A 143,469-nucleotide genomic window follows, 5' to 3' on the forward strand; every position below is an offset into this window, starting at 1 on the left:
TCTGTTGCCCTCACTTGTCAGCAGCACTGTCCCCACAGGATCCTGCACTGGGCCGCCCTCAGTTTTGCCAGAGATGCTAACCCAAGTGCAATTTTGGGAAGCACACTGGGTGCTCATTGACGGGGCTCCCCCAAGGAACAGCAGAGCTCCTCAAGCCGGAGCCCCAATGTAGGGCCACCTCCACTCCATCTGAACAAGTTCCATAACGGCGGATCAGGGGCATGGGTTGCTCTCCCCATAACTCAGTTGGTAGAGCACGAGACTCTTAATACCATGTGTTTGAGTCCCATGTTAGGCAAAAATAAATCCTGCATTGCAAGGGGTTGGACTAGATGATCCGTGGGGTCCCTTCTAACTCTACGAATATACTGCATATATTCCTATTATATAGTATTCCCATTATTTAATACAGTAAATATAAACAATCAACAGAGTTCAGTAGCATTGCCATTCTATGATCAGACTGAAAGAAACTGCAGAGATGTGATTCCAGGAAAGAAGAAAAAACACAGAAACAATATTTCAAGTACATTTTTATATAACAAAAAGGAGGGGTCACCCACATTAAAAACAAAAAAAATGTTTTCCTATATTAAAAATATAAACAGTCATGTCACAGTTTGTGATCAAAGAAAAGGACAGTGTTTTTGGTCCCATAAAAAGAAAAGCAAGACCAAGGACGTTTTGTTCCAAGCTTTCCCTGAATAACTAGACTAGAGAAACTCCAACCGATTTTGCAGTTTAACATGCTGCATAATTAAATTCCTCGGTTCTTAGCTTATTTCCTATGTATCAGCACCACTCCTATGCTGCCATGCTGGCAAGGTACTGCTTTGAGTTCTTAAGCACTAAGCATAACATTCACAGTTTGGAGGTTTTTTTGGTAGCTTTCATGTGCTTTCCTGACGTATTCCAACACTTGCTGCAATGTACACCTGCCAGGTGTGTTTCAGGGCCTCTTCACACAACCATCAGGCATGTGGTTACCACAGGAAAAGTTTCTGAGAGAGCCGTGTGAGCAAGCTGAATGGAAGCAGGCACACTGTGGTAGAAACACGGACTGCTAACATAATGCAGGTTTTGTCTCTTGAGCAGCTGCAGTGTTGTACCCACATCCATCTGGCGATAGGTTGGGAAGCAGAATATCACCTGTGGTTTTTCCATAGCTACTGTGTTCCACAGCAGCTGTGCAAAAGATCCCTTATTCACATTCGATCTTCACATTGATGTGACTTTTTGCTGAGTCTTTAAAAAGACTTTATGCATATATTGCACTATTGATCCTTCTGTCCCTTGCCATTAGATAGGGAGCACCTCAGCAAGCACAGTTTGGGGGACCATGAGCAGAGAGAGCAAAAATAGTCAATAATGAAGCTGACTGTGACATTTTTACTATGTGCGAAGGGGTATCATTTGGTGCCAAAGTGTGTATCTGGGGCCATCTTCACCCTCACATCATTCTTTAAAGGTAGGCCCAATGCGGTTGCACAAACGGCTTTTAAGGATTTGGGGCTAAGACATTTAAGGGCTGCCCCTATTAATGCGTTTAACTTGAGAAACAGTTTTTCCAAAATGCTAAAGACAATTGGCATAAGCACATGCACATGTGATAAATGCACCTCTGCTGCAGCATTGATCAGCTGTGGGATTCTTGCTGCAGAGTTATTTATTGATTGTTACGCCAAGTGGGACCAGGGACAGACTGCTCATCTAGCAATACTGGACCTGCAGTAAGTATCTGTACCTATTCCCTTATCTCTCCTTTCAACTGCTTGCTGCAGACTAGAGCTGCCAATGTGACATTGATCTACAGTCTCCTTGTGGTATCCAATCACAATTGAACTATTTTTGCTCCACTGTACCCTTCAGCGTTATAGAATCTGAGCCTATTTCTGTGCACAGCTCAGCACTGTGCTATTGTACATCTTCCTGCTGAAACAAGGCTTTGAGCTTTCATAGACAGGGCTCTGTATGCTTTTTAACATTAAAGAAACATGCTCAAGTTAATATGAATGCCGCATCAAGAAAAGCTAAAATCTGTGAGACACTTGAAAATGAAGCGTTATCACGGCTTATTTTGCACAACTTACTTCTGCTTTTGTGGGAGGGCAATAGGCGATCCAGCTGCCTGAAATCCTCCTCTGCATCACTAGAAAACCTGCTTAGCTTCTGAGGAAGTCTGTGTTCAGATTCCCACTTAGAGTTAGTGGCCTTGGGTTGCAACATTCTCTCAGCCTAACCTATAGGATTGTCCCAAGTATAAAAACAGAAAGAACTATGTGGGCTGCTTTGAGCTCTCTGAACGAAGCACAGGATAACTGATTTTATCATTAAAAGACAGGGAATATATCTGTATAAATAAAAATCTAATAGAACTACAGTGGTACCTCTACTTACGTTCACCTCCGGTTACGTATCCTTCGGGAGACATACGCGGCAAACCTGGAAGTATCTTTCTGGGTTTCGCCACAGGCACAGAAGCAATCTGGTCTACCGGCGAACGTGCATGCACAGAAGTGGTCCCTCCAGTTGCAGAAACCTTGGGATCCGACTGGAGCTCCGAAACAGATCCCATCCGCAAGCGGAGGTACCACTGTATTGTCTATATCAGTCCTGAACTACACGGCCCATCAAACCAAATACAGATCACCAGAGATGGTGTCCCTCCACAACAACAACAATTTTAATTGCCTGCCAGTGACTATAATTGTAAGAGCAATGAGAACTATTTGGTAAGCTACAATATATGGCTGGGGGTACTATGTTCAACTGTATGAGTCACAAGTTGTGTGGGCGTATTTTATGTCCTTTCATAGGGCTAGAATCTTATTTTAATTTTTTTAATGAAAAAGATTCAGGGATGGTGAATTCTATGGCATAACTGTGGAAATGTGGCTATAGCATCTGTTATGTACTGAGGTTCTCACCCTGGGCCAGCAGGGGGATACTGTAGATAGTTTTCAATCAGGTCCACATATGCAAATAAGGGATTGAAAGTGATGTTCAGTGATTGGATAGTTACATAAATTTGTTACAGTTGTGTTCTAGTTGTGGGTGAATATATCAGACGACACAGTGATTCTTCAACAGCTCTTGTTTATTCACAGGCCAGAACAGATCTGAACTGAAGGGTTCAGCCAGCCTGCTTATATAGAGCTCCACTACAACGCAACTGTAACAAATTTCTGTAACTATCCAATCACTGAACGTCACTTTCAATCCCTTATTTGCATATGTGGACCTGAGTGAAAATTATCTACACTATCCCCCTGCTGGCCCAGGGTGAGAACCTCAGTACATAACACCATCCTTCTCCAATGCTATGTGCAGAAATGATTGCCCCCCCTTCCCAGAAGCCAACATTTTGTTGCTCATCCAACCTCATTAGCAAGCGTATTTCACCTGCACCAACACAGGCCTGCCCATTTCTTGCATTTAGGAATAAGGCACCAAGTACTGGAGGACTTCACAATTATCTACCCAGATGAACTTTTGCATGATGCTTGCAGTATTCATTCAGAGCTGGATTGCATGACCAGATACAGCTTCAGCTGAGCATGTCATTGTAAAATAAACCTAATACAGGATGGTGATGGTGTGTATACCAATGGTTAGCTCACTTGAATTTGAGCTGTCAGCCCTGACAACTGGAAAGGGAAGCTTGCTCCATACATAATTTTAAAAATGAATAATTTTAAATGCTGCCCCCCTTCCCTTTTTGCGAAATGTGACCCTTGAATAGCTTTCCTGCAATCTCTCCTCTAAGGACAACTTCCTATGAACTTGTCGAAAAGACCTCATGGCAAAGAAGCCAGAGACACAGTGTGAAGAAAAGTTCCAATGTTTTAAGAATTGTTCCATAGTCCAGTAAGGTTGACATCTGATGAGCACTCCAGTTGTCTTTGATTTCGGAGTCAGTCAGCAGGGAGAAAAGTTTCAATTGTTCAGCAAGGGTAAACTCTTCTTGTAGCACAATTTCACTAAGGTTGAAGCCCAGCTCACACACCTTTATCCAAGTGGTGTTCTATTTTATCAACGCAGGGAAAAAGTCTTCATGCCGGCCCCTATCTAAGCTTAGTCTGAGCCTAGCTGCATGTCATTAGTCTACTCATCCCTACAACTAATTTTCAGGACTCATTCACGGCTCAGTAATGACGTACAATAGGTTAGCTTGTGCAGGAGACGACAATTAGTGTCTGAATAAAAACAAACTATCCTACTGTGTACACAAAAGAACGAGGAACCTAGGAAGCGCCCACTCCTTCCTGAAATAAGGCTTGATCTGTATTTCTAAGCATAGCACATAGCCCAGTCTGCTAAATGCTGATCCCTGAAGTTGTGTATTTCAGCTGCTTGTAGATCAGGGTTTTGGTTTTTTTGTGTGTTTTTTTTTTAGTTTTCAGTCTCTCTTAGTGTGGCCATATCAAAACAAAGGTAAGAGCTGTTTGACAGTGGAGCGGTCTCCCTTGGGAGGTTGTGGACTCTCTTTCCTTGGAGGTTTTTAAAGCAGAGGTTGGGTGGCCATCAGTCATGGATGCTTTGGCTGAGATTCCTGCATTCCCTTGTTGGGGTCCCTTCCAACTCTATGGAAAAAGGCATGCAGGGTTGCAGAAAGCATTTTAAAAGGTAGAGAGTTAAAGGTTTCAAAAATAGGCAGTGCTTCTTATTAACAGCTCTACTAACCTTTGGAACGAACTGGTCCCACGGTGCTACACAGAAATCAGTCAATCTGAGGAACAGGCTGTAATGGTGGGCAAGTGTTGTTGCTTTCTTCTTGCCTCTGATTATCACTGCCACCCATACTGCTGGTCTGCCCAGCTTCTGGGATCTCATCTTCACTGTACAGGTATTTGAATCCATCATAGAATTCATCAGGCTGCATGTCATCTTCATGGGTTTTGGCTCTGAGAAGTATGAAAGCTGATGGGCCTGGCCAGCTCCCTCTGGATCCTGAGTTGATCTGTGGTGTTTGCTTCACTGTGGAATAACAGCAGGGTAACCTTTTGTCCGAGTGAGTTTGGATGTTTTGGTTTGCAGGGTTGAATATATAAACAGTATTGGATGGTCGGAAGCCCAGGAGGTGCTGATCAACAAGCTCTTTACAGTGGATGAATTGGGTGCTGTCGATCTGTAATGCAATATATAACACAACTGTTTTTTTCTCAACTTCTGAAATTATTAGCTGTCATCAATTTTCAGTTCCAGTATCTCCAGCTGTACTAAACTAATGAAGTCAAAGTCTATTTCAGGGGATATGAATAACATGTACTAGTTTCCGTTGCATATAGCAAATGTGGAGTCTGTGTATATCCTGGCTGGGTTCAAACACAACAAAAAACTATAAACAAGCCATGGCTTGTTTGGTGCCCATAAACCAGGATCTGAAGCTACAGTTTGAAGCTGGTTTGCAAACCATAGCTGCATTAACTGTGGCTTGCTGTTTCTGAATTCACAGGCCATTGACAAAAGCACAAAGAGCCATTGCTCTAGGCTGATGCACCACAGACTGAAGTGCACTTATGAAGCAAGTCCTGAGCAGATGGGAAAACAAACACAGACAAGCTGCTCAAAACCACTGTTAACTCAAACTATAGTGGAAATTCAGCCATTGATTAATGCTGTGTTTGAACCCATCATGTGACTTACTGCTGCACAGGAACCTACCAAATGGCATTGTGCCAGTGGAGAAAAAGGAAAAAAAAGAGTCACATGGTAACTCCACTCAGATCATTGAAATTCAACTCTTGCACAGAAATATCCCCTAATACTTACTATAGAGCTTGGAGGGGGCAGGGAGAAGTTGCTATGGCAGAAAAGCCAGAGTTACACCTGGTCTCTCCCCTAAAGATTAGTACGGTAGGACAAGGAACTGGAGAGTAAAGCAAGGCTCAAAGTTCTATGCTGTACTGTTCCTCACCTACCCCAGGATGGTTTTATAGTGCTTTCATTCAGAACACTTGGGACTACTCTGCCCCCCTTGTTCACAGCAGGGTTGCATTGGTGCCTAGTGCCAAACCTAATTACTCTTGAATTCTCTAGGTCCTCATTTAGAGCTTGGCTTGGGGAACTGGAGATAATAATAATAATGATTTTATTATTTATATGCCACCCATTTGACTGGGTTGCCCCAGCCACTCTGGAAAGCTTCCAACAAAGTATTAGAACCTCAAACGTTTTTTAAAAACCTACATGTACAGGGCTGGCTTCAGATGTCTTCTAAAAGTCAGATAGATGTTTATTTCTTTGACACCTGGTGAGAGGGTATTCCACAAGGCAGGCACCGCTATTGAGAAGGCCCTCTGCCTGGTTCCCTGTAACCTCATTTCTTGCAATGCGGGAACCACCAGAAGGCCCTCGGATCTGGATCTCACTATCTGGGCTGAACGATAGGGGTAGAGATGCTCCTTCAGGTATAATGGGCCAACCAACATGAGGCCATGAGAGTTTTTAAAGTTTGGGGTGTGACAAATTGTCAGAATGAGAACAGTGGTGGTGCTCTATTGTTTAGAATAGAGCATCTCTTGAAAGTGTGACCCAAATTAAGCACAATGTCATGGCATCGCATAACCTAATAAGGGGCTTGGAATGGCTGCCCTTCATCCGGATCCTAACTTTCATTACACTAACATGGAATTTCGCATCCAGCGGTGGAAAAAATGCATCCTAACAAAAGACACACCAGCACTCCTGAGAAGTACATGAAAAAACGTACATTAAATGGTTTTAAAGTATTTGTGAAGTTTTTCCATTTTTCCTTTTTCAGTCTTTGTGCTGGCCTCAGGTTTGTGCCGCAGAGGCAGTTTGACTCCTACCTGTGCTTTTTTTAGCAGATCAGTAATTACAGGAAACCAGTCAGGAGTCAGCCTCTCCAACTCTAAGGTGATGATCACCAAAGCCAATGTGGAGCCCTTAAACTGCAATACTTGGTGGCATGCCATACAGTGCTGTAGCTGCTTGGTCAAGAATGCGGCATGGCGGGAAGGATTCCTCTGAGGCAGCCCATTTAGTAGATGGGGCCACTTGGACATCACCATGGCATGGAACTGGAGAGAAGAGAAAACATTTATATCACACACACACATATATATATTTAAGCACACACGCACATTTATTTATATTTATTTATATATATACCGTGTGTGTATATATATATATATAACAGAACTGAGGTCAACTGTGAACTTTGTACGTTTTCATATGTCATTGACCAGAAGTGCAAACTAATCCTTATTCATGGCAGGAAACCTCTTATAAAGTTTTGTTATTATTTTTTTGTCCTGCTGTTACCATTTGTGTCGTATTTGCCAAATATTGAAATGTTGAAGCTTCTACTGAATGTAACTTAATTCTGAATTCGTTGCATTGTTCGCAATTGTCAATTCAGAAGGTTTTGACTTCTCGTTTGTATAACTGAGTAACGGTGATAATTCAAGCCAGCAAACAGGAGAGAGAGAGAGAGAGAGAGAGAGAGAGAGAGAGAGAGAGAGAACAACTGATGATGCTTGGAAGCAGAACTAATACAATCTCATCATCCTGGTTCTGATCAGACATTTCCCCCCAACCAATCCTAATGCCAGGATGACCCAGGAATCCCCCCTTTGCTATAAAGCGGAGATGGGGACTCTGCAGCTCTCCGGAAACTGCTGGACTGTAACTCCTGTCACTTCTGACCACTGGATGGGGTTGATGGGAGCTGGGGTCCAGCCACATTAAGAGAGTCACAGGTCTCCCACCCATGCTGTGAAGAGATGAACTCTGAGAGACATTATCACATGACTTTTGCCTTACTATAGCACATGGTAACTTCTTAACGGGGAGTTTTCTTCCAGAAAACGTTTAGCAAATAAGATGTGACTTAAGTGCCAGATCAGAATGATCTAATTTGCCTAAAAATGAGGGTCAAATGTTTTTATGCAGGGTGAGGAGTAAAGAAAAGCTGATCTGAGATGCCCCATTTGTGAAATGTAGCAAAAACTCTGAAAGCTTTTTATGTACAGTATTGAGAGTGCAGATAGTTAGAAATATTTTTGCAGTGTATATTTAAAACAAACGGAACAAATCTCTAGTGGTACAGTATGAGCTCTTTTTAAAAGTCAATTATTAGTTGTCCTTTCAAAATGGGAGTCTACATTGTTTGTAAATAAAACTTATGGAATAGTTGGGTGTTCAAATGGAATTTCAATATCTTGAACAGTAATTCACTTCAAAAGATTTGCAGATAGTTAAGAATGAGTGGTCTGCGAGGCTAACTAGAAGGGAATGTATGTGAACCATTGCTGTTTTCTAGTCTTATTTGGTAAGAACAACAACCCTAGTTTAGCCTTTTGCAAAAAAGAAAAAAAAATGTCTAGTGCTTACAATGTTTAAGAAATCGATTGATGTTGCTGTGTAAAGATCCCAGTGAAGTTTATTGAGTATAATTCTTTCCATTCTCACAATCTCAGCTGGAGAACATTTACAACCACTCTGCACTGCAAGCTTCTTTACCGATGGTATTATCTGTTTTAAAACAAAAGGAAAAATAATAATAATAAAAGAAGCCCAAATTCCTATGAAATTTTGTATGGTGTGGTGTGTGCACTACTATCACATAAATGAAATGCAGCCTACTCAACTATCCTCTTTGGGGTAAAAACCAAGAGGTCCTTGAAATAATCCCAATATTCATTATAGCACCATGTTCTCAGATTTTAATAAAAGTAATTCCCCACCCTTGTGAATTCCCTTATGTATGTATAAGACTAATTTCACTAGTCATGCATCTTGAGGATGTATGAAAACAACTTGCCTTCAACTTTTTTTGTGTTCTGAAACAATGGCTGGATTCTTCGAGGTTTTTTCCTCTTGCGATTTGGCTATCTTTATTGCATATTCACCTTCACTTCTAGAGTACTAACCTTAAAGCCAGAGAGGAGGACTTCTGCAGGCCAAGGGCCACATTGAACCACGGTCAACTCTCTGAGGTCCACATGTCAAAGTAGGTGAGGAGGAAGTGTACAGTGAATGTGCCCCCACTTTTTAAAAAGGACCATGCTTGGGGTGGGTGGGGGGGTGTCTTGAGCAAGTCACACAAAAAACTTTTGACACTCCAGAATCACAGTAGGAGACCTGCCTGAGTAATCAGTAATTTTATAATATGTATAAATACATAAATATAAGGGCTTGGGATTGTTAATGAACATATTTTTGAAGGATCTTGGGAGGCACAAAAACACTTTGGTATTACAGTAGAGCAGTGTTTCCCAACCTTGTGCCTCCAGATGTTTTTGGCCTACAACTCCCATCATCCCTAGCTAGCAGGATCAGTGGTCAGGGATGATGGGAGTTGTAGGCCAAAAACATCTGGAGGCACAAGGTTGGGAAACACTGCAGTAGAGTATCCATTCTGTTAAAAAAAATGTTTTTTTTAAATTTCCTTTGGTGTTTTTTAAAAAAGGACAAATTTTGGGGTGGGGAGGGGCAAAAATACCTCTTGGGGCCTGTTGGTAACAGATTAACCATCCCTGGATTAAAGTTAAGTTTGTGACACCAACCCTAAAACATACACTGAATGAAGGCCTTGCTAAAGTTCATTATGGACATTTCTGAGGAAGTTTACTCCTGGGCTTTAAGTGTCAGATCTTGTTCAATAACAGAGGCCTAATTGTATTCTAGCTTCTACAGTGACTTTGTACACATAGCATAAAATCAGACCACTAGTACACAGTTTTTCAAGGATTCTTTGAGAAAGGAAACAATTATTATTTAGAGCCTGTTTAACTAAACAACAGAATTTATAAGAACTTTTTGACACAATCGACAATCTAGTGCTCAAAGCAGAGTTCAGGATTCTTCAGCATATCCAATGCAGAAATGCCACTTAATTTATTTATGCAATGTATTTATATCCCACCTACTCTCAAGTCGGGATCCAAGGTGGCTTCCAACATTTCAAAAGCTTCATTATAAAATACAGAGCAATAAAAATGAACTAGTTAAAAAGAATAATCAAAATTCATTACAAGACATTAATAACCAGCAATTAAAAGGTAGCCCAGTGATAACCTTCGTCTGCATCAAGGGCTCTGCCACACTTCTATATGCCCCATGCCTAGAAAGTACAGGTCCAAGCAGTTTTCTGTTTGCTCCACAATTTCTAAGCATGGGTCCTTTGCCCTGCTGCTTTCCCCTGGAAAACCCACTATTTAGTGACAAATTGGACCAAACCAGATTGCCATGTGTTCCAATTTAAAGATCAGGTTTTCCTGGGGTAAGCAGTGAGGCAAACAGAAATAAGCACTTTGAAAACTAAGGCCTGTATGAATAGGAAGGTCTCAGCTTGACAGTGGAAGGATAACAAAGAAGGAGCCAATCTAACCTCTCTTGGGAACGAATTCCACAAAACAGGTGCAGTCACAAAAAAGGCTCTGTCTCATGTCACCACCAACCATGTTTCTGATGTTGATGGGACTAAGGGAAGGTGCTCATTTTAGCACCTGGGCAGGTTTCTATAGGGAAATGCAATCTTTCAGGTAGCGTGGACCCAAGCCTTCAATTGCAACTTGGTGCACTGTTTGCAAGCTTGTCCAGGATACCATGTGGCCATCGAAGCATGGATCGGTATGATTTCATCGGCAACCACCATGCATCAATAGATGCAGCATAGCAACGAGACAGGCAACTGAAAAACGGAGAGTGTATGATCCAAGCAGACTAAGGCAAGTCTGAGAGTGACTTACCTAGATGTTCTACTGTAGTTTTGCTGCCAAACATCCAACAATGTCACTGTAACCTGATACATTGAAATAAGCATTCATAATGGGTTTAAAACTGACAGGTAGCCTATTGGGACAGACAGGCTCCCTCGGACACAGGTTGCCCATAGACTTTCACAGTGGCTTAAGCCATTCCAACTACACACATCCATAAAAAAGGGTGTGTGTCTGTGAAGATCCTGTACATGTCACTTTAATGGAAGACAAATCCTTCTCTTAGGTTGCCACATTTAAAACATACACACCTCATCTTCTTCATTGATTTTTGCTGCAAGAACCAAGCAAGCTGTTGCAATGCATTGGAGGTATTTTAACTGTGCCTGAAAGAGAAGGGTAATAGTTTAAAGAAAAAGAATGGAGGAAAAATACCCAACTGGATACACACACACACACACACATATTCATGCTTCTGAGATGCCTCACTGTGGTGCACCAAGCAGTAAGAGGAGTCTATCTGAGTAACTGGAACATGGCAATTTAGCAGCAGTACTCTTCAAAGCTAAACAGTGGTACCTCGTTTTGTGACCGCCCTGTTTAGGGTCCTTTTTGTCCAATGTCAGTGGCAAACCTGGAAGTACCGGAACGGGTTACTTCCAGGTTTTGCTGCACGCAGAGAAGCACTAAATCGTGCTTCACGCATGTGCAGAGCACTGCTTTGTCAAGCGTCGTTTTCGTCAAGCATCTGGGGCTCTGGAACAGATCCCAAACGCAAAAGGAGGTACGATTGTATATGGTCTATGATGAAATCACTTCAAGTAATTAATACAAGACAGAAAGGGCCCGGCATGAAATGTTTAACAGCCACTGCTTTTTTAAATATCAGAATTAGGACAGGGAAGCGAGATCAGTGTTATTCATGCAGAATGTACCTATTCCATATATTCCCTTTATTTACATTTTAATCAAAGCACTTGGATGTGTTTCTGCCCTAGCTCATGCTAACACTGATGGAGAAGCTCGGGTCACACTTGGAGCTGTGGTATACAAACAGCTTACAATTTAAAGCAGCCTTCATGGGGTACCAATAGGACTGCACTACACATCTGGATTCAGCTCTCTAATATTAGATGAGTGCATGCTGCAGCCCAGCGAAATCCCCATTATGTTTTCCATTGATAATAAAAGAAATAGGGTGAGGTTGAAGCTCTTTACCTTCACTGATGCCAACAACCGATTAAAAAAGCTGACAGCCAGAGCAAACGTTTCGGAGCAAAACTGGAAGAGCAAACTCGATTCCCTGATCCACAAAACAGCTTTCTCATAATAAAATGGAGATATGTCTGTGCCCTAAAATGGAATAATGGGGTTGGTTAAAACAAACACAATAATTTGGGATTTGCTGAAGTTTAAAGAACATAACTGACAGCAAAGCTAGAAATATATTCCAAAAAAATTTAGGCACACATAACAGAGATTTTGCTTTAGCTTTTCATTGCTCACTGTAATCAGGATTGGTTATTAATGTCTAGATGGAAGAGTTTTTGTTAAAGACAAACAGTCTCCTACCCAAGTGTAAGAGGGTGGTTCACAGGTGCAACTACTGAACATGAGAACAGAGCTCTTTGTTTTTACCCAGGCACAGTCTTTTTACTTGTTTGGAAGGATTCTGTTGCTAAGTAAAAATCACTAAATGTATCCCAGACTACAAAATGCCCATCTGTATAATACAAAGTGCATGGTGGTAGACTGTATGGGTGCATGTGATGGGACTGGTTCCCTACCCACTAGAGCAAACCAATTTATATTCATTTTATATGAAGGAATTATAATCAATTTTTGAGGAACTCTTCTTTATCTCCCTACCCCACTCAAACTGACTAAATAAGGTTGCCAATCTAAGGAAATTACTGGTCAAAGGTTGAAAAATGCATGCCACGTGGCTCTCCAACTTCATGAACCACAGTTCTTTTCTATGAAGAGCATACCTTCAGTGCGAAACCATGGAAAACTGGCACCTTCCAAGTCTCTGTCTCTCTTGCTAGAGCATGCTCCATTGCCAAGGCAAGTTTCTGGCTCTCTGGAGGTCCTGTGCACTTCATAGCGGTTACTGAAGAGACCGGCTTCCTGGTGAGGAACCACTACCTTACAACCAGAAAACAAAATAAAACTATTACTATTATTTCTTACAGAACTACATGGGTCTGCACGTAGACTATATAAGTTGAGGCTCTAAAACCATTTTGCCAAGTACCTGTACATTACAGGTGTGTTTTGATGACCAAACTCTTGGCAGGCAGAAAATATTATCTAGACAGGTCACTATATCTACTAGACATGGTGACTAATAATTCTGGCTAGCTCTAACCTCAAACAGACGGCTACTCTTTTGTTTTTTGTTTTAATCACGTTCTGTTCTGGCTTCTTTTTTTAAGCTTCTTTTTTCATGCTTCCTGGATGAAGCCTATCCTTGGTGGGGACCAAAGAATGTGATACACCCACTATAAGGAAGGCACTTTAAATTACTTCACATGAAACTATTTCCAGGTGTCAAGCTGTGTGCATTTAGCAGCTCACACTCCAAAATGGACCATTTCCTCTATGTGTCAACACAAAGCCACTCCCACAAATAGGGGTGGTGACATGGAGAGAAGTGCTCTGTTCACACAGGGAGCTGTGGCAGATAAAGAGCTCGCCATTTAAAGCAGCATTCATGGGGTATCAATCATAATGTCTACTGGCTCAGGCACACAGGGAAACACAGCCAACTAACACACTTTTCCATTGCACATGGAGAACTTCAAATCTCTTCTTTGGTTAGGGAGACCCACGACTTATGTACCGGTATTCTACAATTTATATCTCGCACCTTCAACACTAGCATGATCCCAGAGCGGATTACAGAAATGTAATAAAAGCAATAAATAAGGCAATACTTAAAACAGAAAAAGCATACAAAAACTAAAAGCGGACTCATTTTGTGAGCCCTTGCCATAGAGGCAAATAATTTGTTCTTAAAAAACAAACAAACAAAAACCCTGCACAAACTAAATCTTTAGAGAATGTTTTTTTAGGATTATGTATATGAAGCACTACAGAAGAAAATTAATTCTCATGGGTGTGAACAAAAAGTGCTTGTGAACTTGTGCTGCTCTATAACTTTGATTTCAGCACATTTGTTTTTACATGTGCACACACATATAAACTGACATGCATTCCCATGGCCAACCACACCCCAATCTTGCATGCCAATTTGAGAACTGGCCAGAATGGTAAACATGGTTCAGTGCAAATGTCAGACATCTCAGAAAAGTGGCATCTCAGAATGAATGGCATGGTGCTAATCAAGATTGGACAATACATTTGAATGACACGTGTCTGGCGCACACAAAATTATGGATGTACATTCAAACTTGCAAAGAACAAAAAATGAAAAGATGACAAAGGAGGCTAAGTGTACAAAATCATGTTGGATGTCTCACTCAAAGTGATCTAGCAGGTGTCCTGGATGGGTGAGAAGTGTGTTTAATTATCTGATCACGCCACATCTTCTGGGGGTTTTTTCTCCTCCCCTTGTGAAATTCTAATGTATACACGCAGGGGGCACTTTTTCCTATTAAATTCTAAACCAACAAGATCCTTCACACAGCAGGATAATGAGAGATCAGATGATGTCGCACATGTCAGGACTCCCTTCAAAACAACAGCTCTGCAACTTTTTGTCTAGACAGATGAAAACGGACAAACAAGCAGTGATTACGTCACACACAGAGTCACATGCCCTATGGTACCCTACCTGACCTTGCAAGTTCTGGATCAGGAGACAACAGAGATAAGGTATGTTTCCCCTTCCCTCGAAAGATAGAAGAGGAAAGGGCTGGTGAGGGTGTCCACAGGAGAAAGGCCTGCGGGCAGCTAAAGCAATGGGATGAAGCATTATGAATGGCACAGACTCATATGAGAATGGACTGGAGTCCATTTGTACAACACTGCATTTACAGTGCCGGAGGATCCTTGTGACTATTTGATTGAGGTGTGACTAGAAATTATGTTAACTGATACAGAGGTTGTTGTGCTCCTGACCAGGCTTCTCAACAATGGAGAGCTTCCAATTTTCCAGTTAGAATCCCCCTTCAGACCTTCATGCCAAATGCACTAAAGCAAGGGGTGGAATGGGATGGGATGGGATGGGATGGGATGGAGTGGCTCCCATGCCCATCCCTTCAACCTCTACACAAATAATTGTGCAACAGGATTTTCCGCTCTCTCCTCATGTACCCCCAACTTTTTGGACAAGATTTGGGGACAGTGCATGGCACACATATGGGGCATGGAGGAATTACATTGCATATGTGGAAATCATACTGCTTGCACAACCGTTTTGCTGACTGTCACCAAAATGAGTTCTAATAATTGTTAGGGCTTAAGCCCTGTTCTGTGAAAACAAACAACCCTGTATTTTTGCCCAAGGGGTATTTTATATGCATTTCTCTTCACTGGATTACATGCAGGCTAAACGGTGGATGGAGCAGGGGCACAAATGCAATCACAAGTGTGGGGCAGGAAAATTTATAGTGCTTCATTCATTTTCTAGGCCACTCTAATTGGCATTGGAAAGTTTTCCGGGGGGGGGGGGATCCCTATAATCACAGGCAAGCCCCATCCCCAACACCTCTGTGCATTTCGTGTGAACACCTGTAGTGAATTTGTAATCATGTTCATTTGAACACACTTATAAATCCTCCCAGGACGCGGGTGGCGCTGTGGGTAAAAGCCTCAGCGCCTAGGGCTTGCCGATCGAAAGGTCGGCGGTTCGAATCCCTGCGGCGGGGTGCGCTCCCGTTGTTCAGTCCCAGCGCCTGCCAACCTAGCAGTTCGAAAGCACCCCCGGGTGCAAGTAGATAAATAGGGACCGCTTACTATCGGGAAGGTAAACGGCGTTTCCGTGTGCAGCTCTGGCTCGCCAGATGCAGCTTTGACACGCTGGCCACGTGACCTGGAAGTGTCTCCGGACAGCGCTGGCCCCTGGCCTCTTGAGTGAGATGGGCGCACAACCCTAGAGTCTGGCAAGACTGGCCCGTACAGGCAGGGGTACCTTTACCTTTAAAATCCTCCGACATCCTCCCAGTTCAGAGGTTCCAAGAGTTCAACAGAACATGCTTAGAAACCCTATTCATACCTTCACACTGGGGACAAGGCTTGCATCGGCCCCCATTCACATTTTGAGCCCTGCAATGTTCAGCTGAATGCCTGAACATGGTTTAAATTACCAGGTTTTGTACTGCACCTCTCTCCTACTGTACAATCAGTACAGTACGATTTTATGTTGCTGTTTTAGATGGTGATGTTTTAATGTGCGTCCCCCTCCTAGATTTATTGTAAACTTAATTTCATTTAAGCTGGCCGGATGACTTCGTTGAAGGGTACGGGATGAACATCCTCAAAAGATAATCCCATCTGAGTGCGCCACTGCAAAAAGTTTGCACTTCTCATAACTTAGAAGCCTTTGTTTACAAATACGGCTGCGTTTCCTAAGTAAAAGGCCACAAACTGTGGTTCTCCTCCATGTAGCACTGACATCGGGCACATCCTGTCTAAAACCTCAAAAAACAGCCTTATACAACAGGGAGAGAAGAGACAGGAAAACAAAAAAGGCAGGAAAACAGACGGCTGATAACCACACGACTGGCCTCCTTCCGTTTGCACGGAAGGAAACAAAACAGACGAGGCTCGGATCACATGACTGGTTGGCACTTTAAAACAAAACACACACAAAAGTGCCCAGCTTTCGGAAAGCAAAACTCCAGGCGACCGAAAGTCAAGGGAAGAGATCGACATGGCTAGAGGCGCCTACCAGAGTGCCAGCCCCAGATCGGGACTTGGGGGAGGGGGCACATCTGTCGGTCTCCAGAGAACGAGCCTCCTCCTTCCCCTCCCTTCTGGTCCGATGGGCTCTTACCTCTCTGCCCGGGGCTCTGCCCTTGGCGCTGGGGGCGCTTCTCTCATGCTGTTCGGCTCCGCGTCGCAAGCAAAGGCTCGATCCGATGGGAAGAGGAGGAGGACGAGACGCCTCCTCCGACCATAGTTGCGGCTGGTGAAGTTAATGGGCCCTGCTAAGTTCCAGAAGTCCGGGTGGAAGGAGCAGCGTCCTCCTGCTTCTAAACCCAGGGTGGAAAATAATAATACAATAATAATAAAGCAACTTTAAAATATCTTTGTTGGCTCGCCGTTGCGCCGCCTTTTGCAAGGCTCCCCTCTCCGAAAGAGCAACAAAACGGCTGGGAGAGTCCTTTCTTGGTGGGCGGATTCAAACCGCGGCAGGCTCCGCCTCTGGGCTTGGGGGTTGCTCACAGCGACAGCGCCTTTCCCCCGGATGGGTCTTGTGGGGGGTGGATGGGGAGAACTGTCTCAGGACGTGACGCCGTGCATGAACCTCCAAGGTGGGGGCGGGTGGGGATCACTGGGCCAGGCGGATTCAACCCGCGTGCGCCTCCTGGCTGACTCTGGAGCAGGATCACCAGCAACAGCTGAGCGTCGACTCCTCTGCTGGGTCCTCTGCTGCCCCAGCCTCCTGGGGGATCCTGGCCCGCCCCCAACAGTAACAATATGGCCTTTGTGGAAGAGAAAACTCCCAGGGATCTCTCCTCTAGGAAGAAGGGGGGAAAGGCAAGCAGTCTGGCACATTCTTCTCCCTCTCTCATGAGACTAGAACTCAGGGCTAAGCAAAAGCACCATGAACAAAAGTACTTCTTTACAGAGGGAATTGGTTCCCCACAAAATCCACCGACTTGGAGGGTTTTAAAAGAAGATAAGTTCATGGAGGGCAATGGAGATGTTCTACCTCCCTTGGTGGAGGCAGAGTGCCTCTGGATGTTAGTTGCTGGGAACCGAAGTGGGGAAAGCACTCTTGTGCTCAGGTCCTTATTGCAGGCTTCTCTGGGGCATCTGGGCTGGCCAGTGTGAGAACAGGATGCTGGACGAGATGGATCTTTGGCCTGATTTAGCAGGACACTTCCTAGGTTCTTAAGCAAATCACTATGAAAATTCATTGGAATGGCATACTTGCCCAAGCCCAAGACTGAGTTCTTATTCATACTGCAATTCTGGTGGCGAGATTGGAATCCTTTCTATAGGCAAAACAATTAAATGTATAGTGTAGATGGTGTCTACTATTGTGTCAATAACAAAAAAAAATCATACTTTTTTTTGAGGGGGGTCCCCAAAGTGTTCCCAGAAAAATAATCAAATCATATATAAAGAAAATGCAAATCTTGAGAAAATTTGGTAGATTTCCGTTTAAAGGGTGAGAGATAAAGTAGTTTTACAGTAGTAATCATCTTAATAGCTAAAGTAACTTAAGTGCATAAGCAGAGTGCTGCTGAATTGGACCAAATGCCTATTAAGTCCAGCATTCTGTTCTGACAGTGGCCAATCTGGGGAAGCCCCAAGCAGAACATGAGTGCAGAACATCTAGTGTAGACCACTAGGAGTCTTAAAGGGGTAGCAGGTGTTTGTTTGACATAATCAGGTCTCACCAAATTCCAGAATTCTTTCATTTGGTGATTAACTTGTCCATAAACAAATGGCCCCACATATTTGGCCAAGCTATTTCTGCTGGAAGTATGTTCTTTGAGCATGTGAAGATTCTTGTTCCAAATGCAAATAACAAGATGGGGCATGAGACCTGCATGAAGAATCTTTGTTAGACAATTTGTGAATTTGTCAAGTAGCACTCTACCTGGATCCATAGCAATGGGTTGCAGCGCTTAAGGCCATCACATATGCAAGAACATTCTCACGCTCCAACAGTGGCTCTCAGTAGAAAGTGCTGAAATGGAGCATTCCAGAAGCAGGGAAGGTGAGAGATTGCATTAGATCCTGACTAAACGGGTCTCACTGCCATGGCAGTGCATTTGCAATAATATGTGAGGGGGGGGAGGTATTGTTTTTGTTTGTTATTATGCTGTATGTTCTTTTATTGTAAACCACCCTGTGATCTTCAAATGAATTATTATTAATAATAATAACTGCATGATGGCATCTGACCCAGCCTCCACACCAATTCCGTGCTGGCTCAGCAATCTCACTGCAGTGGGTGACCCCACCACTACACAAAGTCATGCTGGTGGAAGGAAGTCTGGATTGCAGTCTGAGTTCTCACAAGTTATGTGGCAATGGGTGCAACTTTCACTGACGTCATGCATTTGACGTCATGCATTTAGCATGTTGTGTGCAACCAGGACCCACTGTTCAGACTCTGTTTGGGAGTGTGAAACCTGGGTGAGGGTGCGAGTTTTGGAAGGCAATTGTTGTAGGTAGATTACACATACACAAACAAAAGGAAAGGGGTTTCCTCTCAGTGGTAGCAGAACACATGCACTGCAGGAAGGTTTAATCACAGGCATCTCCAGGTAGGACTGTGAAAGACCCTGGAGAGCTGCCAATCTGTGCAACAGACTGCTAGCTTGAATGATTGAGACCCAACAACGTGACCCGAGCGCATCCTCACATTCTCCTCCCCGACGCCCCTTTTCCTCCTGGTCTCCCGCGTACTGCGCCGCCGCCGCCGCTCTGCCTTCCTTTCCTCCCATTGGCCGCATTCCCACTCCAATAGCCGCCGGCCGCCGGAGGGGCCGCTTCCTTATTGGCTGACAGGCCTCTGCATGACGCAGGCTGAGGACCGGAGGCGGGGAGGAGCGGGGAAGGGTGGGCTGCTCCCGCTGTCATCCAGTCGGCGCAGGCGCACTGGGGCCGGCTATTGTGTTAACCATTATTGTAGCGAAGCAGACGGGCTGCTGCCGGCCTCCTGTTCCCTCAACGCCCCGCAGTCCCGGGCCGGAGCCCCTCCAGCCCCGCTGAGTCCAGCGCAGGCAGGCAGGCAGGCAAGATGCCGGTGAGAGACCGCGCTCTCCCTTTCCCTTCCCCGGCGCCTCGGCCCCTTCCCCGCCCTCCCTGCTTCCCTGCGCGCTGCGGGTCCGTTGCTAGGGGCGGCGCTGGCGGACAGCGAGGCTAGGCGCCGGCGGGTGAAGGGCCGGTAGGGCGGCGGGCTGCAGGGCTTCCGCGGGGGGCGGGCGGTTCTGCAGGCTTATGGGCCGGGGGCGGCGGCTTCGCATGCATTAAACGTGTTGCTGCTGCTGCTGTTAATAATGTCTACCTTACTGGAGTCAATAACATCTACCTCACCTATTCTATTAATATCTATCTACCTTATGTGTAATATCTACCTTACAGCGGATTTTTTAAAAAGAAAAAGCCACCTACAGAACGGATTGGAAAATTCGCAGTAAAAGCATGTGGGATGTTGTGAATATTACATATGTATGTGTGTTTGTGTATACATGCATACATATACAGTGCTTTTTTCTGGGGGGACGCAGGAGGACGCATACCCTTAAACATTTTGTGAATCTTTGTACTTTTGTCCGTTTACTGTATTTATTTTCCCCGATGTGAACAATGAAATGGGGATATTCTTGAATCAAAATGAGAGTACCCTAAACATTTTTTTTAAAAAAAGCACAGCACACACACAAATATAGATATATATATAGTGCCCTGGGGTGATGACTTAGGTGCTGCTAACGCAGCCATTTGACTTCACATCATTAATGACTCTCAAGACAGATGGATGCCAACCATATATGTATGTATGTGTGTATGTATGTATGTATACTGCTCATTGGGCCTGGGCCCTGAAGGCAGCTCTCAGATGTGAGATCCCTGCAATATGAAGCCGATTGAAAATCCAGAATGAAACCATCATGCGATTACTTGTTGTGATGCTGTGGATAGATGTACCTCGCTGAGCAGGGCCTTCCCTGAAGGCAGTTTTCAAAACAAGGTTTTTGCGGATCGTGGCCATCTTTAAATATGCAATAAAATCATGTGATTATTTGTTGTGGGCATATGCCATACTGGGCAGGGACCCTTGAAAGGTAGCTTTCAAAATGAAATCCACAATAAAATTGTGTGATGTCGTATGGTGATCACAGTCAATGCCTTCATCCTTAAGGCAGAGCAAGTTTTGGTATTTACTAATGTGTGCATTGGTGACTGTTATCCTGTGTTGAATTAAGCCCTGACTCAGTTTTGTATGTTGGGGAAGTCTGTGGAATAAGTGTTTTCTGGGAAATGTGATTGCAAAAATAAAAGTAAAATATATTTAAAAGCTGATCCCAGAAATCAAATTTAGCTGGTAAAAATCATTGAAATCTCCTCAGGTTGACTTAGTATGGCTTGTGTTAATTTTGTTTGCATTAGAATATCATGCCTTATACCTACATCAGTGCTGTGAACTTTCACTGCGTCTGTTCATTTGCTTTTTTTGAAGCAAAACCAACATTTTTTCCTGTTGTTACAGATGTCACAATGTATGTGTAGTTGAACTTAGTGCTGAGTCAGAGCCTTTTAATGCATTCTGTTGTGTCTAAGGAAAAGCCTTTTAATGTGTTTGTGATTTCCTTGCTGTGAAGTCATATGCATCCTCTGTAAAGCTGTAGCAACTTTATTAAACGTGCTGTTCTACAGCAAGACTTCCTAGGCAATTTAGCGTGAAAGTCTAGACATCAGAGTTGTCTCAAAATTGGTTAAACTATGGCTCTCTAGGTGTTGCTGGCTTTTAATCCCCCATCATCCAATGGGGGTTATCACCATCCTAACAATGGTGACTGGATTTGATGAGAATTGTATTTAGCAACATTTGGGTGGAGTGTGGGTTTCGACTGCTGATAAGTAGGAGTGGTCAAAGGGTTTACGAATGCACACACACACACACACACAGAGAGAATTTTGCAGGACCCTCCCAGATGGCACCCACCAAAGTGGATGCAAGCACATAGGTAAACATTAAGGAGCGGATGAAAAACCTTGCCAATACTGCTATTGCTTTTCAGAGAAGGACCATTTGCCTATGCCTTTGCTCAGATTTATGATTCTGAGATATGTAATATAGAGAACCAGGCCTTTGGCTGGTTGACATTTGATGCCCTTTTGAAGGGGGGGTTGTTAGATTGTCTTTGTTTTTATTATGTATTTTGTGTTTTTTATACTGTATTTTTTTGTTGTGAGCCACCTGAGATCTACAGGTATAGGGTGGTATACAATTAATAATAATTTAAACAATACATATTGGCGGGGGATGACATGGAGGCTAAGGCTTCAGTCTTAACTCCACTTACCTGGGAGTAAACCCTATTGAATCAATAGGACTGGTTAGGATTGTACTGTTGATGCTTAAATTGCCCATATACCACCTTGTGCAAATGCATATCTGACTTAGAATTGTAGAATTGAAAGGAGTATTGCAGGCTATCTAGTCCAACCACTAAGCTTGCTGCAAGTAATCCAGAACTAGGTCATCCCCAGCAAGTTGCTGTTCAGCCTCTTGCTTGAAAACCTTCATCAAGCAAGACCCCAACCCTATTCTGGGTAATTGGTGCTGATGTCAAATTGTTCAAGCAGTTCTGCTAGTGTTCAACTATTAGCCCATTTGAGCTAGTGTCTGTGGCAGCAGATAACAAGTCTTTGCCCTCTTCTGTGTGATAGACCTTCAGATTTTTGAAGAGTATATGGTCCCCATCAGTTTTTCTTTCTTTTCTAGGCTAAATATACTCAGTTCCTTCAGTCTTTCCTCATAAGACCATCTTTGTTGTTCAGTCTTTCCTCCTGACCATCTTTGTTGCCTTGCTTTGGACCCATATTTCAGTTTGTGCCCTTCTTTAAGCATAGCACCTAGAACTGGACATGGTACAGTATTCCAAATGAAGTTGGACCAATTAATGGAGTTTAAAATCACATTTGACTTGTTTGCAGGTACATTACACTACTGACTCATGTTCAGTTTGTAACCAGCTACAGTCCTGAGATCATTTTCACCTGAACTGCTGCCAGGGCAAATATCTTTCATCCGAGACCTGCATATTCAATTTTTCAATTTTCTTTTCACTTTTGCATAAATGCAGAACTTCACAGTTTTATTTTGTTAGCTTTTTGTTTTAAATCATTTTGTTTACAAACATGTATATCAAATAATATTAATATTGGCAATGTTCTTTCAGTGCATGGTATTTATAATATGGTTCACCTAGAAAAAAGCATCTCAGTGTAAATCTTTTACTTGGCAAATGTAACACATTTAAATATGGTGTAAACCCTTTTGGAATTTGGGGATTTTACAAAAAAATCTGCAGTACAGTTTGACTTACTTTTGAAACATGTATGCTGCAATCCAAAGAGATATTGGTGCGCCAATATTCTGACGTCACCCTCTTTTTTTAGTCTGTTGATGCTTTCTTTCTCTTTGGAGAATCTGGGGAAACATCTTTGAACTCAGAGAAGTTTGGGAAAGGGCCTATAGTCCCGCTCACCATGGCAAGTACAATAAGTTCCAGCCTTCCCCCTAACTTAGCTGGAAATGGTCCCTAACGTTGTGCTTTGAAGGTGCTTGGAAGTTTTTGGAGATACAGTGCAAGTGCGCAACAAGTGTGGGAATGATGATCCTCTGCCTCAATTCCAAGGTTGGGACAAAGGTTCAGGCCCTGATCTTGGAGCACTGAAACAAGCCCCAGACCAGGAGAGGGATGAATAATTTCTTCCAGTGGTACAGGGTACCTCTTAATCTGCTGGGTAAATGCAGAGGTAATCCCTGCTCCCTCCCCTGTCTTTTTTTTTAATGTTATATCTCGAGAATAAAAGTCTACAAGCATCTACAATAAATTTAAGCAAAGGTCAGTTTTTCAGTTTCTTGTAGTCCTTTCTCCAAGCTTAGAGCTGATACGGGAAGCATGGGGGAGCCTTTGAAGGTGTGGTGAAGTCAGGGTCAAGTCCTTTCCTCACAACCACTTTGGGCACGGGGCAGAGGCAACCATAAATTTTGAGCAGGTACCAAGGCACACACAAAAGTTGAAGGGCCTTGAATTTGAGGGTTCAGTGTAACAGTATGCCATTTCTCTGCCATCAGAAGTAGTTGTTATCTAGTAGGTGGTGATTACAGCTCACTTCTTTGCTTTACAGCTTTGCTTCTTTCATGAATTATAATTGGTTATTTTCTTTCTCTATGTAGATTAACAAATCTGAGAAGTCGGACAATTCTGATAATGTTAAGGTTGTTGTTCGCTGCCGGCCTTTCAATGAACGGGAGAAAGCAATGTGTTACAAGATGGCAGTTAATGTCGACGAAATGCGAGGCACTATTACTGTCCATAAAACAGATTCTTCCAATGAACCTCCCAAGACATTTACATTTGATACCGTTTTTGGACCAGAGAGCAAACAACTTGATGTTTATAATTTAACTGCAAGGCCAATTATTGACTCTGTTCTAGAAGGTTATAATGGTAAGTGCTTCTTTGTTGCATAAAAATGATGGTATGAGCTGACCCTTGCTTTATTAAGAATTGCAAATATCCCGTGTTGTTTGCACCTACTGTTCTGCTTAATTACAGAATGCCAACTGTTCATAATGTGTTCTGCTTCTGAAAAGTGCCTCTGTTTTTCTAATTGCTAACATAATCATCAACAACATTTTACTGTGATTAAGACCTGTTCACACACTTACATAATATTCATCCTTCTGCATTATAATCTCCCAAGTCCTCTTAGAATCATATCTGGTCCCCATCAGACAGCATGTAGATTTCCTTTCCTTGTTGCAGAGGCAACTTTAGTTTAGCGAAATAGTTGTGTCCAGGGATAGCCAGCATGGTACCTTCCAGGTACAGTTGGACTACCAACACTCACCAGCCTGTTCAGACCTTGGGCTCTATTGCACTTCTCTTTCCCCTTTCTTCTTTCAGTGATGCTGCAAGGAGGAGACTGGCAGGGTCTTCTTCCTGATAACAGCAACTGCATCCCGCTCACAGTAAAAAGTCAGGATCATAAAACACAGGTCCATATTTGTCCAATAAGCCATAGTTTGAACAAAACTACTAATATTCCCACAGCTGCATTAAAGGAAGAGATGGGCAAGGTCAAAGTTTTAGCAAGCTCATTGACATAGCACTGAACCATAGTTTAGCATTGTATCCATGCCAGGACACGACACCATCCCTGACTTTTCACTTGCTGTTTCCCCAGTTCCTGTTATAGGCCTGTTCTCACATTATGTAGATATGTATGTATGAATGAATGAATTTGGATACATATACTCGAGTCCCCCCCACCTTCTGGTGTGTAAGTTACATTCATATAGAAACCTTGAAGTTTTGTTTTGTTTTTAAGGCGAGAGAGAGACCTAACTATGGGACCATGCACCCTTCATAGTAAATGGGGAAGGCGTGTATTTTGCACTTAGTACTGTAATGTGTATCCTGCTATGACAAGTAAGGTGAATTTTGGGCCTGCGTTAGAATTAGAGGGGGTGTTACTGAACTTGTACACGGAGGCTGCTAGCTAATACTGCTGAGAAAAAATCCATTACAAATCAATTTTAATGGGTTTCCCCTTCTGTGCTTGTCCTAGTGATACATGCTTTCTTGATAAGTAACAATTTTCTTCCCCAGTCTAGTGAAACTGACCAGAGGTAATGTTAAATTTCAATCCTCAATTTAAATTAAATATGAAGAGATGGTTTAGTGAAGGCAAAACTAAGGAGGTGGGAGTGTGTTAGGTTTGCTGTGGCTGGTGCACATCGTGCTAAGCTAAACCATTATTATTATTATTTCATACGCAACCATTGCTATTTACATCGTATTGTCTTAATAGTGCTGGTGGTGTCCAAGAAAGGATTAACAACTTCTCTGCCCTATATTGCAGGCACCATTTTTGCTTATGGACAAACCGGAACGGGAAAAACATTTACTATGGAAGGTGTCCGGGCTGTTCCGGAACTCAGGGGGATCATTCCAAATTCTTTTGCTCATATTTTTGGCCACATTGCAAAGGCAGAAGGTGATACAAGGTAAATCACTTAATTGCTTTCCTCACCCCCAAACCCTAAAACACCAGTGCTGGGTGAGGCCAATGGCCAAAACTAATCTAGAAACCTGTTTCAGCACATTCTCAGCTCAATGCTACTTGGAAGCCCACAATGAGGGCAGTCTGTTGCATTTCCCCTTCATCTGGTGTTTAGAGTGTTAGGTTAGACTGAGGTTTGGATTACTTGTGAACATGGAGGTTGCAGTTTAGCAATTTGTGCTATTATGTCTACCCAAAACCATCCTCCGTGAATTTGTCTGATTTCCTACTAAAGCCACTGGCCATGATCACATCCTGTGGCAGTTAATTTCACACAAAAAATATGCTTTGTGTGTGCTGGATCTACTGTGTCTCAGTTTCATTACATGGTCAACATGGTCACATTCTAATGTGAGGATGATTATTTTCTCTCTCTGTGACATCATTGTTTTGTAATCTTGCATCATGTTCCCACTTTGGCTGCATCTTGTCAAAGTCAAAAATGCTTTCACATTTTCTTACAGGAAACATGCTCCAACCTCCTGATTGAAATAAGATCCCTTCATTATTAGTTTTACATCAATCTGGTGTTTTGTATATTTGCTTGTAAGATCAAATTAATTCTGGATATGTTCTTTTTTTCTGGGTGCATTAAACTTCAGGTTTTTGGTCAGAGTCTCTTACTTGGAAATCTACAATGAGGAAGTGCGAGACCTGCTGGGGAAGGACCAGACACAGAGGCTGGAGGTGAGCACCAATAACTTTTAAACTAGTGAGCAATGGGAATTGTATAACAAAATTACTAATGGGCAAATACAAAGTGTTGTGTCCAAATGTCACTCCACTCATCAGAAAACTCTTCACCCCAGCACCAGCTTCTGTGAATGAAAGAGCGAAGGGAATTATGTTTTGCAAATTCACACTTTCTTCTTCACCCTCTCATGGTGTTCCAAAAATTCCTTAACCCTCTGGAATTTATTTGGTGAAAAGTAAGTGAAAATTGCCTTTCCTCCCCCCTCCACCTTCCATTCACAGAAGCTTCCATTCAGAGTCTCTTCTGTGAGCAGAGGGACACAGGGCAGTATTTCTTTAAAGGCTGTTTTTAGGCGCTTTCCCAAAATGACTGCCTGATTTGTCTTATAGGTTAAAGAACGACCTGATGTGGGAGTCTATATCAAAGATCTTTCAGCTTATGTTGTAAACAATGCGGATGACATGGACAGAATTATGACACTTGGTCACAAAAACCGTAAGTTGCGCATAGCTGTTCTTGCCTCCGTTATGTGTGATCGACACATTATGTCTCTGAGGTGGGCAGGGCTGCAAGTTCCATTGTACAGTCAGAAATCCTTGGGCTGACAGAAAGAGTTAGTTGGATACCATCCAATTATTGTAGCTTTTCTAAATTATTAATTCGCATACCAACCACTTTCCAAGTAGTTCACAGTGGATGCTTTTATTTTTGTAATTACCCTATACAACAGGTTAAACTGAGTGATAGGTTGACTTGCCTAAGTCTGATAAGGCTACTCAGTTAGTTTCATAACTGAGGAAGGATTTGGTTCAAATCTTATCACTATACTACACTGGCTCTTCAGCTGAGCTCTTATGCTCTTGTGGAAAAGAAGAGACATGCCAGCCAATTTAGGAAAATACACAATACCTGAATAGAAGTTGGATGCCGACCGCTCGGCATAACTAGTTAGCATGCCAGAGTTTCGATAACGAATGAGACTCTGGCATGCTAACTAGTTATGCGACTAGTTATCCAACTTCTTAGAGGGACAAGTGGTGTTCAGCCATCTGAGATTAAGCAATACCTGAATGGGTAATTGAAACCTTTAAAAATTATGTATTTGCTGCATGTGGTTGGCTGGTAACCAGCTGAAAGAAATCTAAGCTGCGTAATACCAATTAAATTTCACTAAAGTTCCTGATGTTTCCCGCTGGCTTATTTTTCTGCATTACCTATGCAAAAAATGCTTGCAGACTGAAGACAACTGGGATGCAGATTCTTGATACTTGAGTTGTTAAAAAATAAACATCATTCAGCTGTCAAAGTGAAAACTAAATCTAAACGAATTTCTGTCTTCCCCTATGACTGTATGTGCAGCTGAATCAAAAGCTGTAAATTTGGAGCACCAGAAAACATTGCTGCTGTTCACCCTTGGCAGTGTTTTCTTTGACTATCACAGCTAATGTGATAAACGGATGCATTATAGATGTGTATTTGTTTTTAGCAATAAGAAGCTGTGATTATTATGCATTAATTTGATAAATAAGGGCCAAAGACAACATGTGTGCCTCAGTATTATAGTTTTTGAAACAATAATCTGTGCAAAGTGTTGCAGTTGCTCTGGTAGTGTCAGAACAGTGTTATTTCAATTCGGGTGCTGTTATTGTTTCATATGTTATTATTGTTATGCATCTTTGTGCATTTATATTGTAAACTGCCCTGTGATCCTCAAATGAAGGGCAGTATTGAAATTAAATTTTTTTTTAATGGAATTGTTAACATAAGCCTTTACTTGTACATAGGTTCTGTTGGTGCCACTAATATGAATGAGCACAGTTCCCGTTCCCATGCTATCTTTACAATTACAATTGAGTGCAGTGAGAAGGGTGTTGATGGGAATATACATGTGCGCATGGGCAAACTGCACTTAGTAGACCTTGCGGTAAGTTGCTACATTCATTCCTTGCGGAGAAATTGTTGCATGCATTTCTGATGCAGCTGTTTTGGGCTATCTTAACACGAGGGCTGAGATACCATCACAGGCATCACAAGAGACCCTTCTTTCAGAGCCATCTTGTGCGGGTACTCAAAAGCAAGTGTCTCTGTGTTAAGTGGTGCTTACTCACAAAGGATTGCTGGCTCAAAGCATTGGGACAACCTGGGCAAATTCACCCAAGCTCAGTTGCAAGGAAGAAGAAGACCATAACTTTGCAGGAACAGTCTTAAAAGCTTTTACTGTGTAACTATCATTAAAATCGTGGAGGATGAGATTCAGTGGCATGTTTTCTTCTGGGAATTGATTCTTGGTTTGTTGGGAAAATGTAGTAGGTTCCCTTCGATCAGTTGAAACTTCTATGCCCTAGCTGGACTTTTCTGCCTACCAGTGTTTAAAATACAGTGTTTGTTCCTGAAAATCCTCAAATACAAAAACAGTATATCTGGAACTTTATTTGCCTTTTAGCTTGTGTGCCTTTTATAACCCACAGCAATCATTATCTGCCCCTCTGGCTCTGCAATAATGAGGGCTAGGAATGTTTTATTTAATAAAAATGATCCCACTGTTCCCTCTTCCTGCAGTGCAGTAGCTTTGTAATACTTCTTTTTCTTCTTGTTTTCAAGTCTGGACCCCAAGGCATTGCTTGTAGCAGTTGATACTTTAGGGATGTCATCTGCCCTGGGGTTCCTTACAGTGTTTCTGGGGTGCAGCTTCTGAGTCAAACACCAAGAATGAACTTCTTGATTAACTGAAGTTTCCCCTTTCCTCATTTTATTCAAATGGCCAACCCCATTCTTTCCTTTTCTAGCTGCTTTGCAGTGTTCTGTGCTCTCATTTGCAGAAAATGCTTGTGCTGGGATTTTCCATCCCTTCTAAATTTCTCCCCTCTCTTTTTCAAGGGATCAGAGAGGCAAGCAAAAACTGGAGCCACTGGGCAACGACTAAAGGAAGCTACCAAAATCAACCTTTCCCTCTCTACCCTTGGGAATGTCATTTCTGCATTAGTGGATGGAAAGAGCACTCATGTGCCTTACCGGAACTCTAAACTGACTCGACTGCTACAGGATTCCCTTGGAGGCAACTCTAAAACTATGATGGTAATGACGAGAATGTCACATTCAGTTCCATAATGCTCTAGTGAGCCGAGGCAACAGCTTGTTGTAATAGCTGCTATTGCTACTTCTCCTTTATGCTGCATTCTCCCATGCTTCTTCCCAAGGAGTTTCCACACAGCACTTTCTCCCTGCTTCCCATTTTGTCCTCACTTAGCAGTGATTTCAGTTGGGCAGCTTGTACAATATGCCACACCAGCCCTTAATGGGAATTTTTTTAAGTATGTGTTTGTTTTGCTGCAAAATTGTGTGTGGGATTCAGTTAAGTTGTTGTATACATGGAACAATGTCCGCTAGTACAGCTGGACTCCCCACGCCCTTATGTGCTCCCATATACCTTAAATCTACTCTGGCTCAGGTTTGGGGGGCATGTGGGGGAAGGAAAGGGGGAAGGAAGGTCTTGTTGCACTAGTAAACCTCTGTCTGCATGCGTACCCCACTTAGCACTACCTTGAATTCCACCCTCTGTTTATAAGTAATATATACAATATGGGGTATGAATGTAAAGTTTTAGCTTTCCATGTTTAGGGTTTGGGTTAGCATAATTCTTGAAAGCATGATAAAGCAGGCAAACGCATACAGAAACATTTTTTTTAGCCTGGTGTGTTTAGTATAATGTAGGAAGCGTTACCAATTGGTGAAGCAGACATGAACCACATTGATAAATAACTTTATACATTTCTGTGCATTAAAGGAAAGGTGCTAGTTCAGGCGGTAGAGCATGAAACTCTTAATCTCAGGATCATGGGTTTGAGCCCCACGTTGGCAAAAGATTCCTGCATTGCAGGGAGTTGGACTAGATTCTGTGATTCTATGGAGCCACCTCTTTATATATTAGGTTTCCTAACTGGAGTGCCCCCTGTATAAGTTCAGGCCAAACCTGGGCACAGGAATTTGTGAACCAAGTAGGGGTCTCTAACAGCCGGACAACAGACATTTGGCCTTCTGTTATGCTTTGGGCTGAGATCTGTAGAGCAGCCCCATGGCCAACAGGCGACAAAACTTTACCCTAAATGTGATCACTGTGCTCTGCAGTCTGTAGAATTGACTTTGTTTTTCTTCAAGCTGTAGTTTTCTAGGTTCTTGCTTCCACCCAGCTTTTTGTACATAGCTTTATTCTTCTTTCTTAGTGTGCAAACATTGGTCCAGCAGACTACAATTATGACGAGACTATCAGCACTCTGCGATATGCCAACCGTGCCAAGAACATCAAGAATAAGGCTAGAATTAATGAAGATCCAAAGGATGCTTTGCTTCGCCAATTTCAAAAAGAAATTGAAGAACTTAAGAAAAAGTTGGAGGAAGGTAAGCTGCCAACTCTTTTCTACCAGTCCTTTTTCAATAGAGATGACAAGCAGGTAGTAGAAATAGCACTGAGTGTCCAAATTACCTTAATAACTTTTCAAATGGCAGAGAAATTCTGATTGTTAAAATGCTTAAAGATTTTGAACCTGTCCTCAAAGGAGAGGAGTGGGGAACCTTTGGCCCTCCTGGTGTTGCTGAACTACAACTCCCATCTGCCCTAGCGAGCATGGACAATGGCCAGGGGTGATGGGAATTGTAGTTTGGCAATGTGGAGGGCCAAAGGTTCCCCACACCTGCTGTGGGGTGTACAGAATGACACCCCCTTTAATTCTCACAACCTTTTGAGGTGGGTTAGTGAGAGTGAGCAACTGACCCCAAAGGCATTGTATTAGAACCCAAATATTCCCAAATCTAAGTCAAGTACTTGAACCACTACATCATACTTGCTCTGAACTTCAAATTAGTGCTTAATTCCTTTCAGTAAAATATTACATCTGCCCACTAGATGGTACCTGGAGCTAAGAGTAGATTGCCGGTTACTTGTTTTTCTTTGTTTAGGCTTGCCTGCAACTAGTGTTTTACTTATTTAACAAAATTTATATGCTGCTTGATTGTAAATAGAACCTATAAGTGGTTTGCACACAAAAAAACACAAAAAAACTGTTAATAAAAAGTGTTTTAAAAGTATTTTTTATAATTAAAATTGACAGTTAAGCTAAAAGCAGATTAAAACACATGTCAACTATTACATGTCTGGATACATTTGCCTAAACAAATATACTTTTAGCAGGCACTAAAAATAATAATACAGAGGTTCCCAAACTGGTCTACAGCCAACTAGTAGTCTATGAGATTCATTCAAGTGGTCTAGTGAGCAGTAGCTGAAAATGTAGCGCACTAAACATACTGATTTCTAATTATATTTTTATTGCTTCTCTTATATTGTATTTTATATTTTATTAGTTGTTCTATGAAATTCTAATTGTAATACAATAAGAAACAATGTAAGAAATAAAAAGCAATAGAAATCACACAGCATCTAGCACAGCTCAATACAATTGCTACAATAGGTAAAAAAATTATTAAGTGGCTTGCCAAGATTCTTTGATATTTTCACGTGGGTCACCCGGAGGAAAAGTCTGGAAACTACTGGAGCACAGCAAAGGCACCTGCCTGATGTCAAAGGATACAGCAAAATCAATTTGATAAAGACCAGGCCCACATCCCGCTGCTAATGGTAGTCTGTTTGGCAAAGTTTGCCAGGCTCCCTTGCAGTCTGATTTTCAAGGAAGGGTGGGAAAGGAAAATGGACGGAACTAGGGTGAGTTTTAAATTAAGATAATGAAGTGTATGGGTGCCTCGCTGATGTAACAATAAGCTGTAGATGAGCACTGACTGAAGAGTGTCTTGGATAAGCCACTAAAAACACACAATAATACTATAGGGGAAGAGATCTCTGGCTCTGAGACGAGTGGCTCTGAAGATGATGATGAAGATGATGATGGGGAGATTGGAGAAGATGGAGAAAAGCGGAAGAAGCGAAGAGGTAAGGTGCTGAAAAAATAGCCACAGTTCACCTTTTAATTATCTGTATTTTGCTGTAATTATCATGGCTCTTTTAGAAGTATTGGAATTGCTTACTTAAAAGATAAATGCTGTTTCCGCTTGCCCAACACACTTGTGCTAGTTTTCTTGAATAACATGGCTCTTAAGTGACAGTATGTTCATAGTTCAGGAATCCACAGGTATTTGAGTTCTTGGTTGATTTTTTCCTCAGCGATTGTAACAGGGAGGGTGCATGGGTAGTCAGATAATCTGGGTTGTATGAAATGCTATAAACTGTCAAGGGTTGTGCATATCAAGGTGGTCACTGTCTTGTCTCAATACTTTGGTGTACTTAGTACAGGCTTTTTTATTTTGGGATATACACTTGACTCTTGAAAATACTACTGGAAAGCAAGCTCCACTGAAATAAGTGGAACTTGCTTCAACTAACATGTTAGTGCCTGGATTTTGATTGTGTAGCTGGAGAGATCTAGCTGTTAACATATTTGATGTTCAGTTGCCAAGGAGTTTGCTGTATGGGCCTCTCTGTGTTTATGGCATGCTCATTCCTGAGAAAAAAACCTTGCCACATCTGCAGATCTGTTGTATCCTCCTGTTATCTTCCTTTTGGGAATGAGGGAGCAGTGGTGACGGGTCTTTTAATCATTTCTTTCTAAAGACAGTTGCCTTATACTGAGAGACCCATTGGGCCATCTAGCTCAGCATTGTGTGCACTGATTTGCAACAGCTCTCCGGGGTGTGACTGAGGTCTATCCCAGGCCTCCTTGAACATGCTAGGAATTGAACCAGGGACCACTGGCATGCAAAGAAGATGCTCTGCTGTTTTCTCTGTAAATAGAAATCCATATATTTTATCCATTACAACATAATCCAAACAACATAACTAACTAACTGAATGCTGAATCTCTTGGTTGGAATGTTGTTGTCTTCATCAGTGTTGGGGAACCTATGGTCCACAGGCCTAGTAGGGCAAGACAGTGGTCCTAATTAAGACTTTAAAACTGTTTTCCCCAAGTCACACCCACCTGCCCAACAGTTGACATCAAATGTAACATCAGGTGTGGGACAACTAAAGACATGCTTGGATTTGGGTGCGCTAGGCAGTTTCCCATTAGTAGTTCTCTAGTGCAGCCAATGGGGCTGTGCTCAATGCCCATCAGCTGATGGGTTTCTTCATCTTTGAAGGAGATGATCTCAGTGCCAGCTGGGAGGGCCCTGCCAGCATTGAGCCATGGAGGGTGGGGGAAGTAAAGATCCGGTTCCCAGCACCCAATCTATATGCATTAAGGTGATACGCGACCCTGAATTTTCTTTATCTTTACCATGCATGGCAGAAGGAGAGAATGCCTGAACAGGCCTTGTGTTATATCTGTTTAAATCATGAGTAGCTCAATGGGTCAAAATCCTTCCTGCATTAGAAAAATAAATAGGTGTCTGTTCTGTTGACATTTCTTCAGTGGGTTTCTGTCTTCTGCTTAGATTGGTGTGTGTTTTTGTGCAACTAGTGTCCATTTATGGGTCTGAAAAGCTGGTATTGCTAGATGGTCTGTCTGATCTGTGTTCTCATTCTGAAACAGTGGGTATTTAATAAAAATCCTGACAATTTCCTTGATCACAGTGAAGAGGAGCAGGCTTATTTATGGTCATGCTGCCTCCAGATTTGTTCCGGTTTCAGAGCAGTATAGAGGCTTGTTGCAAGATCTCTGATCCCATTCAGTTCTGAGCGGAAGAGTCACTCTCATTTAGTAATAACAACTGCTGGCTTTATTCTTACCCAAGCTGATTTCTTATTGTCGGGCAGCTAAGATGAAACTAAGATGTTTCTGAGGGTGAAGCTACCTGCCTATGTCATCATAACAGTAATTTTGAAGCTAGTTTTTCAAAAACTGCTTCATTGCCCATCCGTCACCGTGTTCCACTCAACTGCCAGAGTTTTGTGGGAACAAAGAGGTTCTAAAGTAAGTGATGGTGCTGTTTGAACCAAATTAAGCACACAGCTTACCAGTTATCCCTGTACATGTGAAAACATGCACAGCTATTCATTAGTTTTGTGACAGGGATTGGCATGGGGAAGATGGATGTGAGGCTCAAAATAATGGTCCGAAGGAGGAAATTATTTAACCTGTTGGATGGGGTATGGTGCCTATTGCATTCTTTCACATTCTCATTCAGAAGTGTAGTCCCCCCTCCACATGCTCAATTATTGACTTGAGGTTAAATGTAAATCTTGGCTGCATCCCTTTGAGCCATAGACCACAGGGTGCTACCATTAAGATGTCTTTGTTCCAGTGTTAAAGGTCTGTGTCCTTTTCCTTCTTCCAGATTGCTTCCTTGTTCAGTTTCCCATTTATCCATTGCTAGTCATATTTATTAAGTGACCCAACACCGAAACTGTTTTATTGAAAAACACCACGTTGACTGCTAGAAGTGAGAGAGGCACACTTTCCCCAAGACCAAGGCAACTGTCAACTGCCTCAGTTGATTATTATTATTTATCTAAGCCACTAAGATGACTTGGGTCAATCAGTCATGTGCAACACTGCAGCTGTACACAGGAAGATGATGACAATGGGATTGTGCAACATGAAACCAGTCTCTCTGAGCTTCTTGACCTTTAGAGCTAATGCTTAGCATGTGTTTCTTTCATCTTGTTTCTTCTTTCTTGGGTTTTCCATGGGGCCTGCTTCTCTGTTTTCCAGGCAGTAGCAGCAGCAGTAGTTCAGACTCTACATGCTCTGTCATAGAGAAACCTCTGGATAAATCCTTCACTAGTGAGTGGGAGCTCTTTGGTCATCCAGTGAAGTTTTGGCCTTTCCATAACCTTTGCACTCTTTGTTTTGATGCTGCATTTTGCTCCCTGTCCACAACATTGGTTTTGTTCAGAGTGAAATGTGGATTCTTCCCCACCCACCTACCCAAGTTAAAGCATGTTTTTTATTCCCCTTTGCTGCTTCAAACTTCTTGTGGAGGGTGGTGGTGGGGAGAGAACTGTTTGAGATTAATCTTTGGCTAAATAGCCGAGGACCTCAAGAATGCATGTTAGTACTGGTCATATAAGGTGGCAGGAAACGAGTGGATTTTTTGAGCAATGGGTGATGTTCTCTAAAATCATAGCTTTATACTGATATACAGCCGTATATATTTCAGTAGGATGTTAACAATCTTTCTCTAGATATATATATTTTGGAAAAGTTGCTAAGCAAGTGTGCATAGTTCTGTAATCTTCCAGAAAACTGGCTGAAACTCTTTAACGCTAAACAAGGAAAAACTTCACACTCCTTTCCTGGGCCAAAAAGCTCTTCTTGCACAGAGGCCATTTGCCACCAGCCTCTACAATATGTGTTGGCATTTCTCCTTCTGCACATCAGAAGGAGTGACTGGGAAATCCCAGCACCTGTGGGACTTACTGTGTATCTTGGAGCTGCTAAGTTGCAGCATTTAACTGTTGTGGGTAGACATGTCAATTTTGGTGCTGATTAGGTAGAACAAGGTTCAAGGGGTTTTTATTAGGCACTTTTTATTAACAGTTGGAAACAAATGAGCTGCATCTTCTGCTTCTAACCACTGCTCTTAATGACAACGGGATGTTCTCATTTGAAGAACAATTTCGGCCCACAAAATAACCTTGAGCTTGAAAGAAGCGTGTGGCATAGATTGGGCTTTCAGGTTTTAACAAAAACTATTCTTCCCATTCTGTGACTTCTTTCCCCCTTTCCTGTTCTTTGCATGTTGCATGTTTTCATTGCATTTGTTCCTTCTCCCCCAATGCTACTACTTCTCTTTGATGGCATCAGCTAAATTTGCCACTTTACCTCTATGGAAGCACCTGAGTTTCTAGAAACAAAACTATGCAACTCCCAGCTGAAATTAACACTGAAATCTTATGAACTCTCCTACATGTGTGATTGGTCATGTGAGATGCAACAGCCAATTGGCAATTTGCTCGAACGCCAAGTAAGCTTAACTGGACATTTATGGCAATTGGCTACGTCAACATGCTCTGGTTTTAACTGAGGGTAGTAGATCACCCTCTTGGATGTTTCTTAGAGCATGATCTTTGTGAGAGGCTTGCAGCTTGAACAGCATAATTTAGCATAATATTGTTGAGAGAAACAATGTTATCCTCCAATGTACTGAAGATTAATGATACTCTTCAGTATAATTTGGGGCAGCGATGATCACATTTAATCTTGCATTTTGGAGTTTTAATTTGCTGGTTTTCCTTTTCTTTTTGTCTATGGAAGCATATTTTGATGAATGCTTTTACTTAAGATCTTGTTTCTTTTTTTCTTTTTGTAAAACAAATCAAGCCAATAATGTGTTTCTTTTTTCCCTCCCCACCCACTTCCTTTGTGCGTGTGCTGCCTCTCTGCGATTTGTTTGCCTCTTCCTCTTAAAATGCAAGATCAATCAGGTTGGTGTGTTTGATTTGCACTCCATCTAATACAGTTGAAACTGCTTAATATTTTGTTAAGAATGCCTAGCTTTTTCTCTCAGACCATTCAAGATGCCCCCAAATATCTTAGACAGTGTTAATGGATCCAATGCAGTTCTACACTGAACTGTCACCACTTGAGCAAAGCTTTTCTGTGTGTGACATTATCCAGATGTAGCTGTGGGAAAGAGCAAGGGTAGTCTAAGGGATTTCCCCTTACAGCAGCAATAAAACTGTTGCTCCTTTTCAAGATATAATCAGTCTAGATGTATCCAGATAGCCTAAGATGTGGGGGCAAGAGAGGGGAGAGCAAAATGGGGCAAACAAAGTAATGATTCTTTCCCCCCACCCTTCTTTTTCTTCCCTCAAATCGCAGTGCAAAGAGTTTTCTTTTGGTTTTGCAAACCTGCTTTTAGCTTTTGTACCCCTTCTGTCACGTTAATTTTGTTCCTTCATACATATAGCTTTTATTTTTCTGTTATTCTGACTGTATACATTCTAATTATTAGTTTTAAAGTGCTGGCCTCTTTAGGTACATGTGGCTGTTGTGTGTCTTTTAAAGTAACTTCCAAATTGATTGAGTTACAGAAAACATTCTGCAATTAATTTGATATACAACTGTCCTTTTCTAAATCAGCAATTTATTCCCTATGTTACTATTCTTCATTCCAATCACTGATTCTCAGCAGATGATTGTTATGATAATTATTTGGGTTTTTTAAAATCACTCACGCCTCTAAATAAATTAGAATTCTGTTATATGGCTGGAGGACATTTTTGAGGGCAAATGCTCCAGGGCAAATATTTTGATAAAACTTTCAGCTCCTAGTAAATAATTAAAAAACAATCACTAAGATGGAGCAGGGCTATCACCAGTGTTGTTCTTTCTTTCTCTTACAGTTGTGCATTCCTGTAGCTTCTGAGTTAATAGTAGCAGCCGTAGGCTCTTTAATTCTTGTTATAACAACTAATCTAATTTTTTTAATGATAATTCACATATTGGGACTATGTATGTATGTATGTATGTATGTATGTATATGCTTGATTTATTTAAACCTGCACTTGGCTCTCCTGAAAGGAAAGAAGAAAGTTTCTCCTGACAAGATGATAGAGATGCAAGCGAAGATTGATGAAGAAAGGAAGGCTCTTGAAACAAAGCTTGATATGGAAGAAGAAGAAAGAAACAAGGCCCGGGCAGAGCTGGAGAAGCGGGAGAAAGACCTGCTTAAAGCACAGTGAGCAATGCTGAAATTGGAATAGAATCATGTTTGCCGTTTGTATAGAATTACATGGTTGTAATCCTGTGAAGCAAATCGGTATGATTGTCGGGCTCAGGCTGAGAGAAAGTGGCCTGCCTAAGGCTCCATCGTGATTTTATGGCAGGAGTGACATTCAAATCCAGGACTTCCTGCTTCATAGCTCAGTCTCTTAGGTGGCACAGCTCATTGGTGATAAGGGCATGTTGAGATTTGGTTTGAGATGTGGTTGGGGGCATTTCAAGTGCATTTGGGATCTTGGCAAGGTCCCCAAAGTGGGAGGATTTGAATTGTATGTACACGTGTGTACACACACACACTGCTTGCCTGTCAAGGTATAGAAGTTAACTTATGAAGCATCTTGCTCACAGTGGCAATAGACCAGACATGGCCAAACATGGCCCTCCAGATGTTTTGGGACTACAACTTCCATCATCCCTAGCTAACGGGACCAGTGGTCAGGGATGATGGGAATTGTAGTCCCAAAACATCTGGAGGGCCGAGTTTGGCCATACCTGCAATAGACCCTGCCTTGCAACAGCTCATTGACCCTTTGGGCATGCGTACTTTATCATGCACTCTAAAAACCTTCTTTGGGAGACTTGCACACTCCAAAGACCCCAAATGTAACTGGAATGCTCATGCATACACCCCACACATACCGTTGCATTTTTCATATCCCTCTTTTGTGATTGTTCACAGGCTAAAGAAAGCTTTCTCTCTTCCTCTCCATCCCACCCTCTACAGACTTTCAGGCCACGCATTCCAAACATGCATTCCTTGCCTACATGCAGTTCTCCAATATGTACAACTTCCCCCGCACCACAGATATACTGTGGGGCTGTTCAGATGTTAGTCTGTACCAAGGAGAGTTGACGGGGTTTAATAAAGCCTCTGTTGTCTAATGCTCTCCCCTGCCCCCCACAGTTTGCACAGTTCTACAGAAGATGATAAATAAATAAATAGAACTGGGAGTGGGGACAAGATCTAGAACCTTCTGTCTTGCCGTCTTTACAAACATCTTGAGAGCACAGCAGGACAGCAAACTAACAGAGATTTTTGAGAGAACAGGGTGAGACTGTCTCCTTCTAGCAGCCCCTAGTGGATTGAAAAGTAGGCCCTGTTCAGCCCAGCTAAATTTAAGCAAGCACTAGGGAACAGGCTTAAGTCTTCCTACAGTGGTTGCTTGTTTTCTTACATTTATTTATTAGATTTAAAGGAAACTGTTTGGGATTTCGGGCATGCAGTGTGTGGGCCCCTTAACTGAAGTTGGAGATCTGTATGTAGCTTTAGAATCGTTACTATTCCCCCTCCCTTCCTATTTTTATCCAGGCAAGAACATCAGTCTCTGCTGGAGAAGTTGTCAGCCTTGGAAAAGAAAGTGATCGTGGGCGGTGTGGACTTACTGGCAAAAGCAGAGGAGCAGGAGAAGCTTCTAGAAGAATCCAACATGGAGCTGGAAGAGCGTAGGAAAAGAGCAGAGCAGCTCCGGAGGGAGCTTGAAGAGAAAGAGGTTGGATTTTGCTGCCCTGTTCAATTGCTGTGTTTTGAAAAGGCATTCACAGTACTTTTCTTTACCTGCATGTTGTGCATGTGCAGGCAAGACGAAGGCACATTTGAAATGAGAGGCAGTAGATGGTATCTCCGTTTGTAGAACATGGTGATCCCTGAAAGATTAGATATCTTCCGCTTTAGTGTGCTATCACACTTGCTCAAGATAGGTGTTTCTGTTTGGTGTCTGAAAGATTCCTGTTCATGTTGAGGGAATAAGCTTGTCCAGATTACAAACGATTAGAGAGAATTTGGCTCTAGTGCCAGGGGAAGCTTTTCCATCTACACGCCCTAGCTGTAGAACTGGGCCCAGAAACTAAAATGTGCAGGAGCTCAGCATGCATCACTGCAAGAACTTCAGTAGAGGTAGCAGAGGCACTTGAGTGGGAGCCACAGAAATGGCGTCAGAGCTTTACAAAGGGGGAAAAAGAATAGTGGGTTAACTTCCATAAAGGCTGTCCCAGTGAAGGGAAAGATAGAGAGGAATGGGAGTAAGAGAACAGCAAGCTGAAAGAAGGATGCTTCAGACTTTGCAGGGCTTGAGGAGGTAGAAGCTGGAAACCTGGCAATAAAGAAAGAGTGACACCTTTTTCTCTCCTTGGCTGCTTAAACATCCTATGGTCTTTTAAATGGGTTTGTGGAAGGTGGTTATTTCTTTGTTTTTGTTATGCATTTTGTGTTCTCATTTTGTATTTTTATGCTGTAAACTGCTCTATGATGAAGAGCAGCATACAAATTTAATAAATAATGATAACAATTTGCCAGTAGAGACTTTTGAAACAAAGTGACGGTGTGGGGACAAAATGGAGGTGAGGTGGTGCTGTGAGGCAGCCGTTTACATAGGATTCTTACATACACTTGTTAAGTGAATCATCCCCAAAAGCCAGGAATGAATAGCACCCTCCCATCAGCACATCACTTTGGACAATTCTGTCTAACTTGTGGCATTTTTAATAATTTGCAAACAGCAAGAGCGTTTGGACATTGAGGAAAAGTACACCAGCCTTCAGGAGGAAGCACAAGGGAAGACCAAGAAGCTGAAAAAAGTCTGGACAATGCTAATGGCAGCCAAGTCAGAGGTCAGTGTCATAAAGTGTCATAAAGTGTCGTAAAGATATGCAAATGGCCCTTGACTCTTGTACAAAGAAAAGGTGGTGTTGCTCATGTTGGGAGTAAGAAAGAACCACAGAAGGAAATAGCATGGAGTGTGTGAGAGTCATATGGCTGTTCCAGAGTATTTGGTTATTTATGTAAGTGAACACATATACTGTTAGTATATGCTAACAATGCACACATATACAGGGTCATCAGTGTGCAGTATGCCTTACATGATAACGTTAGCATTAAAAAAAATATTGGAAAGAGCTCACTTAATTTTCCTTGCCAGGTGAGATGAGGTTGGTGGCAACAGGGGGGTGGGGGGCTTCTCAGTGGTTATGTCCACTGAGCATGTGAAAAGCATGTGAAATGCTTTTCCCTGACTGGTACAAGAGTTACCACCCATCTTTTTGTTTTAGAAGTCAAGTAAAACTTTTTTCTTCTCTCGGGTTTTTGATGGTTTCATTGACTTATTTTTTTTAAAAAAAATATTTATTACTTTTAAACACTACAAAAAGGAAAGAAAAAAGAAAAAGAAAAGAAAAAAGACAATACAATACAATATAAAAAGATTACACAACACTAACGCAATAAACTAAACAAAACAAAACAAAGACAGTTTAGCACACATCATACAATTTCAGTATCTTATCTTTCATTCACTTGTTTCAACGACCTCCTCACACCTCCCTTTTTGTATTCCACTTCTATTAATTGTTTCAGCAATTCCTTTCCATCTTCCTCTATTTTCTGTCCTATAATTATCTTAACATATTCTAGCCTTATTTTTCCTTTAATACTCTAATAATCTATTTATACCTAATTCCTTATAACATTTCTACTAAAGCCATATAACTTCATTCCAACATTTTTCTAACATTTATTAATTTTACAATATTTCTATAAATAGTCTTTAAACTTTTTTCCAATCTTCTTCCACCGACTCTTCTCCCTGGTCTCGGATTCTGCCAGTCATTTCCGCCTATTCCATATAGTCCATCAAACTGGTGATCTTCTGTCCGATGCTCTTAGCTCTTTTCCAAGTCCCTTCTGCAGATCTTCTTCGTATTTATACAAAAACTTTACTTTGTCTTCTACTGATCTTATTTTTATTTTCCTTCCTTTAAAGCTGAAGAAGTTTCATTGACTTATTTAATGTTTTGTTAGCTTTTAATTGTTTTTATAAGTCTTATGCTATTACATTGATTTTATTTCAGTTTATTCTTCTTCTGCTTAAGTTTTATTATCCTCTGAGTGCCCCTTTAGTGAAAGTGCGCAGCACAAAAAAATGCTCTGCTATTTGTAAGCCTCAATAATCGATAGCTTATAAAAATGGCACCTGTTGAGCTAATAACTTGAAACTTGGCATACATGATTTGCCTGATGAGGTCTGGGAATGAGCTGAATTTCAAATTGATTCACTAAAAATTTCCACAGGAAAGCCAGCTTAAGCAAGCTGAAGATGAACCCTTTTTACTGCTATGTTTATTATACCAGTATGTCATATGTTTGTTTTTTTTCCAATTTTGATTAAAACTACTGGTGGACTTTATTCAGACTTGTCAAAGAAGATGCACTTTCATTGGTTTGGTGAAGTTCTGAGAAGCAGTTCAAAAGTAATTTTTTTAAAGCCTGTGGCAGTAACTAAATTTTGAAGTGAAAATTTACCAGGGCTTCAGTGTTTGCTATGGGAGCCACCTGGTGGATAATGTAAGCAATGCCTGTTTCTCTAGCTATGGGATATACAGTAGTACCTCCTGTTGCGGACGGGATCCATTCTGGAGCTGCAGTCAGATCCCGAGGTTTCCGCAACTGGAGGAACCGCTTCTGCGCATGCGTGTGTGGCAAAACACTTCCAGATTTGTCACTTTCGCAACCCGAAGTTTACATTACCCGAGGGTAACGTAAGCCAAGGTGCTACTGTAACAGAATGGTGCAATGGTTAGGTAAGAGATTGTCAATCTTTTCAGGCTTCTAGACACATTTTGAAAATGAGAAACTGTTGTGGGGGGTCACAACGCACAACCATGTGTGTACGTCCCCCCATGCCCCACTCAACACTGCAGCACCCTCCTAGACACACTGACACAAATGTGCATACACCTCTAAGGATGGCGAAGGGTGCTAGAAGAGGGTCCCTCTGCATAGTTCCTTCTCAAAATTTCTCTAGCAATACAGTAAGCTTGGATGCTTCATAAGACCATATGAGATCCAGACAACATGGGAAATCTTCGTTGGTCCCTTCATCCTTCCAGTCTGGCATTAGGCCTGAAAGACCAAGGAAGTGAGCACTATTTCTGTTGATTTTGAAGAACAACATTACCATTTACAGAGCACATCTGTTAAGACATCAGCATAAGCCTCCACGCTTGGGTCAATATGAAAGAGCCTTAATGCTGGTGCTAAACTGGCATGCTTTTTGTTGATCAAGTCATGCCTGTTGGCTTCATTGTTTTCCTTATTCTTCTGTGAGCTAATTTGAATGTCCTTTTAATTGAAAGTGGCTAAGAAATAAATAAAAAGTAGGTTTCCTTAACTTCCCTAATTTTCATTTGCTGGAATTACCATCCACCAAATGGTTAGAATGGGAAGAAAGAATAATGGAGAAGATGAAAACAAATTAATGCTGGGTTGGGGCCTGTTCGTTTTTAAAACCACCAGATGGAAGGGGCTTTGACAGGTACAAGTTCATTCTCTCAGAATGAACTGAGCATGAAAACACTCTTTAAGTATGATGCCAGGTTTGGCATGGGATGATCACGATTATATTTACACCACAAGCTTTATGTGTCTGGTTGAATAGTCCATTTCTTAGTGGATGATCCTGGTTGTCGCTTCCTGATGGCTTGCTTTATAATTGGTATTCATAGATGGCAGATTTGCAACAAGAACATCAGAGAGAAATTGAAGGCTTATTGGAGAACATTCGACAGCTCAGCAGGGAGCTTCGTCTTCAAATGCTTATCATTGACAACTTTATACCTCAGGATTATCAGGTACAATAATTGAAGGAGCCCTGTATTTGTTTTGAGAGATTGAGCAAGAATGACCCCGGAAGCGGCCTTTTTCACCCTCAGGACCAGTTGTTACGTTAAAAGCAGCTGTATACTTGCACCTCCCTTAGCATAGTTGCCCAAGCTGCCCTTGTTGTGTCTGAATCTTAGACAGGGCCAGCTTACCCATAGGTGCTAGGGGTGTGGAGCACCCAGGCGCCAGGCTCTCAGGGGCATCAGGCCAAGAGTCCAGGGCCGAGATTTGGAGTCCAGGGATTGAAGAGCCAGGCCAGTCAACAGCCACTGCTGAGTGGAGCAGAGCCCTTCAGAGCGCCGCAGGCTTTTATGCTGCGGGCGCTGAGGCAGCTGGCCAGCTATGCCCTCTTGCGCGCCTGGGATTGGCGGCCTGTCGAGAGGCCCACCCAGCGCATGCACGCACACTGCTCACATGAGGCACACAGCTTCCCTCCCAAGCCTCTGTGGGGATTGCTCTCCTCCCTCTGCCCGCAGTGGTATGGGAGAGAGTTGCGTGCCTCCCCCCAAAAAAGCTCAACATCAACAACTTGGGGGCGTTGGGCAGTTTTTTTGTACCCCAGTGCCACATATGCCAAAGATGGCCCTGATCTCAGAGGACATGCACCTGTGTTACTTTCCCCCCTTCTCTTCTGATTTTTCTTTCAAGGAAATGATTGAAAACTACGTTCACTGGAATGAAGATATTGGAGAATGGCAGCTGGTACGTAAGCACAGCTGCAATGCATGGGAACAGTGATGGGAAACCCAGTGGCGGTCAACAGGGTGGTGGCAGCACATACCTAGTCACCTGTCACTGCATCTGTTGGTGTGGCTTACTGGGATGTGGAAGGACAGCAAGGTCCGTACAGTGCTAAACCACAGGCACAGCTACTCAGGGCTTCCATCAGTGCATATGCACTGCACCAACTTCATCCCTCTCCAGTAAGCCTCAGCAGCGCTGGTGATAGGAGGTCAGGCAAGCTCTCTTGCCCTGCCAGCTGCTACCAGGGCAACATTAGGACAGCCTGAAGGACCTTGATCTTTTATGTTATACCCCCTTTATTATCAGGACTTCCCATATTGTGTTGCTAGACACAAAAGCAGTAACCTACCTGAGTCAGTTTTTTATTATCCAGTGTAAAATACGTGGTCCACTCTTTTCATTAGATGGAATATCTGTGTCTTACATCCGCTTATGGAATGCTTTTGCCAGGGAGGCTCACCTGGCGCCATCGTTACATATCTTTAGGCACCAGGCAAAAACACTTCTCTTCTCCCAGGCCTTTCCAATCTATGGCCTATTTAAACAAATTATCTGTGTGGGGTGGGTGTTTTTATACTGTAAATGGCCCTCTGAACCTCAGATAAAGGGTGGTATAAAAATGTAATTACCGTATTTTTCGCCCTATAGGACGCACTTTTCCCCCTCCAAAAATGAGGGGAAATGTGTGTGCATCCTATGGGGCGAATGCAGGCTTTCGCTGAAGCCTGGAGAGCGAGAGGGGTCGGTGCGCACCGACCCCTCTCGCTCTCCAGGCTTCAGGAGAGCCGCAGCGCCAGCCCCACAAGGTCGGGGGACAGCGGGGAGGCGGAACGCCGCCATCTCGCTGTCTCCCGATGTGGTTTGGAGGCTGACGGCGGGGAGACGCGTGCTTCTCCCCGCCGCCAGCCCCGCCCGCTCCGGGGACAGCGGGGAGGCGCAGCGCGTCTTCCCGCTGTCCCCGGACCTGGTATGCAGGCGGGCGGCGGGGAGAAGAGCGCTTCTCCCCGCTGCTGGCCCCACAAGCGCCTTGGGCGGAAATAAATTTTTTCTTTATTTCCCCCCAAAAAAACATGGTGCGTCCTATGGGCCGGTGCGTCCTATGGGGCGAAAAATACGGTAATAAAATCAAATGAATAAGCACCCAAGCCCTGTCAACACTGACTTCACTGATTTTGGTGCATGGCCAGGATTGCACCCTTAAAATGCTTCTGGGCATATTGAGGACAAAACCTGCCTCTTTTCAAATTGCCGAGATTGCCCTCCTTGCGACAAAGGAAGCCAAAGACCTCCCAGCAGTGTGGTTACTTGGTACAATATCTAATTTCCTTCCTTATCTTCTTCTCTTTTTTTCTTTTAAGAAATGTGTGGCATATACCGGAAATAATATGAGAAAACAGACTCCCGTGCCAGATAAAAAGGAAAAAGATGTAAGTGATCCTTTGCAAATGTAGGCTACTGCAGTCCACCCTTTTCCAGCTTTCTACACTTGCATTTTTTGTATAATTTCCTTCAACTTTGATGCTATACTTTGGTATGACCCACAAATGTCCACTCACAGTGTCTGTTTTACCCCTCCCCAGCCCTTTGAGGTGGACCTTTCCCATGTATATCTAGCTTATACAGAAGAAAGCCTGAGACAGTCTTTGCTGAAACTAGAGAGACCAAGGACTTCCAAAGGCCGATCAAGACCCAAAACTGGCAGAAGGTAAGGATTGCTATAAGCTGTTGTGTTTTGCACCATCTTGAAACTTCATCATCACTCCCATTCTGTTCAATGCCAAATAAAAACTCAATGAATGCCCATGTTGCATGTCTGAAGCTGTCCTAAAATTGCAAAATTTGAGGGTGTCCTTGCTGTGTGCATACCAGGACCAAAGGATTCCGTTTGTGAATGTTGTCAACATTCACTCTGCTTGGGGAACCAGTGAAAGATTATAGAAGTGAAATAAAAGTAGCTCTCAGATGGAATGTGGTTGCAATTAGGAGAATTGAAGCCACTGGCCACCCACAAGTTTACAAGTGGGCAAGAATCTTTCCTCTCCACATTGGCTATCACCTCTTGAAGCAATGAGTGTGAAGACTATTAATATGAGAAGCAATTGGTCAACATATAGTCAGTTATTAACCAAGGAAGATGGGAAATGGAAGCTAAAGCCATACGAGCAAGTAAAGGAGCATGTTTATGACTGGCTACATCACTTTCAGGTGAATCAAATGTTTAGAAAATATATTAAAGAAAGAGGTTACGCAGACAAAGACTCCAAATTTCAGATGGAGATTATAAATAACGAAGTGAAAATCATATCAAAAATGTATAGGATGCTGTTAGACTGGAACCTAGGAGATGAGGAAGTCAAATCGGTGATGATTCGCTGGGCAAAGGATGTACCGTATTTTTCCTTCTATAACACGCAGATTTTTTCTTCTAAAAAGGAAGGGGAAATGTCTGTGCGTGTTATAGAGCGAATGTGTGGTCCCTGGAGCCGAAAAAGCATGCAAAAATCAAATCGCGGCGCTGCACGCTGCACGGAGAAGCGAAACCTGAAAAGAGGAAGCGGCTGCTTTCCTGCATTCTGCCTCAGGGTCTTACTGCCCACCCTCCTCTGTTTCGTTGCTGTGTTTGCTGAAACGGAACAAAGAGCAGGGAAAGCCCCTCCCCTCCAGGCAAGCTCCGGTGCTGCTGGGGGGGAGGGAGAGAGAGGGGGGAAGGGAGAGAGAGAGGGGGGAGGGAGAGAGGGGGGGGGGAGGGAGGGAGGGAGAGAGAGAGAGAGAGAGAGAGAGAGAGATAGATGGCTGGCTTGGGTGGGGGGAAACTTTTGCCTTTCTTTCCTCCCTCCTGTTAAATCCCTCTCCTGCATTCTTAGCCAGCTGCTTCTCTGCACACCCCTCTAATGTCCCTTCTTTGTTTTTCCTTCGCTCCCCACTTAAAATGTGGTTACAAAGCATGGATCCTCAGGATCTTTGCATTGGGTCACCCCAAATTCACCATCAGATCACATAGCATGTCCATGGCTACAGCCTGCCCCCCCCAAAATCACGCACCCACTGTTGCCTGGGGCTGCAATGGTGCAAAAATGTGGTTAAAAAGCATGGGTCCACAGGGATTCTCAGGATCCTTGCATTGGGTCACCCCAAATTCACCATCAGATCACATAGCATGTCCATGGCTACAGCCTGCACCAAAAAAATCACGCACCCACTGTTGCCTGGGGCTGCAATGGTGCAAAAATGTGGTTATAAAGCATGGATCCACAGGGATTCTCAGGATCTTTGCATTGGGTCACCCCAAATTCACCATCAGATCACATAGCATGTCCATGGCTACAGCCTGCCCCCCAAAAATCACGCACCCACTGTTGCCTGGGGCTGCAATGGTGCAAAAATGTGGTTAAAAAGCATGGATCCACAGGGATTCTCAGGATTTTGGCATTGGGTCACCCCAAATTCACCATCAGATCACATAGCATGTCCATGGCTACAGCCTGCCCCCCCCAAATCACATACCCACTGTTGCCTGGGGCTGCAATGGTGCAAAAACGTGGTTAAAAAGCATGGATCCACATGGATCCTCAGGATCTTTGCATTGGGTCAGCCCAAATTCACCATCAGATCACATAGCATGTCCATGGCTACAGCCTGCCCCCCAAAAATCACGCACCCACTGTTGCCTGGGGCTGCAATGGTGCAAAAACGTGGTTACAAACCATGGATGCACAGGGATTCTCAGGATTTTTGCATTGGGTCAGCCCAAATTCACCATCAGATCGCATGTCTGTGGCCACAGCATGAAGCACAAAAATTATACATCCACTGTTTCATTCATAATGTTTTTTCCCTTGTTTTCCTCCTCTAAAAACGATGTGCGTGTTATGGTCAGGTGCGTGTTATAGAGCGAAAAATACGGTAGGTCATAGTATACAATTTGAGGACTGGGAAAAACTTTGGAAGGATGGGCTAAATTTTACGGCGTGTATAACGATAAAGGAAAATGTCATGAAGATGTTCTACAGGTGGTATTTAACACCTATGAAACTTATCGAAAATGTATAAGGTGGACAACAAGTGCTGGAAATGTAAAGACAAGGAGGGCTCCTTTTACCACATGTGGTGGGAGTGTGGGAAAGTGAAACAGTTCTGGGGAAAAATATACATTGAACTAAAGAAGATTTTAAAATATACGTTCACAAAGAAATCAGAAATTTTCCTATTAGGGATATTAGGGCACGAGATAAAAAAGGAAGATTGTAGACCAGTATACTATGCAGTTACAGCAGCAAGGATAGTGTTAGCCCAGAAGTGGAAACAGCAGGAAATACCAACGGTGGAGGAGTGGAGATCAAAGCTGTTAGACTATGCGGAGTTGGATAAACTGACAGGAAAAGTCAGGTATATAAGAGACCAAGTGTTCATCAAGGATTGGGGAAAGTACGTAGATTACCTGGAATATATTAGTGAGGGACAAACAACACTAAAGGGATTCAGAGACGCACTGTGAAAGACTATGAGTTATTGTGCAAAGCAAATAGGAGATAGAGAAAGACATAATGACAGTATAAACTAAGAAATGCGTAATTTTAATCATCACTTCGAATGATTTACGGACAAGCTGAAGGAAGTCTTGAAAGGGATGGTTATGTAACATTGTAAATGTGAAAACTACAATTTTGTGTATTTTTTTCCTCTTCTCTTTTTTTTTCTTTTCTCTTTTTTTATTGCTGTTTGTTTGTGTACTATTTTTTTCTGTTTACCTGTGTGTTAGTCCTTCTTTTTTTTATGGAACTAATCAATAAAAAGAACTCGGGAAAAAAAAATAGGAGAATTGAAGCCACTGGCCACCCACAAGTTTACAAGTGGGCAAGAATCTTTCCTCTCCCAAGAGGATATATTTTTAGCCCAGGGCAGGACTGAACTTAAAGCTGTATTTAGGGACATTGCTTCCCTAAAAGTATATTAGATTAATCTACAGCAAATTATACTCCCTGCCCCCCCCAAACTCTTTCCTCTCCCTGCCCTTGAATCCATGGTTGCTATTGATTACGACACAATTTAGACATGTTTAACATGTTTTAAGCATTTTTTAAAACATGTCAGTGTAAGCGCCTTTTAAATGGTTTGTTGTGACCATGTGCATACCTTAAATGGGGGCATCTTAGCTTCCTCCTGAAATCAGCCTGGTTTCTAGATTTTGTTGTCTGTTATATGCACTTTGATTTGACAGCATTAATTTCTCTCTTCATATAACTTTCCTTCTCCTCTCCAAACAGAAAACGTTCTGCCAAATCAGGCGCTGTGATCGAGTCGTTGCTCCAGTAGACTCTGACAGTGGTGGGACTGCAATAAAGATTAGTGTGTGGCTTAATACTTGGCCCAGATATGCAGATTCTCGTTTCTGGAGATCGCAGAAGAGTTTTGATGTTTGGTTGACACAGAAGTAGCTATAAAGGGCTACACTTGTGTCTTGGAGACAACAAGAAATACATTTGTTTCCCTTGATTTGCTTTTATGTCATCTGTTACATGTATATTATGTTCAATCTAAACTAGATTGTGACTGTAAATTTGTCAATGTTACTAATCCTGCTTTGGGCATTATGCAGGTGAAGCTGTTGAGGATATATGGTGTGTTTAAAATGAACTGAATTGACTGGAAAAGGTTTTGTGTGTGACTGAATTTTAACCAGAATAGCCCTGTTGTGAGTAGATAACCAGGATTCCACATCCTGATAGACCTGTTTTGCTTCCATTTGCCTCTTGTGTTGTTCTGCCTTTGCGCCACTGCAGACTTATTCTGGTAGCTGCAAGTTCTTGGGATGCTCTGAATCCCCTTCTGTCTTAAGTATCCCCTACCACATATGTGCAAATAACTTATTAATTTCTTCAGCATGTACTTCATGTGCATAGACTTTTCTCCATATTGTTATACAAAGATGGACTGTTGTAGACCTTAGGTGGTGATGGGACGTGTTTTGGTTTAGAGGGTAAAGACTGAGAAATCCTTTAGACTGAAGTTGCAGCATGCATTCTACATCAAGTGCCCACCGCTTGATTAACACTACTCATTCTCCCCACCTGACGCCATTTCTAGTCTGAGTGGACATTGTCATCTCTCACTCTTTTTACTGTTGAATCTTTCATCCCCCTTACATTATGTTGCGATGACTTTCAGTGAGAACAGTTGCTGTTGGATAGCTGTGGCAGACTGAACTGAAAAATGAAATCCTGTGACATTATAGAAGGGGCTCTCATAAATAGTCTTAAATGTAGTATCGTGAACAAAACATGCTAGGTTTTTCTTGCATTCGTGAACCTAAATCATCTGGCCTCACTGGTTTTTGGATAAAACAGCTGAGTCTGGGAACGTTTTAGAAAGCCACCTTAGGCTTCATCCCTTCAGTGTTTCAGTGGAGGAACAATAAATGTTGTGAAGGATGTCATGAACTGCTCCATTGCCAATTACCAAGTGATGATTTACAGGTTGTTTACGCAATGGTAGTGTCAGCAGGTTGGTGCATTCTTACCCTCTCTTCAGTTGTACAGTGGTACCTCGTTTAGGGTCCATTTTGTCCACGGCAAACCCGGAAGTACCGGAACAGGTTACTTCTGGGTTTGCCACACGCACAGAAGCGCTAAATTGCGCTTCGCGCATGCGCAGAGTGGCGCTTTGTCAAGCGTCCCTTTCGTCAAGCATCCGGGGCTCCGGAACAGATCCTGGACACAAAAGGAGGTACGACTGTACTTGTTTTGAGTTTAAAAGAAATAAAAGTTTTTCCTTGTTCATCATTCCAGATATTTAGTTGGCACCAGGTTATTTTTCCAATCTCTTATTTATGAAGTGGTGCCACTACCATACACAATATTATGTGTTAATATTGTTTCTTTTGTAACTAAGTATATTGTGTGACAACTGCTGGAGATATCTGTTACTGTATGTATTTTGTAAGTCTTTAAATTAAACATGACACTAACTGTGCGACTTGTATTCTGAAAAATGTGTTGGTTGTTGTGAAATACTCTGATGCTCAAAATAATAATAATAATTTGTCATAACAGGATTTGCGATTGGCACTCTTGAGTCTTACTGATTGTGCTAAATTGCTATAGGCTGTATTGCTCACACACACATGAAAACTATTGACAATTTCAGCTAAATGTCAGTTGTAGGAAAAATTTAGTATGAATATGGAACGCAAACTTGGATTTAAAAAATGGAAATGGGGAAAGACGAGTTTTTTGTTCATTGTTTGGTTCAACCCACTTATATAGGCATAAGGATTGGATCTGATTTGATTCTTTTCGTACATAATGTATTCCGAACTCTCTGCTGGATTAGGAATAGATCAGTGGTTTCATTTCTAATCCATACATTGTTGTAATGGTCATTGCCAAAGGAAGGAATCTCCACCCAAATGCTCACCTGTCTGATAGCCAGTCTGAGTGACTCCACAATTGTGGTGTTATCAGAAGACGCACATTGGGCATGCAAATTGTGTCTGAAATACAGTGTGATTGCATCATCTAATGAAGAAATGTGATAGTTACAATCGACCAATTGGAATGCCAATGCATACATTGACCTTTGATTACTACTGGAACATTTGTCTTTCTCTTGACTAGCTTTAGTTTTGGAGATTTAAAATTCCTGCTTGTCAAGAGGTAGGCAAATTTCAAATGTTGTCCCTTAAAAGCAAGTTTTAGGAGGATCCTGGCAGACTTGACTCTTCAGTTTTTAAAATAACATTTTGCCGTAGTTGTGGGCACTGTTTTTATATAGCTTGTAGCCAGTTTGGGCCAGTTCTTTAGTCTTAAAATGCTAACAAGTCTAAAATAGCACACAGGTTTTGTATTGTTTTTCTCAAAAGTGGCATTCCAGGTTAGACACAGCCTTAGGACCGTTTTGAAGAAAGGAGCAAGAGACTCTTAACAGGAGCTTCAGTGAAAGTTCACAGCACCACAGTACAGTGCTTCATAGTCCTTTGTTGACTCATGCAATGCAAGTCCAACCTTGCTTGTGCACACACAGATGCCTCTCCAACAGAGCAGTCGTCTTAATTTAGGAAAATTGGCCCAAAGCCTTTAATTTTTTCCTTAGTTTCAGGGTCAGCATCTGAAATGGTGTCTGCATGGGTTTTGTGGAGTCGTTTTCTTAAATGACTTAACCGGTTCCTGGACCACAAGAATAGGAGGAGATGTCTCGCTCCATGCCTTTGGAATTAGTTACCCTGTGTTCTTTACCATTCTAGCAAGTGCTTATTAGTCCATGCCATCAAGTCTGTATATAAGGGCGTAAATACCAGATGTAAAATTGGTCCCTATTTATTGTTTTGCTAACTTTTTTGAGAGTTACAATTTCTGGTTGCATTGTGTACAAAGTGTGTTCCTTATGTTGTATATAGTGACACAATGTCTTGACATTGAGCATGTTGATGCCTAGAAATAAAAGAATTGGATTCCCAACATATTTGTGCAGTCTCTCTCTCTGCCAATTCACACATCACAGTGAGCCATAGCTAATATCTTACAATGAATGAGCAGAATGCTATCATTTCACTCCTCCCCTAGCAAGAGTGGAAGCAACAAGTTTTGGTTTGCATTTTATCCAAATTGGGTATTGTGGTCTGGAAGCCAAAAACAAACCTTTGATTCAGAGAATAATAATGATGGTGATGATGATGATGATGATGATGATGATGATGATGTATTATTTGTATGCCACCCATCTGACTGGGTTGTGATTTTGTTGAGGTTTTAAATTCATCAGTTCTGTGGGGAAATACTTCAGTAGATAAACACATATAGGATAGTAGGCTCTCAAAGGCACAAGGAAAGGTTATATACATGTTGTCCAGATCCCTGATTATTATCTTCTAAAGCAACTATTCTATTCTCAACTTAAGAATGGAAAGCGAAATACTGGTGGACAACAAAAGAGGTTTAAAGATGCCTCAAGGCAAATCTTTACAAATATAGTATGAGCACTGACAACTGAGAAACACTGGCCTGCAAGCGCTCCAATTGGAGAACAGCGTTTACCTAAGATGTCATGGACTTTGAAGAAACATGAATCCACAGTCACGGACTCACTGTTAAGACCGTTTTCATGGAAGACAATCTTACTCTATGAGTGATCGCCAAAGAGAAGAGAGATATACCATATACATGGGGGAAAGTTACAAAAAGCAGGGGAACTACCCCTTAGTGAAAGGCAGCTTCTTAAAGATTGTGCTTTGCTGGGAAGGAACAAGGTGGTAGTGATCAACACATTCACAGTAACCCATTAATCACACACCTACATCAGCACAACCAGATGCCTTCATCTGTCCCAGCTGCAACTATGCGTGTGTCTCCTATACCAGTTTCTACAGCCACAGCAGGCGCTGTGACTCCAATGATTTGACGTTACCCCCAAAGTCACACTTTTCCAGATGGATGTGATCTTCCCGGGACCTGCTCAGAAAGGGCAGGTAATGAATTTATTATTATTATTATTATTATTATTATTATTATTATTATTATTAAACCAAATTACTCTATTTCTATCTTTTCTCACATATTGGATTACCTGACTTAACGGTATGTATTTGTGTGCCTGTTTTATAGTAAGCCACTTTGAGGGTTTGGTCAGACATAAATGATGATTTAGAAAATTTAAACACAAATATATAATCAGTATGGATTTCTCTCATGCTAATATTGCTTTTTCATCTCTACAATAAAAAGCAAAAACTGGAGTAAGTGTGTGCATGAACCGTATGAGGTTTAGTATTTCTGTTTCCGTCATAGAAATGAAAATGACCAAACGTGGGGAAGCAGAAATGCAGACTATGATTTGGGACACAAATAGGGGTAAAGGTGTCTGTCATTTTATTTCTTGTTTGATCTTGGTGTTATCAAGAAAAAGGGTTAAGGGGTAGAAGTGCCACTTCAGAAAGGGGGAGAGATAACAGATTTTTATCACCGTGACGGTACCAAAACTGCTAACATGAAACAGAGGAAATGGTTATGATTATGTGAGTGGAGCAAATTCATAGGAACCATTGGAGAAGCATTCTCAGAATTTGCACCAAACTGCAGTGGGGGTGTAGCAGCCCTGTCAAAGGAAGAATTGAAGAATCATCTGCTAGTTTACAGGGGGTGGAAAATCAAAGAAAAGATGAATTCATTCCAAAATGGTATTTCATTATTCAGCAACATAGTATAACTCCACAACCACTGTGGTGAAAGGACGGAAGAGGCATAAAGGAGAAGAGAACAGTGCCAGAACACAAATGAGTAAAAATATTAATAATAATGGGGGGGGGGGGCAAAGCCTCAAAACAATGCTGAGGTATGAAGTACTATGTGCGCCCCATTTCTCTGAACAATGAGACTTAGGACTCATCCACGCTGTCATTTAATTAGGATAGGGAGCTAATAATAATAGAAGAAGAAGAAGAAGAAGAAGAAGAAGAAGAAGAAGAAGAAGAAGAAGAAGAAGAAGTAGTTTATTATTTATACCCCGCCTATCTGACTGGGTTTCCCCAGCCACTCTGGGTGGCTCCCAACATAATATTAAAAAGAGGATAAAACATTAAAAGCTTCCTGTACCTCCATTAATTCACCACTGTCCATATGACATTCCCCTTCAGTCGCTGCCTTCCCATACTCTGCCTTCCCTCAATGTAGATTTTCTCAATTAGGGATACTCTGTAAAGGGGAAATTAGGAGAAAATTGGGATTGAGCAAGGGGAAAGTGTAGGAAGGCAGAGATTTGGAGAACATCATATGGAGAATGGAGAATTACGGTAATGGAGGTACAGGAAGCTTTTGTAACCACATTAAACAACAGCAGGAATGAACCATCAAACTATTCCTCTGAAATGTGGTTTATTTACAAAAGTACAAGTAGATTGTAAGTAAAGGTAAAGGACCCCTGGATGGTTAAGTCCAGTCAAAGGTGACTATGGGGTTGCTGCGGTCATCTAAGGCCGAGGGAGCTGGCGTTTGTTCAAAGACAGCTTTCCGGGTCATGTGGCCAATATGACTAAACCGCTACTGGCGCAATGGAACAATGTGACGGAAACCAAAGCACATGGAAACACCGTTTACCTTCCTGCCGCAGCAGTACCTATTTATCTACTTTCACCAGTGCGCTTTCAAACTGCTAGGTTGGCAGGAACAGGGACAGAGCAACAGGGGCTCACCACCGTCGTGTGGATTCAAACCACTGACCTTCTGATCACTGACCTTAACACTCAGCGTTACCAGAGGATAGGTACCAGAGAATTCTGATGAAAATGGGACCAGAAATTGCTAATGTTCACACATTCATCCAACATCCAGAATGGAATGGAAATCAATCCAGCAAATACAGTTTGTATGATTATGTACCATTCCCCCTCCATTTGCATTGCATTTCCTTGGCAATGAAATGAATGGGGTGCAATAATGTAATTCAATTTTAATTTATGTGATATACGTAGGTTATATAGTTTCACCACAGCAGATGGCAGAATAAATAATGTAGGTTTTGGTGGGAGTCAAACTGCAGCATAATGGAAACTGTGTTGCATGAATACAGGGCAGAATGGAAAACGACATTACATCCCAGGGGTGATGAAAATCTTTCATCCCAGGGGTGATCATGAAATCACTCTCTAAGAGTTAAAGAGATGCATCTACCATCTATCCTGGACCATTTACAGTAATTTCCCTTTTCAAAAGAAAAAAGAGGGGAAGAGATGTTAGGTCTTGCTTGGCCAATGGAAGCCACATTCCACCCTCAACACATTTCATTTTACACCTTCTGCAGGTATAAACAAATGTAACTTCTTGGAGTGCTTCATTCTTGAGTCATGCCAGTTGAAGTAGTCTAACACAGGATCAGACCATACATCCACAAACAGTTTTTAGAAGCCAGCCAGGGCACCAGTGAGGTTAACTGAATAATGCCTTTTGCGGACATTGTCGTATGCCCGGTCTCCAATCAGAGGGAAGATTGTAAGCATGTTCAGCTGCATGTGATTGCAGTCCTCCTTCAGGTCTCCCTACTCGTTGTGGAGATGGTGGGAGCCAGGCTTGTGTGACTCTGTTGCCTTCTTCATGGGCAGTGGTTGTGTTTGCAGCTAGCATCTGAAGAAGCCTATAGAAGTTTGATGTTTACCTATTTCATAAAAATATATATACTGTTCGATTGTAGAAAGGCAATCAAAGCAGTTTACACTGATTGTTCGTTGCAATCAATCACCTACAGAGGACATTTAGACAGGCACCTACAATCCTGATAGTTTGCCACCTGCTGAAAACAGATTTGTTTCACCAAGCGTGTTCAGAGAATTAATTTGATTTCATGTTGGTCATTCGTTCCTTAACTTATGATGTCAGAGTTTTATGAGATATTAATGATTTTATTGTACAACACCTTGATAGTTCTTTAAAATGAACTGGAAGTTTTAATAATTTTTTTAAATAATTTAAATAAATTAATATTCTCTGTGTGGAAGGCATTATTTCACTTTGTTGGTTCTTTTGAGATAATTAGTGTGGTTGCTGGAGATGCTCTTGATTCAGAGGGTTGAACTATAGAGAATGTTTCTTTTGGAGTGTTTTGAATGTCAAATATTAAAAAGGAAAGAGAATTTCTGAATCAATGTAATTTTAAGCCCTGAATTTAGCGGTTTTATAGATGCTCCCCTTTTAACAGGCAATGTTTTACTTCTGTTGTGAAAGTGAAACACATAATTAAGATTTCTCTCCCTATACTCCCACCCCCCAAATTTAATACTTTGCACCCCCAAATTTAATACTTTGCAATTGCTTCTATATTCCTGACATGGCAGCTCCAGGTGGGCCCCCAGTTGCTATGTCTAGCAGGTCTGGGAATGTGGTTCCACGTTTCTGTAAAGGCCTGTCAGGCTGGGGGGTGGGGGAGAGAGCTTACAAGTGCCGCCCACATTTTTATCGAGCATTTTCTTTTTTCTTTAGAACAGCTCTCTTCTATATGCTTCTAATTCTTTAGAATACGTTCATCCTGAGTGTTTTTAAAATTCTCAGCTTGGCTCATGCCATGTTACCAAGGAAGGAGGAAGCCGAATGTTCAACTAACTCTCTTTCGTCATTCACTTAGCAGTTGTTACAGCTATTGTCACATTTCCCCACTAAAAATAAGTGTCTATTAATTTTTCAGCATCTGATTAGTATTTACTCTGACATCACTAGAGGTATGCAATGCCTTTTAGACTGGCGTAGGATTGTTGAGAGGCTGGAGGCTGACAGCAACTATGATTCTATTCTGAGCTAAAAATCACTATTTAATCCGCACAATGTCATTGTGGTTACTGGTAGCTTCCAGTTTGCATCATCCAACCACAGTCTAGACCCAGAAGACAACAGAAGGAATAAGAGTAAAGTTATTAACTGACTTTTTAACTGTTCTTGGTTTTAACATCGATTTATGCATATAATATAACAGGAACTCGGCATAGATTTTTGGTAATTATTTTATTGATCTTTCTTGGTAAATCTGTACACAGATTGCTTGGGTTTGGGGGTGGGTAGGTGGGGGGATATTTATTTATTTCAACATCAAGTAGTGCCAGCGATTAACTCAAACTCAGGGCAGTTCACAAATAATAATAAAAAATGCAACAAAATATTGTAAACTAAGCAGTACTTATGCATTCCTACCCTGCCTTTTATATCATAGCATCCAACTAAAGGGAACCCAACTGCAGTATGTTTCAATGGGGGCAAGTGAAAAGATGTTTCTAGAGTTATTTATTTTATTTTATTTTTATTTTCTTTAATTCATTCATTCATTTGGCATATTAGTCACTTGTTACCTGAAGGCAGGGGTCGTCAACATTTTTGGACCAAAGGGCACATTTCAAATTATGAAGGTACCAGCCACAGAATGGCTGCTGGGTGTTTCTGTGATATATCAGAAAATGGCTGTGGAGAGGCGGACATGTCATAACACAAAAATTATAGAGAGTACAATCATGGTAAAGCTGTTCCATAACTGTACAGTGGTACCCCAGGTTAAGTACTTAATTCATTCCGGAGGTCTGTTCTTAACCTGAAACTGTTCTTAACCTGAAGCACCACTTCAGCTAATGGGGCCTCCTGCTGCTGCCGCGCCGCCGGAGCACGATTTCTGTTCTTATCCTGAAGCAAAGTTCTTAACCTAAAACACTATCTCTGGGTTAGTGGAGTCTGTAACCTGAAGCATATGTAACCTGAAGCATATGTAACCCGAGGTACCACTGTATTTCCATACAAGAAAATTCTTAACCTGTTGAATTTCTGCCTGTCGTATTGCTGTCAAAGGTACAAAACCCAGCTTCCCCCAATAGTAACCATAAAGCAAAGCCTAGGCTGCCATTCTGTACCAAATTAGCTAGGAGTAAGGCCCTTTAAGCATAAAGACTTACCGTAACTCTGAATAGGCATGTATACCATTGTACTATAACTTAATTATATTGAGTAGAATTCGTTGTCACGCTTTCTCAATCATGCTGTCTGTGCAAGTATTCCAGCATGTTAATAATAATAATAATAATAATAATAATAAATTTTATTTATATCCCGCCCTCCCCAACTGAAGCTGGGCTCAGGGCGGCTAACAACAATCAAAATAATCCAACGATTCTAAAAACATTTCATTATAAAAATTAATTAAAATCAAATTTATGGCAACCGATAAGCAAAATTCTGTGCAGATTGCCAGAGGAGGGGGGTCAGGCTGCGCCCTGACCAAAGGCCTGGTGGAACAGCTCTGTTTTGCAGGCCCTGCGGAAAGATGTCAAGTCCCGCAGGGCCCTGGTCTCTTGTGACAGAGCGTTCCACCAGATTGGAGCCGCGGCCAAAAAGGCCCTGGCTCTAGTTGAGGCCAGCCTAACCTCTCTGTGGCCTGGGATCTTCAAGATGTTTTTATTTGCAGACCGTAAGTTCCTCTGTGGGACATACCAGGAGAGGCGGTCCCGTAGGTACGAGGGTCCTAGGCCGTATAGGGCTTTAAAGGTTAAAACCAGCACCTTAAACCTGATCCTGTACTCCACCGGGAGCCAGTGCAGCTGGTATAGTACCGGATGAATGTGATCTCGCAGTGAACACCCCATAAGGAGTCTCACCGCGGCATTTTGCACCCGCTGGAGTTTCTGGGTCAGTCTCAAGGGTAGCCCCACGTAGAGCGGGTTACAATAATCCAGTCTGGAGGTGACCGTCGCATGGATCACAGTGGCTAGGTCAGGGCGAGAGAGATAAGGAGCCAACTGCTTAGCTTGGCGGAGATGAAAAAATGCTGCCTTTGTTATAGCTGTAATCTGCGCCTCCATAGAGAGGGAGGTATCGAAGATTACACCCAAACTCTTAACGGACGGTGCTGGCACTAATTGCACCCCCGCAAGAGATGGGAGTTGCCCCCTCAATCCCATATCGCCCCGTCCCAGCCAGAGGACCTCTGTCTTCGAAGGATTTAACTTCAACCGGCTCCCACGTAACCATCCAGCCACAGCTTCCAGACATCTCGCCAGTGTGTCTGGGGCCGAGTCAGGATGGCCACCCATCAACAGATAGAGTTGGGTGTCATCGGCATACTGATGGCAACCCAGCCCAAAACTCCAGACAAGCCGGGCGAGGGGGCGCATAAAGATGTTAAAAAGCATCGGGGAGAGAATCGCACCCTGAGGCACTCCACACACCAAGGAGTGGCGCGATGACAATTCCCCCCCAAGCGCCACCCTCTGTCCCCGACCAGAGAGAAACGAGCGCAGCCATTGAAGGGCTGTGCTCTGAATCCCAACGTCGGCAAGGCGGTGGTCCAGGAGTTCGTGATCGACCATGTCGAAGGCTGCTGACAGGTCTAAAAGAATCAGCAGCCCCGACCCGCCTCGATCCAGCTGCCTACGGAGATCATCTGTTAGGGCGACCAGAGCCGTCTCGGTCCCATGACCAGAGCGGAAGCCGGACTGGAATGGATCCAGGGCCGATGTTTCATCCAGAAACCTACCAAGCTGTTCAGCAACCGCTCTCTCAATCACCTTACCCAGGAATGGAAGATTCGAAACTGGGCGGTAATTGGATAGATCTAAGGGATCTAATGATGTTTTCTTTAAGAGCGGGCGCACCACTGCCTCCTTCAGTTCCCCTGGGAATATCCCGGTGCCAAGGGACAAATTGATGATATCACCCAGGGGGGCCCGCACCCCTCTGGGGTTCTTCAGATTCCCCAAAGCTCATTTTGTGTGTTACAGGGAACGGGGGGGGAGGGGGGAACCCATTTCATAAGCAGAAGTCCTTGTGCAGGGCTTCTAATCTAGACTTAGGAATGAGCAGTGAGGTGGTGAAGTTCACTGATGATACAGACAGAGTGTGAGACGCTCCAAAAAAAACTCTCCAAACTGAGTTAATAGAGGTGAAATTGTGAGTTCAGTTCAATATAGTGCAAAATGATGCATGTTGGGACAAAAAATAATAATAATCACATATACGCTCATGGGATCTGAACTATTTGTGATGGAAAAGGAAGGAAACCTTGGAATAAGAGTGGATAGTTCAATAAGGATGTCAACCCAATGTGCGATGGCCGAGAAAAAGGCAAATTCCAAGCTACGGATCATTAGGAAAGGATCATTGAAATAAAACTACCACTATCATAATGCCATTCTCCAAACCTATGGTACGACTTCATTTGGAATACCGTGTACCGTTCTTGAGGTAGCTTCACCACAAAAGGGAATACTGTAGAGTTGGAAAAGTTTCAGAAAAGGGCAACCCATCAAGGTGATGGAGCGGCTCCTTTATGAAAAAAGCTTGCAGTATTCGGGACTTTTTAGTTTAGAGAAAATATAAGCAAGAGATGAGACGGCAGAAATTCATAAAATTAAGCATGCCTTGTAGAAATGTTTGTATGCCTCTCTCGCACCACTAGAACTCATGGGCCTCCAAAGAAGCTGAATGTTAGAAGATACAAGGCAGATAAAGAAAGCACTTCTTAGACTATGGAACTTCCACAGGAGACAGTGAGGGCCACCAACTTGGGATGGCTTTAAAAGAGTATTCGGCAAATTCATGAAGAGGGCTATCAAAAGTTACTAGCCATGATGACTATGCTCCATCTCCACAGTTGGAGGCACTAAGGCTTCTGAATATCCTACAAGCATCATCTGAAGCACTTCTTTGTGCGCCCTGGACACAATGCTGACCAGCGCCTCCATGAACAGCTGAGAGTTCAAAATGGCCCCCAGGCTGCACACCTGGTCCTTTAGGGCCACAGTTACCCCATTCAGAACCAGGGAGTCATCCACACCTGCCTGCCCCCTGTCCCCCAGAAACAGAACTTCTGTCTTGTCGGGATGTGACCTCAATCTGTTAACCACCCTCCAAACACCTCCAGACACTCACACAGGACACTCACCGCCTCCAGTGATTATGATTCAAACTAGAGGAAGAACTGGCACCCACAGCACGTTTATCAAGATATGAGTACCTGTACCTCATTTTTTTTTACCAAAAAAAGAGAGAGCACTGAGTTGATTAACTCAGTAGGTGGCAATGGGGACCATGCTGTAGGGGACAAGTCAGTATCATTAGTCCCCATGTTTCCTGAGGAGGAAAGGTGAGAGGTGATTTATGAAATAAATGCTTAACTGTTGTCACCTACTATGCTCTTTTTATTAATCTACATCACTGGGTTGTCACATACAGACTGGAAAAATATATGTGTAGCTGGAACAATTACAGTGGTACCTTGGGTTAAGTACTTAATTCGTTCTGGAGATCCGTTCTTAACCTGAAACTGTTTTTAACCTGAAGCACCACTTTAGCTAATGGGGCCTCCCACTGCTGCCACGCCGCCGCTGTGCAATTTCTGTTCTCATCCTGTAGCAAAGTTCTTAACCCAAGGTACTATTTCTGGGTTAGTGGAGTCTGTAACCTGAAGCGTATGTAACCCGAGGTACCACTGTACTTCCTAGTCCTGAACATTGTTCAGCAGTTTGCGTAAGCTGCAGTCGAGAATCCACAAACATCACTAAGGACCTCATTCCAGAGGACTTGACAAAACCCTGGGACATGATGTTTTAATTTCAGGGCTATTCTAAGACTTGAGAGGCCTCTTGGCAAGAGTTGCCTCCTCTGCTAATGAGCATCCCTGATTGATTTACCCAGCAGAAGTGACTGTGCTCCTTTGACTAATGACACTATAACTGGCACCAGACAACTGCCATTTTAACTTCCCACAATGCGCCAATGTATTGTTGCTTGGGAGCACTGCAGGAAATTAAAATGACAACCACTAATGGTGTCAAGCACTGGGAAGACATGTTTCAAAGAGAGAGAAAGGGGGGACGCCCCTATAAAAATGAGGAAGGGGGAAAAGAAACCTTGTTTAATAATAATAATAATAATAATTTATCATTTCTACCCCGTCCATCTGGCTGGATTTCCCCAGCCACTCTGGGCGGCTTTCAACAGAATATTAAAAACAGAATAAAACTTCAAACATCAAAAACTTCCCTAAACAGGGCTACCTTCAGATGTCTTCTAAAAGTTGGGTAGTTGTTTATTTTCTTGACACCTGATGGGAGGGCATTCCACAGGGCGGGCGCCACTACCAAGAAGGCCCTCTGCCTGGTTCCCTTAACTTCACTTCTCGCAGTGAGGGAACCACCAGAAGGCCCTCAGCGCTGGACCTCAGTGTCCGGGGTGAACAATGGGGGTGGAGATGCTCCTTCAGGTATACTGTTTAAAAATAAAAAGGTGGGGGAATAAAGACCCTGTTTAACTGCATATGATTTTAAAAAATAAATAAATGAAGTAACTGTGCATATGGTGCTACCTGGATGACCTCATTATAAGGAAGCTTCCTATGCTCTCCCTACTTCAGAAGCAGAGAAGGGACTTTGAAGGACATTCTGCTGAGATCTAGATGTTGCTGCCACCTGTAACTCCTAAAACCAGTGGTCTCCTTCTACAAAGGTCCTTCTACAAAGGAGTGCACCGTAACTCCTAAAACAATGTAAAGCATCAATGGATTCTGTGGGTCTGTTTCTGTTGCTATTTTTATTTTATCTCATTAATAGTTGGCTTGGATGGAATTTCCTTGAGTTTTTACACAAGGAATTTGCCGACTTGTTCTTCTGATTTCCAGTACGCTGGGCACATGCATGCCATGAGATAAGCAGCATGCTGGACATTACGAACCTAATTTTATTACAAGAGCAAGTCATGAGCAAAAGGTGTTTTATATAACTGTCCAGTTTGTCTTTCCCACTGCTTAATCTCCATATGCATCAAAACTTTGAGTCTCTTCCTACTATTAATTAAGGCTTGTGAGATTATTTTAAGGCATAAGTATGATTTCAATACATCCCATTAGTAGAGGCTGTGCTATTTCAATAAATTACTGTATGGCTGAGAGAAAAATGGCGTCCTAAGTAGGAAGGAACTGAGTCTCTACTGGTGAGGCGAGTCATTTCAAAGTGGCTGTAGCACTAAACTCACTGGGGCATGATCCAAAATGAGAACTGGTGCAGTCATAAATCTTATGATCTTTGACAAAGTGGAGTAAATACTAAGAAACAGTGTAGCCTCCAGCAGTTCTTACATACACAGGACACGGGTGGTGCTGTGGTCTAAACCACTGCGTCTCTTGGGCCTGGCGATCAAAAGGTCTGAATCCCCGTGATGAGGTGAGCTCCCATTGCTCTGTCCCAGCACCTGCCAACCTAGCAGTTCAGAAATAGGTACCGCTGTGGTGGAAAGGTAAACAGCATTTCCATGAGCTCTGATTTCCGTCATGGTGTTCCGTTGTGCCAGAAGCAGTTTAGTCATGCTGGCCAAATGACCGGGAAAGCTGACTGTGGACAAACACCAGCTCCCTCGGCCTGAAAACGAGATGAGCGCCGCAACCCCATAGTCGCCTTTGACTGGACTTAACCATCCAGGGATCCTTTACCTTTACCTTTTGTTTACATACACAGCAAAGAGGGAGCAAACAACAATAGTTCGAAAACTTTAAAAAAACAACAACAGTAAAAAACATAGTTGCCAACAGGCATGGAAAAATAAAAGGTCTGCACCCATTAAAAACTAGTCCAGGTGGTCCAGGATGTTTTGCTACTAGAGGCAAAATAGAAAATGGATGAGGGAATGAGCGGTGCGCTCCCCCAAGGTCAAATCTGCTGCCCCTCCCAATTGCCTGATGACTGCCACCTTGAGACCACTGCCTCATAATGCCTCATGGGATGGCTAGCCCTGCCACTGCCACAGAGAAGACGTTTTCTTCACCCACCTCACACCATGAGGCAGTTGGGGATGGTGGTAGATAAGGGATCCAATTTTAAAATCCAGGCAGTCAAATGTGGGGAGAAATGATCTACGGGTGTCCTGTCCCCAAGCAACTTGGGGCTTTGAAGATTAATACTAGCACTCTGAACTAGACCAGGAAACTGGAATACAGAAAAAAACTTATTTCTAGAGTGTACAAGTTATTACTAGAATGGGAGACAAAAGGTGAACTGGTAAATAAGCTGTTGGGCGAGGGGTATAGAACATAATATAGAATTCAGTGCACATGAGAAATTATGGAAGAAAGACTTAAAATTTACAGCATGTTACAATTTTATGAAAATGATCAGTAGTATCTGACGCCTAGTAAATTAGCAAAGATGTATAAGTCAGAATCAGATATTTGTTGGAAATGTAAAGAGAAAGAAGGTACTTTCTATCATATGTGGTGGACATGCAAAATGGCTAAGGGCCTCTGGGAGATGATACACAATGAAATGAAGAGGGGGGAGGCTCTTTGTAAAAAGCTTTTCTTTTAGGAATTGTTTCAGATGTACCTAGAGATCGGGGGGGGGGGTCCTTAAAAAAAAGGAAAAAAGGAAAGGAAAATCTTTTCATGTATGCAACTACAGCAGCCCAAATGGTATATGTTCAGAAATGGAAGGAGGGTAAACACCCACAAAGCAGGAATGGCAGATGAAACTGATGGACTATGCAGAAATGGTAAGTTTAATTAGTAGAATAAGAGACCAGGAAGAAAGAGACTTTCAGGAACACTGGAAAAGATTTGAAATATTTAGAATATTTGAAAAACTATTGTAAACCAATTAAAACTGATTAGAGTAAATTCAGAAGTATAATGCAAACTGAGATAAAAAGGGGGGAAAGAACATGAAATAACTAGAATATGCAGTGGTAAAGGTTAAATAAAATGAAACATGGAACAGGGGGAAGGGAAGTCAAGGTGAAATGTATGGTTTGTATTTTGGTGACTGTAAATGTGTAAATTTTGTAAAATTGGGGGGGGGAAATAGGGAACCACCTGGACATTCTAATTTGGGCCGAAAGCATAGATAATCCTGTACATGATGAAGTCCTATTTCCATTGAATAGCAACAATTGCTCATTATGACCATGATGTCAAGATTGATGTGGTTTTGCGATTTTGAGGAGGGTGGAGATTCTGCACATACTGACAGCTATCTTTTTTTCCGTTGTTACACATATAAATATTCAGCTTGCAAAGGAGCAACAAGCAGTAAGGATTGTTGTAGTGCCTAATAATCAAAAGGACGATGCCCGTGTTTCTGAAAGCAATCCTGGCAATCTGCTTGTTGGTAGATATTGTCTCTACCACTCCATTAAGACAACCAGAACTGATGGATGATACAAAATTTAAAAGATATGTTGCACAGTTAAACACCAGCCTTGGTCCAGCATGTGAGAGCTTAAAGGTAAGTCAAATATCATATTTGTTTTTATTGTCATGTCATTATGTACTGTGGCCAATTTATTGCTCATTGAATAATCACAAAGAAGGCAAGGAGGATGTTTTGTTATTAAACCAACTTCCGTTGGCAAAATGTGCTAACTTTTCTCTCTCTCTCAAAATGTCCTAAGAAGAAGAAGAAAAAGGGTTGTACTTTTTTACACAACATAAATGGTTCAATAGGATGTATCACTTTACTCAATATTCAGATTCATTCCTTGGAAGCATCAGTGTTTTATCTTTCTAGGAAACCTTTAACAGCAGCATGTTGATGATGCTACTGATTCAGAATCTTTACCATGATTGCCACTTTAAAAAAGAAATATATTATTATTTTGCAAGTGTATAGGTACTAGACAAAATCTTCATTACATTATTAATTCTAAACCACATCAGAACTTTCCTTTCATTCAACAATGATTTCAGTAATTATTCATTGATGTATGCTACTTTGAGCACTTTGCAGAAAGGTAGGCTAGAAAGTGTAAAAGTAAATAACTATTGGATAAAAATTGTGCTGCTGAAAGCTTAAGATATTTGCGAGTTGCTGTTAGTGGACCGGGCTAGTATCTAATCTAGAATCATAAGCATTAATATAAGCAGAAACCAGTAACAATTATTTAGTGAATATGTTCTCAGCACAATGAGACAACAAGAAAATCCCAAAGTAATCTCCTTTCTTTGTAAAATCTAGAACTGAAAGTTACAGGTCACACATTCTGCTCTGCCCAGGGACCAGAATCCAGAGATATGATGCTGAAGTCCATGGCTCTACAGTGTATCTTAGAGCAACTGGCACAATATACATGATACTGGTCCACCTATTACCCCTTTAACCATGTTCCCTCATGCTGGTAGGCTTCTGTGCATGAAATATATAGGAACAAGCTGCCTGTAATAGATTGTTTTCACAAATGGATTCAGGTTTCTTCTATATGAGGGCAAATGTGTTCCCCTCACTCAGTTCAGCTTGCATGGTTTACAGTTTTAGGCTTTAAAAAAAAGTCTTCCTGAAGTCCTTTGCAGAACATCATTTTTTTCAGGAACACCCAGCCTGGTATCTTTGACAAACCTACAAATGAGCCATGATGCTGGCAATTGGTTGTCCCCAACATCTGGTAATCGCACATACGCTGCCTTTGGAGGTGAAGACTTCATGTTGAATTACTGTAGCCATTGAGAAACTCCTTCTCATTGAATCAGTCTAGTCCATGTTTGAAGAAGACCAGCATGCACTTCCTTCCTCTAAAATGGAAATGAGAGTGGGTGCAGGAAACAGTTGCCCAAGGTCTAGCCAGCGAGTCAGGACTCGCTTGCCAAAGTTTCCTTCCTTAACCAATTTATTGCCTTTTGTTTTACAGAATTCATCTTGTGGTAATGAAGAAATAAGAAAGATTCACTTTGAACATAATGCTGAGAAAATTGTAAGTGAAAAGTTTATGTCCTTAACCCAAAATGTATAGCTTGAAAGTGTTTAGCAGCAAAAACCGAGCTGTTTGGGGCATGTGGTGGGTGGGCTGAATGGACATTTAGAAAATCTTCTGTAATTTATATGGCTACTTTATTGAGGAGTGTCCACAGTTGGCATCAAGCCATTCTTTATTCATTATTTTGAAATGCTACAGATTGCTGTCCATATAGTCAAAACGTTTGTTGCTATGGCAGGGCAGTGGAAGCGACACTAAATTATCAGGTTGCAAAAAAGCAATTCCACTGAAAATGTTCTCAACACTTGGGAATTGCAACACAGTTTCCCAGTACAGGATAAAATATAAATTATGCATTGGAGAAAACTGCATGTTTTTCATAAATATCAATATATTACTTTTTATTTAATTTTCTGCTTTCCTCAGTTATAAAGGTTTTTGGATGCGCTGCTTCTCAGCCTGCTACTTCATTTGATTCAGGCAGGTCTCTTCACAGTACGTGATATGGTTCAGGCTCATAGAACTTTAAACCACTATGAAAAATGTGGTTGCAGAAATTTACAAACTATGTAATGCCTTGTTAGGGACCTGGGTGGCACTGTGGGTTAAACCACAGAGCCTCGGACTTGCCGATCAGAAGGTTGGCAGCCTGAATCCCTGTGACGGGGTAAGCTCCCGTTGCTTGGTCCCTGCTCTTGCCAACCTACCAGTTCGAAAGGTTTCCTGCTTGGCAGGGGGTTGGACTTGATGGCCCTTGTGGTCTCTTCCAACTCTATGATTCTATGATTCTATGAAAGCACATCAAAGTGCAAGTAGATAAATAGGTACCACTCTGGTGGGAAGGTAAACGGTGTTTCCGTGCACTGCTCTGGTTCGCCAGAAGTGGCTTAGTCATGCCGGCCACATGACCCGGAAGCTGTACGCTGGCTCCCTCAGCCAATAAAGCGAGATGAGACCACGACCCCAGAGTCGGTCACAACTGGACGTAATGGTCAGGGGCCCCTTTACCTTTATCTAATGCCTTGTTATGACCAGCCAGGGGTATGTAGGAAAGGAGCCTTGCTTCTGCAAGTGTTGAGGCCTTCTCATTAAATCTTTAAGCCTGTCTCAGTCTGGAGTACAAGGAAGTACTTAGTTGGGAGAGAAACAGCAGAATCCTTGCCATGTCTATTCACAAGTTACGTAGTCCTACTGAATTCATTAGGCTTTACCCCACTGTAAGTGTGGTTAGAATTGCAGCCTAAAGCTGTATTGTCATACACTCTTGCCTTGAAGTAAGTCCTACTGAACTCAGGAGGGCTTACTTCTTAGAAGGCATGGTTAGGATTTCAGTCTTACAATCTTGGAAGTGACATCCTTCTAGAATGACATGTGCTTTTTTTGGAATATTGTTATTACACTTCAAAGAACATGTTAAAAGACACACATGATTTTTGTAATTATGTATGCCATGCAAGTAGCTGACCAAGGGAAAACCATCAGGGATTGATCCGCTATAGCATGAAACATAAATAAATTAGATTATACATAATGATAACGAGTAACTTGAGTCTTGAGAACATTATCTCCCTAAACAAGTAGTTCAGTTAAAAAAAGTATTGTGTCAAGTAAGAAATATGAACAAACCTTGTACTCAGTATGTATTGAAGTAGTCATTCTACATTCAACTTTGAACTTTTCTCAACAGTGTCAAACTTACAAAAACGTATTTTTGGATGTCCACTGTGCCCTCGATAAAGTTGCAAAAAGCAATCCAACTGAATGCAACAAAACTGTGTCTAAGATCCAGCCACACCCAGAGCTGTTTGACAACCAAGTGAGTATTCTCTGAACATATCTATTTCCCATCAGTGAGAATCTTGTGAAAATCCAATCTTATTCGCTGACTCAGATCTTATCAGATGTGCGGAAAATCTGAAGAGAGATTTGCTTAACCAAACTTTGATCCAGCAGGTCAGATAGGCCTTTTGCAAGGCACAGCCACAGAATGATGAGAGAAGCTCTCAGACCTGTGAGAATTAATCAGTACTTAAATACGATCAGAATATGGGCCAAGAAAATGTGTGGAATAGCCTGTGGTAGATAGAAAGTTTGCCCCTGCCCCTTTCAGACACTATTGGGGAGGGATTCCAGTATGGGATATATTTTTACAAGCATATTTATAAATTGCTTTATCTTGACCTAAGAGATCAGCTCTAATCATTTGTCTCTAAAACAATACTACGACTACGACGACTACTACTACTACTACTACTAATCTTCTGAATGAGCCAAAATTCATTCAGGCCTACTTCTACAAATTACCGTTTTGGTAGCTTTGTACTGTTGGCGCTGTGCAGCCATATCAACTCTCCTTTTGTCTCCCTTTAAAGACCAGCTGCACTTTACCAAACGATGATGACATGCTAATGAAGGAATTCTGCCTCAGACTACAAAACTACGTCAGCCACTTATATGCCAACTGTGCGAAGAGCTAAAAGTGTACATCATAAGGAGTAAGAAGATGTTTGTTTCATAGGAAACCATGGCATCTGACATTGTCCTGGAAACCAACACTTCATTTGTGTTTGTTATTCTTAATGTCTGCTATCGAAAGGGTTAAAGCAATAATTAATTTCTCCAGCCAGGAAAAAAAGAAAACCAATAATAATACAAACTACCCACAGCAGTGAGCTCAAAGACCCTTGAGCGTTATCATATGTATTTGGAGGCTGCTACCGTGGGCAAAGATTTGAGGACCAAAATCAAATCCACACCATTCGTTTAAAGTCCATGGCTTTCTTCCAAAGAATCCTGGGAACTGTAGTTTGGTAATGGGGCGGGGAGTTGTCGCTTTGTGGTGGGTAAACTACAGTTCCCAAGATTATTTGGGGTCGCAAAAGAACATCTCCTTAAAAAATGACTGGAACAAAGAACAGACCCTCCAAGTGCCCTATTTTCCAGGGACATTCCTGATTTAGAGAAGCCATCCCGATTTCTGATTTGATCCCAGAATGTCCTGCTTTTCCTTAAGACATCCCTATTTTAATTGGAAAAGTGTCGGAAGATATGGAGTCATCCGACCCCCAAACTGTGTGAAAGCAACCCTGTACTATATAGAAAAGTTTTCTTAATATTTCATGTATTATTATATGTTGGAAGCTAGCCCAGAGTGACTGGGGCAACCCAGTAAGATGTGTTGGGTATAAAATTATCATTCTTGAATGGGACGTCCCTATTTTCATCAGAGAAATGTTGGAGGACGGTATGAAAGAAGAAGAAGCTCTCTCAAAGTCTGGTTGTGCCCAAGGGTGGCAGCAGCAGCCTTTAAGTGCCCATCTAGGAACTGAAGGTGGAAACAGGTTGAACCAGAAGCAAAAAATTTAAGGCAAATATAGTACAGTACAGCAATATTCCTCCCTCTTATCCCACAGGAGAGTCCATGGATTTAGGGCATTTTCATATGAGACACTTTTTCAGACTGCAGGCACACCGCACATTTCAGTCAGATGGCTTTCCCCAAAGAATCCTGGGAATTGTAGTTTGTTAAAAGTGCTCTGTGTGGGTTGCATTTTCTATCAAGGCATGCCTTAACATCAGCAGGGAATCCATTTTTATTTTATTTCTTAAATTTGTTGTTATATAGTTGCAACTGACGACTTTTTACCAAGCAGTAGTTTAGCATGGTGTGCGTGTATGTCACTGCTGTCTGATTTGTTCTGTCAAGTCCTACAGAAAATGTTAGCATAAATCTTGGGCAGATGTGTGGTAAAGTGGTTGTCTGCATCTATCCATCCATTCATAAAGATGGAGGGGTGTATGAAAGCACTGAAATAGAGTTTATTTCCTCTTAACAGTTTCATGACATTGGGTTGAACTTATTTATTTCTGTTCTATTTAACATATTTAATATTTTATATTATAAATATTTTCTTATCAAGATTAGAAAACAAACCTGTGATTAAGTGATACAATAAATGAGATATTTTGTTGAAATTAGTAACCATAAGAGTTATGACCATTATTTAATATTTAAAACCATAGTTATATATTTTCTTGTTTGTAGTTATGTAATTGGTACTGTTATTGTTTTCATAAACTTTCCTCATTTTGTACTGAAGAATAATTTTATACATGTTTGTACTGCAATTGCATTTATTCTGTATTTAAATTGATATGGATTTCTTATGTGCTGTTTTTATATTAAGTTAATAATGAAAATATTTAAGTTACCGAACACACAATAAAATTTTGTGCAAGAGTGAAGTGTTTTCCTTTGATTTTAAGAAGACTTGGATCGAGTCATTTGTGAAGCGGTATGAATTGGGCTTGACATTACACTTTATTGGGTAAAGCTGAACCAGCAACAAGGATTACAAACCCAATAAATTTGCTCACCTCACACTTTTCAGTGCATTTGCTCATCACTTTCCTAAGCACAAAAATATGTATTTTTTAAAGAAGATTTATTGTGCTAGGGTGATGGAGTGCTTTAATTCACTGTAATTGTGCACACTTAAAATTTGAGTATTCTTTTTACTAAAACGAGCCCAGGAAGGGAAATATATCTACACTAATACAAATAAGACTTCTAGAAACAGTTTAAAACAACCTTTTAAAACAGCTTAAAGCTCTTCAAAGCAATCACCTGCTCTGCAACTAAGTACTATGCACTTGAATCCCTCACACAAAATTGTGACACTCTGGAGAATGATCACATTAAGCCTTGGCCTAATCGTCCTCAGTATTCCCATTTGTACAGTGAGATGGAGGGTGGACTGTGTTTTACAAGGCCTTCCGTGTGCTGAATTCTGTAAATACGTACGTCAAATTCGTGGACATTTGTTTCTGCTTGTGGCACATTCCTAATTGCACTGGACTCAACTTGCCATTCTCCACTAGCCACCCTGGTCTCACCTCTGGGCCATTGCCAGGCTTCACCTCAAGCCCCACTCCTGATAGCAACACTTCGTTGAAAACACTAATAAACAATTAAAGAGAAGAAGAATTGCACTGAATGGATGAGTGGGTGTCTATCAGTGTGTGGGAATGCTGGGATGGTGAGAAGGGTTGGACTCACCAGCGCCATCTAGCAGCTCTTTTCCTCTTGAGCTAGCTTTGACATTCACCACCAAACAGTTATAATCCATCTGCGCTTTCTTGCTCTCTCTTTTGTTCTCCCGCCCCTCCCTCCAGTAATAATAATAAATAACAACAACAACAACAACATCACCCTCAACATGTTTTCTAATTGCCTTGTAAGTCGGAACTGTCTTATGAACAAATGTCACCACTCCCAGTCTTGTCATAACTCAGACAACTGCTGTCTCTCTCCTAACAAAAGTCTTTCCCATTCTCTCTTTCAGTTAGTGAGAGTACTGACCTGCCTGTCCAATGCCTTATCTTGATGGCTTATAAGGAAAGCCCACCACCCTTATTACTGTACTTTCTTATGCTGCAGTCTTACCCAAAGCCCACATCCCTTCTCATGACATAACACATTCCTAAACCCATTTAACTTCTTAAAGGACACTTGAAGGAGTAATATTAACTACACAGGTTCAGGTTTCTCTGCAGTCCTTGCATAGCCTACAATTGCCACGCAAATGTTGGGACCTTCGCAAAAATGCTTAAGCCATCACGGCTTCTCACTTTGTCATACAGAGTCCCAGGACTGGTACACACCAGGGCAAGCTGGGGATGGGGAAGGAGAGATTGGTGTAGGAAGTACTCACAGAGTGACGGAGGATGGTGAGGCAATGGGACACAAGAACCAGAGCAGCAGGACCCATCTCCAGGGACAGAGAACCCCCTGTCTCCTCAAACACAGCAGGCTCTGAGGCATAGGGAGCAGAAAGCTGTCCAGGTGGGGCTCGCTAGCTCTGAGAGGAGGTGTGTGATTCCTTAGCTGGAGTAGGCTCAGAACAGGTGAGGCTCACTTGCCTCATCAAGCCCACATGCTGCAATCAGCATGCAGAGTACACAAGGGCAGCGGAGCTGTGTCTGCTCAACTACTTGGATACTTCAGGATCTCTGAGGGACTGTGCTTTGGTTTGGACTTTGGCCATGTGGATTGACTCTGGACATACCTGTTGTACTGTCTTGCTGCCAGGTAGGCCAGGGATTTGGGACAGGTGTGCAGGTGATTCAACCAGGATTCACCACAGCACCAGAATGCTGCAGTTGCTTACACAGTCCTAATTTGCTCAGAAGTTTGAAACACTTAAGAAAAAGGGAAGCTTGTGTATCCTTGAACTCAAAAGCTTATATGTCCCTGGTCCCCAAAACAAACATTGGCGTACCTCATATCATACACCTGTGCAATTGCAACAATAATAGTCACATACTATAGTCTATATATATATACACACACAACCCTATAGTTAGTTGTATTATTGATTTGGTGTTTTCTTTTGCCCTCAGGCTTCCCTTGCACGCAATACATAAATTCAAAGACTTCTGTGTTTAAAATGCCACAGTTTTGTGTGTTTACTCTAATAACTTTGGTACCTGAACAGGAGAAAACGTCCAAGCAGTGATACTGATGTAGAATAGAGTGTCCCCATTTGCACCTGAGGAATGTTGGAGGGTGAGGCCTGGCACAAAGTATCTGAGGGTTAAGTTGTCAGATACCACTCTCTCATTGTAATATCTCTTTCGCATTTCCCTTGTGGCCAGGCTTTCCCTTGTGGCCAGGCTTCTGTCATACTCGTGGGCCAAGTCCAGCTGCAATCACAATTGCAAATAAGGACCCTCCCGTGTAGAAGTTCCTGAGTGGGGCTTGAAGAGGAGCTTAGTGATGGTGCAGAGGTAGACATACAGTAGGTGGCTGGTGGATAATGGGAAGTCAGGGATAGTGCAATTTAAGATGTTCCACGTGCAGAAACAAACGTTCATGAGATAGACCAGATATCTATGGAATTAAGAATGTGAAGGGCATTGTAAAAAGTACTCTTTCCCAACGCTCTGTACAAATGGTAATAATGAGAGTGAGTAAGTTAAGGCTTAATGTAATCATTCTATGGGTACCTCCAGAGTCCAGGCTGTCACTATTTTGCAGGAGGGATTCAAGTAGGCAATAAACCTTATTTGAAACTTGTATTAGTATTGATATGTTTGCCTCCCTGGGCGCCTTGAAGTGAATGCAATACTGGAATTTTAGGTGAAAGTGAATTAAAGCACTCTATCTCCCTAGCACAATGAATTGACCTAAAAAGCAAAGGCTATTGTGAGGTGAACTAATTTATTTAGTTTGTGATCTAGTTTAGTTACAGGTGATTTTGTGATTTAGTTTAGTTACAGGTTCAGATTGCCCAACGGAGTGTAATGTCAAATGGAAATGTATACTGTTTCAAAAATGACTCTTTTCAAGCTTTATGTAGATATTTTCATAAATATAAAGGGAAAACAATCAAGGGAAAACAGGAGTCTTGCTTGATATTTTATTGTGCGTTTTGTTACTGAAACATTTTCATTCTCAACTTAATATATAAAAGGCACATAAGAAAACCATATCAGTTTAAATATAGTATTAATTTAATTGTAATACAAACATGTATAAAATAATTATATAGTACCAACTTAGTAACGGTGTCAATAATATAACTAAAAAGAATACAATATGTAACTTTAACTATAACTTTAAATATTAAATAATGGCCACAACTTAAAAGTCTTACTGTTACTGATTTCAATAAAATATTTCTCTCTAGATGTGCTCAGCATTATTGCATCACTTAATCACAGGTTTGTTTTCCAATGTTGATCGGAAAATACTTAGAATATGCAACATTAAATATGTTAAATAGAACAGAAATAAATAAGTTCAACCCAATGTCATGGAACTGCTAAGAGGCAATAAACACTATTTCAGTGTTTTCACACACCCCTCCATCTTTATGAATGGATGGATAGATGCAGACAACCATTTTACAACACATCTGACCAAGATTTATGCTGACATTTTCTGTACAACTTGACAGAACAATCCAGACAGCAGTGACATACACACATGCACCATGTTAAATTACTGCTTGGTAAAAGGTCATCAGTTGCAGCTTTATACTAAAAACAACACAGAATAGCAAATAACAAAGAATAAGAAATAAAATAAAATGTGATTGCCCTTAGATGCTAAGGCATGGCCATACAACGGGACACTTCTCCATTAGAACAACCCAATTTAGGGACAACTGTTTCTTCATGGTTCAGTGGCTTTTTTTTGGTTTTAGGAGATGTCAGAGATCTTTGCCCTTTCTATTCTCCAGCCCCCACACCCAAAATTCCAGGGAACTGTAGTTTACCCATTACAGAGCTATAATTCCCAGCCCCTAACAAACTGCAGTTCCCACGATTCTTTGGTGGAAAGCCATGTGCTTTAACTGTGCTATAAGTGAATGGTGTGGATGTGACTCCAGTCCTCAAATCTTTGCGCAAAACATCAACCTCCAAATACATATGGCGAAGCTCAAGGGGTCTCTGAGCTCGCTGCTGTGCGTTAGATTGCATTATTATTGATTTATATTTCCTGGCTTAATAAATTAATTGTTGCATTTCCCTATTTGACTGCATACATTAAGAATAACAAACATGAATGAGTTGTTGGTTTCCAGAACAATGTCGGGTGCCATGGTTTCTTATTGGGGGGAAAAGAGATCCTCCTAGTTCTTATGATGTACACTTTTTCTTGTCCACATAGCAGATATGTAAGCTTCTGACGTAGTCCAATAGAGATGGACAGAATTCCTTCATTGGCCTGCTACCAATGTTTGGCAAAGTGCAGTTGGTCTTTAAAAGAAGATGGGGGGGGAGGAGAGTTAAATTGACCATACAGTTCCAACAGTACAATGCTAATAAAATGGTAATTAGGAGGAGGAGGCCTGAGCTTATTTTGGCCCATTGAAAAGATTTATTTTTTATTGGTTTTCCCGACAGTTGATTAGAGCTGACCTCTCAGGTAAAGTAAGTTAAAGCAATTTGTAAATACATTTGTAAAAATATATCCCAACCCACCGAGAATCCCTTCTGAACGTTTAAAAAAGGGGGCGCAAACTATTTCCCTACTATGTCTCACTAATGAGAAATATATACATTTACAAAAAATACTCACATGGTCTTCATACAGAGAGTCGGGTAGAAGCATATTTGATACAGTGCTGTTGCAAGCACTTTGAGAGACATTTTTCAGAGCCTCGTTGACTTGGCAAAATACTCTGCCGTAAGTTTTGCACTGTTGAAAAAAAGGTTTAAAATTGAATGCAGCATGACCGCTTCAATGCAGTTTGAATGCAAGGTTCATTCTTTTTTTGTCATTTGAGGTGATACTTTATTATTGCACTATCTGTTTAGGAGGGAAATATTCTCTAGAATTTATATGTACAGTCATACCTCGCATTTTATGTGCTTCAGGTTGAGTGCTTTCGCGGCAACCCAAAAGTAACGGAGCGTGTTATTACCGGGTTTCGCTGCTCGCGCATGCGCAGACGCTCAAAATGACATAACACGCATATTTTAATCTGGTTTTTGAAGTGCAAAAGTGCTGTTCAGAAAAAGCATGTGCCCTTCTAGCAGGTTGCCAGCCAGACACATGACATAATAACTATGCAGGTGCCCCTGCAACCCCAGAACTCTGAGCGTCCTCCAGTATGCGCAGCTCTGGAAAAGGCATTCCCCTTCTTCTCCAGTGCGCTTCAGCAAATTATATCAAATGATACATGTACAGTGGTACCTCGGGTTACATACACTTCAGGTTACATACGCTTCAGGTTACAGACTCCGCTAACCCAGAAATAGTGCTTCAGGTTAAGAACTTTGCTTCAGGATGAGAACAGAAATCATGCTCCGGTGGCGCGGCGGTGGCAGCAGCAGCAGGAAGCCCCATTAGCTAAAGTGGTGCTTCAGGTTAAGAACAGATTCTGGTTAAGAACAGACCTCCAGAATGAATTAAGTACTTAACCTGACGTACCACTGTACACTAATCTTCTAGCATAACACAGCAAGAAGCGTGAGACATGGTAGAGCTAATCTATGTATTTATTTACACACTATGCACAGACAAAGGAGTCATGGCATCCTCTCTCTCCAGCTCCGAGAGAAGAAACAGGCAGAAGTAAAAGCAAAAGTACAGTGATACCTCGGGTTAAGAACTTAATTCGTTCTGGAGGTCTGTTCTTAACCTCAAACTGTTCTTAGCCTGAGGTACCACTTTAGCTAGTGGGGCCTGCCGCTGCCACTGCGCCGCTGTTGCATGATTTCTGTTCTCATCCTGAGGTAAAGTTCTTAATGCGAGGTACTGTTTCTGGGTTAGCAGAGTCTGTAACCTGAAGCGTATGTAACCTGAAGCATCTGTAACCTGAGGTACCACTATACAGTATAATAAGTATATACAGTGGAAGAGATAAGACTGTCTTCCATTCCCACACTCTTCTCAGAGAGGCATGTGATTTACACCAATCTCTTCTGCAGCATCGGAGGCGTGAAATACTAACCAGATGTACGCCTGGAGACTTCAAGATTGAAGACTCCTTAGAAAAAGCCCCAGTGAGTTCCATATGACTTACTCCAAGGCAAGAATGTATGACAGCAATAGGCTGCAATTTTAACAACATTTATCTGGGAGTAAACTCCAATGACTTAAGTAAGACTAACTTCTGAATAGACATGGTTAGCATTGTGGCGCTTGTCTCCTAACCAATGACTTCCTTGTACTCCAGACTGAGAAAGGCTTAAAGTTTTAATCAGAAGGCCTCAACACTTGCAGAAGCAAGGCTCCTTTTCCACATACCCCTGGTTGGTCGTAACAAGGCATTGCATAGCTTATAGATTTCTGCCACCACATTTTTCTTAGTGGTTTAAAGTTCTATGAACCTGAACCATATCACGTATTGTGAAGAGACCTGCCTGAATCAAATGAAGTAGCAGGCTGAGAAGCAGCACTTCCAAAAACTTTTATAACTGAGGAAAGCAGAAAACTAAGTAAAAGTAATGTATTGATTTATGAAAAATGCTGCAATTTCCCCCAAAATGTAATCTAGCATTGTAGGTCACCCCAACAAATCTCCTGTACTGAGAAATTGTGTGGTAATTTCCAACTATGGAGAATGTTTTCAGTGGAATTCCATTTTTGAGGTGTGTTTTTCATTTAGTGTCCCTTCCATTGACCTGCCATAGCAACAAACACTTTGACAGCTTAGACAGTAATCTGTAGAGAAGTTCTCAAATAAAGTGTACAAGTTGTGAGACTCCTATGAAGGTTCTCAAGGTCCAAATATAGCATTTCAAAATAATGAAGGAAGAATGGCTGGATGCCAACTGTGGACACTCCTCAATAAATTAGCCATGGCTGATGTTTGAAAATTATGGAAGATTTTCTAAGTGTCCATTATGTCAAGGACATAAACATTTTGCTTACCGTTCGCTCAGCATTAGGTTCAAAGCGAATCTTTCTTATTTCTTCATTACCACAAGATGATTTCTGCAAAACAAAAGGCAATAAATTGGTTAAGGAAGGAAACTTTGGCAAGCGAGTCCTGACTCGCTGGCTAGACCTTGGGCAACTGTTTCCTGCACCCACTCTCATTTCCATTTTAGAGGAAGGAAGCAGGAGAAGTGCATGCTGGTCTTCTTGACAGCCTTTAAACATGGACTGGACTGATTCAATGAGAAAGAGTGTCTCAGTGGCTACAATAATTCAACATGAAGCCTCTACCTGCAAAGGCAGGGTATGCTTAGTTGCCAGATGCTGGGGACAGCCAACCTGGGATGGCAATTGCCACCATCAGGGCTCATTTGTAGACTTGCCAAAGATATGAGGATGGACGTTGCTGTGAAAAGGATGTTCTGCAAAGAACTCCAGGGAAAACAATCTTTTTTAAAAAACAACAACAACAACCCTAATGCTGTAAACTTTGCAAGCTGAATTGAGTGAGAGGAAACAAGAAGAAGAAACAATCTTTTGAAAATAATCTTCTACAGGCAGCCTGTTCCTGTATATTTCATGCACAGAAGTCTACCAGCATAAGGAAACATGGTTAAAGGGGTAATAGGTGGATTTGTATCATGTGTAATGTGCCAATTGCTCTAAGATACACAGGGAACACTATAGAGCTATGGACCTCAGCATCACATCTCTGGATTGTGGTCCCTGGGCAGAGCAGAATGTGTGACCTGTAATTTCAGTTCTAGATTTTACAAAGAAAGGAGATTACTCTGTGGTTTCCTTGTTGTCTCGTTGTTCTGAGAGCATTCACAAAATCACCATTACCAGTTTCTGCTTATTCATGATTCTAGATTAGATACTAGCCTGGTCTACTTATAGCAACTAGCAAATATATTAAGCTCTTAGCAGCCTAATTTTTATCCTGAAAATGTACACAGTTATTTATTCATTACATTTTCCACCCCACCTTTATGCAAGGAGCTCAAGGTGGCATACATCACTGAATGAAAGTTCTGATGTGGCTCAGGATTATAAAGTATTGAAAATCTTGTCTAGTAGCTGCACATTAACAAGATTGCCTTTTAAAAGTAGCGAACGTTTTAAATATTCATTTTGATTATTTCAGTTCTGCAACATGTACAATACCAAATTGGGTATCATTGTCAACATGCCTGCATGTTAAGTAAAGCAATACATCCTGTTGAACCATTTCTGCTGTGTAAGAAAGTATTCTTAGAGAGAGTGCACATTCTGAGAGAGAAAGTAACAACATCTGGCTCCCATTAAGTTGATTCAGTAATAAATCTTTCCTCCTTGCCTTCTTTGCAATTGTTAAACAAGCAATAAATTGGCTGCAAAACATAATAAAAAAAAATTATGTACCTCCAGGTTCTCACATTCCGTAACGAGCCATTTCTGTAATATTGTTAGTTTTCTTTGAAATCTGCACTTGTCCGTTTTCTGTACCTCTCTTCTGAACTTGCCTAGTTGTTTTAACGGAGTAGTAGAGATAATTTCTACCAGCAAACAGATTGCCAGGATTGCTTTCAGAAACACAGCCATCGTCCTTTTGATTATTAGGAGCTACAGACAAGATCCTTACTGCTTGTTGCTCTTTTGCAAGCTGGATATTTATATGTGCAACAGGGGGAAGGAGATAGGTGGTGTGGAATCCCCACTATCCGCAAAAGCGCAAAACCACATCTATCTGATTATGTGGAAGATCTCTCAATGCTAAATGAGTAATTGTTGCTGCTTAATGGAAATCGCAAGCAGGGCTTGTGTGAAGAAGGTTGTCTTTGCCTTGGCCCTAAAGCTCAATTAGAATGTCCAGTGGGTTTCAAGGTCCAGTTCAGAGTTCTGGTATTACTTTTTTTTTTATAATATTTTTATTAAGTTTGTAAAATACAGAAAAAAGAATAAAGAGCATGTTATAAGAATAAAATAGAAAGATTACAAATTTTCTTGTTCTTTTTTCCAAATCTACTGGACTTCCCCACATCCTCCCAACCCTGCATTCTCTGTGAACATAACATCAGCAATTTGTTAACTTATTTCATTACTTATTGTATCTTTCGTTTTATCATGTTACCCAATTTCAAATGTGTTATAACCCAAATCATGTACATTTTCATTTAAACACAATAAAGTTATTTCCTTATTCTATCTCGGACTTCTTGTGCCTTAATTTCCATTTCTTTAGTTTAACATTACTGAAGCTAGAGTTTCCTAAAAGGTGCATTTTTTAACATTCATACAGCTTATAGTGTTTTTCCAGATAGTCCTTAAATTTTTTCCAGTCCTCCTCGATTGTTTCTTCTCCCAAGTCTCGGATTCTGCCAGTCATTTCGGCCAGTTCCATGTAGTCCATCAACTGTGTGTGCCATTCCTCCAGTGTGGGTAAATCTTGTGTCTTCCAATGTTTTGCAATCAGGATCCTTGCTGCTGTAGTAGCGTACATAAAAAAAGTTCTGTCCTTCTTAAGCACTCTCTGGTCCACCATGCCCAGGAGGAAGGCCTCTGGTTTCTTAGGTAAGGTAAATCTAAGTACCTTTTTTAGTTCATTATGAATCATTTCCCAAAAGGCCTTCACCAGGTCCACCAGAGGTGAAAGAATGTCCCTTCCGCCTCTTTACATTTCCAACATTTATTATCAGACAGGTGATATATCTTAGCAAGCTTGACTGGGGTCATGTACCACCGGTATATCATTTTCATAATGTTTTCCTTCAAGGCACTACATGCCGTAAATTTCATTCCGGTGTTCCATAACCTTTCCCAGTCTTCAAACATAATGTTATGCCCCAAATCCTGCGCCCACTTTATCATGGCAGATTTGACTGTCTCATCCTGAGTATTCCATTTAAGCAGCAGGTTATACATTCTCGAAAGTAGTTTACTTTTTGGTTCTAACAGTTCTGTCTCTAGTTTCGATTTTTCCACCTGGAATCCAACCTTCTTGTCTGCTTTAAAGACTTCTTGAATTTGTGCATAATGCAACCAGTCTCGCACCCTGTTTTTTAATTTTTCCAAGCTCTGCAACCTCCAATTGTCTCCAATCTTTTCAATTATTTCCCCATATTTAGGCCAATTGGCCTCCATGTTAGGTCTCTTACGTGCCTTGGCCTCCACCGGTGAGAGCTACCTCGGAGTCTTACTCTCCAGTAAGTCTTTATATTTTGTCCAGACCATTAAAATTGCTCTCCTAACAATGTGGTTTTTAAACAGTTTGTGCACTTTAACCTTGTCATACCACAAATATGCATGCCACCCAAAAGCATTGTCAAACCCTTCCAGATCTAGGACATCAGTGTTTTCCAGTAAAATCCAATCTTTCAACCAGCAGAAGGCTGCAGATTCATAATATAACCTCAAGTCTGGCAGGGCAAATCCCCCTCTTTCTTTCGCATCAGTTAATATTTTAAACTTTATTCGGGGCTTTTTGCCCTGCCAAACAAACTTAGAAATATCCTTCTGCCACTTTCCAAAACATTCCACCTTGTCCACGATCTGTAGGGTCTGAAACAAAAATAACATTAGAGTTCTGGTATTACTGTATCTATCAAAGCCACAATCCCCTTAAGCAGGCTCATGCGGGGTGATGGGGAGCTGGGCACACTTGACCCAGGCCTTGGAGGGCTAAGCTGGCAGGCAGGGGAGGGGGCGCCAGGGACCAGCTGCTTTTCTGTTTGAGTTTATAAAATATCTGCATCGGAGGCCTTTTCAAAATCTGCCTGCCTATTGATCTGAGGTGGGTGGTAAGGAAATGGTCTTCTTGGTGGCAGTGGTCTAGTTATTGAATGGCCTCCCACAAAAGGCCCACTTATGTTAGGATTTTGGTCACAAACCTTTTGTTTTCCCAGGCCTTTTAGCAACTATTTTTTTTACTGCTTCAGTTTTGACTATATATATGTACAGTGGTACCTTGGGTTACAGGCGCTTCAGGTTACAGACTCTGCTAACCCAGAAATTGCACCTCAGGTTAAGAACTTTGCTTCAGGATGAGAACAGAAATCGTGCCGTGGCGGCAGTGTGAGGCCCCATTAGCTAAAGTGGTACCTCAGGTTAAGAACAGTTTGAGGATAAGAACGGACCTCCAGAAAGAATTAAGTTCTTAACCCAAGGTACCACTGTATATGTATATATATCTTTGGAATTTTCTTGTTATCTCATTGTTCTGAGAGCATTCCTGTCTTTAAATATATATTATTTGCTGCCCTTTTGCTGGGTTATTGTTTCTATATTGCACATGGGTGTGTGTGTTAGGGGAGTGACAGTACCTCTGGTAGGGGACATGTTGTGCTCCTTCTGAGGTAGTTTGTCCATCTTTGGTCCCCACTCTGCATTCAGCTCTCACTTGTGGCTCTTAGAAGCTGGAAACAGCTTTGACTTGTCAGCTAAACCAGGGGAGGGTAGCCGGTGGGTCTCAAACCCTCAGTGAATTAGGAATTTCCCCTGCATACGAAGACAGGCTCTGAGTAGCTGAGAACAATAGTGGGCCCCACCAGTTCTAGTTCAAGACTCTATCTCATGCAGCACACCACGTGCTGGCATTTTTGCACTCACAGATAAAATAGCAAAACAAATTGCATGTCTGTCTCCCAAACTTGCATAAAGTAAATATTTGGGAGGTTTAAGTCCTGGACATTCTCTTGGATGTCAAGATAGCATCCATGATATGAGTAATGCCTGTTGGTTGGTTCATCAGCTGTATCTTCTTCTAGGAGCAGCAATGTAGCTAAATAATAATAATAATAATAATAATAATAATAATAATAATAATAATAATAATAATATTTATACCCCGCCCTTCTGGTTGGGTTTCCCCAGCCACTCTGTGCAGATCGCAGCATATATCAGAACATTCTATTTTTTTATATATAAATATTTATTGAGATTTTTTGAGTACAATGCATAAATAATAAACAACATTACTTATATCATGACATAGTTTCATCACTTCTTTGGACTCCCTCACATCTCCCGCTCCCACTTACATCGTTATAAAATTTTTTCAAGCAAATTATCATCTTGTTTACAACCTTATATCCGCTCATTTAAATAGAATCTAGCAGTTCTCCAGAAAATTCATATTTTCCTTAGTCTCACTTATCATCAAGTTCAAATCTAATTCAGTGGTAGGCAGTTATTTATGATCTAGCATCCTTCTTATCATTCAACCAAATTACAATGTTTTTGTAAGTAAATCTTAAATTTCTTCCAGTCTTCTTCAACCCTCTCTTCCCCCAGGTCTCAGATTCTGCCAGTCATCTCGGCCAGTTCCATGTAGTCCATCAGCTGCATCTGCCACTCTTCCAGTGTGGGTAGATCTTGAGTTTTCCAGTTCTTAGCAATGAGTATCCTTGCTGCCGTTGTTGCATACATAAAAAATGTTCGGTCCTTCTTTAGCACCTTCTGGCCGACAATACCCAGAAGGAAGGCCTCTGGTTTCTTAGTGAAGGTATACTTAAATACCTTTTTCAACTCATTATATATCATTTCCCAGAAGGCCTTCACTTTAGGGCAAGTCCACCAGAGGTGAAAGAATGTTCCTTCATTTTCTTTACATTTCCAACATTTATTATCAGACGAATGGTATATTTTGGCAAGTTTAACTGGGGTCATGTACCATCTATATATCATTTTCATTACATTTTCCTTCAGAGCATTACATGCAGTGAAGTTCAGCCCAGTGGTCGACAACCTTTCCCAGTCCTCAAACATAATGTTATGCCCAATGTCCTGTGCCCACTTTATCATAGCCGATTTAACCATTTCGTCTTGTGTGTTCCATTTCAACAGCAAGTTATACATTCTTGAAAGTACCTTAGTCTTAGGTTCTAACAGTTCTGTTTCCAACTTTGATTTCTCCACCTGGAACCCTAACTTTTTGTCGTTTTTAAAGACTTCTTTAATCTGAGCATAATGTAACCAGTCTCGCACTTTATCCTTCATTTTCTCCAAACTCTGCAATTTCCAATTGTCACCATCTTTTTCTAATATTTCCCAATATTTTGGCCATTTGGCCTCCATATTGGGTCTTTTTCGGGCCTTAGCTTCCAGAGGTGAAAGCCACCTCGGAGTTTTGTTTTTCAATAAGTCTTTGTATTTTGTCCAGACATTAAATACTGCTTTCCTGACAATATGGTTCTTAAAGGCCTTATTGATCTTAACCTTGTCATACCATAAGTATGCATGCCAACCAAAAGCATTGTTAAAGCCTTCCAGGTCCAGCACGTCAGTGTCTTCCAGAAGTAGCCAGTCTTTTAGCCAGCAGAAAGCTGTGGCTTCATAGTACAGCTTTAGGTCTGGCAGGGCAAAGCCCCCTCTTTCTTTCGCATCAGTTAATATCTTAAACTTAATTCTGGGCTTTTTGCCCTGCCAGACAAATTTAGAGATATCTCTCTGCCACATCCGGAAGCACTCCGTTTTGTCCACAATCTGTAGTGTTTGAAACAAAAACAACATCTTTGGCAATACATTCATCTTAATAGCAGCAATTCGGCCTAACAAAGAAAGCTTCAGTTTTGTCCAACTGTCCAAGTCTCTCTTAATTTCAGACCAACATTTTTCATAGTTATCCTTAAATAGACTCAGATTTTTTGCTGTTATATTTACCCCTAGGTATTTTACTTTTTTAACCACAGTTAGTTCTGTTTCTCTCTGAAACCGTTCTGACTCTGTATCTGTCAAGTTTTTCCCCAACACCTTAGTTTTCTGTTTGTTTAGTTTAAATCCCGCCACCCGACCAAATTTTTGTATCAGTTGCAATACTCTTTTTGTACTAGATTCTGGCTCCTGCAATGTCAAAACTAGGTCATCTGCAAAGGCTTTAAGTTTGTATTGTTTCGCTCCGACCTGAATCCCTTCCACCAACCGGTCCCCTCTAGTCATATTTAAGAGCACTTCCACATACACCCGGACAACACCATTACTGGCCCCAACAACATCACACATACCATCTCGGGACTTTTTAATTGCTCATCATCTAACATTGTGTATGCCATCAAATGCCAACAGTGTCCTTCAGCTCTCTATATTGGACAAACAGGCCAGACATCAGGAATCACAAGACAGAGAAACCAGTAGGAGAACACTTCAATCTCCCAGGACATTCTATACAAGATCTCAAAGTAGCTGTTTTACTACAAAGGAATTTCAGAAATAGACTGGAAAGAGAGGCTGCTGAATTACAACTTATCACCAAACTTAAAACCATGGAGAAACCTGGTCTGAACAAAGACCTTGGATTCTTATCTCATTATACATGACAAAGCCATTTTTCACCTTTTCACCCCTTGCCTTTTCCTGTAAGACCTATTGCAGTCGTTAAGAGTCGTCAACAGGCTCATCACAGCTATCTGCCAATCACCCATTCCCACCACCCTTCTGAGTAATACCCCTCCCCACCTTCTCACTATATAGAAGGGTCTGGAAACTTCTGTTTCAGTGTATCTGAAGAAGTGTGCATGCACACGAAAGCTCATACCAAGAATTGACTTAGTTGGTCTTTAAGGTGCTACTGGAAGGATTTTTTTTTTGTTTTTTCCAGAACTGAGATAAATAACAAAGGGGAAATCGGGCAGCCTTGTCGTGTTCCTTTTTCAATTTTGAACTCTTCTGTAACCACATTGTTAACTATCAATTTGGCCTTTTGTTCTGAATATATTGCCTCAATCCCATTTTCAAAACCCCGTCCCACTCCCATTTCTTTCAAATTTCCCTTCATAAATTTCCAAGAGATATTATCAAAGGCCTTCTCCGCGTCTATGAAAATTAGCACTGCTTTTGTGTTTATGTCTGTTTGCAAAAGTTCCAAAATGTCAATAATGTTCCTTGTGTTAGCAAACATATGTCTACCTGGGAGAAAGCCTGCCTGGTCTTTATGAATTACTTCATTTAAAACTCTTTTAAGTCTACTTGCCAAGATGTCTGCAAATATTTTGTAATCCACATTTAGAAGGGAGATGGGACGATAGTTCTTAAGTTGTGTCTTTTCAGATTCCGATTTGGGTATCAATGTGATGAAAGCTTCCTTCCACGATTCCGGCGCCCTCTTCCCCTCCATAATTTCGTTGCTGACCTCCGTCAGTGGTTGAATCAAGTAGTCTTTTAATGTCTTATAGTACTTGGAGGTCAGGCCATCTGGCCCTGGAGATTTGCTCAATTGCATGTTCTGAATGGCTTGTTCAATCTCTTGTCGTGTTATTTTGCTGTTCAGGAGTGATCTATTTTCTTGTGACAGTTTTTTTAGTCCATTTTTTTCCAAAAATTGTTTAATCTCAACCTCATTCTGCGGCCCTTGAGTGTATAATTTTTTGAAATATTTCTGAAAGCATTTTCTAATCTCCACGGGGTTCTGAATGTTTCTTCCTTCAATTTCCAGATTTGTAACTGTATTTAATTTTTGTCTCTTCTTCAACTACCAAGCTAGCAGTTTCCCACATTTGTTTGCCGATTCAAAGGTTTTTTGTTTCATTAGTTTAATCTTCCATTCTATTTCCTGATTTATCAGTTTAGAATATTGTGCTTGATGAAGTTTGATTTCTCTCAGAGTCGGCTGTGACTTCGGATTTAATCTTAGCCTCTTCTCTAATTCTTTAATTTTCTCCCAAGATCTTATCTTTCCTCTCATTTTGTGTTCTTTTCTTTACAGCATTCTGTTGTATCAAGAACCCCCTCATCACGGCTTTGCTTGCATCCCAAACAGTTCTTTTTTCCACCGTAGTGTTCATGTTTATCTCAAAATAGTCCTTCAAAACTTTTTGGGCCTTCTTAATGATCTCCTGATCTCTAAACAAATTGTCATTCATCTTCCATCTAAAGGAACCGGTTGGTAACAGTGTCATGTCCATTTTCAGTGCATTATGGTCGGAGCAGGTCTTTGGGCAGATTTCCACCTTTCTGACCTTGGGTGCCAGACCTCTAGTTATCCATATTTGGTCGATTCTTGTCCAAGTCAGCTGGGCTTCAGAGAAAAATGTTCCTTCTCTTCCCAAGGGGTTCTTCATTTTCCAAATATCAATCCAATCCATATTGTCTGTCATTTCAAAAAAAGTCTTTGGTAGTCTTCCGTCTTTTGTGACATTTTGGCTTTGTGACTTATCCATGTTAGTTGATACGACCCCGTTCATATCTCCCATCATAATGATGTTGTTGTAGTCCAGATAGTCCAGCATAATCTCATGCAACTTCTTATAAAATTCCGATTTCCCTTCATTTGGGGCATAAATTCCTAATATCAGAATTTTCTCTCCTTGATGTTGTATTTCGATTGCCAAAATTCTTCCATGTTCATCTTTGAATAAAAATTTAGGTGCATATATCAAAACACCTCTCTTCTTTACTATGTCCGAAGATATAAATTCCTGGCCAAGCCCTTTATTTATTAATACTTTTCTGTGGAGCCTAGTCACATGTGTTTCTTGTAAACAAATAATGTCCAATTGTTCCTTTTTTAATATGTGAAAAATTTTCCTCCTTTTTTCCGGGATGTTACAGCCATTTATATTCCAGCTCAAAAGTTGCAGAGACATCCTGAATAAATCTGGTTATTTTCCTTGGGGTGGTACTTTGTTCTCCGGGTCTTCAGGATCCGAGGGTGCAGGTACCCCTGGTGGTTCAGGCCCCGAGGGTAGTTCAAGTCCTTTGTGAAGGTCCTCTCCGTAAGCAGTCAAAAACTTATCTCTGTCTTCCAATGTTCTGATTTTAATCTTCTTCCCTCTAAAAGTGAAAGATAATCCTTGGGGAAAGTCCCACCTGAAGATGATTGAATTGCTCCTCAACAATCTTACTAGTTCCAAATAGTCAGATCTAAGGTCCAACAGCTGTTTAGGAATGTCCTTGTAAATTTCAATTCTTTTATCCAAAATGTCCAGTGACTTTCCGTAATGCAGGCCCAAAATCTTGTCCCTTTCCTCCTTTGATCTCAATGTTATCAAACAGTCTCTGGGCTTCTCTTTCTTTATAAGTCTTCCAAGCCTGAAAGCTGATACAATTTTAAAGTCTTTTTCCTCTAGGTTCCAAAACTTGGAAAATTCTTTAGTCAGAAACTCAGCTAGGTTGCCTTCTTCCACTTCTGGTACCGACCTTGTCCTTAAGTTGGTCTCCCTGTTCCGCAATTCTATCATGGAGAGATAGGTCTGATGTTCACCTACTTGTTTACTGAGTGGCCTTACCTCTTTTTCTAACTCTCCCAGTCTTTGGCTGGTATCCTCAGCCAATTTCTGATTTTCCCCAGCAGCCTCCTTCAGTTCTCCGATTGCTTGTGCATTCTGTGCAACTTGTCCAGTTAGTCTATTTAAACATTCTGTGTTTTGATCAATTTTAGCTGTTTGCTGATCAACTTTTCTATCCAAAGACTCCAATTTCTCAAGAATTTTCTCTAAAATAGAGCCAGTTGCTCCTGAGGCCATATCTTCCAACTGTAACTCCTCAGTTTCTCCCTCCCCTGCCTGTGGCAGAGAAGCAACTTTTTCCTCAGAAGGCAAAGTAGGCACAGATGATGTGCGTGCCTGTGAGGCTGCGGTTAAAGTTGTTAGAGTTGTTAGAGTTGTTTGTCTGGTTTTTGGTCCCTTTCTTTTTGCGCCACTCATTCCAAAGTTATCTGAAAGTCAAGGTCAAGCTGAGTTGTTCCCATGAGAAAACAATGGCCCAGATGGTAACAGTCAAACAGGAGGCCGGGAAAAAGAAAGTAAAACAATGTCACTGCTGTAAATCCCAAATCCTCTAGGGGGAGCATAAAATGTCTTTAGGGAAGAGATCAATTCCAATAAAAATAATAAAGTCTAAATCAATGTCCAAGAACCTTCACTAAGATAGATTTTAGCAGAGTTAGTATTTAAAAAACCACAATGTTTCAGACAGTGCTTACGGGAATTCCAAAAGATGCTTCAATGTAGCAATTCCAAACTCCCTCAGATTGTTTCAAAGTTTAAGTTCAAAGTATCCAAATCTGCAGGCTGACTGTTCAGCTGCTCAGGCAGCTCCAGCACCTGGGTTTCTTGCTTAAATTGTAATCCAAATAGAAGAAAGGTATCACAGTCCCAATAGAAGTCATAAAATCAGTTACTTAGAGTCCTTAATTTGCTTAAAAGTAATTTCTGTGAGTGCCCAATCAGATAGGTTAAAAGTTCACTCTCTGCCTCCACTCCTCCAGCTCTTTACTTTGAAGTTCAGTGGCAGCGGAAGACGGACTTCCTTTTTTTTCCGTCACTCCGCTTTCAGCCCAATTCATTGTTTTTAGATCTCAAAATTTTGTAGAGTCCTTATTACTCACGGGTTGTTGCATTCCGAATCATAGGTTTCAGGAAGAAAGGTCAGCGCTCACCGGCAGCAGCAGCGCGGCTTCGCTCCGCTGATTGCGCAACGACCCACAGCGCCGCTACCCCCTCCGCGATCCGGAGCCCCTTACGGGGTTCCTTCAACGTTTCGGGGGCTGCTCCTGGCGCCCGCCGGGTCCCGAGACCACAAGCTTCTGCCGCCTGTGGTTTTCCGAAGTGGGTCTCCGCTTAAGTGGGTCTCCATTCTAATACATCAGACATTAAAAACGTTTTGATACAGGGCTGCCTTCAGATGTCTTCTAAAAGTCAGGTAGTTAATTATTTCCTTGACATCTGGTGGGAAGGTGTTCCACAGGGCGGGCGCCACTACCGAGAAGACCCTATGCCTGGTTCCCTGTAACATCACTTCTTGCAGTGAGGGAACCGCCAGAAGGCCCTCAGAGCTGGAGTTCAGTATCTGGGCTGAACGATGGGGGTGGAGACGCTCCTTCAGGTATACTGGGCTGAGGCCATTTAGGGCTTTAAAGGTCAGCACCAACACTTTGAATTGTGCTCAGAAACGCACTGGGAGCCAATGGTCCTCACAGCCACTCTGTCATCAGTACAGCTTCCCCATTCTGGATTAGTTGTAGTTTCTGGGTCACCTTCAAAGGCAGCCCCACGTAGAGTGCATTGCAGTAGTCCAATCAGGAGATGCACCACTCTGGCGAGAGAGTCTGCGGGCAGATAGGGTCTCAGCCTGCGTACCCGTGGAGCTGGTAGACAGCTGCCCTGGACACAAAATTGACTTGAGCCTCCATAGACATCTGTGAGTCCAAAATGACTCCCAGGCTGCACACCTGGACCATCAGAGGAAGAGTTACCCCATTCAGGACCAGGGAGTCCACCACACCTGCCCACACCCGTCCCCCCAAAACAGTACTTCTGTCTTGTCAGGATTCAACCGCAATCTGTTAGCCGCCATCCATCCTTCAGCCGCCTCCAGAAACTCACACAGGACCTTCACTGCCTTCACTGGTTCAGATTTGAAGGAGAGGTAGAACTGAACTACTGTACAACAGAAGATTTGAGACTGGGTGATAGTTGATCATATTGGCCGGGTCCAAATATGTTTTTTTTAAGAAGTGGTTTAATAACAGCTTCTTTAAGCAGCTCTGGGAAGACTCTCTCACAGAGGGAGGCATTCACCACCCTGCAGAGCCCATCACCCAGTCCTTCCCAGCTCGCTCTTATGAGCCAGGATGGGCAAGGATCAAGAAACAGGTGGTCGGTTTCACTTGTCCAAGCAGCCTGTCCACATCCTCGGAGGTAACAGATTGGAACTGATCCTACACAATTTGACCAAACAGGACTCCAGCACTCTCCTGTCCCAGCCCCACTACCACAGTGGAATCTACCTCTTTCCGAATCTGAGCAACTTTATCTGCAAAAAACTTTGCCAAACCATTTCAGGAGATCTTTGGGTCTTCACCAGACCCCAATGGTGAAGGTGGTTCTGTTAGATTGTGGACCACCTGAGTCTCCTGCTGCTGTTTTCTGCTGATGCAATAGAGGCGGCAATGAAAGTCCTCTTCGCCGTCGCTATTGCCACTTGGTAGGCTCAATGTGGAGCTCTAACCCATGTTCGGTCAGATTCAGAATGAGTTTTCCTCCACCAGCACTCTAGCCATCTCAGTGGTTGTTTCATCACCCTCAGTTCCAAGGAAAACCATGTGGCTCTCAAGGCTCCATGCAGTCGGAGAGGGCACTTCTATACTGTCATTCACAGTATAGTAAACCTTTCGTTGGGACTACTACAATATGCTTTATGTATCTCTGATTTTGAAGGGTATTCAGTATACTGTGACCCGGTTGTTGATTTCAGCCAATTGCCATAATACAATTGCCACACGTTTCTCTTATGCAACATGATTGTAGCATAGCATTTTTAATGCTGCCCAAGATTAGCAAAATGAAAATGACCACACTGTGAGAAAAGAAAGTTGTTTCTTTCTTTGGCTGTTATTTGGGGGGGGGGGGGGAGAGAGAAAAGGAGCATGTCATTTTAAAAGATGCAACTTAATGTGGATATTGGTAGGAAACTGGAGTGTCAGTTATTAAAATAAACCACCATGGGACAAACAAGCAAGAGGTAGATAAAAGATTTTATCACAAAGTGACGCTTAAGAAAAAATGATGATACTAAACAAAAGAAATGGTTATGATAGTTCACGTAGCATGAGTGGAAGGCAGGTTCGTAGGAGCTAACGGAACGGCATTCTTAGAAGTTGCCCCAGGGATTTTACACGTATAAGCAAACTAAGAATTAGTAATTGGACTTGCCGTATCAGCCAGAATACATGGGGTGGAAAGTTGTAGCATGAATTAGTTGTCTCTTCAAGTGGTGCTAATTATTAGCAACTTGGGCTTCTGATGCTCAGTGCAATATAACTACCACTATTTTAAAAAATGGTAAAACTAATGTGTCATCGGATATCACTCGCTAACGGTAGAGAAAGATTTGTAGACACAGATCCATCTAAAGCTGAGCACCATCTATATGGGTAAGGGATATGTGTGATCCCTTAGAAAGCAAATTTTAAAGGCTGGAATAAAGCTATAGTCAGGTCTTTGTAGATGTGAAAAATGAGTAACATAAGAGACCTGATGGGTCAACCAAAGGCCAATCTAGCCTAACAGTCTGTTTCCCATAGTGGCCAATCAGGTGCCTATGGAAAACCCATGAGCAGGTATGAGACAATAGTTAGTTGATATCCATTTGTCTTGGGGGACAATGGAGGAGTGCGCCTTTGGGGGTGAAGTCAAACTATTGGATGGTTATAACGTGTCAGTAACTGGTATACAAATCATGGTGCCTCTGATTTTGAAGGTGGGGCGGGAGAGCTCAGTTGGTAGACCATGAGACTCTTAATCTCGATCTGCCTCATGTTGGGCAAAAAGATTCCTGCATTGCAAGGGGTTGGACTAGGATGGCCTTTGTGGTTTCTTCCTACTTGACAATTCTATGCTCCATGAGGCAAGGTGAGGCAACTGCCTCACGTAGCAGGGTCCACAGGGGCGGAAGAGCTGGCCTCCAATGAATGCATCACACAGCACAGCTGGCGTGGCAGGAGTGTCAGAGACTGCTGTGACATTCCTTGGGAGGCTGGATACATCACCTCAACAGCTTGCAATGCTCCCCACTAGGAGCGGGGAGAGACCATCACCAGAGCCTTCTATTTGCGAGGCCACTGTACAATGCTGCTGATCTCCCATCCCTAGGAGGAAACGGCAGAGGCTGTCCTCTGGAATCCTGGGCTCTGCAACCACTCAGCATGATTCAGACTGGGCCTCTTTTTCCTTTGCAAAGGCCTTTGATTCCCACTTCAGCTGCTGGGCAAGAATGATTTGATTCCCCCACCGCATGTTTCTTGTGTAGATCTTTGCTCACTGGCATTTTCTGATCTGCCTCAGGTGCCAAAATGTCTTGGGTCAGCTCTGGTAGCAAGTAGCCATAATGGTGATCATCCACATTGGAGTTTTAATGAGGATTTCAAGATGGAGAGGGGGAATTTACACAACATCCTCTTGATCCAAGTGGATACCTGCACCGTCTCCCCACTAAACTTGATTTTCCCAAGTTAAGGATAACTTAACACCCACGTTGCTCGAATGTGGATGCACTGAAGTGAATTGTATAGGCACACTTTTTTGTTTTGTTTTGTTCTAAAGATGTATAGTGACATTTCGCTGGGTGCTATTATCACACACCCAACTTCAATTTTGTTTCTATCAGCCTGAAGGAAAGGAGGCAGTTTGCATTTCCTTCTGTTGCTGCTGAAGGAATGTTGAGTATTTTTAAAGCATCTGCTTTTGCACAGAACAGCTACATTAACAATAAACATGAAATTTACTCTTGCAGATACAAGAGGCAGGTCTTGCAGATGCAAGAGGCAGGAAAGGAGCGGGAGAAGGAAGTGGCAGTCTTTCATGGGAGTGATGCCACTGGAGCAACACACAACTATATACATGTAAGTATATTATTTTTGAGTGTACATCTGATTTCCAACTTATGCTGGGTAGGGAAATACTGAGATCCTCAAATGTCTGGCCACTTCTCTTAACATGGAAGTTGCTGCAGCCCCCAGATATTTGGGTTGCTCTTTTTCACACCTTTCTCAGTTCTGCAATATCCTCTTCAAGTGTGATGGTACGAACTGTAGTGTCTTCAAAGTGTGTTACATGCTTTAACTAAAACCACCCGATTCAAAGGAGGCCCCTTATTTATAAGCAGCCTGGTGGGGGGGGGGGCTTGAAGGTATGCACCCAGTCCACACCTTTTGATGCCAGAATTTCCTGGGGCCGGCAGATAGTTCAATTGCCCCCTATGATTCCACAGGCAATGGAGTTAATACTGAGGGTAGGCTGAACAAAAAGTGTATATAATATGAGGAAAATTGTACAGAGAGGCTTGGCTTTCCTAGGTCAGGCCTACACAGGGGGCAAGTACATGTAGATCCTTATCCTGGGTGGGGTTTTGGGTAGAGGAGTACCCAACATGGTGCCCTTCAGGTTTTGGGACAAGTCACACTTGGCCACCAACCAAGCAATATTACACGCCAGTGCCGTATTAAACCCTGTGAGAGACCCCTAGGCAGTCTAAATCTCAGGGGGCCTCTCACAAACTATCTCAAAGCTTCTACTCAACTACTTGTGAATATTATTCTACTAGGATCTGGCATCTGTGGGAACTCGCCACACACTAACTCAGAGAAAGCTTCATATCAGGTTTCTCGTGGGAGCACTCTAGAGGGATAACACTGAACATAAGAAATTGTAATTTTCGTTCAAGATCAAATATTGTTTTGATCTGTTGTTGCAGGGCCCCTAAAAGGTATGGGGTCAATAGGCTGCTGCTTACTCTGCCTACTTCATAATCTGGCACTGTTACAAGCACCAATCAGCCAGAAAACCCCCTTACTTGTGGGCAGGCAGCAATCACACCAAGAAAGATCAACTCAGATGAAGGAAAAATATATACAATCAGACCAGGCAGGTACTAACCAGCCTCCCTGGCCTGAGGGGTGACTGGTCCTATAGTAGGTCTGCTCCTACAGTCTTAGACCAAAGAAAGCATTCCATATGGCTGGAAACCGACAGAATCCTGGTGTAATACACGGAATAACTCGCAAGTAAGGACACAAGCAAGGTCTGGAATTGTCCCTGATATGAAGCTAAAACATGCCCAACATTCAGTTGCCTGCCTTACTGTTTAGTTTGGTTAACAGTCTTGCCTGCCTAGGAAAGTAGTTTGATGGTGGGAGTATGTAATATCAGAAGCAGGGATAGCCCACTCTAACTTTCCCCTTCCATTTTTGTTTTATAAGGATGGTCTCAGAAGTATATTTTAGGAAGTACACAGTTAATACAAAGGGTTTTTTTAGAAGAGTAATTCAGAGCAATGGAACATTTTTTTAAATAGTCTGTATCAGTTCAGAGGATGAAATTTTTGCATGAAAAATTGCACCCAAGTGCCTGTTGCTAAGTATCGTTTCATGTTAGCATGCACAGTATCTTGTAATCAGTGGTTAAATTTTGAAACCATGTGTTTCAATTCTTATTTTAGATATATACCACAGGAAGTTTTAAAGTATAAGCAAATGTTGTGGGCATTCAATAAGGTCACCGTGACACAATGAAACACATTAAGGAGAAATGCAAAGAAACTATGTCACAAAATATCCAAATTATTATTAATAATGTCAAATGGGTCAAAGTTTGATAGAATGAAAAAGCTATTGAGAATTAGTTGACAAGTATTGCATCGTATGATAAAATGGTATGGTATTGGTGGCAGACCTTGGCGTTTCAAATTTCAGGGGTGCCCTATGTGACACCCCTACTGCTTCTCACTTTCCGTTGGATTTCATAGTTGCAGTGCCTGCTGCAGTACCCCAGAAACTCTGCACCCAGTGCCACCAAACCAGTCATGCTCCCCTAGATCCACCTTTGATAATAGGATGGAATATAGAAAGTTGTCTACATTAGATCTTTCAGCTGAGTGCTGACTACAATAACTGGCAGTGAGTCCCCAGGGTTTCAGGCAGAAGTCTTTCCCAGCCCTATCTGGAGATGCCAGAGAGGGCAGAGAACACTGGCAGGTTCTCTACCAGTGAGCCATGGTCAATGTTTCCCTGCAACACAATACATTACTATGTGTAGTGCATCATCATGTACAGCAAGCAGAGGGCTACACTTTTAGCTTTGCCCCATCACCCCCAGTGATTACATGTTGTACACAGTTGTCTGAGCAGAAAGCACAAAGCTTGAGCTCCTTCCTGCTCATGAGTAAGGGCTCTGTGTGATTTGGGTATCCCAATTGCACAGAGTTCATACACTGGGTATTCTGCTCATGCAACTTTGCACTATAGCTGCAATTTGGAAGGAAGAGATAGAGGTGCATCCCTGCTCCTTGGTCTACACCAGGCATCCCCAAACTCCAGATGTTTTGGGACTACAACTCCCATCATCCCTAGCTAACAGGCCCAGTGGTCAGGGATGATGCAAATTGTAGCTCCAAAACATCTGGAGGGCCGAGTTTGGGGATGCCTTGTCTACAGACTTAGAAGACTCACACATGAGAAATATTGAAAGAAGGCTTAGCTTTTAGAATACCACATTTCTGTGCTCAGAATTTTAATCTCAATTTCCCCTTTTCAATAATACAACTGTTTAATATAAATCAACCAGCTACACATGCAGCAAAAAGTCTCCATCAGCAAGCATCTGATGCTATCCAAAAGCAGTTTTATTTTCACTCTATTATGTTTTGGATAAGTCCTGTATCACAAAAGCATTTGCAAACTCTAATGGACATATGATTCCAAAGATGTAACGCTACATTTTACAATCTCAGAACACTGGTCAATGTTCTTTTTAATTCTGTAGAATTTCTCAACATATTCAGACCGACTCAATAGTTCCACAAAGTCTTCATCATGAGTTATAACAAGAAGTTGGAAGTTGCGTTGCTGGGATCTACTTTTGATTATCCTGTGGAAAATCAACATTTAGAATGTATTAGCTTATAGCCGTCAAAATCTGGGTGGCAACAGCACAGAAAGCTGCAAATATAAGATGTTAATTGTTCCACTCATTTTTAAAGTTTATGATAATTTCATTTATACAACACAGAAAGCTGTCCTTCAACAATACCCAACCCCTCTAATAACACAGCTACTAGAGAAAACAAATAAGGGACATGGAATGAATGGAGAACAGAAAAAAGTGTGAGGAAAGCATAAAAAATACACAGAACCAAATTGAGGTGACTAACGCACCTGTTGATCAGATGGCAGAGAAAAATGTCTGAACTGACCCAGTACCCTAAATTATTGTTTGATCTTTTTAAATTTCTGGATTAGGGTTTACACATGAGGGTTTACATATTTAGGGAGGAAAACACATACATGCTTCCAGGTTCTTCCACACTTTTTCCAATAGCAGCAGTTGCTTCATCAGTAGAGCAGTCCATTCTGGGTGCTCTTTCCTTTGTAAGTGATCCCTCCATAATCTAACTTTTGGGCAATTAAAACTACACTGTGTTAAGCTTTGTATTAAGCAGGGACACAAACCTTTTCTCAGGTGAGAGGTGCAAGTGTTCATAAAAGGATATAACTAGGACAATCAAAATAATTATTTTGGGAAAATATGGGGGATTTATAGAGCACTTTCAATTTGCTTTAGGACTCAATTTGGTGTGAATAAAGTGGAATATAATAGAGGAAGACTCTGACATCTCTATTGCTGCTCAAAATTACCAAGTAAATGAAGCAGCAGAGGTGCATTACAAGGGCATTCCTCAGGACTGGGCCAGACTAGTCTATGGGCACTAATTGCTTTTCACTAATGCTTTCCCACCTAGGTTCCCACAGGCTTCTTTGTAAAATCTACAGATACTTACTCCACTAAGGCATGTGCAAGAGATTCAATATTCTCCCGATCAAGATTGGTGGTGGGCTCATCCAGTGCAAGAATGCCACAGTTGAGACAAAAGGATTCTGCTAGAGCAAGGCGGATAATGAGGGAAGCAAGAACCTACAACCAAAAGTAAAAGGCAACTGTTCAGTAAGTTAACCAAAACACAAACACTTCTAAAAGCACCATGATGGCAGCCCCGTATCTGGAATCTACAAGTACATAATAATGATAATGGGGTAACATGACTGAATGCTGCCCTGAATAAAATCTTCCTTTCACATAGAAAACTAGTATGTCAGGAAGGATTCTAGCCTGACATGCGAGCTTTCAATGTAGATTTTTTAAAAAAATGTATGAACATTCACTAATGTGAATTCTTTACTGCCTGAAAAAGTAAGTATAGGACAAAGGGTTGCCACCTAACAAGAACTAAGCTAGAATTCTAAATAAATTCAAGTGCTTTTCTTTACTTAGCTGATAAAAAAGGGCAAACTTTTTTTTAGAAAACATACAAAATACAATCATAAGGTAAAGCAACTGAAAAGTTAAGTAGCCAACAAAAAAAATCAGAAAATGCCATATAAAAGCTATTACAAACTTTAATGCAGGTATATTCTAACATATCAATTGCTATTAGCCATGATTGTTGTGTGATACCTCCAATATTGGAGGTAGTATGCCTTGGAATACCAGTTGCTAGGGGAACGTGAGTTGGTGAGTGCTCTTGTGCTCATGTAGCAGCGGTCTGCGAGGAGGGAGCACAGGCAAGGACAAGGTTATGTACCTGGCTTCTCAACACCAAATGTCACTGCTGCGTAATGAAAGAGGGAGGAATGGGTTGCTTAGCCGTGTTGGGCATTGAGCCAATCCAATGCTCCTGCCACCACATCAAACTTCCCATACCTTGCCCCTCCCTCTTGGTAGGGTGAAGTGATGCTTTGTGTTGTGAAGACAAGCACACAAACCTACCCTACTTCCTGCACTGTTCTGCTAACTGATGCTGTCTGGTTGTCTGCTGTTAGAACAGGATGCAGGACTGGATAGTTCTTTGGTACGATCCGGCAGGGCTTTGTGTTCTTACATACCACCATTAGTTTTCCCTTCCTAGATTATATTTATCACCTTGAGTATAGTGCTTCAGAAGATGTAATACAGTAATACCTCCATGAACGTCTAGCATCCATTCCGGCGAACGTCCGAGGCAAACCGGGAAGTACCGGAACGGTTTACTTCCAGGTTTGCCACTCACGCATGCGCAGAAGTGCTAAATCGCGCATGCGCAGAAGTGCAAATCGCTCTGCGCAGACGCGGTGCTTTACCCTGCGTCCTTTTCGTCTAGTGGCCAGGGCTCCAGAACAGATCCTGGTCACAAAACAAGGTACGACTGTACTAAAAAAGTTTTGCCTAAGGCATTTTAATCCTTTGAATATCCCCCCCCTCCCCAAGAGAACAGAGAAGGGAAGCAGCACATCCTGCCCATTTTCCCGTTGAGAACGCATGCAACTACTGCATTTCCTGTGGGTCTTCCAATGGATTCCCTTCCATTTCAAGCACTTCATGTATTCACATTTCTTTGGCAGCTGTGGCTGTGGGTTACAACAGATAGGTCTAAAAATGGTTTGAGTAGAACCCTTTCATCATCAGCCAAACCAGGATTCAGCCATCATGAGTCATTAGTCTGGCTGATATCTGAAGTCAAGTGTGGGTGGAAACATGAGAAAACTGGAGTTTACCCTTCTGGCAGGTACTACGTAACTAAAGTGAGTGTGTGTGCCTTATCTGGGAAAATGTTTCCCTGCCCAATGTGCTGCATCTCCTCACACCCAACCAATGGTACAGTGGTGCCCCGCAAGACGAAGGCCTCGCAAGACGAAAAACCCGCTAGACGAAAGGGTTTTCCGTTTTGGAGGCGCTTCGCTAAACGAATTTCCCTATGGGCTTGCTTCGCAAGAAGAAAGCCCATAGGAAAATCTCCAGGGACTTCTTTTAAATGCTAGTGGTGGGGAGCAAAGCCTTCCCCCCCCTCCGGCCTTCAGAAGAGGTCCAGGAAGGCCGGCGGGGGCCGAAAGGCTTTGCTCCCCACCGCCAGCATTTTAAAAGCAGTCCGGGATAGCAGGGAAGCGCTTCCCGCTATCCCGGATGGCTTTTGAAGGCAGGCGGGGGAGAGCAAAGACTTTTGCCCCCCACCCGCCTTCAGAAGAGGTCCTGGACCTCTTCTGAAGGCTGGCGGGGGGCAAAAGTCTTTGCTCCCCCCTGCCTGCCTTCCGGGAGAGCGGAGAAACGCAGCACTGCGTTTCTCCGCTCTCCCGGGAAGGCAGGTGGGGGGAAGCAAAGACCTTCGCCCCCCGCCGGCCTTCAGAAGAGGTCGGGGGACACTGTCCCCGGACCTGGTCTGAAGGCGGTTTCCATAGGAACGCATTAATTGATTTTTAATGCATTCCTATGGGAAACCGTGCTTCGCAAGACGAAAAACTCGCAAGACGAAAAGACTTGCGGAACGAATTAATTTCGTCTTGGGAGGCACCACTGTATTAACATCTAGTTCTATCTTCTCCTCCACCAGATGCAAGTGACAAAGTAGCCCAGCTTGTGGAAATTTATGCCCTAATAATTTTTTGAATAATCTTTATTAGTCTACAGTTCCATATTTTGCAATCAAAAATGCAAAATATGTTTTGACTGTCCGTGTACCAAATATGAAACCCAACATATCCTATGCACTGGCATCCAAACAAGTGTTGTTACCTACCTTTTGTCCAGCACTACATCTGCCCCTCATATCTAGAGCAGTGTCTCCCTTTATCATTACTACTCTGTAATTGTAACTCCTCCTCTTGTCAGCAGCAGAAACATTCTCATCTGCATCAGATCTAATTTCTATATATTCAATATCTGCATGGAAAAGAAAGCAGTTTCACTACAGTTAGTTGCCAAATCAATAGATTTGTTGGCCTTGAAGCAGCTAAACTTTCTTTAGTCCAATCTTCTTCACAGAGGCATGATGTACAATACCCAAACATTCTTAAGCAATTAGCTTCATTATCCAGATAAGCAGGGCTATAGGCAAGCCTGTTAGATTGATGAATTATATCTCTAGTACTAAATGGAGGAACACTGGCAGAATGAACAGAGCCCTAGTTACATATCACAAAAGAAGGAAGGAATATCAAGATGTACCACAACATCAGTGACTCTATGAGAAAGGAATATATTTAGCAGGATAAACCAAGACGACTAAAGCAAGATTAACCATGCTACTTTTTATAGGAAGTTTAGTTTATTAGATTTATTTATTGCTTCCCAGAGTCAAAGTAATCCTAAAGCCATTTACAGAAAAGATATATTCTAAAATACAAGTCACAGTAATGCAACCATTAACAATATAACCCTTTCCAGGCCCCAGTTAGAATTCCTATTTGTAACTTAAGAGAGGACTCTTTTTTTCTCTATCCAGAAAAAAAGTCCACAATGATTATAAGGAATGTTACTTCTAAATATGTTTTGATTTTTCTTCTGATTTTCTACATGTTTTTGTTTTTGAATGTTTACCCATCCTGAATCTTTAAGAAAATGCATAATATGGTATAAATCTACACAAAAAGGATTAAGAAGAAATTGGTACCTTGCCCCCTGTAGGTGCTTCGCCAAAGGTCACGAATTATCTTGTTTATTTCTTCCATCTTCATGCTATGAAATGTCATTATTGCTCTAAAAGAAAAGAAAAACCACAGCTCATTATGCTCCTTCCATCAGACTTCACTTTCTTTCTACCCTAGGCATACAAGTTTGTACTACAGTACTTGAAAAATAAATGATGTACCACATCACATGGATGAATCTATAAATTCTCTTGTGATCACTTTTTTAAAATTTATTAAATTTATATCCTACTATTCCTCACAAGAGGGGACGCAGGTGGAGCCTAGGGCTTGCCGATCAGAAGGTCGGTGGTTTGAATCCCTGCGACGGGATGAGCTCCCGTTGTTCGGTCCCAGCTCCTGCCCACCTAGCAGTTCGAAAGCACATCCAGTGCAAATAAGATAAATAGGTACCACTCCGGCGGGAAGATAAACGGCGTTTCCATGTGCTGCTCTGGTTCACCAGAAGCGGCTTAGTCATGCTGCCACATGACCCAGGTTTCTGCGGACAAACACTGGCTCCCTCGGCCTACAGAGCGAGATGAGTGCCCAACCCCAGAGTCGTCTGCAACTGGACCTAATGGTCAGGGGTACCTTTACCTTTACCTATTCCTCACAAGGGAACTCATTTAAATCACATTAGCATAAATTTTGCTTCTATTCTGGTATAAAGACTTTCTTGCTGATAGAACCCAAACTTATTAATGCCACATTTTTTATTTTGAGGTAACTGATCTAAAAATAAATATAATAAATCCCATTAGACTTTTGCCAATCATTGCTGCAAACAAAGGTAGGTGTGGAATGGGTCTAAGTGTTCCTCTCTATAAGGAACTGTGGCTGAAATATTTAGGTAGGTAAATGTCTATAAGATGGGCCAGGGTAGCATCACAGGAAGAAACAAATTAGAAGTTCATATTAAGTGCAATTTAGAATTACTGCTAAAATATGGAAACTTTGTATCTTTGAAAAATGGCAGATACAAAGGAATTAAACCAGGAAAGCTAGAATAGTGGAGTTTTTTAATAATTAAAATAAAGTAAAGCACATGAACAGAAATTGCTATGAAATTTGTTGATCTAGTAGTGGTTTATTAAAAGACCCTAAATTTATTAATAGTGTATAGTGTGTTTGTCTTTTATAACTCCCAAGGTTTTCTACTGTGTGTGAGCTTGGCTTGCATTTTAAAACTTTGTGTTCACAGTGGCTGAACTTTAGATTTATGCCTTTCTGAGGCTATATATGGAATATAAAAGGCTATAAAAAGTATGGACAATGTACATGCAAACCCAAAGTTAAAAAAATGGAGTTTAAGCATCTCATTCCTAAGAGGAAGATGGGGATGCAAGATAATCTCTGAATTTACATCATATCTAATTAAGCCAACAGAAGACTGAGAATATTAATCATGTAGATTTATTCAATGACAACTTCTCATTCCAGTCTAGATACTAATCCACAGATCAAAGTGTGCGTGCACAGCTACACACATATAGCTCCTACATAAACAGGCCTTTTTGTTGTTGACTTTGCTAGATGAGTAATCCTGCATGCACTCAAGTCTGCATTGTGCACACAGAACTTCCTCCAACACCAGTCAACAAATTCCTGATGCGTAGAAGCTTCATTGTGCTTTGTAACACCTGGCTCAGGTGAACCATGCATCGTTTTTTTCCCTTTGAATGCTTCAAAAGGTGCCAGACCTAGAAAGTCACCTAGATGCTACATCTTTTGTAACAGGAGCACTAGAGGTCAAGAGGAAAGACATATAATGGAAAGCGGTAGCTTGGCATGGAACACCTTTGGTCTTTATACCAAGAAATATTACTTTCATTATTCTTATTAGTTATATTTAGTCATAGCTTCCATGATAGTAAAGCTTCATATAGCAGCTCTCCATTTGATAACATCAAATTTGTTTAATGTTGAGTCATGGTTATTTTTTGCTGGTGAACTGAGTTGCACATTTGAGTGCATCAGATAAGGATGCAGAAAAAGAAGCAAATGTTGCCTCTTATCATGTTTGGAGGGAGGAAACAACCCATGGCAATAAAAGATGCTTTGTTTTTTGAAAAAGGAAAAGGGGGGGAAAAGGCAGGAGGCCTAATATTACATTTCCCGCCTTCGTACGTTACCTCTTTCCTTTTGCGCTGTGTGAAAACATTATCACTTGCTACATCTTTAAGCAGCTTAAGAATATGGTTTGTAGCATTTGCATGCTAAGCCAGGGTTGTCCTCTTTAATTTATTGTAGCATTGCAAATGGATCAGTTCTCACAGTGCCACAGCAAACAAGGGAGGGTCTTCCTAATTCCCACAGCTCAGAAATATCCCCAGGCCATTCAGAGAGGCTTTTGGGGGAGAGGGGACAGAAAAGCCTCCTTCTTTCCTTTCAGGTTCTCAGGTGAAAGCCGCATAACGGAGGTGCCAAACTAACATATGTGGGGTGGACCTAGAGGCATCCACAGAAAATGTCCTCTCCCAGGCCACTCCTCTCCACAAAAAGAGAAAAACCTTCTAAGGGTGGTGGAACTATCAAGAGGTAAAGGTAAAGGCACCCCTGACCATTAGGTCCAGTTGTGGCCGACTCTGGGGTTGTGGCGCTCATCTCACTTTATTGGCCGAGGGTGCCAGCGTACAGCTTCTGGGTCATGTGGCCAGCATGACTAAGCCGCTTCTGGCGAACCAGAGCAGCACACGGAAACGGCGTTTACCTTCCTGCCGGAGCGGTACCTATTTATCTACTTGAACTTTGAGGTGCTTTCAAACTGCTAGGTTAGCAGGAGCAGGGACCGAGCAACGGGAGCTCACCCCGTAGCGGGGATTCGAACCGCCGACCTTCTGATCAGCAAGTCCTAGGCTCTGTGGTTTAACCCACAGTGCCACCCACGTCCCTTATCAAGAGGTACTTATCTGCTAATCTTAATACCTGAGATGGTTATGTAGAGAAGGAGGGGGCCTTTCAGTTATTTGAGACCTAACTCATTTAAGGGTTTTAAAAACTGGCATGAGCACCTTGAACTGGAAATGAATTGGGGGAAAGTGAAGCTGTTTTAAAACAAAGATTGTATTAGTTCTAAACAGAGCTCTGATCAGTCAAATGGCTGCTGCATTTTGGACCAGTTGAAATTTCCAAGTAATTTTCAAGGGCAACCTCCTATAGAGCGAATTGCAATGATTAAATATGGAAATTACTGGGGCATAGCCTAATCATCTCTATCCAAAAGGGCCCATAAATGGCAAACCAGCTGAGCTGGAAAATGACCTCCTAGCCACAGAGGCCACCCAAGCCTCCAGTGACAATGTTGAATCCAGCAGCGCCTCCATGCCATGAACCTGCAACCTCAACCAGGGCAGGCCATCTTCCTACCTCCAAGACTCAAAAACTTGGGACACAGAACACCTCTGTCTTTTCAAGATTCAGCTCCAGTTTATTGGCTCGCATCCAGCCCATCAACTACCCCAGGCACCAGTCTAACATCACAAATGCATCTCCCAATTCAGATGGAACACACAGAGAGAATGGGACCTGGCTACATATTGGTGACACATCACTCCAAAGCACCTGGTGACAGCTCCCAGTGGCTTCATATAGATGTTAAGTGTCATGGGAGACTAAATGGAATTCTATGGGACACCACAGGACAACTCACATAGTGCTGAACAGTAATCTCCTATAACTATCTGGAAATGGCCCTGAAGGTAGGAGCAGAACCACTGAATTACAGTGCCCCCCAACTTTCCCAAGACCCTCCAGAAAGATACTTAGTCAACAGTATCAAAGGTCACACTCCCCCCTCATGTCTTTCCTGACAGATGTCATAAACCAGGGCAACCACAGTGGTTTCTGTGCCATGACTGGGCCTACACTGTATACACTAATAGCATTAAAGTGAACATATTTTCCTAGACACGTAAGCAGAATTCAAATTCTCGTAAACGGAAGAGATTCTTTTCCTCACTGGTTTCTGATTATATGTAAATAAGCTCTCCATTATCAAAAGGAAATCTTAAGGCTGCAAATTTGCTAGTGTATGTCTGCATGGCAAAATGACACATAACTGCATGTATTCACCTTCATCCCAAATTCTGAAAGCTAGGAGTAACATTTATAGATACCGATAGACAAGATAATAAAATATAACTATTGTCTTGCCTCTCAGGAATAAGGGGATTAAAAATTCAGCCTGCTAAATTTTAAAGCTCTCCTTGGGGAGATAATTGATTAATTGATAGTTACCAAAGCCAACATGCTATTTAAACAACTCACTGATCCAGTGCTTTGTAGTAAATGTCCAGATCCTTGTTTGCCAACTCCGTTGTTCTCATGTCAATCATCATTTCTTTGTATTTTTTCTCAGCATCTTTAAACTGTGATTCTCTCAGCTCTCTCTTAAACCTAAGGATTTCTTCCTCAAATCCATGCTGTCGACCAAGCGCCAAGCTTTCTTTTCTTTTCAATTCTTCTATTTTCTCCTCTAAATGCTGTCGGTCCCTGTCAAGTAGAAGTTAATATACAGCTTTGTTATCTATTATAGTGGTAAACAGAAAGTGATTTCTTAACCATGAGTAAATTGCTTGATGTTGTTTATAATAACTTAACCAAGCCACAAAGAGGGAAAAAGAAAAGGATGGAAATAAATGGCAGTGCATTTAAAATGAGTCTCAGTTGGGCCTAAAATATTTAGACAGATTTGCTGGGTGGCATTCAAAGACCGGGGGAGGGGGGGGAGACTGTCAGCAGAACAGGGAGGAAAGGAGGGCGGGAATTTCCAGCAATCTTTCCCACCTTTTGCTCTATAAGATTGGGGACCATCTAGTTTTACAGGGACATGGAATCTTGCTCCTCATTCCACCGGATTACCCCCATGGAGAATTAGTCTATCAATGGCTTTTAGCTATCAACCTTAGCTCCAACACAGCACAGCTCTTAATATCAGCTGCTGAGAAAAATGGGGGGGGGGGAGGGGGAGAAGGCTGTTATAAAGAATGATAAGCATAAATGTCTCTAGTAAGCCTGCTAGGTTAAATACACAGGTTGGTCATGGTGCTTCTGCTTCATTAGGGTTCCTAACTTACGAGAGAAATGGTTAAATAATGCAAGATGCATTTTAAACATGACACATGCCCTGCTTTTGGGCCAACCATCTAGCCACTGCTAAAGAAAAGACACTGGATTAAAGCCCTATTCAGTTATTCGCATGACGGAGTAACACAATTTCAAAGGGACTGTGTCTTTAGACCTTCACCTATTGTTGCATGGTTAGTCCCTTGTTCCCATTTGGTCAGGGCAAACACCGGTAGTGGGAAGCCTTCTGTATTTGCTTAGGCTCCCCACAAGAGACAGAATCTGTGATCAGGGTTCTAAAACCAGTAAGGCTACTATTATATTCTTAGAGTACCAAAGATAGATATTTGTCCACTTTTAGCCATTTTTTTAAAAAAACCTATCTGAGGCATTAGGGCATAATCAAACTTGCAATTCACCCGTTGAGTTACACCATGAGAATAAGGAAGCCTGGTACTGAGGACAGAGTACAGAGGTCAAGTGTGATCGTGCATAAATTTAGGTGCTTACAGGTGAATTTCACTTAGAAAGTATCACCAGAAGCTTGCCAAAAGGTAGTTCACATGGTGCATGCTAGCCTATACAGTATTTAAAACCACTCTTCTCAGTATAATCAAATTGCTTATGCTGTAGTTGCTACAAGGTTGACCACAGTATACAAAACTAGAAACTTAGATTATCTAAGCAAAGGAGAAAAACAGTTTGGTCTACAAGAAAAGTATCTATCAAGATATGGTGAATATGCAAATACTTGTGGACTACTAGCTAGGACCAAGTATGGAAAAGTGGTAAATATGCAAATAATTAAGGTCTACTGCTTTGCAATTAAGAAATTATTTTTTTTCTTTTAAAAGGAAGTTCAGAAGATACCTTTTCAGTTGTGGGACTTCCATTTCCCCCATCTCCTTCAAATATTGCTTTATACTATTTTCGACTTCTTTTAGATCTTCATTTCTTTTTCTTAAAGTAAGGTTATCTTCTAACCACCGCTCCTGAATCTAAATTCAAATAAAATATATTAGTGAGTTAAACATCATCATTTTGTGCCATGACTATTTGAGAAGAGAGTTGGAAGGGATTTCAAAGACAGTCCGGTTAACTACAATGCCAGTGCAGGAAATCCACTACTACAGAATCTCTGAATAAAGCATGAGCTGTAGTTAAAAATGAGCTATGTATTTACTATACAAAATGTAGCTGTGTTTTGTTTTCAATCACCACTGTACTCGTATTTTAACTGGTACTTTTAGCTGCAATCTTATACATTTAACTGAGAGTAATCACCAATGAAAAACAACAGATATTACCGTATTTTTCGCTCTATAACACGCACCTGACCATAACACGCACGTAGTTTTTAGAGGAGGAAAACAAGAAAAAAATATTCTAAACGAAACAGTGGATATATGATTTTTGTGGTTCATGCTGTGGCCACAGACATGTGATCGGACGGTGAGTTTGGGGTAGCCCAATGCAAAAATCCTGAGGATCCATGTGGATCCATGCTTTATAACCACGTTTTTGCGCCATTGCGGCCCCATGAAACAGTGGGTGCGTGTGTTTTTTGGTGCAGGCTGTAGCCATGGATATGCTATGTGATCTGATGGTGAATTTGGGGTGACCTAGTGCAAAAATCCTGAGGATCCATGTGGATCCGTGCTTTGTAACCACGTTTTAAGTGGGGAGGGAAGGAAAAGAACTCAAGGGACAAGGAGCACGCGTGGGGGGTGTGGAGAAGGATGCTGCTGATAATGCAGGAGAGGCTCCTCTTCGGCTTTGCTCCTTTAGAACAAGCAGGCTCTGCATCTCTCCCTCATCCCCGGCAAGGAAACCATGATAGTAACCACTCTGAGACAAATCAAGAAAAATTGCGACCAACACTCTCCCCCAACAAGCGCAGTGAGGTCAAAACACACACACACACACAGAGAGGGAACTGGCCCTAAAGTCGCAGGGCGCTGGGGGAGTGAACGGGAAGCAAGAGAAGGAGAAGGAGCCCTCACACACACAGAGTGTCAATTCTAAAGTCGGAGGGACAGCGCGGGGAGAGTGAACGGGAAGCAGGAGGAGGAGGAGAAGCCCTCTCTCTCACACACAGACACACAGAGTGTCAATTCTAAAGTCGGAGGGAGAGCGCAGGGGCGCAGGGAGAGCGAAGGGGAAGCAGGAGGAGGAGAACGATAGCTCAAGGACACACACACACAGCCCCTACAGTGGCTAATCCAAAATCGGACAGCAAAAAACTGCAGGCAGGGACAGAGAGTACGGGGTTGTTTTAAAGCAGCCAACCCCACTCTGCTTCTCTCCCTCCTCCCAGCTAGGCTGGCTGAAAAGCTTCGCTGCTACTTAGCAGATCAGTGGGGAGGAGAGAGGAACATAGAGGACGGGCTTGTTTTAAAGCAGCCAAGCCCGCTCTGCTTCTCTCCCTCCTCCCCAGCTTGGCTCGCTGACAGGAGCCGCTTACACCTGCTTTGTTGTTTCAAAGCAAGCCACGGACTGCTCACAACTGCAGCAGATTCCCCCGCCATCTGTAGGCATTCGCTCCATAACACGCACAGACATTTCCCCTTACTTTCTAGGAGGAAAAATCTGCGTGTTATGGAGCGAAATTTACGGTACTTCACAGAATTGGTATTTCAGTAGAACCCTAACATCTGACAAGCAAAAAGAACAAAGTCTTATAAATGATAATTAAAAACAACCATACCAATCCAGAAAGTTATGTAAAAAGATTACTGTTTTGTCACCTGCCTCAGCCTTTGGGATGGGGCATTTAAAAAAATATATACAGATATGAAAGTCTTTTAAATTCTCAAAAGGAAAATGGTAGCAGAACTTCAAAATCTAATTGAATTAATGTGAAATAACCTTTTGTTTAGAAAGAACGTACTTTACAAGAAGCACTGAGTAGATAAAAAATGTAGTATGATAACTTGAGATACAGTGGTGGCTAATTCAAAGGTCAAATGTAAAAGATTCCTGGTTCAGGGTGAATGAAATGCTCCTTTATTTATTGCTACATATTCAATTTAATGCGCTGTTCATGCCCACCCCCTCTTTAAGATATAGAAATAACCAAAGAATAATGTGGGTTGATAACATATGATGCTAGTATACCTACAGATGAATACGTAGCATGACATATGTCATCGGACCCAGTAAAATAATTTGACAGAGCAGGTGGAACTGGCACAAGGGAGGATAAGTTCCTTAGCTCCTTGATTTGCAGTGCTGAATTGGGCTTTTTGGGGATATTAGTGAGTAGCGATCACATGTTCTGGAGCAGTGTGTCAGCAAGCCAGATTTCCCTATTAGGGGATTTTTTAATATAGCATTTAAAAAATACTTTGTAATGTCACAAGTTAAATTGTTATGCTAACTGGTCAATCAGAGGCACATGACCAATTCAACTTGACAATACGTGCAAAACGCACATGCTGCCAAAACATATTGAGTGAATTCAATAAAAAATACTTTCTTTTCAAACTTATTTGCAGGACGTTTGACTCACAGGAGTGTTCTCTCAGGCCCTTAATGCTGCTGTTAAGTACGTCAGAATCATACAGAAGGCTACTTTGAAAACAAAGACTACTGTCTACTATGCATAGATATCAACAATATTTGAGAAAAATATCTGAACTAGACAAACGTACCTTCTGAGTATCGATATTTTGTCTAATAGTTCCAATTTCTTTATTTATCGTTTCTTTCTTTTTCTCACATTCTGCTAGCAGATCCTTGACTTCCTCAAGTTCAGATTCCTTTTGCTAAAAAAGGAAAACACAGAGATGAAAAAAAATAACATGACTTTGGAAGGTGTGAAGAAACGCTGTTTGTGTTCCGTTTTGAAAAAACAGGTTTCTGTGACCACTGATGTTGCAGTATATACTATTATTATGTATACTATTACTAAGTTGCAGTCTGTTTAGCAGAAGCTACTTGACAACTGGTTCTGAAAGAAGAGAGGGAGGTGATCATTTTTAATATTCATGTCTGATATTTATAGATGGGGGCTGCATCAAGTAAATTCATTCTGATTTGTCTGAGAAACAACAGACTCTGATTGGCTGAAGGTTCTTGTAAGTGAATAATGGGAAGCTAGCTGACAGTTGGGAAAGGGAGCAGAGGAAGTTGATAAGGCAAAATCCAGAGGAAGTCAACAAGAAAGTGGACACTTAAGGCCTGCGTATTAAGTTTTTCATCCCCACTGTGTTAACAATACTTTGCTGGTGAAGATCAGGAGGAGAGAGCCAGTGTCTGTGTTAAGCTAAGAGGCTGCTGTGTAAATGTATTTTCAGAGGAAGGCTACACAAGCAGGTTTTTAAGATCATGTAACTGCCCAAGAAGCCAGAAGTACAACCAGTCTGCCTTGGTCAGACCACATCTGGAGTACTGTGTCCAGTTCTGGGCACAATTTAAGAAGCATACTGACAAGCTGGAACATGTGCAGAACAAGGCAACCACAATGATCAAGGGTCTGGAAACCAAACCTTATGAGGGAATTGGGTATGCTTAGCCTGGTAAAGAGGAGACTGGGAGGAGATAGGATAACCATATTCAAATATCGAAAGGGTTGTCACATGCAGGATGGAGCAAGCTTGTTTTCTCCTGCTCCAGAGGCTAGGACACGAACCAACTGCTTCAAATTACAAGAAAGGAGATTCCCACTAAACATTAGGAAATTTCTGACAGTAAGAGCTGTCTGACAGTGGAACAGACTCCCACAAGAAGTGGTGGACTCTGCTTCATTGGAGGTTTTTAAGCAAAAGCTGGATGGCCACCTGTCTTATATGATTTCGTTGAGATTCCTGTGTTGCAGGCGGTTGGGCTAGATGACCCTATTTTTTTTCCTTATAAAAAGTGAAGTTGAGGATTCCGGTTTCTCTGTCAGTGCTGACAGTGGAAGGAACAGGTTACTCTTATAGAGGGTATTATCATATTTGCAATTACCTGTTTATATTCTTCTTTCCCTTCTTGAATATAGTTCTCAATCTCTTTTATATAGTTATGGATGTTTTTAATTTTCTCTTTAATCTCATTTATCTGTGAAAAAAACATATTAAAAAAATGTGTTTGCTTCCAAGACATGCCTATCTATCTATCTATCTATCTATCTATCTATCTATCTATCTATCTATCTATCTATTTCAAAGACAACATATTGTTCAAGTACACTTAAAAATACTAATTGTACTTTAACCTGGAAGCGTACCATATTTTTCCGTCTATAAGACGCCCCCGTCTATTTTGGGGACCTCAAAATTTAGAAAATTGGGGGGAATGAGCTTTTGGGGAGGATTATTTGATGGGAATGCCGAAAATCGCTCACCTGCCAGAACACAGAACACAACTCCCCCAGTCACAGCTGCCTGATCGCCGCCATTAGCCCGCCTGCTTGCTGCTGGTTTCTGCGACGCGAGCAGTGCAGAAATTTTCGCGGCTCCTCGAGTAACATTGTGCCGCCTGCTATTCCGTAGCCTCCCCCACCCATGCAAACTGTGTAAACAAAGAGGGAAGGCCGCCTGCGAAGCGGAACTGCCAATCAAGCTATTTCTCCCCTCTATGCCTTTCCTGTGCCTTTCCCACCGAGGAAAGGCATAGAGGGGAGATATATCTTTGATCAGCAGCTCCACTTTGCAGGCGGCCTTCCACCCTTCATTTTATGCGGCATGGCAAAAATGAACAGCCTACAGCCTCCCTCCCAGCTGTAGGGCCGACAGAGGGGGAGGAGCCAAGCGGACTACGGAGGCCCCCCGGCTCGGCACTGCCAGGAGCTGCGACTGCTAGAGCAAGTACCGTCTTTATTTATATATTTAATTGCTATATTCCATAGATAAGACACCCCACTTTTTAAACCTTAAAAAAATGGGTAAAAAACCTCATTTTATAGATGGAAAAATATGGTATGTATCTTTGACTGCAGTAAGAGGCTGCATTATTTTAACAAAACAACTGAATACAGGCTGTCTAACCTTCTCCTGTGTCACTTTGTAACTTGTGTTCTTTTTGCTTATTAACTCTTCTTTCTCATGTTGCAGTTTTTCTAAAGTTGCTTCAAGCGGAAATAGCTGCTCCTTTGCTTCCTGAAAATGAAAAACAAACCACCAATATGTATATTTTAAATTAGACGTTTGTCACTACTTCTATGTACATGCACATTTTAACTTTTTAATGACTTGGCTGATTTTTTTGTGATGCTCAGCAAAACTGAAAGGTGAGAAGAAACAACCCACACCAGAATAGGAGCTGTTCCTCTTACCTTGATCTCTCTGTTCAAGGAATGTAACTCAGTGGTCAGCTCCACTAGCTGCTCTTCCAGCTGTTGTCGACGTTGCATACGACTGGAAATTTCAAGCTTCTCTGTTTGCAGCTCATTCACTGCACTCTTCAGATTCTGGACTTGATTTTGTTGGTCTTGTTTAAGAGTCTGCTTCAATTCAATTTTACCAGTAACTGCAAATGTAATTAAAGGCAGGCATGATGTCATAAAGCAGAGAATAAATCTTAGATGAAAACTGATCATTACCTTTAACACTGAAGAGCACAAATTTACCCTATTCAAAAGAAAAGATACCTGAGGTTGTGTGGTGGACAAAAATATATCTGGTAAGACTTTTAGAGAGATACAAAGTTTCTACTGATCTTGCTGTAATACTGTGACAATCTTTCATAGAGGACAACAGAACTAAAGACTGCATATGTGGAAAAATGGTTACTACTTACTACATTGAGGGTGGCAAATGTTTATTTGGTGAAAACCAGTCCCCACAGATTTCTGAACTGAATTATAACCAAGGTCACCATAGGCAAGGGCCCCAGACTCTAAGCTATCATTTTATTTTATTTTTAAGAAGTTTCTAGTCCTCCTATATAGATGAAAAACCATATGACAACTGATTCTATACCAGGGATGTCCAACCAGTAGATTGTGATCTACCGTTTGATCCCCAGCTGATCCTGGTACAATTCTGCGCAATCCACCCACCCCATGCACACTCCTTCTCCCTCCAATGACAATGGGTAGATTACTGCCAGTTTTTTTATACTGGGAGTAGATCACAGGCTCTTGGGAGTTGGATATGCCTGCTCTATACCATTGAAGAATGCATGGATTATGAAGTGGCTTAGATTTGTGAATAAAAGTTTGACAAGTATTTCAAACAGTTGATGGGGTCACAGCAATGCCCTCTGCTTGTAAGAGTTAAAGATATTCCATTGGTTGCCACTCCACCCTGCTCTGGTAGTGCTAGAATATCCTAAAAGGATTATACTTCTAGGAGTGTGGAAACGGTACAATCTGGTATGTTGCCAGTGGGCTTTTTACATCCATGTGGGGAATGCAGAAATAGAATTCAGTGTCTTGTTACAAAAATAATCTAAAACTTTTTCAAAGCACCCCACCTGTATCCCACTGGTGCTTCTTCTCTTGCTTCTCCTGGCTTACTTGTAGCAGGGTCCGACCTAAATCCACTCCTTGTAGTTTAGCAGCCTGCTGAGCAATTTTTCGTTCAACATCCTTTAGATCAGTCTGAAAAATGAAGGGGCCAATATTGATATTCTTGAATACTGATATTCTTGAAGTGCTTGATATCGCTGTTGGGATGCACTAACAAAGCTGTCTCTTCCTTATAATGACCTGGTGCATTTAGCGCATATGCTGTGGAGGAATGTGAAGCCTACACAGGCATCTCACCCCCCCCCCCCATTGCAGACTGCTTTTACATTAACTGCTAAACAGAGGAAGAAGAGCTGGATGGGGGCACATGAGATTATATTTCTTAGTATACAATCAAACTTTTGTAGTATCCTTACCAAAGGATGGATACAGAGTACTGATGTTCTGGGCATGAAGGTCAGGGCACCTGCTATTGTCATTTGCCTGCTCAGGTCCCAGGCTAGCAATCCCCTCGCCACCATTGCTCCACTTACTGCAGCCTTCCCTGAACCATTTGTCCCTAAAGGCTGCCCTCCCCACACCATCATCTTCCAATAGGCTGGCAGAGGAGGAAGAGGCAAGATACTACCTACTTGAAGCAATTAACAAAGCAGGGACTTGTAGCCCATGGCAGCAGGACCATGGGATTTGTTCACCCGCCCACTGCCCACAAATGGTGGTGTGGCAGCTCATAATCTTGAGCACAGACCTATACATCTAGATCCTAGAGAAGCTGCTTTCTGTGAACCAGGACATGCCATGCTAAGAAGGGGTCAGATTGATTGGACTGATTTCTCCATTATCTTTGAATTTGCTTTGCTTTACAGGAGACGAGGGCTTGAGAGGGAGAAAGTATGCAAAGATGTGAAAGAACCAAGGAGTGAGATGTTGCCTAAATAAACCTTTTTCAGATTTTGAGAGGCAAAGAGGGAGTTAAGTTTTAGTATGACCCACAGATCTACTCTTTGAGATATTTAAGATTAAAATGGGGAAATAAAAACTGTATTTTTTGAGTACATTTATTACGTGTTAGTACAATCCTATGCATGTTTACACTACATTCAGCCCATTTCCGTGTGCACAGGGATGAAGCATGAGTCTTTCCAGTGTATTTGTTATTATTTTTAATATATGTATTTAGCTATCTGGATAGACTCTATCCATTCACATTGTATTGAACTCCCAATTTCTCTGGCAAGTTTGAATCCTCCTGTCTTCACCAGCTGGAATTTAGAGGCTATGTTATAATCTATCAAAATTGTAATCTTTCAGGCTTTTAACATTCCCCCCCCCCCCATCTCTTACAATTAAGTGTTATGTTTCCATCTCTAAAATGAGCAGATGTTTTCTGGAAAGTCTTCTGTTTGCTTATATTTTGATACTATAAAGCACATTACTATGGCTTGACTAACTTTTGTGTGATTATCTGCTCTGTACATATGGCTTTTTCTTTCTAGTTGTGACAGTTGTAGTCTAGATTGGGTTGATTTGTCATTGCTCAGTATCAAGTGCTGATGGTATCAAGTGGTGGCAGTGGATTTGAAATTACATGCACTAGCTGAGTGCTGGTGGAGAAATTGGAGAGAAAGAGATCACATTGAACTAGACTTTTTCTGGTTTTTAAAATCCACATAAACAGAAGTTCTTGCCAAAAGACAGTGGATGGAGAAGGTGGCCAAATCCATGCACTGAGCCCAAAAAACCTTGCAGGCACCCCTGCCTTACCTGATATCTTTCCATAAGTGTAATATCTTGCAGACATGCTTTAGCACTTTCCTCCTCGGTCATTATAGTACCTAGGAGGGTTTCCTGTTCTTCTGTATCACCTTTAAGTTGTTGAATATCTCTGTTGAGTGTCTGTAATTTGTTTCTTAAGTCGGGTAGGTCTTTTTCTTGGAGTTCAGATACCATTTGCCTTAGCAAGAAATATAAAATTCATAATATTTTCCATCTTCAGCAGAAGAATCACCACAGTACAAATAGTAGCTATGCTTGGATTACATATGGATTGCTTATTTTACAGAAAACATCTTTTAGTTTGTCTTTGATTTTGCTCATGACATTTTATCATATTTAAGAAACCATGTGTACTATGACATTACGCTATAAATTGCTGTCATCCTGTGAAGAAAAATTACCCTAATGGTCATTAAGAGAAGGCCAAACAAACAAACTTTGCATGTATTTACTCAAAAGAGAAGTGGTCCACTTTAAATGCATTTGGACTTGTTTCTCAACTGAGGAGATTCTTGTATGAAATGGGCTGAACTGAAGTGGGCTGCTCTCAACATTTTGGAGCTACCACACATTAATTTTCTTTTTAACTTTAACTTTATCTTTGAACCTCACACAATAACTTTCAGTGAAAGCTATCCGTTTCACAGCTTTTTCATTGTCTCCCTCCTCCCTCGGCTGGTCTTATGCTGTACTTTTAAACTAATGTTTTGTTTTGTTTGCTTTTTAAACATGATTATGATTGTTTCTTTCGGGTACTACGGACTTGGATTCTAACTTCCTGTGAGTGGAGTTCCTTATGGAACATTCTTACCGATGGAATGCGGAAAGCTGTTCCCTACCATTCCACTTTATCCCTGCCCTTTGAAAATCTGCTCAATGGTTGCAGAACCCACTTGAAGGAGCGGGTGATGGAAGCTCCACAGGAAGGAGATCTGCAAAAATCCCCCTTTTCCCTGCATCCTTCATCTGCTCAAGAGGGTGGATAAACAGCTTTAGGGGGCATATGGGAAGAGGAGAGGGAGAAGCTCTGTTGCAGAAGTAAAAATATTTGCACTAATGGGTCTATTTAGTTGGATATTGCCCAAAGTGTAAAATTGTCTTCCCAAACGATATTAAAGGGCAATTCAAAAATGGTTGCATGCTCTGAAAACTCTGCTCACCTCTCCTCTAGCATATAATTCCTGTAACAAAAAAAAGAAAGTTTTATTGCACTTTCTGACTCACCTGACAGGTTTAAGTGACATCATTTCATCACGTCTCTTCTCCCTTCTCTTAAGCTCAGACTCTGTTGCCTTCAGTTTGTCTGGAGCAAGACGCAACTTGGACTGAAGATCATCTACCACATCCTGCAGTTCTGCCTGTGTTTCAAAGACCCTCTGACAAACTGGACAACACGATTCTTTTTCATCCCTTAATTGTGTAATGAACTGCGAATAAACTGCTGTAGCTCCAGCAAGCATGGCTGTTTAAAAATGAATGAATGAATGTATATATATATATAACCAAAATGATAGCCATTAAGACAGAGCATGGGCAACATTTTATCAAATTCACCAATTCATGCAATGGCATGATTAAACCTGTCTTGTCATAATTAAACAATTGCCTTAAGAGCAACATTGAATTCCACCCTTTAGCTTTGCCAACATGACCTTAATAGGGCCTTTGCTATGGTCTTAAATTTGCAGGTTTTTCTTATCATTGAATTATAGGAATGAATCCAATTTTGATCCAGTTGATGCCTCCTCCACCCAGAAAACCCACCCCAGTGTGTTTGACTCTCCAGAACAACGTGGAAAGTAGTGTTGGGGGGCATATGGGGGGTTGCTGCAAGAAAAATGGGAAATTATAATGTCTTCCTTTTCTGTCCTCTTAGATCAGGCATGGCCAGACTTGGCCCTCCAGATGTTTTGGGACTACAACTCCCATCATTCCTAGCTAACAGGACCAGTGGTCAGGGATGATGGGAATTGTAGTCCCAAAACATCTGTAGGGCCAAGTTTGGCCATGTCTGTCTTAGATGATGCTTGCACTAGATCAAAGATTCTTCTGCAGGCAGAAAGACTCCTGCTTGAAAAAGGGCATCAATGTATGTAAACCATCATTACTACTATTATTATTTACAGAAAATACAACAACAAGTGTATCAACATCAAATTGAATATACAGCTTTGCAGAAAACTATAAGGTAGAAAGGGAGGGAGTTGTATAAACTTGCCTCTCTGTTTAGATGTTTTTTCTATTTCATCTTGAAGTTTGTATAGATCACTTTCAAAATCCTGGCTTCCACAAACATCAAAAAGCTTTTCTTCATAACTGGACAGCTGCTCCTCTTTTCTTTTTAGTTCAGCAGTAATATGATTTTTGTTTTGCTCCGCCGAAACAAGTTCTTTGCTGAAATTTAAGTATTGTTATAACTACAAATGAGATAAAATTGCTCTTGTAGTCTCAAATATCATTTACCTTTTAATCTGGCTAAATTTTTGGCTCTTTAGAAATGTCTTTTCCCATGGGCTATATTCAATTGTGGCCCTCTATCTACAGAAGGCACTTTGCTTCAGTGGAGGCTTCTGTGAAGGGGGAGGGAAGTGAGGTTTTTTTGGAAATCCCTATTAATTTGCCTGACCTTTGAGATCATCTATCAAGAACCTGCTCCATATTTCCCCCCTCTATTAAAAGTGCAGCAGAGACAACAGACCATCCTATCTGTGGTGGCACCAAGACAATGAATCCTCTACCTAAGGAAGTTAGTCCAGTGCCAGCACTAACACTTTCACTGTTTGCCCTTTAGCAGGCAGCTATGGCATCTCTTTTTCACCAAAAACTTATAGTTATGGCCATTTAAAATAGGGGACTGTTAACTGTGAAACCTCTTTTCTTTTTAAAATAGGTATTTTTATATAAAAATATTTTTGTGTATTTGTTTGCAGATTTAAAAGGGAAGGATAAAATGCTGAAAATAAACAGATTTGTGAACACAGTCACGCATCCAAAATGTAAAGGAGTTTCACTAAAATGAACAAGGATGTTTTAGTAGCAGTATCTAATAAATAAATACTACATGTAAAAACAAAAAGAAAACTGAGTATCACCCCACTACTTTATCAGTGATCATGCAAATTTCAGTTTAAGAAAAACTTACGAGAGCTTGGCAAGTTTGTCTCTTGTCTGATTAATTTCTTTAGTTCTAGAGTGAAGCCAATCTTCAAGCTGCCTTTTATTAGGGAAATATCCAAGCAAGGAAATTAACTCTTCGTTGTGCCTGGATTTTATTTTTCTGATTTGCTCCTCTTTATCAGCCTTTTAAGAAACAAAAATGATACCTATCAATAATTTTTTATTTCATTTAAAAGTCCTAAAGTTAATTTCAAAATACTCAATAAGCAAACAAATAATTCTAATTCTGAAAACATTGGTATGGTTCAGACACAATTGTCAAAACAAGGTATTAAAGACCTCAGGCTTGCATGCTTCTCCCTCCCTGCTGAACACTACACTTCCCTCTCTACCTTCAGGTTACCATTGTATGCAATTTTGTCACATCTGGTAAACTATGACTAACCGAAATAATAACAATGTGTCTTCAGAAGTAAATCCTACAGAATTCAACAGGGCTTACTCCCAAGTAAGTGGTGTTAGAATTGTAGCCTAATTCTTACAGGGCCAAGTTATGGTATTCCATCCAACCCAACTGTTATTTTAATTTAACACTCAACATATACTTTGTGCTATACTTTTAACACATGTCAGAAAAAAGGCACTACTTTATCTTTCTTCAGCATGTCCATTTGAGTTATTATTGCAGTATTCAAATTCAGCTGTTCCATCTCTTTATCCAGTTTTCGAAGAACACTGTCCAAATTTGCTTTCTCTCTTTGCAGCCCTTGTACTTCTACTTCTAAGGCTTCAACATTGCAATTCTTCTCGGCTTCATACAGTTCATGTTTCTAAACAGAGAAATGAAAGGAGGAAGTTTTTTGTACCAATTAGGGACACATATGCTAATAAATGTCAAAGACAGTCAAAACTAAAGTTGTTATTCACTGAACAGAAAGGCGGTACAAGTAATGGATCCAAGATTCTCTAAACAGCAGTTTACCAAACTTTTAGGTTTATTTTTCACTGTTATAGTACACAGAAGTTATTATGTTCTACTAAGTGATACTACGTTGGGCTGCAGGTGGTGGCTCACATGGTTGAATACCCCTTCCTACAAAATGGTTTCCTACACATTGGAAAAAACAAAAACCCATTCAGGAAGAGGGCTAGGTTAGAACCATTCTCCCTGCAACTTGTGCTTTTCCATGTGAAGGGACTTTTTGTATGAGGAAACTGATGTGGGCCTTCATACACAGTCTGAAGTGAAAGAGTCCAAATAGTAGGCCTGAGTCATGAACACGTGCAGAAGTAGATAGGACATTTGAGGTATGCATCCTACATAAGCTTTGGGCCACCACAAATGACATATGCATCACCCTGCCTGGTAGCACTTCATTCACATCATGCCACATCAAGAAAAGGTAATAAACACGTGTAGGTCACCACTGCTATGTGACATTTGTGGATTTCAGGCAGGCACTGTGTCTCTGTGTGTGTAAGTTCTACCCAGATAGAACCACATCTGCATAGGGCTAAGGACTTCTGGTGATATAGATTAGGTATTTGGAAGGAATAGGGGAATGTTGTTGACTGATCAAAGCAGTTTTAGATGTGGTAATTATTACACACACAACTACTTGTTGTCACTTATGTTCCCATTAATTAAATGCTACAAAAATGTAAATCTTACTGCTCTGGTAAGTTCCTGATTCAGTTCTAGGAGTCTATCTGAGGACCCTTCAAGCTGCTGCAATTCATGTTTTAGGTTCTTTGCTTCAAGCTGCTTCTTATTTTGAATGTCTGACTTCAGGTCGCTGGTTCTTTCAAGTCCAGTTTTTTTATCTCTTATTTCATCTATTTGCTTCTGCTTCATTGTTTCCTTCTCACCAAATTCTCTCTGAAAGAATGACATTCATTTACAAAGACAGTTGCTACTTTAATTGGAGTTTGTCCTGTGAAATCAACAGGAACCAAGTGTAAGTAAACATGCTTAATTCCCCACCTGGCACCTCACATTGTAAAGTCTTACCTAGTTGACCAACTCAATTCATAACAGAGGTAGACTGGGTTGTAATATCAATTTCCATTCCACTATGAGAGGAACGCATCTGTGTTTCAAGAAGGCCTAACTGGTGTCCATAATATTTTCCTCCCTTTTTTATAATTGGAAGTATTACCGGGGATTTCCCACTTTCTCCTAAATATACTACAGATACAACAACATCTTTAGGCTTCTCTTTAGGGCCAAGCCTTCTCAAGACAGCTTCTATTATATACAAACAGAAGCACAATATTTAATGAAAACAAAACCACAGTATATCAAAGGCAGCAAAACAGAATTTAATTCTAGTGATTACTACCACTCAATACCTCTCCAAAATAAGGCAAATGGTCAATCTCACTTTTAATCAGTTATAACCATTTAACACAAAAACTACACAAAGGCATACACTACATGGGAGTTCATACTACTGTACTGTGCTAATCTAAAATTTATTTGGAAATCCCACTATTCCAATGTTACTAACTTTGAAGTAAATGTGCTTAATTTTGGACCCTGATATTTCTAGAGGTTTAGAGTGTGGCTGTATTTTGCTATTTTACATTAACTTAACTTTTAGGCAATGCAAGAACACAAATATTTACCATTAGCTGATTAGCAGCTTCCATGTCTTTGTCCTGTCTCTCTTTCACAAGCCTGTGAAAACTATTATTTTGCCTTTCATTAAAAGGTGGTCTTTCAAATCCTTCCAGTTCCAACTGAGCTGCCAAAGACTGAATTAATGAGTCCCTGGTTTTAATATTCTGTTGGTGACGATCTGCTTGCAATTGAAGACGACCTTCACAAACATATAAACAATGAAGTTTAAAAACAGATTTTTAAAAGCTCAAAATATAAGAATTCACAACTCTATTAATCAGATACAAAAAGCTCCAAAAAGCTCAAATGAGTCTTAAATAGAAATTTCCACTTTGTTAATTGGGGGGGGGGGGGGAGAGAAATATACAACCACTTAACTTTTAAATCTGTTTTAAATGCATAATTAAATGCTTTGGAAATCTATGTTCTCATGCTTTCAAACAAGCTTCAAAATTATTCTGCGTGTGGTCAGCAGATGTGAATAAATTCAGGTCCTGGGCAATAAATATATGTCCTGGGCAACAAAGGGCTGATTCAGAATCTCCCCTTTGTAGCTTATGTTCAGTGGGTGAATCCAATATTGCACTCATAGCAAGGGTAGTTCTCCACCCTCTCCACCACAGCCACATGCTCCTCAAATAAAGCCTTTTAAGAAGAAGGGGCCCCTAGGGAAGCCTTGAGATATGGGGGTCAGAGGGCTGCAGTGTGGACTTGGAGGCATGGCTCAAGAAAAGTCTAGTTCACCACTGAGTAAACTTGCTTTTAGTGCCAATTTAGGACTAAGGCAGTCATGTATGATGTCTACTGTATTATTTCATAAACAGCATGGCTGCCTTTGTATTATGTTCAGAAGCTAGTATGACTTTTCTGCATAACCTTTATTATTTGTGCTAGTTTAGTACTGTGGGTTTATCTTCCCTCCCATTTACCTTCTCCTACATGACCAGATATAGAATCATTTGGAAGGTTGCTCAGTCATCTGATTATTCTTTAAATATGGAGGGGTCCCCGCTAGTTTTTTCTACATCTAGGAAAACAGCTGGGGGAATTCAATCTGACAGCAAAAGACAGCCCAAGGGGAAAAGGTTAAATGCACCCTTCCTAAGCATGACATTAAATCTGAAGTACTTGCCTCTCCAGTGCATTTTATAACTAAAAAGCAACTGGACTCTCATTCACAGGTCTCCTGCCTCGTATGCAATTTGATTTTCAGTTTCAGAGGGAAAGGAGGGAGATTTATTTCTTTGGTCTTTTCAGGGAAATAAGAGAGAACTGCTTCTTTGATGTTACAACTACTGTAGATAGGTATACTGAATAATTCCTTGTTCCCTTTTAGTTTGTTCTTCCTTCCCATCAAATTCTATGTATGCTTACTCAGAAATCAGTCCTATTGATTTCAACGAAGCTCACATCAAGTACACATCCATAGATGTGCATTTTAATTCCACAGCTTCTTTCAAAACGTGTTTTAAAAAGGTAAAAGATCACTGTTTTAAATCCACTGTTTTGCAGGCATGCTGGTACTTTTGTGATCTGGTAAGGCTGCTTTCAAAGACCTCAGATTAAGGTATGTTCAGTGATGAATCCCAACTATTATACTTTACTTTAGAAAAATGTTTAGTGAGTTAGACAACTGTTTCAAACAGTTTCAAAGGTATTAAAGACCTACTTAATCCTTATTTCAAATTTAGGATTAAGGACTTTGAGGAACATGATCAGCAACCTAGTTGCTGCTTATCTTCAAGAGTTGCTGCTTATCTTCAAGAATTCTCAAATTTGAGAAATATGTCTTTTGAAGCCAGATAGTTGTGTTGTGTTCTGAGGGCAGAAGAGGGGAGGCAATTGTAAACAAGTCCCCATTTCACCTGCAGTCTCTTCCTACCCTGAAAACCCAGAGGGTTGGGAGACCCTGAGGAACAGGGGGTGGGTGGTGGTGTCCGAGTGTTGGGCTGCAAGCAGAGGAGGGAACTGGTGAAAATCATTTCACCTTCAGTTTGTGTAAAAGCAAGTCCGGAGCCAACCCATCAATGCTACCCAGAAAATCCAACGATCCAAGATTATGTGTTAACTTTGTATGGTCGCTCTCATAACTTTTCAACACGTGGAAGTGTGTGTAAATGTGTTTTACCACGCCTTGATTAAATGTTGATGGAGTCCGATAAAATAGTGCTGGGTGCTGGACACAGTTGGCCATCCTTGTTGTAACTTTTAGGTACAGTTAGTGGCTGTTGTGATAGCATTCTGGAATGGGTATAATGGATCAAATAGTCACCAATGAAATCTAGTGCATGAACAGAATTTAATATGTTAATCAAGAAGTATACCCATTTCTTATATAGCTCACTGCAAATGCTATTAAATGCTTCAAATATTGAAACAAACAGGCTACTACTGTACCTTGTTCAACCAACAATCCTGATTTTTCTTTGTTGAGTCTTTGATATTCTTTGTTTGCTCTCTCCAATTCTCTCTGGCATTCTGTTAATCTCCTCTCCTTTTCTCTCACAGTTTTTTGGTGGTTTTGGTACATATCTCTAAGATGCTCATCAGTTCCTTGAAAAACCTTACATTACAGTACAGAAAAAAGTAGTTTTTAAAAATACTTTATCATGGTTCAGTGTGTGAGTACAAGGACCAACCTAGACAGGATGCAGACCTGTAATTAGGATACTTGAAAAAGTAGTAATTTACACAGCTGCTTTTTAATGAAGATTTTTAACCCTTGCCTTAATTAAAATCCCCCTTCTCTGGAATCTGACAATGTAACACCCATGGGCCCTTGAGATCTCCTGGCACCTCAATGCCTTCTTCATCATGAAGTGGTAAGTGTAGCTACCTCCCCCTCTTGAAAAGTACACAGAGTTAAAGGAAAGCTGTAAGTGTTGCCCTTTCCCGCTTCCGTCAGCCCTGTGTACATTTCAAGGCGCAGATTGACAACTGAAACACTGAAGAGAAAGTGGAGCCACCAGGCAGGTAGGCTGGAAAAGGGAACAATATCAAAAACTGGGAAAGGAAAACAAAGTGACCAAGTAATGAGAAAGTGGGGTGCTAGCTGCAGGAGCCAGAAGAGCAGAAACAGCCAGATGGAATAAAGCATGCAAGACACATACACACATTTGATCCAGTAAAACCAGATCATCTCTCTGTCCACTGACTGAACCATAACAAACATGGATCAGGTTTCCAATGCTGCCACTGTACAAAAGCAGGGATTCAAGGCATAGATCCTTTCAAAACTAGTGTCAAATCACAGGTCACCTCTGTGTAAACAGATGCATCCTGTCATTGGCTGGTATTGTTGTTAGCCCATGTAAAAAATATTAAGATCCATGAGGAACTGTGCCTTGATGCTGACAAGTACGGAATCTGTGGTTTTTACTATGCAATCTGTAAGACAATGCTGTTGTTTTTGGGGAGAAGCCGGTGTAAAATCATGCAAATCCAAGAGAATCCATTTTAATTCTATTAGATCTGACTTTTACCCGGACCTCATGAAAAAGCAAAGGGTGTGTGTGCGTATACACACTTCCACTGTCTGTTTGGAGGGGAAGCAGAGAAGGGGTTGTGCTCACAGCACTCTCAAAAATCCAATGTTTCTACAGCCCCATAAAGCTTGGTGACCCTTAGCTTCATACTTAGATGAGGTCAGTATTTTCAGTGGCATGAAAAATGACTCTTTACTGTTAACTTTTTTTGGTGATTAGTGCAAAAGAGCTGGAAAAATTGCCCTCACTCTCAGCTGGCTCTGTTTGCCTTTCCTTTCATGTAACCAAGTCCAAATGCCAATTTAATGTCATGACATCATCCCATTCACTATACGATACCCTACTGGCTGACAATTCCAGTAATTCCGGGGGTGGGGGAGACTACAATATTTTTTAAAATGTGAGTATTTGCAAAGTGTGGGGGTTTTTGTAAAATGAAATAATTCAGACATCCCCACTGCAGTACTTTTGACCTGATAATTAAAACAGGACAATAGTGGGCCCAAATCTGATCATGGTGATCTACAAGGTGAATGGGAAGCATGGTAAGAAACATAAATTATTGCTAAAACAAGTTGGCTCACTGATTCAGAAGCATAAAAGCTACTGTACAAAAATTAATGATTTGCCACTGAGGCAAATTAGATTTTATTGTACAATCCATAGTCCATTTCAAAGTAGAAAAGACCAGAATGATCAAGCAAACCTTCTCCATCTTTTGTTGCAAATCTTGGTTATCCTTTTCCATCTGTCTTTTCCGACTCTCCAGAGCTTTAACTTCATTGTCAAGTCTCATTACTTTCACAAGATTCTGCTCTATGTCTGCCAAACGATTCTAAGAAGGAAAGAATGCTTAAAATAAACAAACTATGTACCAAGTGTTAGAAATGTTACACATTTCTAATTATATTAAAAGCAGGTACTTAAAATGGAGAATTTAGGATGGTACTGATCAGGAAAGCTGGAATCTTTGAACATAATTGCTATCTCATAATGCTATGAAGCGGTGCAGTACTTTCTACTCAGAAATAGTAAGGAGAGGACCTTTTCCCCTGTCCTACTAGCTCAAGAATATTTGTAAGAACAAGGGGATAGAGCAAACATTTATCACTCCAAGGTCAGGAAATAATGGTAATTGTACTTCTACTTCTAAAAGGAACACTATTACATAAAAATCTTAGCTATACAGAGACAATTAATTACCTTCAAAGGTTCAAGTTGATTCTCAATAGATTTGACATTTTCCTTGGATGCAGCCAACTGAGTTTCCCTATCAGAAAGCTGATTCTGAATCTCATGTGCCTTTTCTTTATTCTGTTTTAAATACTTCAGTTCTACTTGACACTCTTTAACTCGCTGGCTTTGTTTCAGTCGTACCTGGCGGAGTGTTTCCAAAGCCTTAATGTACCTTTAAAAAAAGAAAGAAATGTATACATTTTAAACCCCAATAGCATGAATATCTTCAAATGATGCAATTAATTAATGAGTTCTTTAAATGTTAGAATTAAAAGGAATCCAATGTTTTAATTCTATCAGAAAAGCAATCAATGAAAATTAACCTGGTTGCTGAGAAGATCTCATCAAATTTCTGTTTCAGAGCTCTTCCTTCACTTAGGGGCCAGTTGGATTCTTCTTGATGGCAGAAAATGACATTGTTAATCACAGACTTAGAAACGCCCAGGGCACTAATCATCTCTCGGTCAATTTCTGCACACTTGGAGCTTAGACTGACCTTCTCCCCATACCTGTATGAACAAAGAAAGAAAATGTAGAAGTGTAACCATGTACTACAATCCCAAGACTCCGCTAAAAATAAAAGAACAATCCAGAAGCTCAATATTTACCGTATTTTTCGCCCTATAGGGCACACCGGCCCATAGGGTGCACCTAGTTTTTTGGGGGGGAAATAAAGAAAAAAAATATTCCCCCCAGGTGCGGGGCTGGGGCGGGGGAAGCCTGAGCTTCCCCCGACCCCAGCCCCCAGAACAGGCTGCTATCCGCAAGCCTAGGGATATCAGCCCGAAGCCCGGGGTGCAAGAGGGGTCAGTGTGCACCGACCCCTCTCGCTCTCCAGGCTTCAGCGAAAGCCTGCATTCGCCCCATAGGACGCACACACAATTCCCCTTCATTTTTGGAAGGGAAAAAGTGCGTCCTATAGGGCGAAAAATACGGTATTTTCTAAATTCAATACAATCTCAAACCTTTATTTTGGAATATAGAAAAGTTCCGAAAGGTTCAGTACAATAACATCATGCAGCAAAATCTGCATCTAACAATTAAAATACTGTTGTATAACATTCAAAAATCCTCACTGCATGTTGCAGAAACCTGGCTACTATCTCCAGCTTATCCCCATTCTGACTGCCGCTCCCTGCTAACAACCAACTGCTTAAGTTATTTTCCATACTAAAGAGTCAGTTGATGTGGAAGTCTCTCTGGATAAGGCAACCATTACATATTTAATATATGGATAGGGTGGGACATCCTATTGGTGCAACAATAAAATTGCTTGCATATTTACAAAACTAGGCAGGGAACGGTATGGTTTCAAATTGGATGGGGGACCTGGTGCATGTTGAAATTCCTACATTGCGGGGGGTTGGACGAGATGACCCTCAGGGTCTCTTCCAACTCTACGGTTGTACAGTTCTATATTTTGTTGTTGTTTACTTGCCCTTTACCCTAAAGTCACAGGGCAGGTTACAATCCAAAATACATTTTTTCCTGTTTATTTTTCTTTCAAGTCATCATGTTCTCTTCCTTCAAAACAATTTCATAAACACAAAAACTATAAAATCAATTAGATAATCTACTTAATTGCAGAAAGATAAAAAGCAACTGAATGCATTAGTTTAAAAAAAAAGATTTCCGATACATTTAAAATTAACTGCACTACAAACTTAATAACAGATTACAATTCCTTCACTGCTTTGTAAAAACAGAATGCAGAGCTACCAATTGTCATTGTCTCCATTTAAGTGACATAACCGCAGAGAAATCATGAAGGACCACAACCAATGTATTTAATAAATAATTGAAAGGCTCAATATTTTGTTCTGATATATTAGAAAAGATGAACAGGCAAACACATACAAACATATGCAACAGAAAATATTTACGTCTACCCACTAACTTTGTTCTAGTAATGACTCCTTCAAGAGTTTTAAATTCTGTTTTCTTTCCTTTCTGTGTGCATGCCATGGATCTTTGGACAGCTACAAGCTCTCCATTAACATCACGAAACTGGAGTCGAATTTGAGCTCTGACATCTGTTTCATTGGCGACCTTCAGCAACAAGAAAGTAAATTTAGTAAGTAAGTTCACCTAATTCCAACTCTATGACCCTCATCCCCTGTTCTTTAGTGCGCACACATAAGCTGCCCCAGATATTTCAATGTAGGGAACAGATCTGAACATAAAAGGGATAAGCATGCTTCTTTGAATTAATGAGACTAACCCTTGCCATGGAAAACCATACCACACAGATCAATACTTCATCCCTATTCACTGAACTGAATGCATATTACTGCAATAGAGCTAAATCCCTCCTGTACATATATTCAACATTGAATATTGAGCAAGGTGGACCAATGGCGTGACTCACTATAGGGCAGTTTCCTATGTTAACTTCCAATAGTAGCAACATAATCCCTGCACACCAGAGCTACCCTTGAAAGATGGTTCAAAGGAATATTATAGTGACTGGAACTGAAAGGTCCAGAAGATTCAAGAGAGACAGACATACACCCTCATCTGTTACCCACCATCACAGCCAATGCAAGGCCTGGGCAAATAAGAAGTTATTCATTCACAAGGGGCTAATAGGATAATGTTTTCTCAGGGTGAAATGTAACTGTTAATGGGAATAGTTTGTAGGCCACAAGAATACCATTTCATAATAAAGTTTGCAAAGAACAAAATATGTAATACATGACAGAATAATTACTCTTAGAGATATATAATCTCAAATGGTTCCATAATCCAGTGACACTTCATCTCAAGGCATGCATAATAGATATACCATTTGTCACTTTTCCACAAGTAAGAAAATGTTAGCTCAATTATTACTAACAATAAATTTTCCTTTTTTATTGTACACATGTTATGCTGCTTACTGGTCGTTGTGAAATAGAGCTAACAATCTCAACACTTACTTTTGGGTCATGAACAAATGAGTTTCCTTTGGTGCCAGGTGGAAAGTCCCCAGTGCAAATATACTTGAGACATTCTATGATAGTCTAATTAAAATAGAAACAAGTGTCAACAGGATACCAATACTTGCTGCTCTGTTGTTTCCAGGAATAAGAAACAGACATAAATCTAGAGGCAATTCATACTTTACTTTCTCCAGATGTCTTGTGTGTTTAACAGCTCATGCGAGTATTTTATTCATGTGAACAATGTTAATAGTTTCCATTAAAAGGGATGCAGAACACACTATATACTGCACCGTTCTGCAAATTCCTTCCTCAAGGTGCCATTGTTTTGACATGAACAGACCTTTCAGGCAAGATGCATGACTAAGCTGGGTTTTATGGTGGTGCTCATATTTTAGTCGGTGGGTAGCACTTGTCATTATTATGCTACTAGATTAGCATTTTATAGTTCATTGTTTTGAAGGTTTTAATTGTTTTTAACTGTTGTGTTTCATCACTTTTGAGTTACGAAGTCACTTTGAGACTTTTTGTAAATAGTGACTACAAATAGGAAATCTGTTAAACACACTCTTGTAAAAAGTGTATCAACTTTGTTCCTTGAAAATACTCATGCCCTGCTTATCAGAACTGCCATTTTCCACAGCAATGCCATATATTGTTAAAGACACTAAAGCTCATAGATTAGTACTTATATTGCTCAAATTCAGGAGTCATTATAGTTCAGCAGGGTATCTGGGTTATCTGACAGCAAAGGAGCACAGCCTTACTGAGGACTAGGCAAATGGATCTGCATTGTCACGCACAATTCACTAAACTGCATCCTCACTGGACAATCACATTTTTATAACTGAATGCATTGAAGCCGACTAATTACAAACCCCAACCCAGAAGATAAAAAAATGCAGTTTATCTAAAATGAAATTAAACCTACTTGAGTCTTACCGTTTTCCCAGCACCATTTGGTCCCACCAAGATAGTTAAAGGATTAAAGAAAGTGATCACTTGCTTGTCTTTGTCCTCTACTCCAAAGCTCCTCACACCGAGGATGCTCATTTTATCAATCCTGGACATTTTTAATGAAAATTACTTTTCTATAAACACTACCTTGTATTGTTCATAAACCTGTAAAAAACAAACAGTTTAACTGATAAATCAAATACATCATTTACCTTTCTTCCTAGACAAGAATAAGAAATTGTAATGAATAATTAAAGAAAGCAGAGCAAATTCCTTTTCTATATCATTATAGGTAGTTAAAATACTGACACGATGCTTTTGTTATGATATATCATCCTTCAGCTAATTTTCATTCCCAGATCAGAAGACAGACTAGATCAGATCTATTGGATCAGATCAGATAGATCAGATTTTGTGAGTAGGAAACCTCAGGTAGGCCTAGGGGGCAAATTTGGCTCTCCATGCCTCTCTATTGGGCCTTCAGATGTACATCAATAGCCTTACCCTCCACTGTTGTTTTTGCTTGGCTAGACAGAATATGTCATTGAACTCTAAAAATATTTATTGCTTGCCTGGAAGAAGGATTTGTGAGTGGAGTGTAGAATCTAGCCTACTGTATGTAGATAACATTCACTGCCATTGATCCATCCACTTTGATCTCTGACCTTACCCACTTTCACTTCCAGACCTGCCAACCATTGGCATGTGGCCCCAAAAGGTTGCCCAGAAGCAAATGCAGCCTTCATTGCAACCTGCTGCAATGCAGGCATTCACTGAGGGCTTCAAACCACGAACATTCAGACACACTGACCCATGCTGAAACACAACTTTTTTATTATTATTTGTGGGTTATGGCCTGTTCTCAGTTCACAGCCCAACCCAAGCTGGGTTACACCACCATCACTACACGATCATTTCTCTCTCTTTTTAATGCTGTTCCTTCTTTAAAAGAAGCAGGGGGGCAGAAGAGAGAAGGCATGAGGAATAAATTCAGGAAGAGCGATCAGGGAAAACTCGTCAGTGAAAACAGGTCCTATCTTTCTCACTGGAGGTGGAAGATGGCTTCTGATACTCTTCTGGCAGGATTTACGGCAAGTGAGCCCCTGATCTACCCACTATTAAGAGATAAGGAGGAGGAGGATGCCTCCTCACCGCCCCCAATGACTCATCCGCCGCAGCCCGTTGGGGAGGAAGCCACGGCTTCGAGGAATCTCATTCTAGGAACTCAGGAGGAGGAGGAGCACTAGGGAACTGCAGCCGCAGGCGGAACCGTAAAGCCGGGAGGGACCCCCAAAGGTCATCCAGCCCAACCCTCTGCAGCGCGGTGGGGGAGGGGGCGCTCCGAGAGTGACTGGGCTTTTAAGGGGCTAGAAGGCAGGACCCCCGTGGCCACGGGAGAGGGAGAAGCCGCGGCTGCTGGGATACTCCTCAGCCCCTCACAGAAGCACCTGAGAGGCGGACGAGCCTCGGTCTCCACCCAAGAAAACGGTTCTCCGCGAAGTGAAAGCGCCGCCTCCGCTTCCCGCCCCAACAGGCCGCCCTCACCTCACGTCCCAGAAGCCACAAGGATTTCGCGCCAACGGCAGAAAGCGCCGCCCGGCCGACGTCATCGGCATCACGGGAGGCCCCGCCCCCATCTCCAACGTAGAGATAGGAAAGGGTTAGAGGCGCGCGCCGTCGCTGGCTCCTCCTTCCCGCTGAACTGCTCTACCCCACACCTACCTTCTCGCCCGCAACGTAGGAGGGATATTAGAGGGCGGCGGTAGGGGCGGCTTCCGCACAGAGCTAGGAAATATAGAGAAGGGGGCTGCCGGGAGCTCGTGCAGCGAGAGGGGACTTACGAGGCCCCCCTGCCGCTCTCCCGCCCTGGCTCTGAGGAGAGAAAAACTGCCCACGGTAAAAGCACGTAGAGAGACCCGCTTCCCGGTGCCGCCGGCCAGAGACTTACGTTGCAGTCTGACGACGCGGGCCTCAATTTCCGGTTCTTTTAGCTAATTCTCCGCCCCTCTCCTGGAGGAAGTGAGGAAATAAAATCGGGAGGTTTTGCGCAGTTACAAAGCGGGTCAAGACAAAAATTGACATCTGCCCCTCCCCTCTGGTTTGTATTTTTAAGCCACGCTCCTTGGAGCGCAGGAAGACCAATGCAAGGAGCTTTATCGTCGGTCAACTCCTGTTCTGCTTCACATTTCTGTACTTGAGCCTATATTGTTTTTGTTCTTTTGCGATACTAAATGTGCATGTGATCCAGTCCTGCTGAATGCAGAACCCTTACCCTCCAACTCTCATAATTCTACAGGGATAATGGACTGTAAGGGTTTTGGCAGAGAAACTTTTTAAATGTTTAAAACTATTCCTTTGCTAGTCCTGGTGTCATCTTCACACCATACACGGAAGGCTCTCTTACACCACAAACAATTATGGCTTCCCCCAAAGAATTCTTGGAACTGTAGTCTGCTAAGCGTGTTGGGAATTATAGCTCTGAGAGGGGTCTCCAAACAACTCCCAACATCCTCAGCGAAGTAGAGCTCCCATGATTATTTAGAGGAAGCCATGGCAATCAAAGTGGTATAAGATGTTTTACATGAATGGGTGCAATGTTCTCATGGAGTTATTTTTCTTTTGTTACACTCTAAGATTGAACGTTTGATTTTTCTAGTCAATTTTCCAGCAAATAATGCAAGGCATAAGGTATCCATACCATAGATGTTCTAAAGCAATGGCACTGCAATCCATAGAGACTTGTGTCCCAAATACAAAAAGTTGCACATATCACTTAGGGTTTCTGTGTGAACACTGTCATATCAAGGGTAGCAGCATAATACAGGAAGGAAATGGCTCTACCCCCAACATCTATGGAACCCTGACCTATTGAATTGGCCATGTCTCATGTTCACCTGGCAAACAAAAGAGAGATTATTCTGGAAATTTATTGGACTGTCTTGTTTGTGCAACATATTTTGTTGGTGAATTCTTTTTGCCACCAAAAGTGCCATATCAATTTGCTGGATTACATTTAGTTAAAGCAAAGCAAGCAAGAATCCAGAATACCCTAGAGAGCAGCATTTTGGCTTTCACGCTTTCTATGTAGCAGCCCAAATACTACATGTATTGTGTACATAGAAACATTCCGTTCACCCATTTGTCTTTTCTCTGAATGGCATGCACCAGTCAAAATTTACCAGCTCCTGGGAATAATCCAGTGACTCAAACAAAGAAGGCAATTAGTCAGTTAATTCAAACAGGAATTTTTTTTATATGTCACAATCAGGTATTATGATCAGTCACTAGGGATTGGGCAGTTGCTGAGTGAGCAACAATATATCAGTGTGAGCAGATTCCTCATTTACTTTAATATAATTCCCCCCTGCACATTTTTGTAAATGTATAACTCAATCTACTTTCCAACCACATCCTGAAGAATCGATACTCCATTTTCGCTGATACAGTGAATGCTCATATTCTTGGAAACAATTATTTCATACATCTATGGGGAAATTGATAATAAGTAGACCAGTTATCAAGTCATTTATGGTATACTTATTATTTTTCAACTTTTTGGTAGTAGCATTTATATCTACAGAAATGGACACGGTAATGGGGTATGGGCAAAACTGAACTCTGTTTGAATAAAAAGGAAATTCCAGCCCACCTTCAGTATCAATTTAATGCTGGTGCTATGATCCGGGTGGCACTGTGGTCTAAACCACTGAGCCTAGGGCTTGCCAATCGGAAGGCCATTGGTTTGAATCCCACCTAGCAGTTCGAAAGCACATCAAAGTGCAAGTAGATAAATAGGTACTGCTCCGGCGGGAAGGTAAATGGCGTTTCCATGCGCTACTCTGGTTTCACCAGAAGCGGCTTAGTCATGCTGGCTACATGACCCAGAAAAACTGTCTGTCTGTCCTTCGGCCAGTAAAGCGAGATGAGCACCGCAACCTTTTTATGCTGCTATTACCTTTATATGCTTCCTTTACTTTTTATGCTGCTATTACTTTCATATGCTTCCTTTACCTTTTTATGCTGCTATTACTACTAAACAAAATTATTCTTCCAACATTACAAAACATAAGAGGATTGTTCTTCAAGCAAGACAAAATTGAACAAAATGCTGGTATCCAATAACCACCAGCCAGCAAATCAGATTTTTCTGGAGCCGTCAGATCACTAAAGCTGCCAGCCTTCATTTGCTAAGGCTATGTACATTTTAGCAGCTTAAAATGGTGAGGCGATTTCGCTTCCCCTCTGCTGCATTACAAGTCATCTTTGCACCTTGCTCTACACATCAGAGAAGTGGTGGGGATATCTTCACCCAACACATGGGTGTGATCCAGACTAAACAGCCTTCCCCCCCCCCCCACAAAAAATCGTAACAGTATAATCTAAAGTAACGGACAACAGCATTCCATAAAAACACATCTTCCTGGAGATTTTTATATAAGGAATGCTTTTGTTACCATTTCTTTGATGTTAAGCTGCACATCTGAATCCGGCTACTTGTCCATCAAATCTATAACTTTATAGTGAGCAAATGGCCAGATGTTGCAGAAGTCAATTACTAGTTTCCAGTTTTCTGTTCCTTGTTTCCTCAAAAGTTCAAAAACAACCAGAAAACTTTAAAAATAAGTAATTTTTACATATTCCTGGACTCCAAAGTAAGTTTTACTATACTGCATGACCAAGATACTGCCACCTTCGGAATCCGCAACACAGTCAAAAGTATTGTGTATGTCATGTGTGGTGCCCTCTGACAACATAAATTAAGCAGCTCAGGCTGTGCACTTCACAGTAAGCACTGAGCCACACCAAATTATACACCCGCATTTCCAAGAAAGTGCTGCCTAAAAGGTGGCATTGAATCATGTCCAGACCAAAGCTCTCCTGCGACACAAACCAACATCAAACATGGCATTTCCACAAATCTTAGTCAAAAATATGTAGAACTGGATAAGGAAATGGAGAGCTGTACCCTCACAGAAATGGTTTTGGCTGAAACAAATCATACTCATCCAGAAAGAATTCCTCTCTGATGGCTTTGAATTGTATATTGCTCAAAGCTTTCATTAGGTGCAAGACACTGTCATCTGGTTGGCCACTGTAAGAGCAGATTGCTAAACTAGGTAGGCCTTTGGTCTGATCAAGCAGGAGAACCCTTAACTGTGTTCTTAAGGTATATTGTTACATAAATAGAAATATTCAGGTGGCAATAAAAGAGTGGTATGTTTAACATAGTAAATCTTTTAGGAAATACATGGTGGTTTTGCTTTTTAAATAATTTTTATTTGTTTTGTGGTGGGGAGCAATGTATAACATCATAAACATATAACTAACATATAGTTAAGGGATGCAGGTGGCGCTGTGGGTTAAACCACAGAGCCTAGGACTTGCTGATCAGAAGGTTGGCTGTTCGAATCCCCGCCATGGGGTGAGCTCCCGTTGCTCGGTCCCTGCTCCTGCCAACCTAGCAGTTCAAAAGCACGTCAAAGTGCAAGTAGATAAATAGGTACCGCTCTGGCGGGAAGGTAAACGGCGTTTCCGTGTGCTGCTCTGGTTCGCCAGAAACGGCTTAGTCATGCTGGCCACATGACCCGGAAGCTGTAGGCCGGCTCCCTTGGCCAATAAAGCGAGATGAGTGCCGTAACCCCAGAGTCGGTCACGACTGGACCTAATGGTCAGGGGTCCCTTTACCTTTTTAACATATAGTTAAGAGCATTGGTTGAATCTCTGTTGTACGGCAAGACATTTGTTCTTCTTTACTTATGACTAAAATTTTCCCTTTTTGTTTACAATGTCATGTTATACATCATCCCAAGTGCAAACCTGGAACTTCCTCCCCTCCATTCTGGCATTGCTTTTTGCTAACTACCAGAGGGCAGGGCAGGCCCATGCAAAGGTGGGGGCACCGAGGTACACTTGCCTCAATCCTCTGAAGGCTAACCTGGCCAGGGTCCTGCTGGACTTACAATGTCATGTGCCAAGAACACCCCTGCCTTCCAGCCGACTGGGGCCTTCCGCCTTGGGACTCAGACAAGCTCTTCACTCGCCTGGCACAGTGCAGGGCAAATAGTCTTAGTCTTGCTGATGGCTTCTCTGTGTGCGTATTTTGTTAGGTCAATGTCTCAGCCGTTCTGGTGACTAGCTCTTGATGGCTCCTCTCCCAGGTGATTTCCTGGGCTGGGAAAGCAGAGTCTAGCTACTTAAAGCCTAAATTTCAGTTTAACCCTCCAATCGTTGATTACTTCTAACTTTTATTAGACCCAGGAATTTAGGGGAAACTGCCCCCCCAACTCAAAACATCATCTTCCTATTTTTTCATTTTTTCTTTAAAGTACCTGATAGATGGTGATGCCCCAGTAGAGAAGTCTCTTAACATATATAATCCTTTAATGGCCCACTTTTGAAAGGGTTTAAGTTTGTCCATGCAATAAAAGCATGGGTGATGGGTTTCTAGGGTTTGCTCTTTGTCTGTATCAGATAACTAGAGGTTATCTATGGTTTGCGTATTAGCAGTTTTCCAGAATGTCGATACAATATCAGTCTGAAGTTTTGTATCACTGGCTCATTTCCAACCCACTCCCCATTTAGATCAATATCTCCTCCCTCAGCCCCCCGTCATACTCTAGCAGTGTCATTAGTTATAACATGTGGCATCACATGAGTAATAGCTATGAAAATTATTGTTGACCTTTTAAAGTCATTTCCAGTCTGTACCACTAATAAAACCTCTTAATTATCTGTTTGCGGGGGTGGGGAGATGTCCTACTATCATCTGTTCCATCATTCATTAGGATTTCCAGGTACACTATATGTCAGTGGTGGGGAAACACTTTTAGCCTGAGGGCCTTCTGAGCAACTTTCCGAGGACCACATGTCAGTGGTGGGTGAGGCCAAAGCCAAAAGTAGAAGGAGCAACCAATGTAACTCTTACCTTTTTACAGTAGGCTACTTTCTACACAAACTCCCCTCTGTCCTCCATGCAGGCAAGAAAGAGGCATTATCTAGGACTGCCATACATCCAGAATTTCCAGCGTCGGAAGTCTAGACTTTGGTGAATTTCCTTTAAAATAGCTCTAAAACTTCTCTCTTTTTTGAGATTTTGCAATAACGTTTGACAAAAAATCTTTGCCAGGAGGCCCAGTACTAAGAGACAAATGCTGTGTCTGAGATAATGAGATTATTGGTGCACAAACAGAAATGTAGGCCTTCCAGGTGTCCCTATTTTCCAGGGACAGTCCCAGATTTACAGAAACAATCCTAGTTTCTGATTTGATCTTGGAATGTCCTGCTTTTCCTTAGGATGTCCCTATTTTCACTGGAGAAATGTCAGAGGGTTTGGAGTTATCTGACTCTTGAGTCAAGGAAATAAGTAACTATACAACCCCAAGGCTGGATGCGGCCCAATCGCCTTCTCAATCTGGCCCGCAGATGGTCCAGGAATCAGCGTGTTTTTACATGAGTAGAATGTGTCCTTTTATTTAAAATGCATCTCTGGGTTATTTGTGGGGCATTGGAATTCGTTCATCCCCCCCCCCAAAAAAAATATAGCCCGGTCCCCCACATGGTTTGAGGGATGGTGGACCGGCCCACGGCTGAAAAAGGTTGCTGACCCCTGCTTTAGAAAAACATCTGAAGGCTATAGGGAAGTTTTTTAATGTCTAATGTTTTACTACGTTTTAATATATGTTAGAAGTTGCCAAGAATGATTGGGGCAACTGGGCAGGGTATAAATAGCAAAATCAGGAAGCCCCTTCCAATCTTTTCAAAAAATATAGCCCTAAGGTGCTTTCAAATGGAGGAAGGCTTAATACTGTAAACAGGTCACTGAGAAATTGCAAATGGGTTGTTTGGAGTAGGTTGTTTTTAATAGATTAGATTTTCTACAGAAAGGGTAAATATGGATTAAATGGGGGGGGGATACATGCTAGTATTTGGGTGACATCATGTGAAAAAATAAACTTTACATGCAGGAGGACCACCCACCCGACAATTCTGTCAGCACTCCTAATCGTAACTTCGCACAACTTCAGAACTGTCACAATATTATCAAACAGTAGAGGGCAGTCATTCAGGGATGCCAACTATACACTGGAACCAACCCCTGTTTATTGTAAGGCCTTCAACACTGTAAATCGTAAAGCCCTGTGGACAGTCCTTCTGAAAATTGGCTGCCCAGATAAATTTGTGAATATCCTTTGGCTGTTCCACAATAATATGACAGCAACAATTGCAATAACAATGACTCTCAAAGTGAACTGTTCATAGTGGGATCAGGTGTTAAACAGGGATGTGTTATTACCCCAACTCATATTTATTATTTTCACTGCCATGATCCTACGCATTGTCAAAGGGAAACTCCCCACTGGGGTAGAAATCATATATCTGACAGCTGAAAGCAAAGAGTAACTTCAGTCGTAGAGCTTAAATATGCTGATGACAACATAGTGTCTCCACACTCTGAGGATGACCACCAAACCATCCTAAATATCTCTGCAGAAGCTTACAAAAAGCTTGGCCTATCACTCAACATCCAAAAAGCCAAAATGCTGCACCAACTAGCAGTGACGGAGCTTCATGCTCCAGCACCGGGGGGCGGGGGCGTGGAGAGCAGGCAGGAGCATGGCTGGTGAGCATCCCAGGGGCATGGTGCACATCCTGGGGGCATGGTGTGCCATCTGCGGGGATGGGGGGTAGCCACGATGGCACCCCACCGGGATCACGCTGCTGGGGGCAGTGCTCTCCCCCTGCCCCCCTCTTCCTTCACCAATGCCAACTAGCACAAAACAACCCCTCTGCAGCACCACAAATCCAATCTTGGAAAATGTCAATCACTTCTCCTACCTGGGCAGTTATCTTTCCACAAGGGCCAACATGGATGCTGAGATCCAGCACTGCCTGAGCTCTGTGAGTGCAGCTTCCTCCCAGTTGAAGTGCAGAGTGTTTGAGGGCTGATATATTTGCAGGGAAACCCAAATGCTTGTTTACAAAGCTATTGTATTACCAACCTTATTGTACACTTGTGAAACATGGACCACATATAAACATCATCTCCAACTCCTCAAAAGATTCCATCAACGGTGTCTCCCAAAAAATTTACACATCACTTGGGAAGGCAAGCAAACTAATGCCAGTGTACTGGAAGAAGCAAAGATTGCCAGAGTCGAAGTAATGATTCTTCAACATCAAAGAAGCAAAGATCACCAGTGTTGAAGCAATGATTCTTCAACATCAACTTTGTTGGACTAGTCATGTTGTTCAGATGCCTGATTATCATTTTCCAAAGAAACTACTCTATTCTGAAATTAAAAATGGAAAGTGTCATGTAGGTGGTCAACAAAAGAGGTTTAAAGACTCTCTCAAAGCAAATCTTTAAAAGTTTAGTATAAACACCGACAATTGAGAAACACTGGCCTGTGAGTGCTCCAATTGGAGAACAGCTTTTACCAAAGGTGTCATGGACTTTGAAGACACTCAAACTCAGGACAAAAGGGAGAAACATGCTAAGAGGAAGGCACATTTGGCAAACCCTCACCTTGATCAACTCATAAACCTATGTCCCCGCTGTAGAAGGATTTGAGGATCCAGAATTGGCCTCCATAGTCGCTTACAGACTCACTGTTAAGACTGTGTTCATGGAAGCCAATCTTACTCGGCTATGAGTAATTAAGAAAGAAAGAAAGAAAGAAAGAAAGAAAGAAAGAAAGACCAGCAGGTGGCAGTCCAGTATTGAAAACAGGATTGTCAGAAATCGAGAGACATAGGAAAACCTACTGGTTTTATTTGTTTTGGTTTTGGCAACACTGTGTCTTTTCTCAACTCACACACTCTTTCATTTCCCCCTCCACCACCCACCATACATAAGGTCAAACTGGAGCTGCAGAACAGCAACATCTGAAAGGATTCAGATCCCCCATTCCTATTCTGCAAGGAAACATCTCCCATACTCCCATAATACATGAGTGACTCTCGACTTTTCTTTATCAGGGTGCAGAAGTGAAGAAAAGACTACATGATCCTTGTGACCCACAATAAGCATAATAATTCAATATTAAAATAAACAAATCCACCGTTCTCACATTTATTACCTTCAAAGGGAGGGCTTCCATACATGTCTGCCAGGTAATACTTAAATTTCCTGCTAGGAAACCCCAATGGCTATTTACAGGTTCTTAAGAAAGTTGCAATAGGCATAAAACCAATGGCCTATCATTCGAGCAGCAATAATTCTGTTTTGCTCCCTACTTGGGAGTAGGCCTGGCTTTGTTTTGCCTTGTCTATGGAAAAAGAATGATATACATACTACAGGGCCCCATACTGAGCCTCTTGGGCTTGCCGATCATAAGTTGGCGGTTTGAATCCTTGAGATGGGGTGAGCTCCCATTGCTCTGCCCCGGCTTCTGCCAACCTAGCACTTCTAAAGCATACCAGTGCAAGTAGATAAATAGCTACTGCTGCAGCGGGAAGCTAAACAGCATTTCTGTGCACCTTCACGGTGTCCCATAGGGCCAGAAGCGGCTTAGTTATGCTGGCCACATGACCCAAAAAGCTGTCTGTGGACAAACGCCAGCTCCCTTGTCCTGAAAGCGAGATGAGCACCGCAACCCCATGCAGTAGAACCTTGGGTTGTGAACGTGATCCGTGCGGGAGGCACGTTCGCAACCAGCAGCGTTCGCAACCCGCAGCAATGCGCCTGCGCATGCACATGACACGATTCGGCGCTTTTGCGCCTGCTGAAAGCACAATTTAGTTTTCTGCGCATGAGCGAGCGCCGAAACCCGGAAGTAACCCGTTCTGGTACTTCTGGGTTTCGGCACGTCCATAACCTGAAAACACGTAAAACTGGGACACGACTTCCAGTTTTGTGGAGTTTGTAAACCGAATTGTTCATAAACAGGACTGTTCTTAAACCAAGGTACCACTGTATTCTTAAAATATTGTATGCTTCAAATATAACATCCTTTTCTACAGGAAAATTGTGTTTGTTCTCAAGTAAAAACTAACTCCGTTTCATTCTGGAATCATGACTGTGCTATGATTAAGTGAGTTTTAAATGTTAAACTCCACAGAGTAAAACAATATTATTATTACCAATACAGTAGTATTATATGTGTCTTTCATTTTTCTTTCCTTCTTCGACCATTTATGGACTACCAGTTGGCACTGAAGGTGTGGGATATACATTTTAGAAATAAACTCATACAACAGTGCGGGGAATGGAAGCTCTATTTGCTTAGACCACAAAAAGGAAACATGGCATTACTGACAGCCGTATATGGCCCATTCTGACTTCACACCTCACTGACACTTCAGATTTCTGTTATACAGGAAACAGCGTTCATGCTCAAAAGACCATCTACAAGATAGTAAAGATAGTAGAAGAAACTGGGTTTCTGGGCTTAATTAAAGGCCTACTTTTCATGCCAGTACTACAACTCCCTGATCACTGGGCATACTAGCTGTGGCTGATGGGAGCTGGAGTCCCAATATCTGGAAGGCCACACATTTCTACCCTCCCTCCTGATCTATGTGATGTGTTCCCAGCATCTGATGATATGAAGGTGAATGGAGGAATGGCTTCCACTGAAAAATATTGTATTTGAAGTGATTAAAAACTTTTTCTGTAGTGCATGTTGTATTAACAAAACCTGTGCATGTGCACATTCACCACCTGACTGCAACATCGTGTGGTAATGCACTGAAGGGTTTTTAATAGGGCTGCTACATTCAGGTCTTAATCACTATAAACACTTAACCTGGGAATAAGTTCCATTGAACTTGTTGTGAGTTATGTACTTCTGAGCAGACATGCAGAAGGATAGCTCTGTTAAGTCGGACAATTCAAAATACAAAATTTAAAAATGTCAGCACAGCAGATGAAAAAAAGATCCATTTGCACACAACATCTTAAATTAGTCCTTCACAAAAGCCTGGGTGGACAGGGACATTTTCAGCTGGCACTGAAACCTAAGGGGAGGGCTGTTCTACAGCCAAGGTGACACCACAAGGAAGGCCCTGTCCCAAGTCACTGTGCAAGGCTTTGGCCCATCAGTAGATTGGGAGAAGAGCCTCTCCTCTAGATCCTAGTAGATAGGCAGGTTAATATAGAAAGATTTTTAAAGTACTTACAAAAACTGTGGGTAGCCACTTCCTGAATGTAGGAGAGGAAATGGCAGTGTGAAATAGTGCTTATTGTTACTCTATGAACAGGCCCAGGTTTAAGTCCCATTCTGCCACTGAGTGACACTGGGGCAGTAACTGCCTTTCAACCTAACCTACACACCACAGGAATGTTGTGATGGTGCAATGAAGCAGGGTGGGAACCATGCATACATGAGCTTTCTGAAGGAGAAGCTATCAAAGAAAACACAGCTATCTCTTCTAACATGCTACAAAACCCACAAGTGTCATCTAAAATAAATATATTGAAAGAAAGCTGTCTTTTTCCTCAGCGCTGTTATTTTAGCAGCATGCAACTTTAAGGGGATTTCATTATCTAATTAAAATCCACATGATTCACTCAAGCACATTTAAATGGGTGGCAGCCCTAATTTTTAGCACTCAGAAATAAACATACAGTGTACAGTGGTACCTCGGGTTAAGTACTAATTCGTTCTGGAGGTCTGTTCTTAACCTGAAACTGTACTTAACCTGAAGCACCACTTTAGCTAATGGGGCTGCCGCGCGCCAGGAGCCCGATTTCTGTTCTTACCCTGAAGCAAAGTTCTTAACCTGAAGCACTATTTCTGGGTTAGCGGAGTATGTAACCTGAAGCGTATGTAACCTGAAGCGTATGTAGCCCGAGGTACCACTTTAATCCTAAACATACCTACTCAAATGTAACCTGGGATTTACTCCTAGGCTGGAGTCTGTGCTACTGCAGCCTACATTTCCAAGGGAAGCAGCAAGGTTTTGGTATGTGATGAAATAGCAGTGGGGGGGGGGGGGGCTTGACAAACAGCCTCGGTCCAGTATACCTGAAGGAGCGTCTCCACCTCCATCATTCTGCCCGGACA

At 41.7% G+C, this 143,469-nt stretch overlaps 5 protein-coding genes across 14 annotated transcripts in view; 2 read left to right on the forward strand and 3 right to left on the reverse strand.

Moving 5' to 3' along the window:
- Positions 1-520: 520 nt before the first annotated feature.
- CCNI2 (cyclin I family member 2) lies at positions 521-17,093 on the reverse strand. Of its 5 annotated transcripts, XR_014559706.1 has the most exons (8): positions 16,651-17,086; positions 12,680-12,836; positions 11,907-12,041; positions 11,000-11,074; positions 8,359-8,499; positions 6,813-7,043; positions 3,306-5,128; positions 521-2,904 (listed from the first exon to the last, which is right to left on the reverse strand). XR_014559706.1 is itself a non-coding variant. In XM_083720310.1 (7 exons), the coding sequence occupies exons 2-7, from the start codon at positions 12,791-12,793 to the stop codon at positions 4,721-4,723; spliced, it is 1,104 nt and encodes a 367-aa protein (XP_083576436.1). In that variant the 5' UTR covers positions 12,794-12,832; positions 16,651-17,088; the 3' UTR covers positions 521-4,720. The 5 variants fall into 5 exon arrangements, 4 of the variants coding, with proteins under 4 accessions (XP_083576436.1, XP_083576437.1, XP_083576435.1 ...); XM_083720310.1 differs by having other exon boundaries at positions 521-5,128; positions 12,680-12,832; positions 16,651-17,088; XM_083720311.1 differs by having other exon boundaries at positions 521-5,128; positions 12,680-15,422; positions 15,793-17,088.
- Positions 17,094-19,361: 2,268 nt separating this feature from the next.
- KIF3A (kinesin family member 3A) lies at positions 19,362-52,864 on the forward strand. Of its 2 annotated transcripts, XM_083720232.1 has the most exons (18): positions 19,362-19,584; positions 23,752-24,025; positions 25,443-25,587; positions 26,246-26,330; positions 26,727-26,832; positions 28,122-28,261; positions 29,215-29,412; positions 30,558-30,732; positions 32,177-32,278; positions 34,998-35,069; positions 37,812-37,968; positions 39,322-39,502; positions 40,509-40,619; positions 43,509-43,634; positions 44,314-44,367; positions 45,768-45,836; positions 45,990-46,114; positions 49,674-52,864. In XM_083720232.1, the coding sequence occupies exons 1-18, from the start codon at positions 19,579-19,581 to the stop codon at positions 49,720-49,722; spliced, it is 2,175 nt and encodes a 724-aa protein (XP_083576358.1). In that variant the 5' UTR covers positions 19,362-19,578; the 3' UTR covers positions 49,723-52,864. The 2 variants fall into 2 exon arrangements, with proteins under 2 accessions (XP_083576358.1, XP_083576357.1); XM_083720231.1 differs by lacking the exon at positions 34,998-35,069.
- An 11,765-nt stretch (positions 52,865-64,629) lies between these two features.
- Positions 64,630-71,676, forward strand: LOC310835510 (uncharacterized protein). Of its 3 annotated transcripts, XM_083720132.1 has the most exons (5): positions 64,630-64,898; positions 65,911-66,127; positions 67,524-67,586; positions 69,277-69,405; positions 69,962-71,676. In XM_083720132.1, exons 2-5 carry the CDS (start codon positions 65,969-65,971, stop codon positions 70,064-70,066), a joined length of 456 nt encoding a protein of 151 aa, XP_083576258.1. In that variant the 5' UTR covers positions 64,630-64,898; positions 65,911-65,968; the 3' UTR covers positions 70,067-71,676. The 3 variants fall into 3 exon arrangements, 1 of the variants encoding a protein (XP_083576258.1); XR_014559690.1 differs by lacking the exon at positions 65,911-66,127 and having other exon boundaries at positions 64,634-64,898; XR_014559691.1 differs by lacking the exon at positions 65,911-66,127 and having other exon boundaries at positions 64,638-64,906.
- Positions 71,677-74,996: 3,320 nt separating this feature from the next.
- On the reverse strand, positions 74,997-80,598 carry LOC310839728 (uncharacterized protein). Its single transcript, XM_083728661.1, has 4 exons — positions 80,389-80,598; positions 78,979-79,041; positions 76,678-76,797; positions 74,997-76,355 (listed from the first exon to the last, which is right to left on the reverse strand). The coding sequence occupies exons 1-4, from the start codon at positions 80,566-80,568 to the stop codon at positions 76,236-76,238; spliced, it is 483 nt and encodes a 160-aa protein (XP_083584787.1). The 5' UTR covers positions 80,569-80,598; the 3' UTR covers positions 74,997-76,235.
- A 16,332-nt stretch (positions 80,599-96,930) lies between these two features.
- RAD50 (RAD50 double strand break repair protein) overlaps positions 96,931-143,469 on the reverse strand; it is a 147,568-nt gene continuing 101,029 nt past the window's right edge. Inside the window, exons 2-27 of one of the 3 annotated variants that reach the window (XM_083728365.1) lie at positions 132,411-132,472; positions 130,448-130,627; positions 129,503-129,586; positions 128,482-128,633; positions 126,908-127,093; positions 126,552-126,756; positions 126,055-126,183; positions 124,261-124,426; positions 121,869-122,062; positions 120,913-121,119; positions 119,888-120,070; positions 119,266-119,423; positions 118,342-118,517; positions 117,348-117,585; positions 116,112-116,301; positions 114,353-114,479; positions 113,211-113,404; positions 112,924-113,034; positions 111,902-111,994; positions 110,605-110,718; positions 107,822-107,949; positions 106,154-106,378; positions 101,869-101,954; positions 100,996-101,138; positions 98,230-98,363; positions 96,931-97,319 (exon numbers count right to left, since the gene is read on the reverse strand). In XM_083728365.1, coding sequence (XP_083584491.1) covers positions 97,133-97,319; positions 98,230-98,363; positions 100,996-101,138; positions 101,869-101,954; positions 106,154-106,378; positions 107,822-107,949; positions 110,605-110,718; positions 111,902-111,994; positions 112,924-113,034; positions 113,211-113,404; positions 114,353-114,479; positions 116,112-116,301; positions 117,348-117,585; positions 118,342-118,517; positions 119,266-119,423; positions 119,888-120,070; positions 120,913-121,119; positions 121,869-122,062; positions 124,261-124,426; positions 126,055-126,183; positions 126,552-126,756; positions 126,908-127,093; positions 128,482-128,633; positions 129,503-129,586; positions 130,448-130,576 — 3,939 coding nt within the window. In that variant the 5' untranslated portion in view covers positions 130,577-130,627; positions 132,411-132,472 and the 3' untranslated portion in view covers positions 96,931-97,132. Of the gene's footprint in view, positions 97,320-98,229; positions 98,364-100,995; positions 101,139-101,868; positions 101,955-106,153; positions 106,379-107,821; positions 107,950-110,604; positions 110,719-111,901; positions 111,995-112,923; positions 113,035-113,210; positions 113,405-114,352; positions 114,480-116,111; positions 116,302-117,347; positions 117,586-118,341; positions 118,518-119,265; positions 119,424-119,887; positions 120,071-120,912; positions 121,120-121,868; positions 122,063-124,260; positions 124,427-126,054; positions 126,184-126,551; positions 126,757-126,907; positions 127,094-128,481; positions 128,634-129,502; positions 129,587-130,447; positions 130,628-131,910; positions 132,164-132,410; positions 132,473-143,469 lie in introns of those variants that run through there. The other 2 variants (XM_083728363.1, XM_083728364.1) reach the window with 2 other exon arrangements.

This window comes from Podarcis gaigeae (assembly GCF_964106915.1).
Source record: "Podarcis gaigeae genome assembly, chromosome: 2".
Classification (NCBI taxonomy): Eukaryota; Metazoa; Chordata; class Lepidosauria; order Squamata; family Lacertidae; genus Podarcis; species Podarcis gaigeae.

Coding starts and splice junctions, on each gene's coding strand:
- CCNI2 (XM_083720310.1), bottom strand. CDS start 12,793: ATGAAGTGCACAGGACCTCCAGAGAGCCAGAAACTTGCCTTGGCAATG. Junction 11,075..11,906: donor GGTTGTTGGCATCAGTGAAG/GTAAAGAGCTTC, acceptor CTTCTCTTTCAG/GCACAGTTAAAATACCTCCA. Junction 7,044..8,358: donor CAATCGATTTCTTAAACATT/GTAAGCACTAGA, acceptor TCTTCTCTCCAG/TTCCATGCCATGGTGATGTC.
- KIF3A (XM_083720232.1), top strand. Junction 26,833..28,121: donor GACACTTGGTCACAAAAACC/GTAAGTTGCGCA, acceptor ACTTGTACATAG/GTTCTGTTGGTGCCACTAAT. Junction 39,503..40,508: donor GGGAGCTTGAAGAGAAAGAG/GTTGGATTTTGC, acceptor ATTTGCAAACAG/CAAGAGCGTTTGGACATTGA.
- LOC310835510 (XM_083720132.1), top strand. CDS start 65,969: ATGCCCGTGTTTCTGAAAGCAATCCTGGCAATCTGCTTGTTGGTAGAT. Junction 66,128..67,523: donor CAGCATGTGAGAGCTTAAAG/GTAAGTCAAATA, acceptor TTTGTTTTACAG/AATTCATCTTGTGGTAATGA. Junction 69,406..69,961: donor CAGAGCTGTTTGACAACCAA/GTGAGTATTCTC, acceptor CTCCCTTTAAAG/ACCAGCTGCACTTTACCAAA.
- LOC310839728 (XM_083728661.1), bottom strand. CDS start 80,568: ATGGCTGTGTTTCTGAAAGCAATCCTGGCAATCTGTTTGCTGGTAGAA. Junction 79,042..80,388: donor CGGAATGTGAGAACCTGGAG/GTACATAATTTT, acceptor TTTGTTTTGCAG/AAATCATCTTGTGGTAATGA. Junction 76,356..76,677: donor ACTCTCTGTATGAAGACCAT/GTGAGTATTTTT, acceptor CTTCTTTTAAAG/ACCAACTGCACTTTGCCAAA.